The sequence below is a fragment of the Nipponia nippon genome, unplaced genomic scaffold, assembly GCF_047370975.1.
Source record: "Nipponia nippon isolate SJK-2023a ecotype South Korea unplaced genomic scaffold, ASM4737097v1 scaffold_2, whole genome shotgun sequence".
Classification (NCBI taxonomy): domain Eukaryota; kingdom Metazoa; phylum Chordata; class Aves; order Pelecaniformes; family Threskiornithidae; genus Nipponia; species Nipponia nippon.
The window spans coordinates 119,433,097-119,551,550 of record NW_028262336.1 but is presented as its reverse complement, the minus strand read 5'-3'; the positions used below and the strand labels follow the sequence as shown (position 1 = coordinate 119,551,550).

Sequence of the window (118,454 nt, the reverse complement as noted above, 5' to 3'; positions counted from 1 at the left end):
CAGAAAGGTGACAGCTTCTCTCCCAGGGAAAAAAAAGTTGCATCAATGTAACACATGAAGGTACTAAACACATAGAATCATAGAATCATAGAATCATTAAGGTTGGAAAGGACCTCTGAAATCATCGAGTCCAACTGTTAACCTGCCTGGTCCACCTCTAAACCATGTCCCTAAGCACCACATCCACACATTTTTTGAATACTTCCAGGGACTGTGATTGCACCACTTCCCTGGGCAGTCTGTTCCAATGCCTAACCACTCTCTCCGTGAAGAAATTTTTCCTAATATCCAGTCTAAACCTCTCCTGGCACAACTTGAGGCCGTTTCCTCTCGTCCTATCGCTTGTTACTTGGGAGAAGAGACCGACCCCCACCTCGCTACAGCCTCCTTTCAGGTAGTTGTAGAGAGCAATAAGGTCTCCCCTCAGCCTCCTCTTCTCCAGACTAAACAATCCCAGCTCCCTCAGCCGCTCCTCATAAGACTTGTGCTCTAGGCCCTTCACCAGCTTCGTTGCCCTTCTTTGGACACGCTCCAGCACCTCGTTGTCCTTCTTGTAGTGAGGGGCCCAAAAGAGAACACAGTACTTGAGGTGCGGCCTCACCGGTGCCAAGTCAGGGGCACTATCACCTTCCTGGTCCTGCTGACCACACTATTCCTGATACATATATTCCTGATATTTCCCTCAGCTTGTCTTCCTCTCAGCACTGTGAATATCCCTTTGTTCGTATGTCTTGTAATAGGTTTTAAATCTGCTCAAATTATTTGGTAGTTTTTAGAAATACTACAATTTTTTTCATATCGGTATTGTGCAGGATGAAAATGTAGGGCCCACTGCTGCCAGCAGCAGTTGGCTGAAGGACATTTTGGTTTAGATCTTTGCAGGAAGATATCTCTAAAAATCACCGTAGGGTGAAATGGGATCTTGTAAGGAAGCATGTTGGGTTGTTTTCTGCTGCTGACTTTTCAGTGTGAGATATTTGGTTGAGATCGCCCTCTGCACCTGGCCTAATCCCTACTCAGGGGATTACGGCATCGCGCTTCGTGAGGGGTGTTGGCTGATGTAATCCACGGCTACGTGAGAGCTTTGCTGTAGGATGATGCTGAAATGCACAGCAGTATTTTTACTCAAAAGATGCTGTTATGTTTCAGCAGGGCCATTATGTCTGGGGCTATGAAAAATCAGTGTAGTGTAACGATGTGCTGCTCGTTACAATGCGTATTGAGTTTTGTATTGAACACTTCAGCCCATTTCTCTGTTATATTTTAACAATGTGACAATAAGCGTTTTGCAGGCGTCTGCCTCCTGTGACAGAGATTTGCAGGGCTCTTTGGATTTGCTTTCAGTGCAGTTGGTTTTTGATTCTGAGTCTTGTTTCCATAGTCCTTCAGAAGACCCCTGAAGGTTAGGTCAGTGTCCATTCCTCATATTTACTTGTAGTTTTAGAGTTAATTTTCTCTATTTCTTCCCTTGTTTTCGCTGTCTTCATAATTTCCATAAGGTAATACATGTTGATAGTAGAAAATTAATTTTTTTGTTCTCACTTCAGGCTTCTTATATCTTCTTATGCTTCACCAGAGAAGATACTGTCATCACAAATCAATAAGAACTAAGATATTACTATCAACGATGTCTTAAACCACAGTTTTTCATTTAAAACTGACTTTTGTAGTGTAATTGCAGGGAAAGTGGACACAAGCCTCTACAGTTAAGGTTGGCCAAGGATGCTGCAGTTGTGTCAATACCACATAATGACAGACTCAAAATTGGATTCAAGGTGCCTGCTACTGGCTTGGCTTTAGAGCCCTGAGGAATTTCATGGACAAGCTGAAGCATCTTTCTGGTGGTACTGCCCTTTTTCTGTCACAGAAACTAGAAACTTTTGACCCTGCTAAGGCAGATAAATAGGCATGCAACTTTGCATGCATGCTTTGCAAGAGAAATTGAAAAACGATGGTTTATATGCTTTCTGAGCACCTTAAAAATAACACTTTCTGGGCCTGAGTGTGTCATGATGCTATTGGCCAAAATGCCCCCGGGCGTCATCTCCTGTCCTGCCGAAATTTATAATGGGGCAGTTTTTCCCAACTGTTTTTCTCCTCTCCAGAGCTGGCTGTGTTTCATAACAAATGGGCAAATTTTGAATGTGCATAATTGAATTAACTTTTTTTCCTGTTTGTGTTATAATGCACATAAGCTTTAGTTGTCAGGACTGTCTTCTGTTTTTATACACTTGAACATGTCTCGGGATGTTTTTAAAAATAAAAAACCTGCAGGACTATGATAAATCAGAGCTCCACCACATACCTTAAAATGGTGCCACCGTACCATGTTGATATTGTTACAGTGCCTGACTGTCTTCGGCCGGCTTGCAGGCTCTTTGCTTGGGTGGCCTCATCTCCACAGCAGAAGGAGATTCAGAGCTGTGGTGGGGTGCTGCACCGCGGTGGTAACCAGCCTCTGCTCCCCAGGCAGGGCTTCCCGAAACAGCGTTGGCTGGTTTCTGGTGTGGTGGGACTGGTCCTGCTCTGCATTTCCAGCAGCCCACTGTTCCTCTTGATTGCATGTGGGCTTGCTGAGGTTTCTGAGATGCTTTGCACATCCTCATGGCATGGCCAGAGTAGCTCAGTAAATGGAATTAAAGGAAGCTACTCGTCAATGACCTTGATTTGTGATTTTTTTTTTTGCCCCAAAACACACTATGTGACTTAATAGAGGCAATTTTAAATTTAGTCCCAAATTAATCTCTTTTACAGCTAAGGATTTTCTCTTCAGGATAATTTTGTTTAACCGACCCATCTCATTTTCTGAGCTGAGCTACCCCTTGATGTTTCAGGCATTGCCAGCATTCTGACCAGTGGTTTTCCCATTTTCAGTCTCTTTTGATAAGTCTTCTTCTGCTGTGTGGTATGCAGGAATGTTTTGAAGAAATTCTCCAAATAGCAGATTGGAGAGAAATTCTCCTCCCTCAGAGCTGGTGGCAATTCTCTAGCACAAGCCCATTTCTGTGTTTCCTTTTTTCCCCCTCTTGTTCTTGGTATCCAGGAATTTGATATTTTTAATGGAACTTTAGAGTTTCAAAAGACTTTGTTCATTTTTTCTTGCTGCAAATCAGCTTTATTGATGAGTTTTATTTGAAAACAGAATCCCCACCACCATACCAAACCCCAACATTTTGTTATGGTATTTCAGATATTCCAGATTCTTGATAGAAATTCTTGTTCCCATCAGCAATACCCCTAACAGAAGGGAAAGAAATGTAGGGAAAAAAATGGTAGTGCAGCTGTTTCATGGGTAAGAACAGGAAATTTGAATTTTGCTTATATGCTGGTTTCTGGAGATAATGATGTTCCATGTATTATGAGCACGACCAAGATTTCTAATGTTAGGATTGATGCACGTGGAAACATATTAGACAATGCATGGCTATTCTTTTATTTATTTGTTTGTTTATTTTTATTGCTGAGATGTGTATTATGAGTAAGGTTGGAAGGACCTTGTTGTTTTTGCCATATGCTTGTCCAACCTACGGTGATTTCACTGACCTACACAAACACTCTGCTCAACCCCTCTTACTTTCGGAAACTGCCTGAAGCATCCCAGGTGTCTGCGGGTGGCTGTCGGTCTGACACAGGACCTTACAGGAGATCTGGGTCAGCAAGGGGAACCAGCCAGGATTCTCCTGGCATGTCTCAAATGCAACTGAAGTCCACAGAAGTGCTTGGATCAACTACCCACACTGGTGACATCCCATATCATGACGGGGGGCTCTAGGGACAGCCTACCTGATTGACAGCTACTGATCCAGAGAGGTGCATGTGTCCTGTGGATCCTGTGTCTGATCTGCCCGCTAGAGTTTTGGACACTCCAGGACATCTCAAACAGTGCTTGACACCTGAAACAAGCCTTGAATTTCTCCTGCTGCCAGTTAAACCAATTGACTCTTTCCCCTCTTTCCTGTGGTTATGGAAAGAGATTTCATCTGTCTCTTACATATTTAATGATCATGGTTGTGTATCATCAGACTGGATATAAGGAAGAAATGTTTTACGATGAGGGTGGTAAAACACTGGAACGGGTTGCCCAGAGAGGTGGTAGATGCCCCATCCTTGGAAACATTCAAGGCCAGGCTGGATGGGGCTCTGAGCAACCTGATCTGGTTGTAGATGTCCCTGCCAATTGCAGGGGGGTTGGACTAGATGACCTTTAAAGGTCCCTTCCAACCCAAAGCATTCTATGATTCTAGGATTCTATGATTCTTCGCCTCACCATATAAATACTATGTTTGAGATATTACTTTTAATAACAGTTAATAAAATATCATATGGTAGGACTAGTGTTTGTAAACATTTTGAGGATGAAAATGCTATACGTATGAAATACTATGAGCATTTTGGATTATGTTAGATCATCAGTGTAGTCAAGCGGAACTCAAAAATCTTCCCACTGTCTCAAGACATTATTAGGAAGCAAAACTCTTCAGAGTAACAGCTAAAGCAGAGTGGAAGTATGGTAACACTATACTGCCTAATATACTGAAGTGGTGAGACACTGGCACAGGTTGCCCAGAGAAGCTGTGGATGCCCCATCCCTGGAAGTGTTCAAGGCCAGGCTGGACAGGGCTTTGAGCAACCTGATCTAGTGGAAGGTGTCCCTGCCCATGGCCAGGGGGTTGGGCTGGATGATCTTTAAAGGTCCCTTCCAACCCAAACCATTCCATGATTGTATGATTATATAATAATAAAGACTTTTCTTTCTGTTAGACATAGGAAGTAACTGGGCCCAATGTTCGGAAACAAACCCAATACCAAGTTTCTGTGTGCCAATACAATTTTTAAGGTAGAAAAACAAGGTCCACCCCATTTGAGTCACTATATTTTACCCTCTACTAATGAACATAGTTTCAAATATCTAAGTGTGCTATCTCTATGTAGTTATTACCACATACAGCAATCTATGAACAGTCTCAATTTGTGTTTAATTCGATTCAAAGGACATTAGTCCTAATATGGACAAAAATTTAAATATATATCATAACTGATTTTTAAACCATTGATCTCAGCGTGATAAGTGCAGGTAGCATACATTAGTTAAAATGCTACTTCTACCCATTTTTGCGCTTGTGGATAAGTTTAAGAACAGACACATATTTATTCTTGCTGCAGGCATTGGTTTCTATCACATTTTTGAGACAACAGAAAAAAGATTTCCCCCATTTTATCACGAAAAAGGAGATTAGCACATTTCCCAGTTTATTATTAGTACTGAAATATTCCTTTAATTTCAGTAAGTCTCCTCTAACTTACTGATAAAACAGATGAGAATCCTGTCCATTCTCTGTTGCTCCTCCCATGGGCATAAAATACAGCTGGCTAATAAGATATGTTTGCTTATGTCACCAAGAATAAAGCCATATATTAATTTTCAGTGAAGTTTTTCGTCTGTATAATGAGCTTTGCGGAGGAGATGGTGAACTGAACTTTTGCTTCTGTCACATTAACAAGTACCTGTAAATAGAGGGAAAGTGTGGACCGGCCACACGCTGAGAGAGAAGACAGCTCATAGTCCTCCCAGTGCCTGGAAATGAGTCATTTTCTGTCCTTTGGAGTTAAATATAGGAATCGTTAAGCAACTCTTGCCAACTGCCAGATCTTTTTCTGAGGAAGTACAGCCTCGTCTCCAATGCAGGTGTGTAAAATACAGAAAAAATAGTTTTTTCTTTTTTTTTTTGCTACCTTCATCTTGGTCATTGACAGTTGCTGGATGGTTACCTGCCGACCACTACAGAACTGCCTGCCAAGCATTCAGAAATTGTAGTTCCTCTGGCTTTGTGTTTGTGGTACAACAGAAGGTGGCACTCCCCAGTCGTACATATACTTGGACACTTATATGTACCAAGTTTCCAAAACTAGCATGCCTGTTGCCATAAGCTGTGACAAACATAAAGCAGGCAATTCTGTGCACACCTGGATCTCCTCTGGCTTATCCTCCCCAGTGCTAAAAGACAATGTTCCTACAAATATATAGTGTCGGAGAAAGAAGTACGATATAGACTACACAATAAAAAGCCTCCTGAGGATGCAAGTGCTTTAGTCTAAGCAAACACACTGGAGTCAGAGCATGAAATGAATACTTTTTATTATTCATGAGGTCTAAAGAGTGGTCCCTTCCAGCTATAGCATCTATAAAATGGATGGGCTTCAGCCTGTAGACCCCTAAGAAGCTGCTATGCAAGGGGACGGGTGTAGGGCAGGAAACCCCAGTCCCTGCCTGACTGTCCGTGACCAAAGTCATGCCGTGGTGTCTAAAAATGCAAATTTCTATGTGAATCCATAATAGCTGTATAAATTGCAACAGCTTCCTGTATGATGTGTTTCAAGAGTAATTTTTTGTTGGTAACATTCAAATGGTAATAATACATACTAATTTCTATGCACATGGTACCGGATTTCAGGCTGCAGTTGCTACGTGACTCGCGGCATGAGTCTCTGTAGGATTCCTCGACATTTTTCCGGTAAGGGTTTGGTGCACATCAGGTTGATCATCCTATTTGGTCAGGATTTGGCAGTCACATGTTCTTCTTCCACAGAGCTACTGAAATATCAATGAGCATGGTGCTGTCATCATTTACGGTAGTGAGATATAGGCTCATATCTTAGGGATTCAGAAAGTAGAAGATACCGTTAAACTCTCCTTGCAGGAAAGTGAGCTGTTGCCTGCAGTCTGTATACAAACTATTACACTTCTAAAAATGAACCTCATGAGGTTCAACAAGGCCAAGTGCAGGATCCTGCACCTGGGTTGGGGCAACCCCCAGTATCAATACAGGCTGCGGGATGAAGGGATTGAGAGCAGCCCTGAGGAGAAGGACTGGGGGTACTGATAGACAAAAAGCTGGACATGAGCCGGCAATGTGCTCTCACAGCCCAGAAAGCCAACCGTATCCTGGGCCGCATCAAAAGCAGCATGGCCAGCAAGTCAAGGGAGGTGATTCTGCCCCTCTGCTCTGCTCTGGTGAGACCCCACCTGCAGCACTGCGTCCAGCTCTGGGGTCCTCAGCACAGGAAGGACATGGGCCTGATGGAGAGAGTCCAGAGGAGGGCCACAAAAATGATCAGAGGGATGGAGCACCTCTGGTATGAGGAAAGGCTGAGAGAGTTGGGGTTGTTCAGCCTGGGGAAGAGAAGGCTGCGGGGAGCTTTTCAATGCTTAAAGCAGGCTGATGAGAAAGATGGAGAGAGACTTTTTACCAAGGCCTGTAGTCACAGGAGAAGAGGCAGCAGTATTAAAACGAAAGATGGACAATTTAGATTGGATGTAAGGAAGAATTTTTTTATGCTGGCGCTGGTGAGACACTGGAACAGGTCATCCGGAGAAGTTGTGGATGCCCCATCCCTGGAAGTGTTCAAGGCCAGGTTGGACGAGGCTTTGAGCAACACGATCTAGTGGAAGCTGTCCCTGCTGCTGGCAGGGAGGTTGAACTAGATAATCTTTAAAGGTCCCTTCCAACTCAAACGAGTCTATCATTCTACCTTTTCAGAAACAGTGAGACCCAGAGTGACCTTGCATCTTATGAACTGAGGACTTGGGCTGCAGCTGCACTTGGTAAAGTCTGGGATGAACAGAAAGAAGAGGGAGATGCACCATGCTCCTCAGTGCTAATCTTGATGTGAACAGAAGCTGAACATTCATTTTCCAAAGTCAGGTTTGATTTTACTTTTTCTTGTTACAGCAAATTGTTCTGCATTCATGGGTTTACTGGCTTTTAAAATAATTTTTGTCTCAATTGTGTTTAACTAGTCTAATCCCTCTTAAAGTATTTGGTTTTGTATAGCACATACTTAGGTTTATATATAGTCAGTAGTTATTGGGGGCAACAGGCAGGGAAAACAAAGACTAGAGTAGCACAATACATGGTAAAATTAGATGAAAACTGAAAAAAAAGGGTGAGACAGATGTAGTGCAGATAAAAATAGAAGGGCTTAAAAGCTGTGCAACAAATCAGTCGTATGGAAAAGGCAGGGAAAGTGGGGGTTTGGGGCTGGAACAGTGCTATTTTATGTAAAAGCGGTGCCCTTCTCACCTAGGACTGGGCTGCCAGCTGCACATGCCTCTCTTACTAGCTGAGATGTGACTAAGTCCCCTAGATGGTGTTATAGCACTAGAATTCTTGGTTACCTCTTATTGCTTGTTCTGCACTCTCAAGGGACTAGCTGATAAAATAGGCAATATCCTAAGAATGTCTTGTCTTTGGAGGGGTCACATCATGTTGGCAAATGTCACCCAATCCAATCAGTTGGTATTGGGTTGTTTTTCTTGAGTAATAGTGTGAAATACAACCAGATTCTTTGAAAACTAAAGTTTGCTTATTTGATAGCTATTTCTCAATTTTGTTAGTGTGTACTTAAATTCTTGTCTTTTATATCAAATGAAATGCTTCTGCAGAAACAGGGGCTTGTTTATATTGGAGATCTGGCCATGCAGCTCGCGTGCCAAATTTCTTTGAGTGGACAAGCTCTTCCAGCTGAGAAATCTTAATAGAAGAGCAGAGAGGAAGCTCACAAACATAACTTTCACCATAAATTGCATATTTCTGGGTGTCTCCACAGTCCGGGACTGCCCATCAAGTGTTCTTTGTGGTAACACACCTGTGCTTTCAAACCCCAGGGAGAAAAGCCTGCTGCTGAAGAAAGGCCAGCTATGTCCTTGTCTCAGTTATAAAGAAAAAAAAAGACAGTCTTTGAACGGCTACAGGGGATTGCTATTTAATGTTATACAGTTTGTATCTGCAGCACACGTTCCTACTAATAGAAGTTCCTTGGCTGCAGGAGGTGACCTTTCCATGCAGGTGTTTAGCTATCAGCATCACTCCCAGGGAGTGCAGCACTTCTTAATGTGAAATGTTTGATCCATATTGGGAAATATCTTTGTAAGCAGTTGATGTGAAAGAGTCAGCTGTGTGCCTTAATAATAAGAAAGGAAGAAAGGCTTGAACCTAAATTCCGTGTAAGTAACAGGTATCAGAGCCATGCTCGCTCAAACACCATGGTGAGCTGGCACAGGCTGTCAAGTTTGGGTCTGAGGAAATCTTGTGGTCCCAAGCTGCAGGTGGAGGAGCTGAATGAAGTGGGAAGTCACTGCACTGGTGCCATCAGAGCACCCCCTGCGCTGCCAAAGCCCTCCCTGTTTATGCTTCCGAACCCTGCTCAAGGGCGCACTCCAGTCTTGCTATGCAAAATGGGTCTTTTTCCTGCTTTTTCCAGATATTACTCGTGTATTTTAGCTTTCCTTTGGAAGAAGGGGCTTCCTTTCTATCATTTAATATTAATTACTTACATGGCTATAAGAAAATTGTTCCTGAGCTCTTAGAAAACATGACATCTCTGTCAAACCTGTGTACCTGTCGGGTCCTTGCTCCTCATTCCAGACACGGAGTTGGGGTTATCATAGAATCACAGAATCATACAATGGTTTGGGTTGGAAGGGACCTTTAAAGACCACCTAATCCAACCCCCCTGCAGTGAGCAGGGACATCTTCAACTAGACCAGGTTGCTCAAAGCCTCGTCCTGGCCTTGAGCACTTCCAGGGAGGGGGCATCCAAAACTGCTCTGGGCAACCTGTGCCAGTGCCTCACCACCCTCACAGTAAAGAATTTCTTCCTAATATCTAACCTAAATCTACCCTCTTTCAGTTTAAAACCATTACCCCTCGTCCTATCATTACACTCCCTGATAAAGAGTCCCTTCCCATCTTTCCTGTAGGCCCCCTTTAAGTACTGGAAGGCTGCTATAAGGTCTCCCTTCTCTTCTCCAGGGTGCACAACCCCAGCTCTCAGCCTGTCCTCATAGGGGAGGTGCTCCAGCCCACTGATCATCTTCGTGACCCTCCTCTGGACTCACTCGAGCTGGTCCATGTTTGAACAAGGTGTGTATGTCTGCAGAGCCTCAGTTTCCAGGATCAGAGTGGCCAAAGTGACTGCTGCCACCTCAATAAGCTGCTGTTGGGCACACTACAGCATGCAGGTATTACTGCAGCATCCTTTATACACTCATTCTGGAAGCAATTTATTCCTTTTGAGAACTAGTTACACCAAAAAAATCGGGTTTAAAAAAAAAACAACTGGGAGGTTTTTGAGTATTATATTTGATAGACGTGGTATTACACTGGTGACTGGTCCTCGTCTCAGAAGATGACCAGCAAACTGATATTTGCAGTCAGTGCCCAGCTGAATGTGTTTACTGCACGTGGTTTTGTTCAGATGACAAGTGCCAGAGCGCCGGGTGGCATTCCCACAGGCAAGGCAGCAGCACGTGAATTTTGATGCACAGCTGGGGTTACTGCCTGTTATTGACTCAGGCACCCGTTTGCACTGCATTTGAAGAAGATGCAGCCTGACTTCTGGCCCTTAGGGAGAGGAGACAGAGAAGGAAGCGAGTGTTGACAGCTCAGAGATCGGAAGCCTTAAAGCAGTTGGTTTGGATACTGGCAGCGGCATGACTGCAAGGGAGGAGGGCTGCATTTTGCCCTGCAACCTACACTGGAGGCTTTGCTCCTATAGTTAGGCTGCAACTGGTATTTGGATGAGCTGGTTAAAAGCCATGTAAGGCATATTTGTGCAACACACAGTCATTTCTTTATTTTTTAGGGTAGGCGTGAAGAGGCTGTGGAGGGAGCAGGGTGGAAATGCCATAGGTGCAGGGGTGGCAGTTTGGGGAACATCATATCCTGCTGCACATCTTCTAATGACCTATACTTGCTCTTTTTTTCCCCAGAACTGAGCTAAAGTGTGCTGCATTTGCTCCCTGGCCTGGTAGTGTTGCCATCATGGCGGTTTCACCCTCCAGTGCTTCGGGACTTTTGGTCCTGGCAGGATTTGGGCTGGAGCTGAGTCACCGGTTTATTCAGCACAGTCTATTTATCTTCAGCCCTTTATACGGAACTCATTTTCCAGCTGTCATCTTGTATGAAAAAGAAGTTTGCAGGACAACTAAGTTAGTTAGACTTCATAAATTCTTCCTGTTTCATGGGAAAAACTGTGTATGTGTTTCAAAATGTGGAAAACCCTCAAGCATGAGGACATGTGTGGAAGTGGAGCACTGTTCCATCACCTCCATGCCCCCTGGGGAGGGACGTGGGTGGTGTGAAATTTATATGTGGATCTAGTTATAATATTGCTTGAATAATCAAACTGAAGGCATCTGAGACTGTCAACATAAAGGGGAGTATGTCCTAGGAAGGGGCATGTGCCAGGGGCTGGAGCAGAGAGCAGGGAGTTACCCCCAGGACAACCTGGTGAGGGATACTGTTCTCCTGGGCAAGTAGGAAGACCTATCAGAGACAAACTCTTTCTCTGCGAACTGGATGAGGGAAATATTTTAGCCTTTTCTTCATGTAGGTCCCAGAGGCGTGGCGATCTGCCAAGTGATGTAGGAGGTTTTAACAGATAGACTTGACCCTGGCGCAGTACCATAACCTGTGCAAGGTGCCCATCCCCTGGGCGTCACCATGTGTCCCGCCGGCCCTTTGGCACTGCAGAGCTAGAAGCCAGAAGGGGCTGCAATGTGGGGTGTTTCACCCGGGTCATGTGAAGTAGCTGACATGAGAGAATACTGTAAAACTAATTAGCTTTTTCCATTCATCAGTAGATTAGAAATTAATTCTATCTATTGGTCATCTGACGGTGGATCAGCCATACGTTAAAATGTTTCTTAGTCTTCAAAAATAAGTGGGTGCTTAGCTATTTAGACAATGCATTGTACATTTTGTCAATGTATTAGTAATAGGAAAAGTTTGCCCCTATGTTCTTGACACATCAACATTAAATGTTTCTTTACTGTTTTTCTCCCCATCTTCAATATTAAAAAAAGGATTATCAGCACTGTAGAAGTTCAAAGACCAGTATAACTGGGTTGCACCATTTGATTTGAAGTGACCCATCACTGTGAGGCCTCACTGAAATCTGCCCATTCGGTTTGACTTCTGTGCATGGGGATGTCAGGGGCCACCTCCAGCACAGGCCACATTCCCACCTTGGTTATAGCCATAAAGCCAATTATTTTCTTCAAACCCTCTCACAGCCCGCAGGGATCACGCAAGGTGCAGGAAGTGGCATCAGGCATTATAAAAATCACAGTGTATAAAATGTAATAATGCGTTATCACCTCGTCAAAACCAGTTTATCTCTAAATCACTCCAAATTTAAATATGTTATTTCACAATTCACATCACTGCTGGTGATTGATGCCAGTAAAGACCCCATTGATGCAGAAGGCTGGGTAATGGGGTTGGTGGCCCACCCTAATTCCAGCACCATGAGGTAAGGCTTTGTGAACACAGCTGCTATTATCACCACGTCTGCCTTCCTTATTAGGGCAGTCTGAAGTTTAATTTCTACTTGGACCGCTTCAGACAAACCAGATCATCACTGGACTGGAAGATGGCAAAATCCTTGCTGGTAACACTCGCAGCTGACCCAAACTTCAGGAAATGGGTAAAAGAGGAGGGAGGACAGCCTGCAGATGCTGAACAGCCAAATTACCTCCGGCCATGGCCAAATTCTCGCTGAAGGTAGTGAGTCATCTGGTGAGCCTGGTTATACAGCATGGGGCTTTGCTCCTGCCTGAAAGCGTGTGGCTTTGGGGGGACCCAAGGGCAGCCCCAGTGGCTAGAGGGAGGGCATGGAGAAGCCGGAGCTGGGCTCTGCACGGCAGTACAGGGCAGGAGGACAACAGGCAACAGGCTCAAGCTTAAACATGAGAGGTTCGGATAGGAGAAGCTTTTTCCCCATGAGGACACCCACGCCAGCTGCCCAGAGAGGCTGTGCAGCCTCCCTCCTTGGAGGCTTTCAAGACTCAACTGAGTGAAGCTCTGAGCAGCTGGGGCTGATCTTGGAGCTGATCTCCTGAGGTCCCTTCCAGCCTGAATTTTCTTCTTGTACTATGGAAATGCAAGCAGGCAGGAAAATATGAAGTAGGAGTAGATGAATTATTGTACCTCCTCATTTGGCAGTGTTGTGATAATTCTTGAGCTGTGATGGTTTCTGTAACCATTTAACACTGGGACAGTTTAGAGGTGAGTCACTGATTTAATGAAGTATTGGGAAAAGTGCCTTTGTTGTGAGACTCTTAATGAGCTCATCTGCTTAGCTTAACGAAGTGAAGATTGAGAGTCAGCTTTGATCCCTGTAGCTGTTTATTTGAGGAATAAATTTGATTATGGACTTTCCAATGTATCAGATAAAGTCACAGCAAAATCCAGTAGCTGAAGTCAAAGCTAGATAAATTCAGAAGAGAAGATTTATTAATCATTAATAAATCATTTTAATAAGGTATTTGATTTTTGGAAAAAAATTGCTGCGTGTCATGGTCAGTCCTCCACTATGATCCATCTTTAAATCAAATACTTATTTAACAGATATGATCTACCTTAAAGGAGAATGCATTCAGGTGAGTCCCATGCCCCACATGATGCAAGCTGAGGTGGACCTAGGGAAGGCACACAAAGCTGCCTGGCACAAAACCACGGCTTTGTCTCTGATGCTCTATTTAGTCACTTGGACAGAGGTTCAGCAAAATACTTGGTCTTGCTGTAAGAGTGTAAATACTTTCATAATCAAAAAAACAGTTTAAATTACACTTAGTTCCCATGACTTGGTAGCGTGGACAGTCCAGCTTTCCGTGCTTCACTTTCTATAACTGTCATATACAGATAATGACTCACTAAAATGCAGCATTTCATTATTCATTCTGTCTAATTAACAAAACGTGAAGCACTTTTGATGAAAGCCACTTATGAACATTACTATGTTGCAACTAGTTGACAGTCACAGGCTTAACCTGTATTTCAAATAATGCAAACTTAAAGTGAGCTCACAGTAGAAAATGCACACACTTTGTCCTCTGCATATTTAACCAGCACTCATAATGTACTCCACTTTATAGAGCAGTATTCGTCACAAGGTTTAAATTCATTTTAATATTAACTAATTGACTGCCCAGCATTTTTATGAGAAGGATGAGCAACAGTAAGGTAATGGTTTGATTTTAAGAGCTTGTGCTGAGGACCAGCACTACACTGAGCATAATTCCTGATGCTAACACTGGTCTCTGCAGCCCTGGGCACCATCTTTTCAAGACGTTTTTTAATTTAGGAAAGTGTATTTAAATTTTAATCGACCTAGCGTTAGCTATTGTCACAATTATTGTCAGCAACAACAGTCGTCAGGGTGCTGCCAGCGGAGGTGTGAATGGGTATTGAGAAGCACAGATGGATAAGCAGAGTCATGAGAAATGACTCATCTGGAAGTTGTGGGAGGCAGGAACAGAGCCCTAACTGGGAACCAGACCTCCCAGGCCACCCGCTCCATGTGTTACATATTGCCACCTTCCATGCTGATGGAGAAATGTGAAGACGTTTTCTTCTTTTAGTCTGTATCATTGTTACTGAGCACAGAGAAGTGATTTCTAATAAACTGAGAGCATGGCATCACCTTAAGTGATGAGAATGTCTTAAATGTCATAGGTAACAGCGGATAATCTCACAGACGTTATACACCCATTCTGTTCTTTATCCTGATAGTAACATCAGCCAGAGGCAACCATGGGTGTTGAGGTTCCCCAGCTGCTAAACATCAGCGCAGGATTCAGCGCGGATATATGAGATTTCTTCTTTTCCTTTTCACGCTCTAGGGGCCTGAGCAGGTTCAGTGCTTGCCTGCTCTGTGAGGTTTTTTTTTTCAACAGAAAAAATATATATATAAACTTTAAAGGTTTAATGTTTCTTATTCCTATAAGGAAATTGGATGTAGAAAGACACTGCCTAGTTTTATACCAGTGGACATCTTTCTCCTCCCAAGCCCAACAGATTGCTTACATGCGGAGGCCACATTCACAGTGAAGGGTTACGGTGTCACACACATCCAGTGCCTCTGTCCCTGCTGTTAGCACCACATCCACCTCCTGGTCTCCTGACACAGCTCAGATATCTGTATGAGATGTGTGGTTGCTGTGGAATCCGCTGTTAGACCGTGAAGAAGACCATGCAGCTCCGGGAAGGAAACCAGGTCTTACAGAGACCGAGCCCATCTTCAGCATACTTCAGTTCACTGCGTAGGGATCCTAGGGTAGGGCAGGATCCTAGGACTTAGCTGCTTCAAGTGCATCCTTAGGTGAGATAAATCTGAGCTTAAATTCACTTCTATTTAGGAAATATAATATATGTAAGTATATATGGATATGCATGTTTTTGTCTTCTCTGTTGTTTCAAGACCCAAAGTATCACAGCTGTGGTCTGGGAGAAATGCATCCCTCGGTTCCTTGCGTGCACCCTGAATGGCAAGGAGGTATTTACATCTGTCTGAGCAAATATTTGGCATCTGCATACAGCTCAGTGAAGAGAGCCAAGCTAAGGGGGAGTAACGTTGTTCAGAGGGTATCTGCCATCACTCAGCATTTTGAGAAAATATTAAATTCAAAACCAGGCCATATTACCTGGACCGAATGAAAACGTGCATGACTATTTTTAGCATTTCTTCATCTAATAAAACTTGCCTTGCCTTAACTGTTTTACAGAATTTCTAATATTTTCAAAATTACAGATATATATTAAAATTCCAATACGGAACTTGCTGACAGAGTCATTAGTTACATTGCAAAGGGTGCATAGCAATGCATGTTAACTTTTTTATTGCTTTAGGACGGTCACAGTTCATTAAAAATAGAAGACATTGCATATAGACCAGTTTCACCCGTGTAGCCTTAGATTTTAAAGGTAATTCCTAATACACATCCCTCCTGGAAGAGAAAAATACAACTGTAGAATTTCTCTTAAAGTAATTCACATAAATCTGATTCCACGGTTTCTCACAGCAGTTCTGCATTGCTGCCAACACAATTTTAGAGTGAAGTGTAGTAATAACTTTAATGGCCAAGAAACTCTATTAAATAGGTATCGCAACAGGTAATACATTCTGAAATCATACACGGAAGAAGTCCGCATTTGGATGTTTCATAACATTTGAAATCAGAATTGAAAGCATCCTGGAGAAGAAAGACTTTCCCAGAATGTAAACAAGAGGGTTGCCAGACATCTGCTATAGGTATCTGAGCTGTGAGACAGGGGAGGTGAACGTGGAGCTAACAGCAGAGACAGAGGCACTCGATGTGTGTGACACCGTGACCATTCACTGCATATGCAGCCTCTGCATCTAAGCAATTCAGTGCTCCTGTGCACAAAATGCTCGTCCACCTCCTGCAGCGCGGGTTCAGCGGGCAGGAGCAGTGCTGCTGGCGCAGAAACTCCTTTCTGATGCCCAAGGCGTCCAGGGGAGCCTTGGGGGAGCTGAGCAAGATGCAACTTTCCCCATGTGGTTCTTGGTGAATAGGAGGGTTCATTTGGGGTATGGGATGGGATGCTCTGCCCAGGCTGGCATTGAGCACAGGGAAGCCTTTCCCTTGCTGGAGCTGCCTGGAGGTCCTCAGGGGGGTGGGGGGCACTACCAGGCACAGCAAAGTCTTCTAAGAAAGCTTGCAGCTGCTGAAAAACTGCTAAATGTGCTTGTGGTCTGAACCTGTTACTGGGCCTGTGTAAGGGCTGCCGGCTGTGAAGAGCATCCCTGGTAGTTGCAGGAGAGGGTCTAACAGCTAATAGCTGCTCTTTCTCTGCTGGCATTCAGGGAAGACTGAAAGCCTTGGTGAGGGCTGGCTGGAAGCGTGGCTTTGGAGCCTGGGCTGTCGGGGCCCATTCCTTCTGGAACAAGACAGAGCCTGTAAAAACAAATATTTAAATATATTTGCATATCTGCACACAGCATACACACCCATGCACTCTGGTGAAAGAAAAAAATTACGAAGATTTTAATGCTTAGTCTCACTTGTCTTGAAAGATGACTAAATGTGGAAGGCATCACAGCAGGCATCCCACCAGGCCCCACCCCGGTAGGTAGAGCAGCAGGCATCACCACAGGCATCCCACCAGCGCATCTCAGCAGGCTTGAGAGCAGGCATCTCACCAGACATCACTCCACATCATCCCACCAGGACATCACAGCAGGAACCACAGCAGCGTGGAGCTTTGCTGCCAGCCCTGCCTTTGAGCCTGCTGGGGGCACCTGGGTGAGGAAGGCAGGGCAGTTGCGTGGGCAGGCGCAGGCAGCGCGGGTGACTGATCGCTCACCAGGTTAGCCTGAGTGGGACGAGCAAAGGCTCAGGAAGGGAGAGGCAGCAGCCTCCGAGAGCATCCAGTTGTTTTGTTGATGGAGTCCTGAAGGTGTCATGCCTGCTCCTCAGCTGACTTTTAAGGAGCTTTATGCATGTTTAGTCCAAAAATGGTAAAAAATGGCTTTTCTTTCACCGACTATATATATCATGTCCCCAAAACCACAGTTTTCCTAGTGAAATCAAGCCTCTGGCTGAACATGCAGAATGTGACCTTGGGCAGCGCATGCCCACCAGTGAAGGGGAGAGCAATCCTGTGACAGCACTGTGTACAGGGATGGTATTTCCCTGGAGCTTGTCTCTCTCAGAAAAAAGAAGCAGCAGTGGTGCAGATACGAAATGACCATTTGCTTTTCACAAATGCCTCTTTCACAGAGTCTGGTTGGCTTGTGAGCACCCCATGCCCACGAACGTGGGGATGGAGCAGCCACGGGGAGCCAAGCCTGGAGCTGCCCGACCGGCTTCTCTGTCTGGCGAAGGGAATAACTTCATACTGTAAAAATGATTTTCAGAAATCTCACTGGAGTCTCAAGGCTGCCAATAGTCTTGCTCCAACTCTCTCTTGCATTAGAGAGGGGAAAATATCTGGGTTATATTTAAAATGAGGAATAATCTGTTCTCTGAATTAGGACAGCTATGGACTTTGTGTGCCTGGTGGAGCACAGCATCAGGAATTACGATATTTAAATTCACATTCTGTTGTCTAGGAGCAAACCTGACTAATGCCCTAAGACGTGGGGCATAAATAAACCATGTCTTACTCTGCAGGCACACACATTTAACTTCTGGGTTCCTTTTCAAGGTCACTTCTCCATTTACAGAATTTTTTTACTGTCTGTTTACAAGAAATTTCAAATGGTTCTGTAAGAAATAAAGTTTCATTGCATCATAGGATTATTTTTGCTACATAATATGAATGTTGAATTACTAAAAATATATTACGCTAAACTTTTTTCTGAGCTCATTCTGTTTTTAATCTTGATACCGAGGTAATCTTGGTAGGGAAACAGGCATTGGTACAGATGGTTTGGAAAATGAACCCTAATGTCGATGCAGCACAGCGTAGGAACAGATGAATACATTAAAACACACTGACACATGGCTGGAACTGGAGGAAATGCTCCAGGCCTTGCTCTGGGCTCAGCTTGTACAACTCAAGAGAGTCATTATATTCTTGCTGTCTCCCCGCCACGGTTACTTGAAGGAGGACTGTGCTCAGGCAGTGGCTGCAGTACAGATTTGGCTCCCAAAAGACCTAATTTGTAATGATGAACTAGGACTAAGCCTTTTTTGCAGGGAGTTTATACATTTCCAGTCCAGCCTTGCTGGACACCAGTGAGTTTCTGTCCAAACTATTTCCACATCAAAAGCACAACGCCTGGCCGTGCAAATACGGCTCTAAGTAATGCTCCTACTGTGGTTTGAATTTTACGTACTATAAGCATTGCTATTCAGGTGATGAGTCCAAGGAGCTAAAAAGACCAGGTCACGCATTTCAAATGACAGTATTTTGTGGATTTCCTGTTTATATTTCAAATATTAGGAGGCTAACAAGTTGGTCATTTCATTTATAGATGGTGGGTTTTTTCCAGTATTTGTCCACTCCTGCTGTTCTTGCAGTAGCTGTTTCCTGTATTTGACAACCTCCCTGTGTTTTATCCACATGCTGGGCCAAGCTCGTTCCCCGTCTCTTATACACAAGGTGGTTATAGGAGAATGGAGCCATATGTGACTGGGAGTTTGAATACTGGCACATGAACAGCCAACGTGCTCTTAAACAGTAAGAAAACTTTCCAGAAATCATTTTCAAGAAGGAGTGAAGGGAAAAGGATAGCATGAGTTTATTTATTTGAGGGGGAGGAGAACTGTTAAGGCCCAGGAATACCTGTTTTTATTAATATATAAGTAAGAGATCTCTCAATATCCAAATTTATTTCAGTTCTTAGTATCTTGCTATACCCAGTTGGATCAGAAGTGCTTTAAATCAGTGTGATGGGGCTATTAAACACGTATACTTTATGCAAAGATGGTACTTGCACTTGTGTGCTTTCTTTTCAAATTCTTTTCAAAAGAATTCCTTTCAAAATAAGTCAATTCCTTTCAAAATAAGAGTGAGTGGGAGTTTTAACAGGATAAAACTGGATTTGACTCAATGTTTTCATTCCCTGATAACATTGCCGCATAATAATTTGTGGATCAAGGAAAGCTGTGGGATCTTCAAGCATCAGTATCCAACACTTGACATTTTTATTGAAAGAACCTACTTTTACAGCAAACAGCTAAATCGCAGAGGTGGTGAGGACCAGGAGATGAATGTCACCTCGCAATATCTCACCTTGCATTTTATCTGTGGCCCGAAGGCTCACCCATGGCTCTGGACTCTGCCCTGGCTGCCCCAGGACAAGCACTGGGTCCACCAAGCATCTGACTTCTAGGGACCCTCACTCCTGCCCGGATCGAGCCCTTCGGCACTTGGGCTGTCGGAGCTGCATGCACGCACGGGCTCGGCAGCCTCTCTGCTGCCGACAGCAGGTTTCCCCATGCGGTAAATTGGCTAATAACAGTAAAATTTCAAAAGCCCTTTTTTTAACCACAGAGAGTAAATAAAGCTAAAAATCTGAATGTGAGGATGGTTTTATTCAGGACAGGTTTGAATCCAGCATCTAATTTAGCCAAGATACTTTGAATTATATATAGATTTAACATTTACTCTTCAGAAGCTTAAGGTTCCTTAAAAGGTCATATTTCATTTTGTATTAGAACATGCCGTGTTGGCTTTCTGCTCGTGTTTTTTTGCACGTATGAACGCTTAAGGTAAACTGTTTTCTACTTCCAAAAGCAGCAAGTGTACAGACACTTAATAAAAAATGTTTTCTTCATGCCCATTTGTGGTCAGTAGGAATTTTTCCTCTCTCTATAGAGCAGCAGGGTAGAGGAATTCAGGCTGATTTCTTCAGGTTTCCAGCTCAGATTCTCCAGAGAGCAATGAATATCATAATAATACAAAATTATTCTTCATGTTCAGCACCGTTCCAGAACGATTTGCCTGTCTAACTCATCACGCCGATCTCAGCTGCCCACTTTGTTTTTATGAGTTCTGGGAAGTCAAAGCACAAACCAATTTTTGCTTTAGCAATCATAACTTCAACCAGACAAGAAACAAAGCATGTGTGAGTCCTTCTTCCTCCCCCATCAGATTTAGAAGCAGCGTGACTGAAGTTAATGGAGCAACACCTGCGTTCTATCTACTAGAGTAAGCCAGAAGAAAATGAGACCCATGATAGTTACTCAATATTTTACAAGAGTGGTCTGGTTTTGACTCTGTTAAACCAGGTATGGACCCAGCTATATCATGTCAAAGGTTCAATGCTAAACTGAAAGATGTATCTGCTTGAACGTGCGGCATTGCACTGGTTGCATTAAACTGGCGCAACCCTGGTATGCATACCTCTGACAAGAGTGGCTGTAATGTAATTTGAGGGTTCACACCAGTTTTGAGTTTATTCAGATTTAAATGGGTCGAATAGTAGAACTTTGCCAATCTGACGTGTTTTGGTTCAAGTGGGCTGAGGACATCTGCATGCAGGTCCCAGCCAGCAGATGCAGAGATTGTGCTTCTCAAAGCAGGGCACTCGCCGGCGTGGTCTCTCCGGAGGAGGTCACCTCTTTGCAGCCGAGCTACAAAGCCGCAGCTCCTGCCTTTGAAGCAGCCCTTAATGAAGCTTCGAAGTAAAGCGGCTGGAAAAACCAGTACAGTCCCTGCAGACATGGAGCTGTAAAGAAAAAGTCAACTCTGAAGCTGAGAAAGTGTGAAGTGTCTCTGGACTGAAACTGAAATCACTGTAAAGTGATTTACACGATAATGCAAGGAAAACAATTGGAGAACGTAGAAAGAGGACAAAATGCATGTGTGTAAGACAGGCACAACTACGCTACAGAAAGAAATGCTATCTTCCACCCTGTCCATCAGCAGCAAATGATTTCAGGTTTATTAAAATTGCCTTCTACTAAGTGCAGTCCAGAGAATAGCCACAGTCTCCCACTTGCTTCTTTAGAGGTTTGTGGATGACTCAACTGAAATGTGATATTTTGGTTTAATGGTAGGCAAAGGAACATGATTTTTTCTATCACATCAGGCTGTAGGGGAGCATTTCTCTCTGGAGCCAGCTGCTGCCTTGTGCAGATGCATCCATGGAGCATCCCTCTGCCATGCTTACCAACACATCAGTCTGCCTGAGCACACCAGCAGTAAAAACAGACTGAGGAAATACCCAAAGAGAAAATACAGCACATCTAAAACTCCAGGAGAAAGTGAAATTTGCAGAATGCCATCTCCTCCTGGGAAAACCCTCATAGCTCGTCAGCATGCTTTACCTAGAAGGCACAGGAGGGGCACACACATGCTTAATTTAGCTTTGCAAATATGTCAGTAGGCACAGGATGGAAATCTACCTAAAGTTTAATAAATGGAAAGAATTTAGAAGATCCTGACTTTTAAATGCAAGAAATACAAACCACAGCTGCCTGTAGGGGCCCCAGCTCCAGCCCTGTAACTCCTCGAGCACAGGGTCTGCAGGGAGTGACCGCCTTCTACCAGCTACGGGTCATCTAAATTGGTCATTTGAGTGCTGGTGTCATTGAAGTGAGAGAGAGATGCAGCTTTTGAGGGTGATTCAGCCCATCCCAAGTCAGGAATTTGGTGTGATCCATCTCATCCTGAAAGTAGGCACCCCATTCAGGTGGGATGAATTTTACAGCTTAAATCAGGTGAAGCTAATCCCATCAGTATACCCCTTCCAGATTAGAAAGCTTTGAAAGCAGCCTGCAGTTGTAGGTTCATTTTGGGTGGGAATCATCTTGTCTTTTTAGGACATTCAGAAATTGGGTATTCAAGACAGAAGTAGTTGCTGTCAGCTTTCTTTGCTATCAGCAGAGAAGAATGGGCACATCTGGAGGGAGATTCATCCATTTTAAGAGAGCTGGTAGGCTGAATTATCCTTTGAAAGTGCTCACTGCATTCTGTTAAGGCAGGTCACTGTTAACAAAAACTGCTTAAAAATAAGAAAAAAAAAAAAAGGCCTTTTGGGAATACAGAAAATATTTTATGAGCTAGAAATACAGGGGTTTGCTAGCAGGTGGAGAACCTGGGACCAATTTGGTATTTACAGATGCACTGCTGGAAGCACTCAACAGAAGTGCGGTGGAGGTTAGCCCAAAGCTGACTTACACGTGTGCTGCACAAGTAAAAACCCCACAAGTTCTCTGATCTCGGACAAAATAAGGAGTGTGACTCCCAGAGTAGCCTCTGAGGATGGGACTTCAAACACTGTTTGACCAGGCTATTGGCATTGTGTTGGATGCTGCTTCACAGGGTTGACACCTGAGTCGAGGTGTCTACATGGGAGCTGGCTGTCTAGCCCTGCATATATATATATATATATGTGTATGTATATACATATACACAGGGAGAAGTCAAATGGACTGACATGGAAGGAGCTCACTTTATGCTCCAGCATGCAGGTTAGAAGAGCAAAGAGATGAGGATGGTTGCAAAACAAAGACTAATTTTCTCCACTGAAAGCATGGGGTTGGGTGATGGGAGGAGAAGCTGCCGTGCTACGCCATGTGTAATTCATATTGCCGGTTATTCCAGGCTGAGTCTGTGCTTGTGCACTCAGAGTTAGGAATTTATGTTGGTAAAAAAAGCAAAGCAGTTTTATCTGAAATAGGTATTTCTTTATCAAAAGTGCAGTGGCATGTGGCATAACAATTTAGTTTTGTGCCCCGGTACCGTGTAGGTGAAGCTGGTGGGAAGTGTTGGTTGCCCTGTCACTCAGTAAATGTGTAGGTAAAAATGGTGTATGCTCTACTTTTATGGATGATGTGATGTTAACTTGGCCAAAGTTTTCCTAGCTTTTTATTATTAAATTGCATGCAAAAAAATCCATATATAGCAATCAGAAATGATAGAGTGCTGCATACTGAGCAATAAGGAACTGTCATTGTTAAAGCTGCATATCCTTTGCCCTCTTCTACGTCTTGCTGGATTGAAGGGGTTTGGGTGTGCTTTTGTATTACTCTTAACACAAGATTACTGAGACAGCACTACAGCTTTAGAAGTGCTTGTGACATCTTTTAAACCTAAGTAATTGTACTAATTTGTCATAGAGCTCTGTAATTTCATAATGAAAGAAGACAAATTAAAGGATATTTGTTTCTATTGACAGAAAATACATATAATCCTTTTGAAAAGCAGCACAGACTTTTTAGATGCAGAATACACATAGATGCAGTTAATTACACAACTAATTTTCCTGCAAAGTTATGCTTCATTTATTTCTGAGTAGTCCCTGTGATTTTAATAGGCCTACATGTTAGAATAAAATAAAGCAGATGGATGTTTGCATGTCACAGCATTAGAGGGCCAGTATATACCAGCCAAAATGTATAATACATCTCAGTGCTGTATATACAGCTTATGACTGCTCTTTTAAAAACAGATTCCTGGGTTAGAAAAGGGGATGGGACTGAACTATTTAAACTAAAAGAGAACATAGGCTTAAGAACAAATGGGCATAAACTGCTCATGAATGTATGTAGATTGGAAATGAGAATGTCTTTAACCACCAGAAGGTGAGAACATCCTTCTAATAGGAAAAACAGATTTAGAGGATGAAACTAGCTGTGAGATATACCTTGGTTGGTTTAGCACAATCTCATGATGTGATTCCTTGTGGCAGACAGCAATGGAGTATGATGATCCAGGAGCTCTGCTCCAGCCATCTTCTCATTCTAGTATAACATAATGTGTACTTTTTATGTAAATAACCTCTATGGTTCTTCACAATGAGTGCTTGGATCCACTCTAATCACCATCGAGCTCATTATATTCAAGTACTTCAACATGAAAGCTGTGAGGTAGAATCAGGTCCTCTTCTGCAGAGGTAATTGGGCTGGTGAAAATGACTGATGACCTTCAGTGACTGCAGCGGGAGGTGGGAAGATGAAGGCGCTTGCAATGTGTCCCCAAGCGTGAGCGGCATCAAAGAGAACACGTTAATCAAAGGAGGAACAAAAGAGGGCAGAAGAATGACTGATCTGAGAACAGCACTGCCTCTTGCTCATTAGATGAAGAGTCAAATTGCAGCAAACGTCCTCAGCAGCGGCAAACTGTGAAAACCTGGGGGACGATGCACAGTGAAAGGTGGTTGTGAAATAGGTAAATTAATGTCTAGATGCGCAAGTAGCAACTCTGGAAAGAAAATGAAAATGATGGTACCTGGTCCTTAAAGATGTCAGGTGTCTGTACCCCAAGAGTGAAACATGGGCTTTTCTGTGCAAAGTATTTGAATTCTGCACTGAAAACTATTCCAGATTTTTGAGAAACGCATCACGCCCTGATGTAGTGAGCATATTATCCCCCTGTGCAGTGCTGATAAGGGCCCGTCTGGGCTCAGCTAGTGGGGAATACCCTGAACTTGACCCTCCCCCATCCCATGGGCATGGACGACCTTCACAGGCTGAAGCTATGGTGATGATTTTCCTCAAGACAGAAAAATTTGGAAATGCTGTCAGCAGCCCTTCCACATATCCAATAAATCTGATTAAAATCTGAAAAAAAAAAATCATTATACTAATAATAAGTGCTATAACTTGTTGGCCAGATTACATTACTCTTAGGCATCATTAACGTCAGAAACAAGAGGCTGGACTTGAGTGCTGTCAGCTTGCTCAGCTCCACTGCCTTTTGGTATTAGCACAGGCTCGGGACAAGCACTGAGAAAGCAGTTACGGGTTATCTTGTTTCTCATGGTCTGGTTTGGAATTCGCTGCTTCCCATGGCTGCCGTTTCACTGGCTGTTTGGTGGCTGCAGAGCTATTCCTTTGGGAAAGCAAACAGATGGCTCTTTCCTTGCACCCAAAATGCTCCAGTCTCTATTATTCAGGCGTCAGACAACTGCAGCAAAACAAGGCAGTTGCTCATACAAGATGGGATGCTCTGAAGCAGAGAGATGCTGCTTTTGGTCATGTCGAATGTGGGTGTCCCACAATCTCCATACTGAAGGTATGTGAAAATTCAACGGTATTATTGCAATAGCTTCCTGGGATGTTCTTCACACAAGGAATAGAGAGGGCTTTGCAAGAATCAACAAGGAATCAAGAGGAAAAAAATAAAATGTCCACGAAAGAGACCATGAACTGTAGAAGCCATCTTCTGTAAGTACTGAGGTTGCCAAAACCAACCCAAATTGCAATTACACCCCTACAGCTTCCACCCACCTCTACAAATGGCAGACAGACTTGGGATTCAGAGACTCTTCTTGGATTGCGGAGTTTCCTCTTCATCTTTTGGGGGACCTGCCTCTTTTGTGACTGTTTCCCATTGCTTTCCTTTGGAGGTACACTCCTCTCAGGGCTGGGCTGGCTGGTGAGAGCTGCAGCATCCCCTGGAGAAGGGACATGGTGGCTGGCTGCAGGAGGCTCTTGGGGGAGTCTGTGGGCTGGGAGCTGCTCGGCGTCGCCTCCCCTCCCGCATCACCGCCACGTGGGGGGCATCTCCGTTGCCCTGCAGCCTTCCACCCCGACCAGCGGAGCAGGAGCAGCGGCTCCATGGGGCTGTCTGACTTCAAGAGGGGTCCTCACAGCCCTGCCACAGGCAAGCCCAGGGAGGCAATTTGCTTTTGTGCCGCAGCGAAGCACAGTGCACCTTGCTGGGGGGTTATTTTTGGAGGGGTGATGTGGTGTGGCAGTGGGGCTGGTGCAGAAACTCCTGGCTCCATCCCCTGCCTTGTGCTCGGGGTGGGAGGTGGTTGCAGGGTGCTGTCTCTCTCCTGCCAGCCTGGCAGTAGCTTTCCTCCAGACCATTTTAGGACTGTGCTAATCCCCTAAATTTAACCAGTGATGTCATAGGCTCATGTTAGCTCCCTGCACCGAGTCCTGCGCCCACACGCACTGACGTGAGCCAGGAATAACTCCACCACCATGTAGGTTTGAATCCCATCCCAAGCAGTGCCGCCTGATGCCCGTTTTCATAACACAGAGCCCCGAGCCATCGCTGTGCAGGTGGAGCAGCACCGGAGCTGGGGGGGAAGGGGACGCTGGGGCTGGGCAAACTTGCCACAGGAGAGCTGGATACGGCCAACAGGGTAAGGAGAGACCTCTGAAGGTAAGCTGGAAACAGAGCCCTGTCATTTATTGATCCAGCGGTGCCCAGAAAGCAGGCGTGGGGACACCTGTGTTTGGTTTGGCTGCTGAACTGACAAATGGGAAGAGGAAAGAAAGCCCACTCTGGTGTGGATTTATATGGATGTTACTTTTTTTGTTGTTGTTTTTGTCATTAAAACTGCAAAGGAAAGAAGTGGAAGTTCTGTTCAAAACAGTGTTGGGTGAGGCTGGAGATGACTGTTTCCACTTCGGGTACTGGTAAAGGAAAAGAAGGGAAACAAAGGGCTCATTTCACAAAAATGCTGGGAGAGTGGCAGCCCCCCGGCCAGTCTCCCATCCACCCCCCTCCTTCCCTTCGTGCCCCCGAGAGGCAGCAGTGCATCACCCCACCAGTGTTCGGGACATGGACAAGGTCCCACTCAGCTCTTCCCTGAGCTGCCCTGCGAGGTGGTGCCCAGAAAGGCTTTCCTAGGAAAAAGTGTCTGTTTTCAGACAGAATTTGCCAGCCACAGCGGGATGGCCTTTCTCATCCTGTTGTCTGGTGTGACCCTCTGTCTCCATTTGCCCCACTCTTTTGGGGGAGCACAGTGCTTGCAGCTGGGCAGATGTTTAGTGGAAGACACGTGCCGGTGTGAAGACCTTTCCCTGCCCAGTTCAGAAGAACTGGTGAGCAGAACGAGCTGAGAGGAATGGGAGTTTTGACATGAAGGTGTTTTGGTGGGGCATTGATGTTTGTGAGGATGGACTTACTTGGTGCTATTAGGGAAAAGCAATCACAGCCATGCGTGGTGTTTTGCTGCCTGGGCAGGACATGGGTGGGCAGAAGGCTAGAGCTGAGTTAGCACAGGACAACCATCACCTCTGCATTTTGGTCTGGCCATGGGCTGTTACGCACCCGCTGAAGCCTGTAGCCCTTCTTGTCTCTCAGACCCAAGTGGCAGAGAGCAGCCGCAGTGTGGATGGTGCAATCTTGGCTCAGGACTCACAGACATCATGGGAAATGTGTGGACAACATTCCCTGGAAGTAAAACAGCCTGAGCTATGGCTGGGAAGAAACACTTTTCTAGCTTTATCCTTTTTCTCAACTTCTTAGGAGGACCAGATATCATTTTTATATTTATTGATTTTCTTGGGAAAAGAGTTAGAACCCGAGATCATAAGCAAGGGGTTAAGGATGGGGGAAACTCAGGCCTAAGATCCACATTTGAACAGGCCATCTGAGGTCCCACCATCGCCCTGCCCTCACCGCTAGCTGCTGGCACCTCCCCAGTGGCATTTCCATACGTGGAATTCCAGCCTGAGAAACTTTTCCTGGCAGAAGCTTTGTTGAAAGTGGTACATTCCCGAAATAAGGAAAAAAAAAAAAAAAGGATTAATTAATATTTTCCAGGGAAATATCAATTTTCCTGGCAATTGGGAGGCAGTGGGGTGGGTGCAGGGGCCACGGGAGCTGCTGCTGACCCCCTTGTGTGCAATGTCGGGCGGACACAATGTTGGGTGCCTCCTCTTCCATGGGCAGGGAGCAGCCCTGGGGCCTCCGTGTGTCCTGGCCACTGCTGACACAAACAACAGCCCTTTGGAAAACTGTGGAGGCTGGCGTGCAGGCTCCAGTGCCTGGGAAAAAAAACAGCAGTGGAAACCCCACCAGCACAGCCCAAGCTGCAGATGGCCAAGAATGAGCTGTTATAGCTTGCTCATGGGGGAAAAGAGGTAGATTAGGTCCCCTTCAGTTCCCTTCCAGGGAACATATATAATGTTTCATTCTTTATGAAAAAAATCTTGGAGGAAAAGCGTAATTCTTGGCATTTCAGATGATAACCCAAGCTGTACATCCAATGTGGTTCCCTGTCCCCATAGGAGGGCAGAAGGTGGCTTTGCAGAGGACCCTGCCTGCTCAGTGGGGAGGGAAGGAACGGAGATATGGAGGGAATCGAAGAGTGCCAGCAGGTTTCTTTGAGCTGCAGTGATGGCGAGCTTGGGGTAAGTGGTTACTGGGAGGAGGGAAAAGGGAAAGGGCAGCCTCTGTCACACCATCTATTGGGGAAGAGCCATGGGATTGCTCCATGCCCTAAAGCAGGTGCCTCCAATTTGCTCAGACTCACTGGGCATGCTTCCTGCTTGTGGGTAGCAGAAAGAACAGAAAAAGGCTTGAGAGCAGTTGTTTTCCTTGGGGGAGAGAAAGTCAGGCAAAATTTAATGTACTTAATAGAATTTAAAGCTTATATTTCATTTATGAGTGGTAGTAGAAAAAAAAACAAAAAACCAAAAACCTCTGAAAACAGTTCATGTCCAAGCTGTCTCTGATTAGAGAATCACAGTGGCCAAAGTGGGTAGGATTGACCATTATGGTGAGCAGCCTGGTAAAGGCACAGAAAAGTTGTTGGTGCTAAAGGAGGTGTCTTCTTGGCTATTAAGAAGTGTAGGGCAGTTATTGTGTATCATACAGTAAAAAGCTATCCCCATAAATCTATCCCTATACACTCACTTTGTTGCAACTGGGGTGCCTGGTCTGTCATCTCTTGAAGTCAACAGGGAGAACATCGCTGACCTGAGGAGGTCTCTCTCTGCCCCACACCTGGAGCTGTTTCCATTTGAAAAGTGCTACCCACCGAAGTTGGATTGCTGACGAATTTTTCAGTAATGTGAATGAATTTTTTCAGTGCGAAAGTAATAATTGGCTGTGTATTACCTCAAGGGATGATTAAATCACCCGGTGTCTCAGTCTCCAGGATGCAGCTGGACACATCCTGTTAGGCGCTGTTCTTCCATAATTGACCTGAGCAGACTTTCTTTACGGTTGTTCCTCACTGATAGCTCATACCGGTTACACGGCATCACTGTGTTCGTCAGAGTCTCCCATGAATCACCAGACCCTGGGGTGGGTAATTGTTACTTTGGTTCCTTGCTGAGAGTTTAAATAACATGCACAAATCAAAAGCCCCTTATTGCTACAAAATGCAAGTCTAAAGAATACTCAAGCAGTAAGGTGAAAGGAGAAGAGGAGCTGGCATGCTTCACATTTCAGCTGGAACAAATGCCACTGCAATGCTGATGTTTTTATGGTGGAGACAGTTACATTTTCTTAAGCAGCATGCAGACCTGGCTGGAAAATGGCATTTCTCTTTTATGAGATATTTAGGAGTTTCAGCTTTTGGTTTTGTTCTGATGTGGAGCAAAACCAAGGTCTTCTCTAGTTTTTCACAAGAACTGAAGAGAGTGAGGCGGGGTGACAGGGACTCATTTCCCACTGTGCCACATCTAAGACTGGTGGCCAAGCCCTTGCCTAGTGTAATTAGTGGTGGGGGCTTATAATTGTGCCATCCTCATGCCCAGTGAGCAGCCCTGGCTCCTCCCATGCCAGCAGGCAGAGAGGACCCTGCATCAGGTGGGGCTGAGACCTGAATGCATCCAGGTCCTCCTGCAATTTAGAGGAGGGGCCCGCAGAGGATGCGGGGTGGGAGGTGACCGCAGCATCTCACTGCACAGTTCACAGGGAAGGGCGGGCAGCCAGGAGAAAACTGGGAGAAAGTGGCTGATGGATTGATGGATGCATTTCTTTGGCCCCAGTGGCAAGACGTTAGGTGTCTGTGCCACCACTGACCCTGGGGACAGAGATCATACCCTCATAAATTGGGACTGGACTCTTGGGGGTAAGGAGACTTATTTCTCTTAGAGAAAGAAGGAGGGAGATTTATTTCTCTTCTCCCAACCACCACAGCAGGGCTTTCGCTCTCCCTTTTATGTGGTAGACATGAGCAAGCTTGTGGCTTACTGTCATCTCAAGGTCCCACTTGGTCTGCTCTGTAAATATGCCAGCTTACCCAGGCAAGACTTGAGTGTTCTCTCTTCTACCACGTGAAACCGTCAACAAGCATCTGCCTATGTGTCTGTCCAACATGCATGCCACAAAGCCAGGTAGACGGTCGGCCGGGACCTGGGCGCCCTGCACCAGCACCTTCCGAGTGCTGGCATCTTTCTCTGAGGGAGCTGGGGCCGGGGCACCCGGCAGCCCCGCTCCCGCAGCCCAGGGAGAGGCACGCCGGGTGCCGGCTGAGCCGGAGCAAGTGCGGGCTTGCCCTTGGATGGCGAAATACAGGACTGGGGGAGGTCAGAGCCGTGCGTGGGTGAGCTGCAGGGAGCAGAGGTGCTGGGTTAACCCTGAACTGAAGGAGGATGGATTAGAAGCCAGACCGGGTGCGGGATGCCATATCCCCCATATGCAGCCAGATAAGGAGGGAAGGATAAGGCACCCTTTACAAGGGCCACTGTGGTCTGGTTTTGCCACGTATCTCCTCCCACAGTCGCCAACACCACCACTCACTTACCAACCCCTGTTCTGCTCTTGTCTGATCCTGGGGAAGCCATTCGATGAGGTGCTGGTTGGTTTCCCTCTTTATTTTTCCCTGCGGAGCTCTAATTTTGTTTAGCACAGAATGACATTCCCAAAAGCAGCTTCTTCTGAGGAGAATGCTGTAAATATTTCTAACTCAGTCCTCTGAAAAATACTGCAGCTTAAACAAAAGAGCTGAAGTGTTTCCCATCTGCCAGCAGAGATCCTGCCTGAGCCTCAACTGCACTGAACGATGTACTTAGGTTTTTGAGCAAAGAAGCTTCCTCAGCCTGCTCTTGTCATTCACCAGGGAGAAAATTATGATGATTATGGCTGTGGTGTCTGTTGGGGTCCCAGTGAGACAGAGCTCTGCTCTGACTCTCCCACTGCCAAGTAGCCCAAGAGCTGCTGCCTGTCTCTGCCTGCCCCACAAGTAGCCTGAGACTCCCCGCTGCCTGCGGCTGGCCCGGGACTTATCTCCTTCCTCCCACCAGCCACCCTTCCCTCCTCTCCCTCACTCGGTGCAGGTAACCCAGCAGTGTTACTGAACAGGAGGATGATGTGCCCAGGGCATGGGGAGGGGGGACAGACCAGCCCTCAGCCGCGAGGCTCCGTTGCTGCTCAAGAGGCAGCGGTGCAGCACCCCACCAGTGTTCGGGACATGGACAAGGTCCCACTCAGCTCCTCCCTGAGCTGCCCTGCGAGGTGGTGCCCAGAAAGGCTTTCCTAGGAAAAAGTGTCTGTTTTCAGACAGAATTTGCCAGCCACAGCGGGATGGCCTTTCTCATCCTGTTGTCTGGTGTGACCCTCTGTCTCCATTTGCCCCACTCTTTTGGGGGAGCACAGTGCTTGCAGCTGGGCAGATGTTTAGTGGAAGACACGTGCCGGTGTGAAGACCTTTCCCCGCCCAGTTCAGAAGAACTGGCGAGCAGGACAAGCTGTGAGGGACGGGAGTTTTGACATGGGCACCCAGCTGCAAGGCTCAGGCGATGTGGCTGGAGAAGGAACAGGAGGCTGGTGACATCCAGCACCACCCCGTGTCCCCGGCACAGGGTGGGAAGAGAGGAGAGACACCCCCTTTGCTTGTAAACCCTTCTGCAGCAGATGCAACGCTGTGCAGCGACTGCTCATCTCCGCCTCATCCTGTCTCACCCAGGAGCTTGGCTTGGGCTGCAACCGTCTGCTCCACTTTTCTGTGAGGCAGATCGGTGCTGCCGGCTGTAAATCTGCCGGGGAGCTCATGACTCACAGTGTAAGAGCCATGGAGCGCTGTGAATTACGCGGCGCCAGCTGCTCACCTTTCCGAAGGCGGTTTTGGCTCCCCAGGATGTTTGTGCAGGAGTGAATGAGCCTGTGCCATGGTGGGGCGACCGCAGCCCCACACAGACACGCCAGGAGGAGGGTAAGAGCATGCCCCATGTCAGCAGGCCTGGAAAAGCCATCAAGACTTGGTGTCACAGTAATTACAAGCCTGCTACGTAGGATTTTTTTTGGAAAAACAAGCTTAATCCAAAGCCTCCGTTGCACATATGTCCATTGCTTGACTTCTGTCCAAGTGGCGTGGTTTCTCCAAGTGTCTCCCACTAAAGAGTTGAAGCCTTGGGGCATCCCCATCCTCGGGGTGCATCCTGGGGCACCAGCACCCCAGGGGCTTGGTGGGAGAGCTTCAACACTGCCAGGGCTGCTTCTCCTGCTTTGCAGCTGTGGTGGGCGAGCCTGGATGTGAGGATGGCCTTGGGATATCCCAGCACAGCCAGGGCCCCTCTCAGCTCCTCACCTGCGCACAGGCGGTGGCACAGCCTGAATCTTTCACTGCCCCACACACCGGCTGCCACCGCAGCTGGCACCAGTTGGCACCGTGCTGGCAGTCCCCAAAACGCCTCTGGGTAAGAGCTTGGATGCTTTTTCCTTTGTGGTCAGAGCTGAGACATGCCTCTGGAGGAGGTGTGGGAACACAAGGTCTTTGAGGGTCTTTGCTCCCTCACTGATGTCTGCTGCTCCAGGACTTGCTGGCTTCCTAAATGCACAGGCAGCCTGCAGCCCACCTCATGCCTGGCAGCGTCCCAACCTGCTCACGCCACACGAAGGTGCCAGGCACAGCCACATACTGTTGGAGGCATTAGGCAATGCTGGCCAAAGCCAGGATGGGGTGATAAAACTGAGCCCCAGCTGGAAAGAGCAAAGGCCACCGATCAGAGTTGGTTCAAAGGCTGCACAGCACATTTCTCTGTCATTCAATGCACATGGGTGCTTGAAGCCCTCCTGGTCCTGGGAATGGGAGCTGTTTGCCTCCCGGGTATGAGGTTTTCTGTCTAACCTGGTGGCTGGAAGTCCTTCACAGCTGAGCTCATAATTTTGAAATCACCTCCTGAGTACTGTAAGCTGTCAAGAGAGATGATGGATGGACCTGGTCTTTTGGGAGGCAGAGCAAAAAACAAGATCTGTTCACATCTGCTTCAGGTGTGTGGACTGCCTACGCTCAAGTGAGCTTGCTGCTGTCACGCACGAATTGGAGCTTCACTTCTGAGATGTCCTTGTTATAAGCCATTGGGGAAAACTGGCAACTCTGACAAAACATTGCAGGGTGTGAACATCTGCTGGAGCCATTCTCTCCATGGTAAGCCCATATTCTTCCTTGTGGGAAGATGGTGTAATCAAGGCCCCCTTCACTGTTTGCTCTCCATTCTCAGCCTTCTCTCCTCCCTTATGCTGGGCACAAGGGGCTTCTCTGGGAAGCCAACCTACGTAGTATCCCATTCTCTCGTGGTATCTATTCCTCTTCTCAGATTGCCTGAGGTGGCATTTGATGATGGCAGAAATCTCTTTCCTGGTGTCACCTTTCCCCAGGTGCTTCTGACTCAACGGAAAACCCAGGAAGACATCCGCCATCCTTATCAAGATGTAACTAGCCCAGACACTGGCGCATCACATCATTTTTTCAGCCCGTATCACCGATGACTCAACCTCCATTAACAGCACTCATCAGGGACTATTTCACCCTACCTTTCCTCCTGGCCAGAGGCCACCCTGTAACCTGTGCAACCCACTGAACTTCAGATCAGCTCTTCCAGCACCGTGGCTGCTTTCGAGACCGTGCCGCTCCTTCTCCTCGGCTCTCCCCGCACATGCTGCTGCAAACTGCCGAGGAAGGCAGGAACGAAAGCGGACAGCTCAGCATCTCCGTTAGCTTTGACGTTTGGGACATATGAATTAGCAAAGCCTCTGTTCGAGGGGATCTCCTTGCAGGGCTACTGCAGACTGTCGAGGGATTTACATGGCCAGTTGGGTTTTTTTCCCTCTGCTGTGCTTCCATGGGTTACTTTCCCAAAGATAATTATATGACTCAGGAAGACAAACGCATACCTCGCATACTTGCGGGAACCGTAACGCCGATAGGTGGTGTAGAGCATTCTGAAGCTCTTTGAACACACAAGAGCAGCTGAATTCCCGTGACTTACCTACCCAAACCAAAGCAAGTCTAGGCAATGGCTGCATAGTTTTCACGGAGCCCTTACCCAACAGAGGACAAACATCTCCCCAAGAAAGCTTTGGTCTTGCAGCACGAAGGCACGGATGCTTTTTGTCACCAGAGAAATCACGGGTATTTTGTCAGGTAAGATTTACCATTTCTATTTTACCATTTTTTGAAAGATCTTGTCCAAACTGAGGCTGGAACAGGAACATTTTCTACTATGAATGCAAGAAAAGGCAGTCGTGTGCTTTCTGAGAGGTCACAGGAACAGCACGGAGAAATTATCCTCTCTTAAATAGGTGAGTGATTGTTATGGCTGAAATAACCTGGCAGCTAATCGCCTGTGAAGATAACTGGCAGAAGTGAGGTGTGGTGGTGTTTGATATTGCTAGTTTAGCACATTCAGCTCTGCAAAAGGCACAAAGGGAGACACAGGCTTTGCTTCAAGTGCTTTAACATTTGAATTGTTGAGTTGTGATTTGATTTGCTGATTTTGGAAGAAGACTAGAGAAGTAAGAAAGAAAAATTTTATTCCATGTGGTAACTTGGAGGACCTTACAGATCTTAAAACCACCCAAAATCCGGGTCGATGTGCGCACCCAGCATCTCCCATACCTTGTCATCAGAGCGGTGGTCCTGGAGCGCTGCGAGGTGGCTCCTGATGTCCTGCCATGCCTGCGGGATGGCTGGGACAGGCTTGTGAGCTCCTCCGGGGCCGTTTTTTGGGGCACCCTGCTCAGGAGTGAGAGTAAGAGCTTAGCTGAAATTGCAGCTTGTATTTTCAAAGCTTTTCAAGCTTTTGTTCTGGATCCGGGGTATTTGTGTAGATGTGTGTCCCTAGCTAGGGATGAGCTATTCAGATGAAATCATGACATGTAAATAGGGATGTATTTATTGGTTTGCCTCCTACCTTTACATCCAAAGGGATATGGAGGATATAGAGGAGCTTCTAGCACCTGTCCCCATCAGTGTGGGTGACTTGAAACTACCCACCTGCCAATGTCTCCCTGAGACCGGGCTGGGACAGGTCCTCCGAAAGGGCTTCATCATACAGAGGGCTTATCAGAAATGCCTTGGGATCTGCGGGCAATGCTGGGAGCCTGCCTCCGAGCCCCTTCCTGCTCTGGCCGTCCTGGCAGCCCTGAACCAAGGCAGGGGAACAGCAGCTGTGCTTTTGGGAAGGGTCCCTTCGGAGGAGATTGTGTGTTTCCTGGCTCCTGAACGTTTTGGTTTGTCGGGGCAAGGGGAGCGATACAATGTGCAGCTTGTCCTGACATGTGCCTGCTGTGTGTAAACCCGCAGCTTTTATAAAAAAGGCTCCTGTCCTGGGGACTGCGGAGCCTTCAAGTGCTTCTTGGCTCTGGGCTTCTCCTTTAGCTGTTGTAAGATCAGATTAATGATGTATTAGTTCGAGATAACCACCATGAGATCATATAATTAACTTGTGATCATGCTCTGTGCCAGTTGGCTGAAACTCACCGCTTTTAAAAAAACCTCTTTCAGACCAGCTACAAATAGAGCTTTTTGAATGATGGCATTAACAAATAGCTCATTAGTCACCTTTCGGACTGATTAAGGGAGTACATCCAAGGCAGTAAAGAACAGCAGTGGGTGATTAAAGGCAGCTGTCAGGCTGAGCTCTGTGGTACAGGGGAAGCCGTTTATCAGCTTGTGCCCTTCGCTGTGGCCATCGTGCTCCCAGTTACATGGGTTTGTGATGTCCCCCTCCAAGGCCTGATCCTGCCCTGCTCAGCTCCGAAAGGCTCGCACAGACCTTCTCACTAATTGCTGCGGAGAGGCAGGTGCCGAAAGGCAATGCCTTCGCAGGGCAGCGATACCTGCCCAAGAGCAGCTGCTGCTTGCCCAAGCGATGTGACTTCACCTCGGCCCTGCTCTCACATTTGGCGTACATGGCCTTTTTGACAGATAAAAGTTTTGCTCTGAGCAAAACTGAGGGTCAGGGGATGCTTTAACTTCTCTGGACTCACTGGGAGTGGGAAGAATCTGTGTTACCGTAGAGGCACCATAAGGATGTATATACCATTTTGGTGAGCACTGGGCTGGAACAGGCACTGTAAGGATGTATATACCATTTTGGTGAGCACAGGGATGGACATTTCCAGCCCATGCTTGATGAGAGGAAGGCTGTGTCGCTATCCCAGTATTTTTGCAGGGCACTGGGAAACATCCCAGGGAAAGGAATCTGTCTCGTAGCATTTAATCCCATGCGTGGCTGCTGTAAGACTGCTGCCCAAGACCTCCTGCAGTCTGCCCGTGATCTCTCCCTCTTCTCCAGCTGGACCAAGCTCCCTTCTTCAGTCCCCACTTCTTGCCTCAGCTTCAATCCTGGCTTGGCTGCCCACCTCATCCCTTTGGTGTGGTGAATCTCCATCCCAAACCCCACAAATTGCTCGGAGGCACAGGTTAGGGTCGGTGCCCTCTCTTTCTGGAAAACGCACTAGCAATGGCCGGGCTGAACTGTAGGGTTTACAATGTGAGCAGAAACAGATTTCTCTCCCCTGTCCCACCCTCCCTCACCAAACTGATACCTAACCCCACTCTCCTCAGTGTCCTCCCTGCTGCCCCATCTACCAGACCTCCCGTGTCTGGCGGCAACCTCAGCTGTTGTGTAGCCCTTTCTCTTGCCCCAGTCTCTGCCAATGCTGACCCCTGCTTCACACTGGGTTGCAACATGCTAGTGGTGGCTCTGCAGCCACCCGCCCTGGCCTGGTCACCAAGCCCTGTGATGGTGTGTCTTGGGGTCGCTCTGCTGCCCAGGAACCAGCTGTGTGCACCCCACACCCCCCATCTCCCTCGGGCCAGATCCTGCTCAGAAATGTTCACACGTGAGCTCTTCTTAGGAGCTACAACGGGTTGGAAAAGTTGTTTGTCTAAATAAATAAATCATTAAGTGCAACGAGCTCCTTTGTGCTGCTTTGGCGGCTTGGACCAGTGAGGTGGTGTGTGGTTATCACCAGCCCTAGGTGATCACCAGCCCTAGCTGGTCACCAGCCTTAGCAATGCCCAGGTCAGATTGGACTGAGCATCTCGCGAAACTGGGCCCTCCTTCATTCCTTGTGGAGGATAGCAGTAGCTGAGTCTGCATCTTCTGGAAGATACCACTGATTTTTACCCCCGGTCAAGTAGGTGGATGCAGCTAGAGCTCTGAAGTTGAACCGTATGCAAGGAGATATGATAGGTCAGAGAAACGTGAGATCCTTCGTACAGCATCCGCATCTCCGCTCAGCAGTGCCTGGTTTTGGTGGGCTATGTGGATGGAGCCAATTTTGAGGGCAGTGCTTGAGCAAATGCTGCTGGCTTCTTCTTGTCCTCCAGATCAAGCCCCTGCCTGCTGGAGCATTTAGGGTTTGACGCTTTAATCTCTTGCCTGCCTGGGTTGTTCTCAGGTCATTAACTTTTATTTTCCTGCTGTTCTGGCTGTGTGAATTCTGCAATTTATGGTACTAAAAAAAAAAAAATCCCTGTGTAGCTGCTGAGTGCCCAGAGAGGCTGCATGGCAGATTGTCTTAAACTGGAAATGCTCCAGAAGAGGAGCTTAACTGGGGTGTGTCCTCCGACAGCCACTTCTTACAGATTAGATGGGTTGTCAAATATTGCTGAAATGGTCATTCCAGTATTACGCTATTTTATTCTGCAGCTTGGAAGAGATTTGCAGGTTAGGCTGAAAATGGACAGTGGTTTGTGATCCGTGTGGGTGTTATTGAGGTATAGTGAAAGCTGTGAAGTGAAAGGGGTCTTAATTCATTTGGCTCCTATTAGTTTTTTATATTGTATCAGGATATGACATATAGCAGGAATGTGAGTCAAGTCTTTTCTTATCTTGTTTCTTCTTAGAGGACTGGTGGAAGCTGTAGGTGTGTAAAATGAGCTGCCCTTGCCCTAAATGAAGGCTGAACACAGGATCTGAGTGCAGGCACTTTGGAAAATCTGACATTTGATTTGTCTTCTTAGAAGATGGTGGTAATAGGTGTTGACTGTTGACTGCAACAACGCTGAGCGCTTCAAGCAGCTGGAGCATAAATCCCAGCCCTTGCGAGACACCAGGCTGAGCGGCAATGCCTCTTTCTTCAGCTTTGCATTTTAGTGAGAAAAGTCTATTGCATGAACATTAATGCAGCCAGCGGGCCCTGGTCTGTGTTCATACCCATCCCTTTCCCTCCCATCCCATCCTGCTGGGCGGCCGCAGCGGAGGGTGGGCACGAAAGATGCTCTGTGGTGCGACAGGGACCACAAAGCCATCCCTGATCCTGTGATGCTGGCCCCAAGGACCTGATGCCATCAGCCTCTGCTGGCACCAAGCTCTGCTGTGAAGGGAAGGGATGGATGCCCCAAAGCTGCAGCAATGACTGAGGCTTATGATCTTTTAGGTGTTTCTCATTGCCAGTATTTTTGTCCCAAATAAATTTTGTCTTTTGCTTTCTCTAATATTGGTTAGACCTTATGTATCAGTAAATTCAGAAGTTTTACATTTGCAATTAATCTTCTGTGTGACGCGAGCTCAGGGCTCGTGTCTGTACGATCTCATGTCTATATGATTCTGAAGAGAGCGGGACAGCGGGCAAAGAGCTGAGGTCTGGACGTTTGCTTTTTTCTTCTTTCAGAGAAACAAGTGAATATGGAAAAGCCATTTTATCTTGTACGCTATGTTGATAAATTGCCCTTTCGTTCTTTCTCTCTTATACTTTTATTGAACTTGCAGACAAACCTCTCCCTTGGCAGGTGGAAAAAAATAAATTGCCAGCAGTACACACTGACAAGATGCCTTTCAGTAGTGGAGCTGTACAAATAATAGGTTTTTCATTTCAGTAACTGAACGGAAAAATTGAAAATACTTTTTGTTTTGGGTCACCCCCTAAAGGAGAATGTTTCTTTTCTTCTTTGATTTCTTTTCATAAGCATTGCACGAGACATTCTGGTTTGAGATTATTTAGTGCTTTTCATAACTTAAAAAAAGAAAAAAGAAAAGAAAAAGCAAACTAGGTCACTTTCAAACTAAAAACATCATTTGAAAGAACAACAAAAAATGTTTCATCTTAAAAATGTCAAAATGGAGCCTTGCAGCTTTTCTCAGAACTTTTTTCTTCTCTTTGAGCTAAAACTCATTACGTATTCAACCCAAATTCACCCAGAGTCTCAGTACCTATTAATTGCCCTTCAGATGAATTTGCTACATCAAAAAACCCCAGTCGAGCTCCGCCTGCATGCGGCAGTGACCGGTCCTGTTTGCTGCTCAGCAAACGCATATGCACAAGGATTTAATTCTACTTAATTAAGGTGTTGACCGGGTGAAATGACCTCTCGCAGGTCTGGCCAGCCAGGGAAGCACCAGCACAGCCATGATTCACCCTGGTGAGATCCAGCAGCGCACTGGGGCAGGGGCTTGGGAGCCACTGGGGCGATATGCCGATGTGGGGCTACTGCCCCTTCCCACAGACCCCCCAGCTGCAACATCTCCCCTGGATGAGATGGTGGCTGGGGAGCACCAGTGCTTGGGAAATGCAATGGTGTGGCTCAGCCATGCTTCACTTCCCCATGGGGACAGGGCCCATCCACCTCTTTCTTTGCCTGGTTTCCTAAGGAAATGGTGCTGGTGTGATGGTATCCCTCCATCGCTACCTGCCTGTCCCTCCCAGGAGTGGCCTCAATTCAGGGCCCTGGCAGCATTAAATTGCAACAAATTCCTACAAGAGATGATGATGAAAATCAGGGGCTGAGTAGAGATGCACAGCGTCCAGTGTGGTGGGTCCCAGGGGACTCACCTAACCATGAAACCAGCTCCATTGGTGCCATTTGGGGTCCGGGTTTGGCTCAGACAATGTTAGGGACGGTCCCTGTTGTCACCTCCTCTTCAGCATCTTCCTGCAGAGGCAAGAAAGCTCTGCAGTAACTTTTTGTTGCATCCCAACACTGGTGTGTGCTTCCTTGATAATTTAGAGGTTGTTGATGCTGGAAGGACTCTATTCCCTCCCAGATCCATGTAATCCTGAAAATGTAGGGATCGATGAAATGCCCCTGTGTGCTTACCTTGCCAGGGATGCACAGATCCAACGGGTCAGGGAGGGAAAATGCCTCCACGTATTCCCATGGACTCCCACCTGCAGCAAACCTGTAGGTAGCACTGAATGGCCAATAGACAGGAAAATAATTCAGTGTCTGCACCAGAAAGGGAGTTTTTAGGGTTAGGAGCTCCAGCTTTAACTGCTCAATAATCTCCATCCTTCCCTGGTGGCTCACAGCCACCGCTCCAGGGCTGGGGCAGCTGTGAGAGCCAAGTGGCCAGTGGTGGCATTGGCTTGTAATATGTAATGGATAACTCCCAGCCTGTAACTCCTGTCCATAGAGGGGCTGGGACACGGGAACAAGGGCCAGCACCCCTGCCTGCTCCCCTTGCCAGCTGGGACCCCGGGGTGCAGTCAGGCTGGGCATGTAGAGCCGAGACACTCATCCCCGATGGACAGCCCTGTGGCACGTCACCCTGCTCAGAAATAAAACCCCATCCCTGCAAATATTGTGAGGGATTAGGAATTTGTCAGTGTTGGTCAGACTGACAACAGAAAATGGAAGAGGTCCAAGCATCGGTGGCCTTCTGACACAGCAGGGAGACCTGTCGATGTGGTAAGTCAAGGCTTGGCAGAATCAGCTGCTCCTTGGTCCAACAGTCCCCTGTGAGCCATGCGATTTTTTTTCTTTTCCTTTTTTTCCCGAAATATTGAGAAGACATTTTCCTCTGCTGAGGCAAGCTCTCAGCAGCTAGCCATGGTACAGACCACGACAGGCACTCAGAGTATCTTCTGGTTATTCCCCAGAGAGAGCGGCAGGAGGCATTGCAAGCAAATCTTTGATGCTGCAGATCAGAGATGGACCCTGGTGAAAACTGGAAGCTGGATGAAACCAACTGGTTGTCTCATGGTGGGATCCATCCCTTTGCCAGTGTGAAAGGAGGTAGGACATGATTGCTGGTTTTTAATCCACCCAGTGAATGTGCGGGAAGCCTTACCAATGTGCTGCTGCCCTTCACTGCTTGCAGTGCTCCCAGGGGTTTTGCTGGGCTATGTCCTGAGCAAGGCAGTACTCAGTATGAAGGTGGGAAAGGTCTGACCCACACTGCAGTGTCTTGCCAGGAGCTGGCACACTGACACATGCACTCGATCTGTGGCTTCTCTTCCTTCTCTGGAGTGGCCTTTTGCCAAAACACCCCCAACACCCACCTTTTGGCAAGTTAATATGCCACTTGTGCTAGATGTGACCACCCTCATTCTCCACAAGCAGAACTCTGCAGATGGCAGTGGCTGGGAAGGAGTGAGGAGGGGAGCTAGTAAAATACCCCCTTCTCTCTTCAATCGTATTTGGGTAAGACAATTTAGGATGGCTCCAGGGAGACACGCTGTCCCAGCAGTGACAAGGGGGCCAAGAGCTGGCCTGGCTGGGGCTTTCTGTGCAGGACCTTTCAAGGTTTCAGCCCAATTTAGCATGACACAAAACCTCCCAGCCCAAGGCTGGGGTCCATTGCTCTCCAGAAATCACCAGTCTCAGGAAAGCACTCGGGGCAGATGCAATGGGAAATAGCCAGCAGAACTATTTCCTCTATCGATTCATCTCTACCTAATTTCCAAGCAGCTGCTGTAATTTGCTTTTTAATCTCTGTTCAGACATTTGGCAGAAGCAGCCACATGTGCTCCCTGCTCGGCCCCAGCTCATCTTTGTCACCGGAGGTCCCCGTCCCCCCGGCCAGCACAAGCTGCCCCTCCTTGGGCAAAGCTCCTTCTTTGGCTGGGACACGCTGTGCCCCGGACTGAAACCAAAATAAACCCACAGCCTTCCAGATGACAGAACCTTGGGAACAGAAACATTTTGCTTTGGTAAAATGCTCCGCTTATCTCCATCTGTTTCCTTCGGCTTCCTGCTGATAGCTCAGATGCCTGGGGAAGGGAACAGCCTGAGATGCGGCATCGCCTCCTTTTCCACAAGAATTTAATTAGATAAGGAGGTTTATGGTTTTGAACCCAGCAGCTCTGGGTTCAACCTCCCCAGCCAAGCACCACTGGGTGGCATCCTTATGATAGCATATCTGCTGCTTCTGCAGGTACCCAGCGCAGGGTGGCTCCAAGGGACCAGCACAGGGATGCTTGCCACAGTCCATCCTTCTTGCTCATTAGGATAATCTCTGCTTCTGTTATTTTTCTAAAATCTTAGCCATGTGCGTGGTCTCTGTTACCGTTTATAGGTTGGGTTATACTGCTGGGTTTGGGATCCCACTGTGCTTGGGTCTGTAATGCAGAGGAGGGCAGAGTCACTGCCATCACGAGTTATAAAAATCCAAAACAGTTAAATGTGGATATACGTTGGCCTTTGATTTTGTATGCAGCCTGTTGCTGTCCTAAACTAGTGGCTCATAGCCAACTGATGGGCCTAACAGTATTTTATAGTGGGGGGCAAGATCTTTTAGAAATGTCACAGGCGTGGATTACTATATGGTGTCATGCACCTGCCCTTCTTAAACATCCTCCTTGAACCTTCTAGGAGCCGTTCACAGATTTCAGACTAAAAGGCTTTTTAGTCTAACCCATGCATTGAACAAATGCCATGAACCTGAAAGAAAAAAAAAAAACAAAATACAACAGGAAAAAACCCACTCTTTGCACATTTATTTTTTTTTTTAATTGCATTGAGTTTCTGCAATTTAGCAGCATTTTGACATTGAAAGAAATGTTTGAAAGTAGAGAAATACCCACCAACCCCAAGGCACAAATGGCATTTAACACTGGGCCACATGCTCCTACGTGGCTGTGGGTCCTTCTGGCAGAGAGGGATCCCTGTGCGCTGTGGTCCGCAGCTGGAAGCAGGCAAGGATGGGTGGGTTCATGGTGGGATTGGGCTTGGGATCCAGAATAATCTCCCATGAGTCTTCGGTGAGAGATGCCACCAGCTCAGGAGTTTCCAGAGCTCATGGTCTAACTTGCCACAGGCACTGAGTTACAGCAATATTATTATCGGATGACTCAAGGGTTTGCTTAGCCTCTGAAAAATTCCATTCGGAGCATTTTCCTTCTCCCGCTGGCTAAACCTACCCCACCTGCCGCTGTTGGAGGAGACTGTAGCATGCAGGAAAGCTTTGCTGCAGGCACGATGCTCCTGGCCATGCCCTGAGACCCGGGTGAGCCAGGGAAAGGGAGCGGAGAGCTGCGGCATGGCCAAAAAGGGGAGCAGGGCCAGGGGATCCCGGTGTGGGCAGAGACAGGGCAGCAGAACGCTGGCTTTTAGGCAGTGCTGGGGAGGGTAAGGGTTCATCCTGCCAAGTCTCCATCTTAAGCTGACTCCAAGGTTTTTCAATAACAACTGGATTAAAAGAAACATGCATATGAAGGCTGTCGGGGTGAATTGGAAGCAAGCTGAGCAGGGGCTTATCTGCAGTGTGATTAAACCAGCGTTGTCACCCCAGCTCTCCACACCTCCCTCTCCAGCTGACCTTTCCAAGCATTTGTTCTTCTTCCCTCAGACAATGAGCTCTCCGAAGGTGCCCCAGCCCTCTTTGCTCTGGATCAGCTGGGTAAGTCCATGCGTGATACATTTTCCTCTTCCTTTTTTCCTATGTAGAGTAATTAGGAGATGACTTGAAACACAGGGCAGCCACTGAATGCTTTCCACTGCATAAATTCATCATCATCGGTGCCTCCTCTCTGTGTTGCATTTGAATGCTATCCATCAGAGGGATGGGACAGCTCAATGCTAGATGTTTTGGGTCAGTTTGGGGCCCCTCACTACAAGAAGGACAATGAGGTGCTGGAGCATGTCCAGAGAAGGGCAACGAAGCCAGTGAAGGGTCTAGAGCACAAGTCTTATGAGGAGCGGCTGAGGGAGCTGGGGTTGTTTAGGCTGGAGAAGAGGAGGCTGAGGGGAGACCTTATTGCTCTCTACAACTACCTGAAAGGAGGCTGTAGCGAGGTGGGGGTCGGTCTCTTCTCCCAAGTAACAAGCGATAGGACGAGAGGAAACGGCCTCAAGTTGTGCCAGGAGAGGTTTAGACTGGATATTAGGAAAAATTTCTTCACGGAGAGAGTGGTGAGGCATTGGAACAGACTGCCCAGGGAAGTGGTGCAATCACAGTCCCTGGAAGTATTAAAAAAATGTGTGGATGTGGTGCTTAGGGACATGGTTTAGAGGTGGACCAGGCAGGTTAACAGTTGGACTCGATGATTTCAGAGGTCCTTTCCAACCTTAATGATTCTATGATTCTATGATTCTATGTGTTTAGTACCTTCATGTGTTACATTGATGCAACTTTTTTTTCCCTGGGAGAGAAGCCGTCACCTTTCTGGTGCAGAGCCCTCTCGGCCGCTGCTGCTTCTTGCCTGGGGGTTTGAGGTTTAGCCCATGGCTGGCACTGGAGCTTCTGTGACTTTCTGGTGCCTTGCAACTCAATGAAGGCTTTTTTTACCCCCAGGAGGCAGAAGTAGAGGTGTGTAAAGCGAGAATGAAGAGTAAGACACCCAGGGAGAAAACCTCAAATGGGCATGGGAAGCTGAAGGCTTCAGAGTCTGAATCCATGGGGGAACCCAGTGATCTCCCCTTAATCCCAGGGCCAAGGTCAAAAAAGATGTGTTGCTCAGGAGGAGTTAGAGGTGCTCAAGGTAAAGTGAGGGTGAGGGCCTGAGCTGCATGCTGGGAAGCTTGTGCAGGGAAGGGGGAAATCAAGCCCCCAACCCCTCCTGAGAAAATCGGGGAAGGCTGGAGATGGAGCGGGCGGGAAAGTACGAATTAGATGTGTTGGGAGAGACGCTGGGCTCAGGTCTGTGCCCTTTCCTTGCTCTTTAGCAGCATGGTGGGACTGTCCCCGCACACTGCAATGCCCATCACCTTACATGACTGAGCACCGGCCCTTCCTCCCAAGGAAAAGGCACCCTCCTCTTCACTTTCAGGGCAATGAATTCTCCATCCTTGGAGATATTCAAAAGCTGTCTGGACATGGTTCTGGGCGACCGGCTCTAGGTGGCCCTGCTTGAGCAGAAGGGTTGGACCAGATGACCTCCAGAGGTCCCTGCCAACCTCAACCAGTCTGTGATTCTGTGACTTGCCTGCTGCTCTGGAAATCCACCTTGTTCCCAGTAAGGGTGCCCTGCATGCACGCACCGGGCTGCTCACCATGTGCGGCACTGGTGGAAACTTGGGGTAGGAGGGTAAAAACTGCAGGAGCCCGGAACGGTGATTTTTATCATATGTAACTATCTCTGCTGTAAACCTCTGCTGCTAAGAGCCAGGATCTTGAAAAAATTCCTATAAATACAAAAATGCCTATAAACTGTATGATGCCTCGCTGGCGCTTGAAGGGGTGGCTGGGCCGGCAGCTGTCCCCACTGGCAGGTTCATACATTTGATCGTATTTTAAAAGAGTCCTTGTGAGCTCTCTCCACTTGGTGTCAGGATAGAGACTGCTCTGACATGCGTTCACCCAGAGGAGCATCTAACAGGGAATGGGAATAAAGCCAAGAGCCTTCCCCTGGCTGCCTCATTCATTACCCAATTGCTGTTAAAACAAGTCAAGTAACTTTAAAATGCATTTTCTGTGACACAGCTTCCACCAGCTCCTTTTCTTCTTGATCATCCCCATCTTATCCCTTCACCAGTGCCTTCCCTCAGTGACATATGCCCATCTCTCCTAGCCTTGGCAAACCCTCCAAGTCTTAGCAAAATGTATTCATTGACAAAGAACAAGCTCCCTCTCCCAAACAAGATTTGGTTGATTTTACCTGGGTAGCAAAGAAATGTATTAGCAGCTAGACAGATGTTTTAGATGTGCAAAATGAGGCTCGTGGTGACCCCTGGTCAAACGGCAGGACCCTGGAGGGGCAAGGATCAGGGCTGTGACATGGGACAACCGGCCTCCTGGCATCCTCCTTGTGTTAATGGGGAAGAGTCTGTGCCATCCAGTGTGATCCATTGCCTCCTGAGGTGGTGGTTGGCATCTCCCAGGGCTTCTGCACAGCCCTGCTCCCAGCCCAGGGGCAGCAGGAGCTGCTTGGACACCGCTTTCCTCTGCACAGCAGTATTAGACAACCCTCAGCCTGGAAACGATTATTCAAACCAGTGCTTGTATCACCTTACATTTCCACTCTGCTTTCCAAACACAGCACAGGACACGATTGCTCCATCCAAGGTAGACAAGACAGACAAAGGATGTGAGATAGCAGAACAAGTAATGGAAAACTGATCTCTCCTCTTGCCTCCCTCCTGGCTGGTGAGTTTTCAGCTGGATCAGTCTCCTGACCTGAGTCATGCACAGCTGCACGGTCTGCGGTGCCAGGCAAGCGAGGGGGTAAGAGCAAGCACATGTCGGAGGGGGAGAGGACAAGACCATCCCAGTAGCAGCTCAGATTTATGCTGAGTTGAAGTGATTGTGTAACCAAGGCCTGAGAATATCAGGTCAAAAATACTCAGCCCTGGTCAAACCAGCCACCTGAACAGCAGGAGTTATTTGTAGCAGAGCACAGAATAAAGCAGCGTTGTAATAACAACATCCTGAGACAAAACATTAATATCGTAACAAAGCATCATCACCATAAAAATCACAGAAAAGCAGGTCTGAGCGGGACTTCAGGAGGTCAGCTACACCTCTCTTCTGCCTGAAGGCAGGACTAACGCCTCCCATTCACCCATCACCCCACATGGAGGACCAACCTGTCCTAGCAGCCTTCCCAGGCAATCCACCCCAGGGCTTCACTGCACTGGAAGGGTTTTCTTGATGTCTAGTTAAATTTCTGTAATTTAAGCCGATTACACAATGTGCAGCTGAAGGCAGGCATAAGCAGGGAAAAGCCCTTCCAACGGGTCGGACTGAGAGTTTCTTTTCCTCTGTGTGGGGGCTGGAGGAGGATCCCAACGGAGGATCACTGGATCGCATCCTTTTTTTCCCTGCTCATCAAGTCTGCCTTGACCTCTAGTCCTGCGTCCAGCTTTCTGGCAGCTTGTCTCAGCCTGCTGTCAACTGCAAACATAAAAAGCCATGCTTGGATTTTGAGTCATTCGTGGAAATGCTGATCAGTACCAGATTTACGAGAGGCTTTTTGCGTCGCCTCATGCCATGAGTAACTAACCTCCAAGAAGGGTTTTGACCAGTCATGCAGCCATCTATTCATACTTTCCCCTAGTCCAGGTGTCCCTCTCTTGCTTATAGTGATACCATATGATGCAGTATCACAGGCCTTACTTATATGCCAACATATACGGCATCTGCACCTCCCCCCCTCATCTACAAGGTTTATTACCTCATCGCAGAAGGTTAGATGAGTCTGACCAGCTCTGTTCTTGCTGAATCTGTGCTGGCTATTACTCATATCCTCCTTTTCTACATGTTTGCAAAGCCTTTGGTTGTTCCAGTGCTTCCAAGGATGGAATCAACAATGACTGGGAAATCACTTCCTAACTCTTCCTCCTCTCCTCGTCTTAAAGACTGGTGCTTTGCTTGCCATGCCCAACCTTTGGAAACCTCTCTGTGGTCTGCTGCTGTGTAAGTCAGCACATGGCTCGCCTGTACCTTGAGCGGTGAGCACATTTCTGAGGTTCCCTGAAGTACCAGGCAAGGGAGGCAAAGGTGACTGAGGGACAGAGCAGCTTCTGTGAAAGCAGACACTGAGTAAACTACAACTTGATGATGTGGAAAAGAGATGCTTGAAGGAGGATACAGTAGAAGTACAAGAATTATGAATGACATACAAGTGAATAAGGTCAAGAGAGACATGGACATACTGGAGACAGTCTAACGAAGCACCACAAGGATGATGAAGGGACTGGAGCATCTCTCCTGTGAGGAAAGGCTGAGGGAGCTGGGACTGTTCAGCCTGGAGAAGAGAAGGCTCTGGGGGATCTCATCAATTTATAGAAATACCCGAAGGGAGGATGCAAAGAAGACAGAAAGGCTCTTTTCAGTGGTGCCCAGGGAGAGGACCAGAGGCAATGGGCACAAACTGAAGACAGGGGGTGCCCTCTGAACAACAGGAGACACTTTTTTTACAGTGAGGGTCACTGAGCGTGGGCACAGGTCGCCCAGGGAGTTGTTGTGGAGTCTCTATCCTTGAAGATATTCAAAAGTCGTCTGTACATGGTCCTGGGCAACTGGTTCCAGGTGGCCTTGCTTGAGCGGGGGGGTTGGACCAGATGACCTCCAGAGGCCCCTTCCAACCTCAACCAGTCTGTGATTCTATGAAATAAGGAAAGGCTTAAAACAACCCAAAGGAAGTATGTCTTCACACGCACACAATTACATTGCGCAACTGGCTGCCACAGGATGTCCAGGGTGCCAAAAGTATGAATGGGCTCAAAAAGTGATTAGAAAACATCATGGAAGAAAAATCTATGAAGGGCTCTCAAACCTGATGACGCAGCTACAACCTCTGGCTCAGGAAGGGAAATGGGATCACGTAGTAGAGGAAACAGCATTTGTACTTGCACCATTCCTTGTATTTTCTCTGCAGTCATCTACCAGAGGCCATGTCAGAGAGAGGACACCAGGGGCTCTTAAACTTTGGTATAAGCCAACGTGGTCCTTCTTGTCTTTCCTTAGGTCCACAGTGACTAACCAGAAGAAAAAAGCAAATCAAACCCACACCTCCTCTTCCTTTCCTTTCTTCGTCTGTCTCTCCTCTCCCACAGCTTTGGCTGCTGGATTTCAGCAGATATGAATCAGACGGTGACTGTTGTGTTCCTTTTGTTCTGTAAATGATTAAAACAGAACATTTCACACTTGCTTTGTGGCCCAGCAGAGGAATGCTGCATTGTCTCCTTGGCAAGTCCCGAGGTGGAATTTCTGGCTGTGGAGAAAGTGAGGTCAGGGAGAGAGAAACTCTCCAAACAGGGAACATGTGCAGACTGCTTCACTGTCTCTCTCCCGTGCTTGCATGTCTTCTCCCTCTCTTCCGTTCCCTCATCGTTCCCCTCTTTTCCACCTCCTTCCTGCTTCACTGGCAATTTTTCTGCTTGCTGCTTTAAGATGATTTAGCTGAATATCAGAAAAAAAGAAAGAAGAATGAAAAATGCAAGGTGAAAGCCTCCAGCCCAGAAAGCCTTGCATAGACTAATGAGAATGTGGTGAAATGGAGAAATAAAGTGGGAGTGTGGGGTATGAACCCCACCTTGCCAAAATCAAGAAGAAAATGCTTGTGTAGGAGATGCAATATCTCAGTGGAAACCCCTAGGACCTGTGCCTCACGTTTCCCAACAGCCGAGCAGAGGAGGGATTAGCTGGCTGTGCTATTTATACCTGCAGCCTGGGTATGGTCAGCCTGCTGCAGGAGGCTCCCCACAACGGCGGCTTGCAGGAAACACTGCTTTTGTGATACCATCTGCCGGGAGAATAAATACGCCCAGGAATGAAATCCCATTGGATAAATAAAAAGGGAAGGAAAGAAAAAGCCCTGGTCCCTGCCCTGTTTGTTCCCACTGCTTCGTAGCCATCCAGCTGTTTCTTTTTCTTTGTTGTCCTGACCTCATCCCGTACTGGAGTGAATCCAGAGAGTGAGTGCTTTGCTTAGCTGTCTTCTGCCAGAAACCAAACAGGTCAAGTTATTAGAGAAAAATGAAAGCTCTTTGGCAGAACTGGAAAAACAGATGTGCGGAGATATTTCTGCTGCCTCAAAATACAATGCTGCCTGTTAAGTGCGTATCAGAGGGGACCTGATAAATACGCACAGTTGTCATTGTGGAAATCCTAACAGTGGCTATTAATTTAGCAGGATGGGTTTCTTTGGGGCTCCCCAAACCGCTGAGCTCACTGCCTGCCTGGTAGCAAGATTGCTTAAAAACCTTCTGCAGATGTGGTTTAGAAACTGCTGCTCCAGCGCCACAAGAGGATTTGCCTCTGCTCAGTAGTTAGAGATGCTTCGGGACGCTGAGGATGAGTAGAAGGGTCTCTGCGGGGCAGGTGAAGCCTGTGACTATCAAGAAGAGGTAGGATTTTCTCCACCTGAGGTAATGGTAAGGGCATCTTTCACATCAAAGGCTTTGTGGCTTTCATTTACTCAACTTACCTGGGTGAAACTTTCTACACAGTGTATTCTGATGTCTTGATTCAGCTCTTTCTGTGGGCTCAGCATCGCACGGTGGTTATTCGTGCTGTCCCCAGCACTGGTGTTAACGGGGCTGTAACTCTCTGGCTGCCCGTCGGTCATCATTAAAAGCAGCAGCGACAGCAAGAAGTGAACCTGCAAGCAGGCATTTGGGGTTGCCGCAGTGTGAGGCGGAGCGGGACAATTATTTGTTTGCTTGCAGCATTAGCAATCTGCGGGATTACACGCATGGGTGGGTGCAAATGTAACAAGTGTCAATACCTGGGTGCGCTTGCGGTTTGGGATGGCCGTGTCGCTTCTGCAGGGCCTCGGTGGTCCAGCCCCGGGTCTGGCGGTAGAAACTGCTCAGACCTCCCCAGCCATGGGGAATTCGGGATGGCACAGGGATGCTCAGTGATCCAGGGGGCTGCTAATGGCCGAGCCAGGAGGCACCTGGAAACGCTTCTCCCTTCCCATGCAGCTCGCTGATATGCATGCGAAATGTATGAGAGGTATTTATTTCCCACGGCAGGGTATAACAGACATGTGCTTCCAGCCCATGGATCATGTGTGTCTCCTGGACCAGGGAGAAGCCGAAGGGAGGTAGTGAAGCGAGATGGCACCGTCAGCTCCCCTCCGCTGACCCGACAGTTGGAGTTGTGGTGGCACTTGGCCTCAGCTGAGCAGGTTAGGACCAAAAGGGGCGAAGGATGAACTTCTTTCCTTCTCCAAATTCAGTCAGGGAATAACATAAAAAATACAAATATATATATTAAAAAAATAGAAAAATAGTGGAGCTATTCCAAAAGTCACTGGGGGAACAATATTTTTAATATATATATTTTTATATATGTATTAATATAAATATAAAATTAGTGGAGCTGCAAAGTGGAGAACCTTGAGCGGCAGTTGCCTTGCCCTCCTGGGCAGCTCCCCGGCAGTTATCGGGTGTATCAAACCACAGAGGGATTAGAGAACTCCCTCTCCGGTCTGCCGTCCTTAGTTTAGCAAGTCAAAATAGAGTTGAACAGGAGAAAGGATTTGAAAATCACCTGGAAATACACACCAGAAAATGAACAGTTTTGGGGAAAAGAGAAAAGACACTTTTACCTAGGCAGAAAAACAGGCTGTTTTCCTTGGAAACATAACAGCATGGTTCATGAGGTCCTTGTGATGCTACTGAAAGACAAGACAGCAGATAATACTTTTTCTTGACATATTTATTCTTCTAGCACCGAAATCACCACCGATCATCACGCAGCAGTAGGTAAAAGGGGAGCATAGATCGTGGGGTCAGAATGAGAAACAAAATGAGCCCTCGGACAGGCTGCGCCTGCTTGGCTGCAGGTAGTACAGCCAGATCGCTCTGCAGTCGCCCAGTCCCCCACGACACAGGCTGTGAAGCAGAATAACCAAAATAATGTGTCCTGTTTTGCCCAACCAAATGATAAAAGTTGGAGCGTGACAAAAAGTAGCTCTTGAATTGCCATTTTGAACAGGGCTCAGCGAGCAGTGCCCTCATCCAACTTCATCCACTGCTGTGAACAGGCATCTAACAAGCCGAGGGCAAAATTTCACCTTCATTTACAGCTGAGCAGGTTCATGGTTTGCCTGTGTCTATAAGCAAAGGCAACATTTGTCTCCAGGGGAGGTAGGAGAGAGCAGCTATACAATCTGAAAAACCAAAGGCCAGCTCCTCCAGGGGACCGAGGTGTCTAACTCCATCTGTCGTCAAGGTTCCCCATGATTTTGCAGAGGATTTAGCGTTGAAAAACCTTAATTTGGGCCTGACTTGCTCTGAAATGCTCAGGGCATCTGTAGGAGACAAGGGAACCGAACATCCCTCTCTTGCCCAAGTCTGCTACCCTAAGCACCAGCCTGTGGTTTTTCTCCTGAGGAGGCCAAGGATGCGATGGTTCCCTTGCCTCCCCCTCAAACAGCAGCGTATTTGCAATTCTCTGCTCTCCTGCTTTGGCGTAACCTCAGCCTGCACGAGGTGACCTGAGGGAGAGAGCTAATAGCTGCCTCAGCCTCAAAGCTTCGGAGAGACACCCGCAGGGACAGCACCCGACTGCCACCTCGCCTTGCACACCGGCACGGAGGGAAGGGCACCGCTGGGAAACGCAGTTCTGGGGTAACTGCTGCCGTGGGAGATGTGCAGATGCGGGAACGGCGGACCCTGATTTCACCACCAATATTTTTTCCTCCTTTGCCCCTTAGCCATATCCTACAGTTTCCCCATGGCTTGCATACACCTAAGCAACATCAAGCAAAGCTGGATTTTGCGATTTGAAAAAGCAATGCCTCAGACTGCAGTGATTCACAGCACGTTCCCAGCGCCTGGAGCTGCGGGGAGTCCCCGCTGGACCCGTCCAGCCCTGCGGCGATGGCACCGGGCCAGCTCCCATCTTGCCATGCCCCTTTCCAGGGCTGCGGTGGCCCTGGACGCATTCCTCTTCAGCCTGTCACTGCATTTCCAACTGCTTTTACCCCTTTGGCGCAGTATTTCGGGAGGCAGAAGCCACCATCAGTTCCTTTGGGGCCTGAAAAGCTCGTCCGTGTGTTAAGCGCTGGGAGAAATGCCTGCAAATCAAATGGATAATCCCAGTGTCACGGGGCATCTTGCTGGACTGAAGGAGGCTGGAGCAATGAGATGGGGAAACCCAAGGAGCGTGCTGGCAGCACCAGTCATCCAAAAAGAGAGGAAAGGATGCAGAGGGACTGCTGAACCCGGTTTGTGCCCACATGGCCCCGAGGAGGGGAACGAAGCGTGGTGCAAACACTCGAGGAGATCTCCCATGCTGTCCCCCGTGCCAGACCCTCGGCAGCAGGGCCGGGGTGGGCTGGGGAGATGAAGCCATGGCTCCAGCCCGAATGAAAACGCATCCCATGGAGCTGGTGTGCCAAACTGCAAAGAAACTCTGAGCTGACAAATGGCCCGTGTTCCCGTTATCACAGTGCTTGTGTCCAGCATCGGCCATAAATCCCTTGATGTCAAGGGATACGTGCATCCGCTGCTCGTGTGAAAATGCGTGATGAAGTGGGTGGGCAGCAGAGGAAAGGGGCTGTGTTTAAGATCGGGGGGCTGCGTTTCAGTCCGGGGGGGCTGCCCCAGCTCCGCACTGGAGAGGTACAGCCCCGTCACTCCCCAACAGCCCCCCGCTCCTCCAGGAGCAGGGAAAGCAGCCGGAGCCCTGGGAGATGGGGAGGGTGCCTGGGGTTCACGTACAGGCCTGGGACTCGGGGTAACTCCTATCAACTGCACGTTGCCTGCGAGGCTTGGAGCGGGATTGGGGGAGCCGGTGTGGGTGTCCAGGGTGGGATTCAGGTCCCAGGCATCCGCAAGCACGAGGCGGGGAGGCCCTGCCGCCGCACGGGCTCACCCCTGGGCGCATCCAGCTGCTCGGCTGGCTCCGTCCGGGGCTGCAAAGCTCCAGCAGAGCCCGGGGCCCAGCCCGGGGCGCTGGGGCTCCCCGAGGCACCCCGGGACGCGGCGCTTAGCGGCCGCCCCCCTCCTGCGGGAGGGGGGGCCCGCCTGGCCACACCCCCGCCCCGCCCGCGACCCCGCCCCCGCCCCGCCCATGGCCCCGCCCCGCCCGGCGGTGCGCGGCCGGGGGCGGCGGGGAGCGGCGCGGATGGCCAAGGTGCTGCCGGGGGCGGCGGGGCGCGGAGCCGGAGGTAGCGGCGGCAGCGGCGGCGGGGGGGGGGAAACTCTGGTCCGGTGGGGTGTGCGTGTGTCTGCGCGTCCGCCTGTGTGCAGCCTGCGTCTGCCTCCCCCCCGGGCGTGGGGCTGCGGCTGCCTTTGTCCACGTGTGTACCGGGGAGCGCGGCGGGGCGTGCGGGAGCGCCGGTGCGGGCTGTCCCGCCTCGTACCCGCCCCTGCGGGGAGCGGGCGCTGCCTGCGCCGCCGCGGCGGGGTCGCTGCTCCCCGGGGAGGACGCGGGAAGGCCCGGGCAGCCCTGGGCAGCCCTCAGCGGGCTTCTGGACCCGGGCTGCCTGGAAACCCCACCCGCTGCGGGAGCGGGGGCGAGTTTATCCTCCCGTTGGGGCCGAGCGGCCCGGCCGGTTCGGCCGCGGGATGATACTCCGTGTTTCTCCGCGCCCTCAGCCCTCCCCGAGTACTTCGGGGAGTTGGCTCCCCTCCCGAAAAGGGCAGAAGCAGGCGGGGGTGCGAGGCCGGGCTCAGCCCCGCCGCGGCCGCCCCTCGGGCTGTTCGCAGGTTATTTTGAAGGCGGAACGTGCGGGGCAGCCGCCTCCCGCTTCCCCGGGGGGCAGCGAGGCGAGCGGCCGGGGCAGCGTGTCCAGCCGGGCCGGAGCGGCCGCCGGTGTTGTTCGGCGGTGGCAGCGTCCCCGCGGGTCCCGCGGCTCCCGGCCGTCGCCCCTCGGCCCGGCCCGGCCACCCGGGGGGGCGGGAGGCCTCGGGGGGGGGCCGCCGTGGCGGGGGCGGCGGGTCCCGTCCCGCGGGGACGCAGGGGGCGATCGTGGCCGCGTCCCGCGGCCGGTGCGTGGGGCCGGGGGGGCCGTGAGAAACACGGTGCCGTCGTAGGGGGATGGTGAGAGGGAACTCTTACATTTAACCTTCCTACCCCTGCAGGGAGAACAAAGATAAACTCCTGTTTAAAGGAGGGGAAAAAAAAAAAAGAAGAAAACACTGAAAGAGCAGAAAAAAAACCCACGAGAATTTAACTGGAATCCTCCTGCCAGGTTTTGTGATTCATAGTTTTAACTACAGGAAGGTCGCTGCTTGGTCTTTTTCCTCTTTCGATGGAAAGAGCGTGTTGTGGGTTTTTTTTTTCCTCTTTCCTGGTGCTGTGTGAGCGTCCCGGGAGCGGTGAGCGGCTGCCTGCCGAGCGTCCCACCGGAGACCGAGCTCTGGCTGCTCAGGCGTCTGCGAGGCCCTTCTCGGGCGTCCCCGAGTTCCCTCTGTTTCGTATGAAAATAAGCCTAAAAAGTTTCCTGAGAGAGGGGTGGCCGGGAAGATGAGGAGTCCCCTGATTTTTTTCTTGTGCACAGCCGCCTGGCAATGCCATTCCTGCTGACAGGTGTGCATGGAGATATATATATATATATATATATATATATATTTACATATACGTAGAATTCTTTATATAAATATATGTAGATATATATTTGTATATATTTATCTATGTAGAGATATATAAAAATATATGTATATATATATGAATACATATATATCTAATATATCTATCATATATATCTATATATGAATACATATATATCTAAATATAAAGTATACTATACTACATATATTTATATTTTTATATGTGTGTATATATATGAGAGAGAGAGAGAGAGAGAGAGATGTAGTCATTGCTAATGGCTAGAAAAGCTCTTAAAAGCATCCTGTAAATACCTTACCAAGAAATGCCCAAGTGGTGAGGGCAGGGAATATCGGGTGGGTGACAGCCCCTAATGAAACCCTCTTTGGGGTTGTGCTGGGCGCGTGCTGTAGCCCCACATGGAGGGGCCGCATCCTGCTCAGCCTTCCCATCCCCAGCGCCAGCTGGAGCAGTAGTACGAGGGGATGAAGTCAGGGGGCTGGTTTTAAGTTGTTAAATAGGGAGGGATGTGCCCCCCAGCATTGCTGGGGCTGGGACCCCCAGTTTCCCCAGGCTGTGTGGGGCCGGTGGGAGCTCCCCCATCACCTGCATGTCCGTCCTCCTCCTCTGTCCTGATGTCCATCGCTCCCCTTTGCTTTCTGCCAGCATTTGGCAGGGGGGCTTTGCTTTCCCTTTTCTTTTGGAAAGCACTCAGCTGCTGGCGGAGGGCGGCTTCGGCCGACACAAGCACGTGCTGCCCTTCCGAAGCCCCGATGCCCGCAGGATCAGCGGTGGCTCTCTCTTGTTTTTCATTTCCAAGCACGCGCTGCTCCTGTGCCATCGTGGAGGAGCGTAGGGGCAGCTCCTGGGGTCCTGGCCCCGCACAGTGATGTGGACCAAATCCACCGCACATCGGTGTCCTGGACGGAGGGACTCTTGCTCCTTGCAAGAGCTCCTCTGCCAGGAACCGCCAGCGCAGAGCTGAAGGTATCGCATTGCTCCAGTGCAGACGTGCCGAGGGAGGTTTGTAGGGATCCCTGCAGCAGCTCCGGGAGGGATGTGCGCGGGGTCAGGCTCAGCTGGGCTCTGGGGATGCATGTGGAAGTTTCAGGGAGATGTGGAGATGTTACTGCTGACCGTGGCAGCTTTCCTTTGGGAAACAAAAGCCTCATGGTCCCCAGTGCCATTTTTTAACACTGATAGGCGTATAACTCGCTTTAAAGGCCAGATCTGGTATAAATGTTATTCGGTGCTAAGGTGGGAGTACGTGCCTTGTGCAGCCTCCTTGTCCTGGAAGCCATTAGGAGGATGGCTGCATGCTTGGGTTTTCGCACGGAGACTATCTATCTGCTAATGTAATAGTCCCAGTGGAAACTTTAGTGCTCGGGAATATTTTGCGGATTTGAGAAAAATCCCAGGAGGATTTTTGGTTTCATACAGCAATTGCTTTTTGGCAGCTTTGGGATAGATGTAATCTGGTTCCCATTTGCGTCCTGAATTTTCAAATGGAACGGCCTGCCTTCGGCTCAGGGCAGAAGCAGAAATAGATGGAAGTAAATAGAAAATAACAGTAAAACCAAGAAGAACAACATCACCTCTATACAAAAAAATTGTTAGGGCAACTTTCCTGTTGAAATGTTGCATTTAGGAAGTGTGTTCTTTTTTGGTCCTTTAAGTGACTTTTTCAGTAGGGGGGATGCTGCTGTGGGTGTAAATCTGGAGCAAATCTGTAGAAGCTGGTGAAATCACTCTGGATTTGGACTCACGTGGGTGAGAGCAGAGTTTTGCCTGGCAGTAAGGTGTATGCTGCGTGTGGCAGCAGGTCCTGCAGCATTTGCTGGCGTGCCTTCTTGTCGCTGCCTCTCGGCGGCCTTGCCACAGCCCCGGCGTGTCCCACCGCGGTGCGTGGCCGTGCCTTTCCCCGCGCGCGTCTCCACCACGTCTTGAAGTTGTAGCGGGTCCCTGTAGCACGAGCCAGGCGATGGCAGCCGGCATGCGTCGAGGCAGCGCCTTTCGAGGAGCGGGGTGATCTATGGGGGGATGCTGCATGTCAGGAAAACATAGCCTGGGATTAAATAATCGAGCAATACTGGGGGTTATCTGCTCTGACCATATTGTTTAGCACAAATATAAATGTGCTTTAGACAACAGTAACTCCACTGATCAAGGCTCAGGCTGGAACATAATGAAATTATTTTATTAATTTGATTTGATTTAATTTAATGAACAATTTTACGAATTAAAATGCTTTTAGTAAAATTCAGTCTCCATTTAAGACCTAAGCCAACTGAAAACCTGTTATTCCTCTGCCCTCCCTCCTCCGTGTCTATGGTGTGAGCAGATATTTCAGTGAAGTCCCTGCCAGGCTGAGGGATGGCACGTGGGTCCCGAGGTGCCGGGAGGGCAGGAGGCACCGGGGCCCCCCCAGGGACCTGCTCTGGGCTCCTGCATCCCTCGGAGGCGGGGGGGGGACTTCTCAGGGGGACTCCCCCTCGGGATGGCTACCTGGGTTGGGCAGGGGGTCCCTGCCAGTGCCGTGTCCCGTCCCCTGGGACGTGTCCCCCTGCCTGCGACGTGCACCGGTTTTGGCCGTTTTCGAGGCAATGGCTCCACGCCGTCGGCCGTTACTGTGATTTTTCCCGGTTCTAAATCTGAGCTCAGCCATCTGGGAGCAGGAACTAAAGGCAATTATCTTGTTAGCACTTCTGTGTATAATACCTTTATTAAATTTCTGCATTTTAAAAGTGGCTAAATATAAATTGCGTGTAATGGTTTAATAATGGCAGGCTCATAATTTTAATATATATTCTGGTGGGGAGACAGTTTACGTTCTTTTTCCTTTACACATGACACTTAAGAATAATGCAAAGGCAGCGCTCAGTGAAGGGTTATCACGAGTAGTTCTTCACATGAATCAAATGAGGCACTGTGGATCCTTAGCCCATGGTTTGTTGTCTGTGTTTAAAAAAAAAAAAATAGAAAAGCTCCAGAAATCTGAAGATCCATACGATAGAGCTCAATGCCTGCATTTTCAGTTAGAGAGTACTGTACAGTCTTTGTACTATTTTTGTTCTGTCCTTGTCCCAGGCTCCTTTGTACGCTGCAAGTTTGTGGGAATGACTCAGGGAGAAAGCTATTTAACCTAAAGGACACCACTGGCAAAAAAAAATAGATGGATAAAGAGCGATGTCAGTGACTGCGAGCGGGAACCGAGAAGAATATTTGTGTGTATCTGAGGAAGAGGATCCTGAAACCGTCTCCAAATGGGAAGGAAAAAAAATCGTCTTTTTCAGATGCTGTTTATTCTGTTCAAGAAGGGAGTTTTATAATATGAGGAACTAGACTTAATGATCCACAGTCCTAGGTCCTATTTCACTTCTGGTTAATTAATGGAAGGGCTTAAATATCTAAGTGACATGGATCATGCCAGTGCTTTTCTGTAACGTGAGCATTTTTAAAGGCACTAAGTGCAGCAAACTTAATCGTAGCTTAAACTCCTGCTTTGCAAGTGTCTTGTCTGTATGTTGTAGCTGGTTGATTTATGATTTTTTTTTTTTTTTCCCCCAGTGGAAAAAAAAAAAATCCTTCCCTAAGAATTTGCGTGATGAATTTTTATCTTGGAGTTTTTTATGGCTTGGAAATCAGAATTTACGGTGTAGTGAAAATGTCTGCAGACTCTTCGCTGTGCTGACAAGCAACACGGCTGTAGCAGAAGCGTTGTCTCACTCACGAGCTCCATGTCAGCCTTTATATTTCACTCTTTTACGGAGAGTTTCTTCCCTTACTTTCAGCTCTGAATAATACTTACCCTTTTATCTCGGAGCAGCAACGCTGACGTGAGTCGTAATTGTGCCACTGGCACTTTGATCAAAGTAGAAATTTCAATTATTGATTCAATTCTTTGAATAAATTTAGGCTAGCTGCGTGCTGTAGACTCACTGTTATAGCTGCAGAGGCAGATGTATGCCTCGTAATATACAGAAGCCTTTAAAATGCACATATTTCTCCAAAGCCTAGTGCAGCCACCTAAGGAACGTGTGTCCCTTCCTCCATCGGGTTGATGCCCAGGTAACTGCTCCACGCCTGGAGCTGCGGTGAAAATTTGTCGCCTGCATCTTCCCGCTGCTCCGGGGGTGAGCCTGGGAAGGGGGGAAAAAAACAGCGGGTTATTCTAACGTTATAAAACTGGTAACCATCCGAGATGAAAGAACTGTGATGGGTACCATTTGCTCCCACATGCCTGCGCACCCGATTTCCATCGGGAGGGCGGGGAGGTGTGGGCATCCGCGAGGGATCTCCCGGGCAGGCAGACTTGGCTCTGCTCTTTCCTGTATCCATCTGATCTCATGCCAGGTTCAGGAGCTGCTTTCAAGGCGCCTTTGCTTTGCTTCGCTCATAGCTTTTTTGCTCGGCGGCTTTGTTTTTTGCTGACGGGAAGCGTATATGAAAATAAGCGTGTGAGGCTGAAGTTTTATGGAAAGTGTTCATCCTTGTAGTCAGTTAAATTTGGATGTGTTAGCACGATTCCTTGGGAGAGACGGGGTTTGGCTGCCTTCGTCGCCTTTTCTCATTAGTCTTGCGAGTGCTTTCTTGGACGATGCACTTTTTGGAGAGTGAAATGACAGTACCCCAGCTGGGAGACTCCAGGAGCTCTTCTCGAGCAAGGGAATAGCACAACATGGATCCCGGAGCTAACACTGGGATGAGGATTTCTTTCCCCAGAGCAGGGAGCTGCGGAGGGGGGGCTCGGTCTGGTGAACCCTGCCAGGCACAGGGGCGAGGCTTCTCCCGGCTTAGATGTGGCAGAACCTTGGCTTTCATGTGGGAAACGTGAGGTGCTGCTCGCTCACATCTGGTGTGCGTTATGTGGGTTGGATTTCTGTCCTGCAAGATGTTCCTGTGCTCCTGTGAAAATAATCTTAGTGATGCTTGTTCAGTCCTCACGGGGCTCGGCAGCCCTGGCAGCGGATGTGAGGTTCCCAAGCAAAATTACGGGGTGCGGGAGTGAGTCAGCCACCCCAGAAGTGACCTAGAAAACCTGCACATCAACCGGGGAGCTGCTGATGGGAAACAGTCACCAATGTGTGTCTGAGCCCCTGCTCTTCGTCGAAGCTGGGGCTGCAAAAGAGTCCCAGCACTGCCGGAGAAGAGCTGCCAGTGGGACCAAGAGCATCCTTTGTCATCCTGTTGGAAGTGGCATCTCCTTTTTGTAGGTAAACCAGGAAATGGGACACGTGAGTTATTTTTTTCTGACCCGAAGGAAACTCAAATCTGCCTCCCAGCCTTGGGAGAGCGGCATGGCTGTGTGGATGGGGTATGGTGATCCCCCCCTCTTGAAACTGGGCTGATGCTTGGGAGAGAAACTAAGGCTCACAGGCCGGGATGCACATGGAGGGGCATCCAGCCTCGTTGGGGGATCCCTGTGACCCACTGGAGGGACTGATGGGTCCACCTGGGGGGATTCATGGCACAGCCCTCAGCAGCCCCTGGGACCCTGGAGCACTGCCACCATCCTTTCGTTGGTTCCCTTAAATAATTATTTTCCTTTCCTGTTGACCTGAGATTTTTATGCAGTGACAGGGCAGACAAAATATTTTAAATGTGGAATAAGGTATTTATACTCCTTTCTGGCTTGGCTATGAGACAGAAGGACAGATGTGGGCTTGGAAACGATGTCATTTTTGTTCTGTCATTTTTGGACCTCCCTTACAAACCGTGGCAGAGTTTATAGGAAAGTGTAAAGCCGCCTTACTTACTTTTTAATTTCAGATGATTGCTTTGGATGGTATTTGAAACGCCTCGGTCTCTTTCGAACCGCTCAGTCAGTAGGGTACAAATTGGGAGAGGATTTTTTGGAGGACAGCTCTGTGTTTTTGTTTGGCTGGGTGGTTTTTGGGTGGCGGAGGAGGAGCCGTCTGTGCTGGCAGCGTGGGCTGTGCTGCAGGCAGCCGTGGAGCGGTACCCAGGCGGGCAGCAGGGTGAGATGCAGAAACTCATCACTCGGGCGCTGCCTCGATGTGTTGCCTCTAAATAGCAGCAAACTGTTTGCGCAACGGGCAGGGTGAGAGGAGTAGTAGTAGAGTTTGGCTGTAAGAAAACGATTTTTGACTATTTTTTTGAGGAGGAAGTTTACTTCTTGGGGATGCTGTTATTGCTCTAAGACCGTGGCTTTCCTGTAATGTCACAGCGATGAGCTTCCTGTGAGGTTTTGCTTTAGATCCTTTTCAAAACCAGACTGAAACCACATCAGAAAGAGGAAATATTTAAGCGTTGCTCCTCTGTCTCTGGGTCCTTGCTGACTGTCTGGTGTTAATCTTAGCAAATGATTCATTGAAATAATTCCGAATCTTCAAATGAATTGTGCTGCTGTGTAGTAACCCTCCAGGATAATACATATGCTTCTGTATGGCGTAACGCATGCTTATCAAAAAAAAAAAAAAAAAAAAAAAAAGGAAAACAAATGCACTGGTGTCAGGCAATCACTTAGATGTGGGAGAGTCAGTAGAGATGAAGAAATGAAGGCCTGGAGCAGCTGCCCAGTTCAGCAAGGACTGAACCAGGCCAGAAATATGGTCATGACTTGCAGAGTTGGCTCTAAGAGACACCAGATATATGGCAATTGAAGAGGTGATGGCTATGGACCAGGCTGTATCCTGCATGCCGGGGCCGAAGGAGCTGGGCTGGCTTTGGGAAGGGGAGAGGCAGCTGCCTGTCAGCATCTACAGAGATGATGGGCTCAGCTCTTCTTGACAGCGACAAAACACGGGGCAGCAACTGTGGGTTGTGGCTTGGGACGTTTGGGCTGGATGTGGGTAGAAAGCCCTTCCCTGGGGACATGTGCTTGGAGGGGTGATGGTCTCCATCCTAGGTTGCCCTCAACTGGCTGCTTACCCGTGGCCTCTGGGCACCGCTGCTCTGGCACCAGGATTCAGTTTTAGGGATGGAAATTGCTTTTTTGGTGAGCATCATAGAAGAATGAGGAGGTTGGTGGAAGGAGCAGGTGCCCGAGCATCAGAAGGGTGCCTTGCACCCCTGCAGAGCTGGGTGTAGCAAACCCTTTCCCTCTGGAGAGGGGAGCTGGGATTTGGGAGGCTCCGATAATGGCAAGGGGGGAAAGAAAAAAGGCTCGTGCCTTGCTCCAGATGGCTTGTGAGGCTTCAATAAGCTTTCAAGTGTTGTGTTATTGCCCATGATCTGGATTGTGGCCATACGCCAAGCACTGATCTTTCAGCAACTGTTATCTGTTTTACACATAAACTGGCTTTCTGTGCCAGTTACAGCTGACATTTTATTAAAATCTACTGTGAATGAACATAAAACATCATTGCATCATTTTTAACATCATAAAACATTATTACATCATTTCATGATGATAAAACATCAACATGGGTACAGCAAAGTGCAGTGGTTTCTGCCTGGGTCAGAGCTACTTGGTTTCAACTCCAATATAACAGAGATCGGAAAGCGAGCGGTTTGACAGATGCCGGCATTTACCAGTCCTGGCGATTATAGTACAATATTGCTCGGCCACGGCTGCAGCCCCCAAAGGCAAGTGGTTAGGTGAGAATTTCTGCTTTTATCGTGAAAAAACAAGTCTTTATTCTCTGTTTTGCATCTTGGACAATTTGAAAGCATGACCCAAGGGTGCATACAGACTCAAAACGCAGCAGGCGAGTGCAGGATTTTAGTAACAGTTTCTTTCTTTTAAATTCTGTTTGGTGAATTGTGAGGCCAAGCTGTAGTTGCTGGTAGTTCAGGTTGCCTTTAATGCTTGAAACCGCTTGTCTTCCTTGGGTGTGTGGATTTTCTTTGTTTTGCCCCAATCCACTTTTTATTCATAAAACAAGCCCGGGCTCAAAACTCCCTTGTTTCATACAGAATTCCTGATTCCAAGGCAGGATCATGTGTGTGGAGGAGCAGTGAAGGGTGTCCTTAATGTTATTCTGGACCAGAATAGGATAATAATGTTGGAAATTAGGGTTCTTGAGATTTTTCTTGGGTTTGTATCAGCATCAGCACAAATTCCAGAGCAGTCTACCATGCTCATTTTCACAAACATACTCGGCTTAGATCTACTCAAGTGAGCAATCTTTCCCTCTTGCTCTCTGAATATAGATAACTGCCATACACATTCATGCATAATATGAATGGTGAAGTGATGAATTCATTAACATTTTGCAGAAATGCCTATTTCTTCTCCTCCGGGCACAGAAGAAAATAGTATGTTCATGCCTGTAGAGAAGATGGACTGGATCCTGCCTTCCACTACCCTCTTTCTGCCCTGCTCCATGCAGGGGCATGGGGTTAATGGTGGCCTGTACGTAAGGAGGACAGCAAAGCAACCTCCTCATGTGATATATGCCAGTGGGCATGCAGTTCACAAAGTACAAACCAAGCAGTCAGATCGATAAGTCCAGGTCACCCGCGGCCGATGTTTTTTTCTTGCAGAGCAAGGTGCTGCGTTTCCCTGTTCCTGTGGGCCTCCTGCCCCATGGGATGGGTGGATGCCCCGCTGGGACGGATGGACACCCTGCCGGTGCCACCGTGAGTCCTCCACCTCCTGCCCGAGCACGTCCCTTGGCAGTGGCCAGTGTTAGAGGTCGATGGCCATCCCTTAGTCTAAAATGTCTGGCAATGGGTGGTGTAAATGGAGAGCGATTCTGCTGCATCCCTGCTGCACCAGGGTACTCGGGGCCAGGAGGTGCTCACTTCTAAGGTTTGAACCTCAAAGAGGCTTCTTTTTACAAAAATGAGGTAGTGCTTAGAAAAATGAGTAGCAAGCAGAAAATCGTAGAACAGCCCAGGTTGGAAAGGGCCTCAAAAGATATCTGGTCCAACCTTCCACGGGAAGGGGAGCCTAGATGAGCTTATCTAGCACCCTGCCCGATCACATCTGGAAGACCTCCAGTGATGCGGACTCTACCATGTCACTGAGGAGGTTGTTCCAGTGAGTGAGGGTTCTCATTGTAAAAAATTTCTTTCTTATGTCAAGATAAAACCTCTCTTCGTGCAACTTGTACCCGTTTGCCCCTTGTCTTCTCCATGTGGCACCTTGTGAAGAGACAGCCTCTGTCCTCTTTGTAACTGCCCTTTACTGGAATGCTGTGATGAGGTCCCCCCGCAACCTTCTCTTCTCCAGGGAGAAAAGACCTAACTCCTTTCAGCCTTTCCTCACAGGGCAGGTTCTCCAGCCCTTTGATCATCTTTGTGGCCCTCATTTGGATCCTCTCCAGTCTGTCTGTGTCTTTCTTGAATTGTGGGGTCATGCCAGTGTGATTCCTGTCTTGAATTGTGGGGTCAAGCCAATGTCATTCCTGTCTTAGCACTGCTGTGATGCATGTTGTATGCGCTTGTTAGAACAAGCACCGCCAGAGAAAGCCATCCCTGAGAGCAGATTTAGGATGAGCCTTGTTGCTTGCCAGGAGGGCTTGTTCCTGCTCACTGATTGTGAAGGGGGCTGGGGGACTAGTCCAGCCATCGATGTCTGTGAGGTGCTGGAGTTCAGGCGTGCGGCTCCTGTGCAGTCGGTCTGCCGGACACATTCCCGTGGCTCTCCAGCTACATCGTCTCCTTACCATATTAAGAACATCTGGAGAAAATGATTTATAAACTCTCTCCCTTGATAGCGTTGACTGTATTTTATGTCTCAGCAATTTTCTGTATTGCTGAACTATTATTCATGAGCAGATTTTGTGGCAAAGCCTTTCCCAGACTTTAGCCCTATTGAATATGTGGCTGGGTCCTCACCTACCCTTCTTTCCTTCTTCTTACCCACTCCCTCTTTCACTTTTGCTCTGACTTTGTTGGCTTCATGTCCCAGGGCCATGCCTTGATTTGTGAGCTTGTCACTGTCGGCTCTTATAAGCTGGGCTGTGCCAGCCTTGCTTTTTATCTGGTCTGGGGACCTCAAAGGCCAGCCTGGGTCGGTGCATGGAACATGACTTGGTGGCTGCCTCTTGTTCCTCAGAGCTAATGTGTTATTTGAGTGGTGAGCACAGCAGAGGTGGTTGGCTCAGTGGCCTCAGCAGGCCTTCTCAGGTACCTAACCATGCGCAAGAAAACCTTTTGGACTTCTGTCATAAGTCATGGCTTTATACTTTGTCAGTCAAGGGATTTATTTACTGACATCCCTTTCTTCTTTCTTGCAGGCTCCACATCTGTTTGTTACAAGCCTACCAGCCCAGTCCAGGTACTGGAAGACGCTGGCTTTCTTTACCAGGATCACCAGTTGTTTGCTGGCAGGCATGAAGTTTCTCCGCTAACAGCTGAAGCAATCAGTGCCAAAGAAAAAGCTGGTAAGTGGGTGGCCACACTTCCATACAAACCCACCGCATTTACTTCCAGGTTTTTCCCGAAGCGTAAATTGAGCAGTTTAAACCATTTACAAATAATATGTACAGAGTTGAAGGCCAGCTTCTCATCCTTGGTAGGGTCAAAGGGGAGTTGCCTTGACTTGAGTGTTATGACCCACCATCGTTTGTCACCTGTGCTTGTGGAGGATGCAACATTTCTGCTTGTCCTTTGGGACATGGCTGCTCTTCACTGCACAGTTGGACCAAGGTCCATAGGTTTTTTCTGATGGAGCAGGACCGTAGGCACCCTGTGCAAGGCTCACCGTGGTCAATCCTTTTGGACCTCAACAACAGGGAACTAAAGTACATCTCCCAGATATAAGGATGCTAACGGATGTCTAGCTCAGGGGTGAAAATCCTTATACTGTATGATAAAGAGCTGCCTTGACAATGTGGCGTTGGCTTTTTCAACTTTCCGCAGGCTTATCTCAGGCGTAGTCTAACAACGTGATCTCTTCTCCCTCATAGAATCATAGAATGCTTTGGGATGGAAGGGACCTTTAAAGGTCATCTAGTCCATCCCCCCTGCAATGGACAGGGACATCTACAACCAGATCAGGTTGCTCAGAGCCCCATCCAGCCTGTCCTCCTCCCTGATGACCAATGATAGGACCCGAGAGAACAGCAGGAAGATATGCCAGGGGAGGTTTAGGCTGGACATTAGGAAAAGGTTCTTCACCCAGAGGGTGGTGGAGTATTGGAACAAGCTCCCCTGGGAGGTATTCATGGCACCAAGCCTGACAACATTTAAGAAACCTTTGGACAACGTCCTCAGACATATGGTGTGAATTTTGGGATTGTCCTATGCAGGGACAGGAGTTGGACTCAATGATCCTTGTGGGTCCCTTCCAACTCAAGACATTCTATGATTCTGTGAACGTAGACTATGAGCTTTCTGGTACGTTAGGGAGATTTTATTGCATGTCTGCAAAAATGTCAAGTATGGTGAGGCTTCTGTGTTCTGTGATAACACAAAAAGCAGTAAGAGGTTGCTGTAGCTGTGGCGGCATATAAAGTAGATGGGTACTTGGCTGTTGTGCAGGTGGGTAGATGGAGGTGTGTGTGTCCGTGCATCTTGTTGGCTCAAACACTGGCCCAGGGAGCTGACAGACCCTCTGAAAGCTGGTGGCCAGGCTGCAGCCCCAGCGAGTCAGGTTGGTAGGCAGATAACGTTGTCTCAGGGAAAGCAGGAGAGGTGTATCTCACAGGGCAGGCGTGGGGTGAAACAGCCTGGGAATCTTCTCTCCCTGTTGAGCCCCACAATCATCTTTAAGGCTTTCTTGCAGAAATATTAGTGGAAGTGACCTATTCTCATAGTTAAGAGTCGAAGGCTTTTCTTCCCCTCTGGCATCTGGGTTGTATATAAGTTATCCCACAGCATGTGCAGTAACTGATGAAACCTCAGGGAAATACCAGACCTCAAGAGAAAGTTTGCTTTTTAACTACTTTCAAATGCCAAAAAACAAATGTAAGTACTTCTGAAGAACTCCTCTGAGAATTGGAAACAGCAGGAGAGAGAAAGTTGCCAAGAATGACCTCAAAAAAACTGAACTCAAAACAGCACCTTCTTTTTCCCTAGGGACGTGGGAAGGCTCTGCCCAGAGCTGTGGGCTTATTCTCACTTTTGTCCACACCAGGGTCTTTCAGGAGCACCCCTCTGGGCTCAGACGCTGTTCAGACGTCTCCCGGGAGGGAGGGATCCCAGCCTCCCTGCCCTGGTTATATGCCATTAGATGCTTAGCTCCAGGCAAGCTCCACTGTGTATATGGTGCAAAAATGGTACAGTTGCCTCTGAATTACTTCAGTAGCCTGTGTTAGGGTTGTGCAGCTGATCCGTCTGTGCTCTTTTTAAAATGCTGGCGTTACATCTATGACCATAACGCCTTCCTTGTACTCACCCAGCAAAGTTACAAAAGTTAGTATTGAATCCCTTAGAAATAGCATTATTGGCCAGAAGGGAAATTGCAGTTTTAGGTGAAGATGCCAGAGCGCAGATTGTTCTTTAATTGCACTTTTAGGACCCTTTTATTTTCAGCATCATTTCACAGTTTTTCTGCGACACATTCTGCATTTTATTTTGCTATGGCAGGCAGTGCACTTAAGAGGGGATTTGACTCATCTGGCTTTGGCCATCAAAAATGCAGCATCTCATTTAGAGGCAGCCTGCATGGCAATACTGGAGGCCGTGCAAGGCATCTCTGGGGGGGATGGTCAAACACTGGAACAGGCTTCCTAGAGAGGTGGTCGATGCCCCAAGCCTGTCAGGCTTTAACGGGCATTTGAACAATGCCCTAAATACCATGCTTTAACTTTTGGTCAACCCTGAATTGGTCAGACAGTTGGACTAGATGATTGTTGTAGGTCCCTTCCCACTGAAATAGTTCTATTCTGTTCTATTCTGTTCTATTCTGTTCTATTCTGTTCTATTCTGTTCTATTCTGTTCTATTCTGTTCTATTCTGTTCTATTCTGTTCTATTCTGTTCTATTCTGTTCTATTCTGTTCTATTCTGTTCTATTCTGTTCTATTCTGTTCTATTCTGTTCTATTCGTATTTTAGAAAAGACCAAATCTCCCTGTGACATTGCCTGTCCCTCTGTTGACTTCGGAGGGGGTTCAGAGCCGTGGGTGTGGGATGCATGGAGTACTAATGGAGAGGAGGGCCGGGCGGGGACAGGAATGTGGTTTTAGGGGTCACTGCAGACAGAATTAGGGATGAGCTGGGGTGAGGGGATGAGCAGGGAGCAGTGCCCTGTCTCCTTTGGTTGCTTCCAGCCATGTCCCCTCTGCTCCCAGGGGTGCCCTGGCAGGGCACTGCCCTGGGGGTGCATCCTGGGCACAGGGTCACAGCCGTGGGGTGTAGGAGAAGAAAAAAGGGGGGGATCGGACCTCCCGGGCAGCAGAGCTAATGGCCGCCTCTCTCTCTCCCTGCCCAGCCGAGGAGGCCCTCTGCACCCTGCGCCCACCCAGCTTCCGCCGGGTCCCAGAGGCAGAGATGCGAGGGGCGGAGGAGGTGGCAGCCGGCACCGTCCTGCAGCGCCTGATCCAGGAGCGGCTGAGGTATGGCAACCCCAGCGAGAACATGAACCTGCTGGCCATACAGCACCAGGCGACGGGCAGCGCCGGCCCCTCCAACAGCACTGCCAGCACTCTCTCTTCCGCAGAAAACCTCGTGCCCGAAGAGCCGCCAATGGTCCAGCCGTCGGGGCGGCAGGAACCACAGGGGCAGGAGCACCAGGGGGACGGTGCTGCGATGGAGAAGCAGCCCCGGGCCCCGCAGCCCCCGCACGGCACCGAGGAGCTCCCCACCTACGAGGAGGCCAAGGCCCAGTCTCAGTTTTTCCGAGGCCAGCCGCCGGCCGCTGCCGCCGCGCCGGCTTTCTATGGCGCGTCCGGCCAGAAGTCCAGGACGGAGGGGAGGCCGACGGTGAACCGGGCCAACAGCGGGCAGGCACATAAGGACGAGGCGCTGAAGGAGCTGAAGCAGGGCCACGTCCGCTCGCTGAGCGAGAGGATCATGCAGCTCTCGCTGGAGAGGAATGGGGCCAAGCAGCACCCCCCGGCCCCAGCGGGCGGGAAGGGCTTCAAGGCAGCCCCGCCACCCGGCAAGGCCACGGACCCGCGGGGCCCGCCGCCCGAGTACCCCTACAAAGGCAAGGCGGCGGCCCCCAGCAGCAAGGCACAGGAGCACGGGCTCTTCTATGGCGAGCAGCCGGCGCAGGATGTCCTCAAGGCCTCCTACGCCGCCCCCCAGCCCGCCCGGGCGGAGGTGGCCCTCGTCCGCTACCAGCCGCCCCCGGAGTACGGGGTCAGCAGGTAATGGGTAATGGCCGTCCGGGGGGGTGGGTCTGCCGGAGGGGCCCTGATCCTGCCCTCAGTGGAGGAGCCGGCTTCTGTGGGGCTTGGGCCTCGCATATACGTGGCCCCTGTGATCTTCAGCCTCAGGCACGTGGTGGGGACGTCGCACCGCTGCGGCCGGGCCCGCACGGGATGGCTAGTGGAGGCACCTGCATCTCCAAGAGGGCCGTATAAAGCACATACGCCACTAAAGCCCTACTTAAATCTTCCCAACAGAGCTCACGTGGGGCTTTCACGGTACTGGGCCCCTCGTGCTGGGCCTCCCCGTGAGCAGGGGTTGATTCCAAGCGCATTAAAAATAATCCGGAGCGTTTACTCATTGCGAGCTGATCCCTGCGAGCGGCGCGGGTCCTGCCCCACGCCCAGGCGGGTTTGTGGCCTTCAGAGGTGAGCCCGTGCGTTGAGGGCTCCCTTTCCCTTGCTGTACCTAAATACAAGTGTTTCTCTGTCTCATCCCTCTCTCTTTCACCGCCCAGATGGTATTTTGCTGGATTTGGTGTTGTCTGGTGTGACTGTGGGTGGTTTTTGTGTTGCAAGCTGCCTCATTAGGTCTTTTCTGACCCCAAAATCCCTACAGGTTTTGTTGGCATTGACTTAAGTTGCACGCGCATATTTTGCCGCAGCGCAGGCACAGAGGAAAGATGGTGCGGCTAACCCGGCTCTTCCTTTCCGAAATTTGTAAGACATGAAATCAGGGTGTGAATGATCTGCCTTTCTGACTGTGCAAAAGTGATGGGTTTGGTGTCAAGACGGGGAGGAACTCGGAGCGTGGCTTTGCTGAATGCTGCAAGGCAGTTGTGACAAGTGGAGGGCCTGCACTGAGCGCCGCTGGCCTTCCTCCAGCTACATGTGTATTTTGATTACCAGCCTACCACTGTGTGGAGTTTGTGTAATTTTTTCAGAGCGAGATGATATTTTTAAAAGCTCAGCGAAAATCTCTGTTTATGCTAAGAAACAGCTATACGAACTCGACGGCAATGGGGTCGAGCTGGGGCTGTGCTCTGCCACAGTTGTTCACGGTGCTAACAAACATCTCTGGCACCAAGCAGATTCATCCCCACAGAAAAGGAGCTCGTTTGGAGTTTTTATTACTCTTGGAAAAAGGTGACTCAATACCCACAGAGTCTGTTCTGCTGAGTTCATGTAAGCGAGCGGACCTGGGCGCTGCAAGCACTGCTGCAGCTAACTAGGAACCGCACTGGTGTCAAGTGGAAACCCTTTGGGACCAGTTTCAAAACCTTGCCCAGGTGCCTGATCAGCAAAGTTAATGCTGAGAAACTCCTTGATTTCAGCGCAGCTTTCCACACCGGCAGTGCCGGCCAGCCCCCAGCCTTATCCCAAGGTGCTGCTGGATCACCCCAGCAGTTGCGGGGAGAAACCCCGAGTCTCATGGTGGTGGTTACTGCTTATTCCATGTAAGACAGCATGGTTTAACCCCCAAATCACACTGCAAAGGGGATGCCTGCTACCCTTACATGCTGTTTTCTTTGCATGATGGTGGAGAAATGTCTCTCCTGGCAGGTTCAGGGGTGCCGAGGGGATGTGTTGTGCAGCAGAGGACTGGCAGCATGGCAGAGCAGAGCCACTGCGGTTTGCGGATTTACTAAAAAATCTTGGGTGGTGTCTTTCTTGCAGCTCAGTGCGGGCATATATTCCTGCTGGCTACTCCAGCGTGTGTTCCCAGGGGAAGTTTAGGATATTGGCATAGCTGGGGGGGTGTTTCACCAAAGCTCAGTTTGGTCTAAGATGTATGGTCTCTCTTGTGCTTTCTCTAAGGTGGTTCTGGGTCCTGGTGTGCAGACGGGGATTTTCAGGTCCTTCTTAGCTCCTTTCACGTAGTGCCTGGATTTTGGGGGATGTTTCCTGCCTGCGTGTTCCCGCTGGCTACATTTTAGGCAGTAATTAGCACTAGCAGGACAGTTGCTCACTTGCAGGCTGTGTCTTGTGCCATTGCTTTGCACGGCACCAGCAGCTGGGGGAACAGTTGGCTGTGCAGGAGATGTCGGCAAGCAGTGGTCTTCATCCTCATCTTGGGCTTTTTTCTGTGATATTTTTCGATACAGGAATGTCAACGTTTCACTTTGTTTGGGTGCACTGAAATATTCACTGTTGGCATTACCCAGACTTGTTCTTAATTGGTATGAACTGGTTTGGCTTCTTCTCCTGTGCCATAGCCCAGCTTATAACTGGCCCCATGGGCTGCAGGATCCCCTTATGGCCCTGTTACCTGGGAAGATCTGGGTGACAAAAACCTTTAGGAAGTGGCAGTAGTCCCAGTGTGCTCATCACTTGCCATTTCTCTGTCTGCAGCAGCTGTGCTCTGGTGCATCCCTGCGCGCATCTCGGGCTGCATCGCAGGAGAGGCTTGCCCGGGTCTGGAATGAGCAATTTCACAAAATGGCCTCCGCCCCAAACATTCCTCTCTATGGAGAGGGTTAAGGCAGCCCCGTCTCTGCTAGAGGACTTGTCTGGGCGGCTGCCCCTGAGCGCTGCTGGAGGAGAGCCGGGGGCTGTGTTACACTGCTGGGTTGCTCCTGAATGCAAACCTTTCTGTGCCTCTGCTCTTGCTTTCTGCTTCCCCCCTTACCGGGGCTCTGGAGAGGGTCACAGCCAGCCATCTGGCTGGGTTGGAGGACCTTGATAAGAGAGACTAAGGTAGGGGACTGCCCAGTTTCATCAGGTTAGTGGAAGAGTAGAGTTTGGAGAAGCTGTTTTTTGTGTTAGAGGAGCAAGCAAGGTGAGAAATTCCAGCTTTCATCTCATTGGGAGGGCCTGGAAAGAAGCTAATGGAAACAGAGCTTTCCCCGTGGTCAGATGGGAATCTCGTATATCCTAGCTTCTTCTTCCCTCGGTCTTGGCCATATCTGTTCCCCAGCGCATCCATCCTGGCATCCTCTGGACAGGGACTGTGCAAAAGGCTTCTGCCTTCCAGATAAGAGAGGAGAGGAGCACGGAGCTGCATTGGTCCAGAGCAAGTACCCACAGATACCAGGGATGGAAAAGACCCGTAGGGTCACAGATCCCCCGCTCCCCCTCAGTCCTTCTGTGATGAGGGAAATGTCTCTGGAAACCCACAAATGCTGGCAGGGAGCTGTTGAAGGAGATGGGATAACTGCAGCTGCTGTTTCACTTGCTTTTTTTTGGTTTGGCTTTATTTTTGCACGTGGCTGGTTTTAAAGGGAACGTTGCCTTTATAATCACCGTGGTGAAATCTCACAACTTTACTGTAAATCTCAAGATATTTGGTATTGTCCTGAAGACCTCCTAGAGTCATATGATGCTGTGGTAATCTCAGCATTTATATAAATTAGACTTAGTGACCTCTGCTTTATGGACATCACGATTGCAGAGCAGAGCTTCAACCCTGAAGCTTAAAAGGCCAAAAAAACAGAAGGCAAATAAAAAGGAACCAATATTTGTTCCTGTTCTAAAATATCAGTATTTTTAAGCCAGTTGCATGATGCCTGGGGCCCTGACTCACGCCTTCTGAATGCTTTAAGTTGGCCAAGTGTAATAACCTTTAGAAAACCTTTCCTTTCCTAGATGTGCAGCTATTCCTGAATAGTGTCTTTGCAAACTTTCCTTAGGTGCATGCTCAGAGAGCCACAGCTTGTCAGGTAAAAGGGCTTGGAAATAAACTAATTTAGTCTTTTGCACAAAGCTGTGAATTAATTCCAGTTTGTGAAACATTCAGTCCTGGTGATTATAACACTCTCTGTCTGGAGAACCCATCACGGCCTTTACAGACTTGTTCCACTAGCTAATTGCCGTCTCTGGCACAGATCTGCATCTTAGTTTTAGCCTGTATTTTCTAGTTACCAGTTGGGATTTTCCTATAGCTTTGTCAGATACAGTGAGGAGCCCTGTGGTATCAGTCCTTTGATGCATGTAACAGATGAAGCCTGGAGCCCCATAATTATTTCACTGTTGTCAAAACCGCTTTTTTCACTGTGGAATGCCGACCTGGACACCATTGCAGTACCAGCTGAAACGGAGACTAATCAGATATAATATCACCTCTGCGACACGCTCAACGTTCCTCGTTCATGTAGCTCATTAACACTTGTCGTTTCAGACATCGGGACCCCGGGAGCTCCCCATCCAGCTTGTTATCCCGTCAGGCATGTGAGGGTAGTCACAGCCCAGGACAGGATTTCCCACCCTTTTACTGTAGCCTGCTGTATTTATTCCTGGGTGGATGAACTTGGACCTGCTCAAGTCCATGTTGTTTCTCCGTGCCCTGCTTAAGCAGTGATCCAGATCACTCAGTGCAATGAATCCTCTTCATTGCTCCCAGTGGCCCTTGTTGGATCCTGGTGTCTTTTATCCAGAATGATTTCTTTCTCTGCACCGATAATAAAAAGCGTGTATAATGCAAATGAAGCCTTGAACTGGAAACACCACTGCTTGTTGAAGGACTTCATTCGTGGCTACGTGCAGAAGTCAATCATGCAGGCACCTTTTCATTCTGATTTAATCCATGCATTTTAAAAGCTGGCATGCAACTGAAGAATAAATCCGGGCTGTTTTTAAAGATATCCCAGTCTTTTACATGCCTCATAAAATTCTACCCTGCCTGGATGTAGAAGCCTATATTTAACTGCCGGGATAGTCTGTGGCTTCTCTGGTTATTTGTGTATTAACCCCCCACACACACATTGCCGCTCTTTTCACACAACCTGTTGATATTTACTCATTCAGCCACATGTCCGTGGCTGCTGAGGGGACTACAAGGAGCTCCTTTTCCTCCCAGAGACACCCCAGGCAGCTGACTTCTGCTGGCATTTCTCTGCGAGGATAGCCCAAGCACGAGCGTGGGTTGGAGGCTGCGCTTCCAGCTGACGTGGATGCTGGCAGCCCTGCAGAAGAGCTTTGTATCCTCTCCTTCTGGTCTAATCTGCCTTTTATTAAAATAAATGGAAGAGAAATTAAGCCGGTCTCACAGCTTGGGTGATGCCCATGTCATTTCTTCTTACCCTTCTGTGTTATCATCCCACTTGGTTTCTCTAGGAGTCCAAACGTTGAGGAAGGCACCTTTTCCTTTGCTGAAAATCAGCTGGGCTTTAGCAAGAGTATTTTTTCTAAGTGTGGATCCCTGTGAAGAAATACGATATCCTGTCCCTCTCTCTACTACGGAGGATATGTTTAATACAGCATGTATCTTTTCAGATGATAATTTTGCCCTGCAAATCTTTATATAATTGCCCCCAAAGAAGCCGGGCTGAGCCTTTCCAGCACTAACAAACATCACGAACAAAATAGTGAATTCTGGAGATGTGAGTCCAAGTCTGCAAAATGGTTTTTGAAATAAACCTTTGTCTTTACAAGGTGCTGCAACTGTTGCTGAATCTGTAAGCCAGAGGGTACCATGAGGGCTATTTCTTGGCTATGGAAAGTCTCCTCCCATTTCTGGCTGTATCAGCATTTAGTGATGGGTCTGTAACTGCATTTCCTTGCACTGTGACCATCAGACTGGGCTTACTGACTTTCCCAGGATCCTGTCTTTTTCCCCACATGGTGACAACACTGATTCCTCTATGTTATTCACAACTGCAAAGAATAGCATTTGAAGTCTGCTTCATGACTGCAGAAATCGTAGCTGAAGTCAGGTAGACACCTGGGTCTGAGGTTAGTATCCAGACTCAAGGCTCCCGGTCAATGGGCAGGAATAAGCACCTTTCACGCACTTTTTACTCTCATTGTAAGGTAAAAGCCTAAGGCAGCTTCAAAGATCTGCACCCCAGAAACACCTCTTTCTCTTTGCTGACTCAGCTGGAGCATCCACAGTAGATGTGTGAAGTTGTGGGATGAAGTCCCTTGGAAGAGTCTTCAAGAGATGAAGTAGGCCAGTCTGCCCTAGAGGCAAAGGAAGGCAGAGCATTCAGAGAAAGATGAGCTAAATAGGTTAGAGGAGGGCATTTTAATGATGGATGTAAATGCAATGGTATGTTGGAAACAAAGTCTTTCCTCCACTGGCCGCTCTTCATCCCTGCAGAGAGGAGAGCTGCATTGTACCTGTAGCAGGGCAGTGGTGAGCTTTCCTTTCCAGAACATTTAGAGGCATTTTCATTTCATTATTTCCTTATACTGTCCTGCTTTACTGAGCAATAGCTCTTCAGTATTTACAATTTCCTGGTGGTCAACAGCAAGTAGACTTCATCATTAGTTGTCCTTTCAGGGTTTCTTATTCCTACATACAGCTACAAATTCTCCCCAGAATTCCTCTATGTTGATCATTCTTGCTCCCAGGGGTTCCAGTATAAGACATGCCTTAAGACCATGCCGAAATTTGGGGACTTGGGTGGCCTTGCTGAATTCTGACAGGTTTCTCATGAAAGTGAGTTCCGTGGTCAAGTATTTTGCTGAAGACACCATACTGCAAGCTATATATAGCAAGCTGTTACATATATCACAAGCTATACATCACTTAGAAGAGAGAGTGCAGTCTGGTGACCCTAGCAGGCTCACTGCCTTACATGGTGCTCTCTGTTCTAAAAGTTGGTTTCCTTAGTTTTTTCTTTTTTTCTTCTTTACATTGCATTGCAGAAGTATATAGGAGCCCTACTTCTACAATAACATCAACAAAAAAAATATGTTTTCAATAGAAATGTAGCTGCAGTGTTGCAGAGATATTCAAAACTCATAATGTTGCAGTTTCGTGCTTTTAAGAAGGACGATTTTTGATGAAACCGTGTTTGGCTAGAAGATTTTAACCCGCTGTAATGCAGAGTAAGATCAACGTTTAAAATACAGTAGAAGCATTTTGAGAATGTCATTCTTTACTAAGTCCGAAGGAGCTTAGGATAATCCTGATTGCTCCGTTTCTTTGGAGCTTTACATGAGTGGTTGGATGTGAACTAAGCTGATGTTATAACTCCCCTATTTCTACAAATGTTAGTATGAATTGCTGTGTTGATTTTATTGCATATACGCTTGGAGATTTTGCAGTAGGCTTAGTCAGAATTAAATTGAGACAGATTAAGCAAGTAAAAGGAAAGTCAGAAACGCGTTCATTATGTTGAACAGATGTGCTTCAAGAGATGTAATGTCGATTTTGCTGGTTTAGTTTCCAAGCTGGAAAACACTTCGGAGAATCTCTCCTGTGGCCCCGGCTACTGAGACTCTGGTGCCTGGCTGCTGCTACAGGGTGTAAATCTTTAGTAGCTCAACAAGTGGTTTGTAGTTCAAGAAAATGGAGATCCTGAAGAGCTCTCCTCTGTCTGTAGTGTAAAGCTAGACAAACCAAAGTGCATGTGAAAAGGTTAAATTGATGGGAGGTTGAAGTTTCCCAAAAGCACAGTGTCAGGAGTTTCTGCAAGTGTTTAAAGGGTGTATCTATGACCAAAGAGTGTACTACTTCATTATGAAAAAGAAAAATTGCTGTATCTCCACTCGTTTAGATTCAGAGATCAATTTCATTATATTGCTCTAAGCTATTCCCATAAAGAAGTGAGAAAATCTGTACCTGTAGCAAATCTGTGTATAACTGTGTCCAGACAGCCGGGCTTTTACTTGCATAAAATCAGCTGTGGCCTTTATTTTGGTGAAGACAAACAAATTCACATTTAGCTCAATTAATTGCTGCGGTAAAACGCACAAGTGCAGACTGGCTGTCAGCAGTGCTGAGGAGGTGCTGCATACTTGGCTGCATTTGCACATGCTTGTGGAGCATCTTTTGCATCATGAGTGATATCTGATGCTCCACCACTCGTGATGTTCTTTATTGTTCAGATTTTTGAGCAAAAAAAATGTGCCAGTCCCACGACGAGCATGGGGTCCCTTGTTGGGATTTACACACTGGGGCACCAAAAGAAAGGGCCACTGTGGGGATGGTGTGAGAGCTGTGCCCCATGGCAGGCTGTCCTTGTGATTTGCCGAGCAGCTCTGCACAGGGCTCGCTGGCTCACACAGCCTCGGATCTCCAGGTAGTGCTAGGAGACATGGTTTTGGTCTCAGGAAGGTAAAACGAGCCCCCCAGGGCAGTGTGACCCCCCCAGGGCATGCTGCTGTGAGGCCCCAGCAGCAGGCAGAAGTGGTGAGGCTGGAGAGGCAGTAGACTCCAAAAGCAGGTGAGCAGAGAGGAGCTCTGGGGCTATCTTGGACCCACTGCTTTAAGGAGATTTCAGGGTAAGCCGTGACTGCTTCTTTTTGCAGCCCTGGGCTTTGCTGAGCACTGTCTGAAGGCCACAGCGCAGATACACCAACCAGAAAGTCAGCTTGGCGGTGGGGATGCACGCTCCTTTCCTTTCTGATGACAAATGCGAGAGAGCAAGGCAGCCAAACATCCTGAATTAAAATGATGCACTCCCTGTTGGAATGCCCCCCGTCCTGCTAAGGCGATGTCGAGCACCACAGCATATCACTGCAGTCAGCAAGAGGAAAGAGCTGTGGTAGCATCCTCTCCTCTGGCGGAGTGGGATGGTTTTTGGCTCCAGCTAGTGTGGCGTTAGGTGAGGGGTGGTTTTGCGTAGCTCCTGCAGTTTCCTTTTTCCTGTTTCTCCATGCTGTCGCATTTCTGCTGTGGTGTGCGCTGTGCGGGCACAGGGATGGATGAGTGGCGCCAGCAAGGGCAGAACCTTCACCAGCCATGACGGATAAAACTGCAGTGTTCCTCCTGGGAGCTATGTCAAAACATATGGAAGACAGAGAGGTGATTAGAGACAACCAACATGGCTTCACCAAGGGCAAATCAAACCTGACTAATCTAGTGGCCTTCTACGATGGAGTGACTGCATCAGTGGATAAGGAAAGAGCTACGGTTGTCATCTGGCTAGACTTCTGTAAGGCCTTTGATATGGTCCCCCACAACATCCTTGCCTCTAAATTGGAAAAATACGTGTTTGATGGATGGACTGTTAGATAGATAAGGACTTGGCTGGATGGCCATGTCCAAAGAGTTATAGTCAATGGCTCAATGTTCAAGTGGAAACCAATAATGAGTGGTGTCCCTCAAGGGTCATTACTGGTACGAATACTATTTAATGTCTTCATCAGTGACATAGACAGTGGGGTTGAGTGCACCCTCAGCAAGTTTGCAGATGACACCAAGCTGAGTGGTACAATTGATTTGCTTGAGGGAAGTGGTGCCATCCAGAGGGACTTTGGCAGGCTAGAGAGGTGGGCCTCATGAGGTTCAACAAGGGCAGGTGCAAGGTCCTGCACCTGGGTTGGGGCAATCTCCAATATCAGTACAGGCTGGGAGATGAAGGGATTGAGAGCAACCCTGCGGAGAAGGACTTGGAGATACTGATGGACAAGAAAGTGGGCATGCACCAGCAATGTGTGCTTGCAGCCCAGAAAGCCAACCATATCCTGGGCTGCATCAAAAGCAGCATGGCCAGCAGGTCAAGGGAGGTGATTCTGTCCCTCTACTCTGCTCTGACGAGACCCCACCTGGAGCACTGCGTCCAGATCTGGAGTCCTCAGCATAAGAAGGACATGGACCTGCCACAGCAGGTCCGGAGGAGGGGCACACAAATGATCGGAGGGATGGGACACCTCTCCTATGAAGAAAGACTGAGAGAGTTGGGGTTGTTCAGCCTGGAGAAGAGAAGGCTTCAGGGAGACCTTATTGCAGCCTTTCAGTACTTAAAGGGTGCCTACAAGAAGGACAGAGAGACTTTTTACCAGGGTCTGTGGTGATAGGACAAGGGGCAACAGTTTTAAACTAAAAGATGGTAGATTTAGATTGGATATATGGAATAATTTTTTTTTATGATGAGGGTGGTGAGACACTGGAACAGGTTGCCCAGAGCAGTTGTAGATGCCCTGTCCTTGGAAGTGTTCAAGGTCAGGTTGTACGGGGCTCTGAGCAACCTGATCTAGTGGAAAATGTCCTTGCTTATGGCAGAAGAATTGGCCTAGATGATCTTTAAAGGTCCCTTCCAACCCAAACCAGTCTATGATTCTATAAATTACTGTATGTTTTGTTGGCCATATGTCAAGTGACATACAGCACCTCACTGCCTTTGGAAAGTTTTATCCACTCTCAGTAGACGTTTAGCTCCATAGTCATTAGGCTGCACCTCTGCTGGAGAAGTAACATGCCTGGGGCTGAGAGCAAACCCTCCTGGCCCTGGGAGCTGCCCGTGGTGGATGGCCCTCTGCTGTGCTCCTGAGCTGCCTCCATGGATGTTTAATTTACCAGGGGAGGCGTAGCCTTAGGGTATGTCTATGCTGTGCAGGGACAAGCCGTTTTGAGGCCAGGGTGAGCTCAGCACAGGCTTTCCCAATGCCAGCTGCACGAAGCTTGGCTGGGATCTTCCGCCCAAGGACACTGAGCCTGGAGCAGGGTCTGTGCTGCTGAGCAGGTTAGCAGTGCGCTTGTGTTCAGGAATGGGCTCATCGCTGGTCTTCACTCCATTTCAGTACCGGTCCGTGCCATGGTGGACGCATCAGGCAAAGCACGAGAGCCGGGATGGGAGCGCGGGGCTGTGAGTGTGCTGCGTCTGGGGGGCTGCAGAGCCCCGTTTGCTTTCCCTCTAGGTTGGACAGAAGATACGGCTGAATTGCTGGCTTTCCTTGCTGTCGAGTGGCTTGGTGGGGACAAGCTTGTTCAAGCAGCACTGTTCGCTTTTAGGGCAGGGCTTTAAAATGGCCTTCGCTTTTCATCTTGTTCTGCTGCAGTTGAAGGCAGTGATGGGTTATTGTCAGTAGAATTAGGCCAACACTGAGACCTTTTGAAAACTCCACTTTGAGAGGCTGTGAAGACAACAGTAATCATATTTATTATGTATTTATATAGCACAAAATCATCTGTCTAAAAAATAGCGTTCATGGATCTTTGAGGCCAAATGGGGTAAATATACCTGTTCATTAGGTCTCCTGCCTTGTGTAGGGTACAGAAATAAAGGCAATGATAGCTACAGCAAGTCTAATAGCTTATGGTTAAGCTAAAATACAGCTTTCAGAAGGTGCTTGGTTGCAGACTTCAGGTGGGGTCCAGCAGCCAGTTTATTTTCCAGCCAAAGTGGGCTCTGACAGACATGTCCCACATGGTCTGGGTTGGGTCTCTTAGACAAGTGCGATGTAGAAAGTTCACAAGTTTGGCATCTGGGCTGAGGAGTGGCTCAGCCTGTGCTCAGCGAGGCTCTATGTGGAGCTACTCACCCTGGCCGAGGCTCCGAGGCTGCCTGTGCGGTGGATGGAGGGATGGAGATGGGTCCAGTGCAGACAAGCTTTGAGCTGCTCCCTGCTTGAACTTCCCCCTTTTGAAACAAAGGCAGTCTCCCTTCTCGAGCTCGCAGGGCTGAAATGCAGGACAGAAGCGAGGGACTCGGGTCCTGCCTGGCCACCAGCCGCAGGATTGCCCTCACTGCTAAGACGTCCTCCTGGGTTATCCTCCAGCCATTGCAAATTGTGACTCGGGTGGATTAAAGAGCTGCCCGCCGTCAGAAAGCCTAACACACAAGTAGGTCCACTGCCAGCTCACTTCTTATCCTTCCCCGACACGAGCCTGGTGGGTGATGGATGCCGTTAGTCAGGGAATGACACAATGAGGTCTCGCACTGGAAGATGTCTTTCGTGGCTCGCCGTGATTGACCGGGGCTGTGCTTCCAGCAGCTCTGCAGCAGCCCTTCCCTTTGCCGCTTGCTAAAGCCGCTCAGGGACGCTGCTTCGCTCACATCACTTCCTTTCGCCTCTCAATTCGGCCGACCAGCCGGTCTCGCTCCAGGCAGGGAGCGGTGTTCGAAGGGTGAGTAATGCATCCCTTGTGTTTCCTTCGAGCCCGCCGGCTTACGCTTCTCAGCGGTGGGGTTTGTGGCAAGGGGGGGCAGGGAGAGGCTGGCTGGCTGTTGAAATGTTAGCTGTGCACCTAGGCAAAAATGCCGTTTTCAAGTCAATGCTTCCTTTATCCATTCGTGCCAGATGTATACATCACTGTCAAGAGCAGGCGAGGAGACAATTTACCCAGTCCCTGCTGCGATAGTTGGTATTTAGGAGTGACTAAGGACCGGAATCATGACCGTACAGTTATAACCCTGTTAATAAACCGTGCAGTCATTAGGTGAAAGCTCTTGCGCGCATTTCGGGGGCGCGCGGCTCTAACGTCTCCCCTGCGTGTGCTTCCCTGCAGCCGACAATGCCAGCCGCCCTTCCCGCCGCCACCGGCCCAGCAGCACAGCCCCATGTCCTCGCAGGCCACCGCCGCCACCGGCCCTCCGCTGCCGGGCCCCTTGCCCCCGCTGCCAGCCCCCGCCGCTACCCAGCCACCGACATCGACGCCACCGGGCCAGCAGCTGACACCCGACGCCTTCGCCATCGTGGAGCGGGCGCAGCAGATGGTGGAGATGCTCTCCGAGGAGAACCACATGCTGCGGCAGGAGCTGGAGGGGTACTACGAGAAGGCAGACAAGCTGCAGAAGGTATGTGGAGGGATGGATGGGGCCTGGGCAGGGCAACCATCTTGGTGCTTCTTCATCATTATGTCACTGCAACGGGGACACACCAGTGGCCACACCACTGGCCCCACCAGTTAACCATTACCTCTCCATGGTGGTCTCACAGAAGTGTAATCCTGTGCCCCATGGCCTGTGGGCTCCACTGCCTTTAGGGTGAAATGGGGCAGCCCATCACACGTCTCACAGCTGGGGACTTTCCCCATCCATCCTTCCATGCTGGCCTCACTGGAGCTTTCTGGGGAAGTCTCCCATGGGCAGTCTGCTCCTGGTGCAGCTGGGTCCTGCACTATCTGCACAGGCGGTAGAGCTGCGGGTGAGCAGCATTTGAAGAGCACGGCCACATCTGTCCTGAGCACCTGGTCTTGTCCACCACAATATGCTCCCGTGGCACTCCACATTCCTTGGAAGTGTAACAGCTTTCAGTGGGGTTGCCCGTTACTTGGAAATGTGTCAACTTGGTTGTCCTAGGGGCTTTCAGTGACTGCTCAATGGGTTTCTAAGAGCTGATGTTAGACACCCACCTTTGAACATGTTGGTTCAAAAAGCACTGCCCCATTATCTGAAAGAACCATTTGGTAAAGGTTTTGCTCAGAAACCCTTTTGCAAAGAGATCCTGCACCCTCTTTTCTGTAGGCAAGCTGGCATTTTCAGTGGAGAAGGGCGATGTCTTGTGCACTGCCTGGGGTGACAAGATGAAGAGTCAAATCAAACAAAGTAGAAGTTGCTTAAAACTGAGAATTCACTGAAGGCAATGCAGAGATCCTCCCCAGATCTGCTGGCTTTGGGTCCCAAGGGCCCAGACCAAATAAGTTATTTAGGATTCTACATTGCTATTTCATTTATGTATTCCCACTGCTTATGCACAAGTGGGCTTAGGCTGCAGGTCTTTTCTCTCTGAATTTAAGAGTCTAAATAGGAGCTCAGTTTTTATTGTGTTATGTGGGATCAGGGTGTTCTTGGAGACACCCGTTGCAGGAGAAGAGGCAGCTCTGAGAGACCATGTCCCAGCCTCAGCTTTGGGAAAAATCTGTGACAATCTGTTCAAACAGGTTAGAAAGAAGACCTGTTGATTTCTAGCTGCTGTTGTCTTTTCAGCCGCCTCCTCTGCAACCAGATGAGTTGAGTTTATTCACAGGATTTCCTAAACTTAGTTGAGAAATTTTTGCAGCAACATTAACTGTTTGTGAAGACGTCTGCAAAGATTTTGACGCTGACTTCCCTGTGGCCTTCGTGGGCAAAAAGAAATATTCCAGCTATTAATTTTACAAAAGCTGCGTTGTTCAGTAAAAGGTATTTGAGTGCAATGCCCTAAAAATACTTTGATTTCCTTTTACGCTCTTGGAAATGGCTCTGTCTTTATCTTGGATGCCCCGTGAGTCGATTGCATCAGACACCAACAGAAAGGTATTCAAGCATGGGCTGAAGTCTCACTTCAGTCAACAGAGCGTGGACTCAAGTCCCATTGACTTTGGGGGAATGTAAGCGGAGTATTAAAGTGAAACACATGCTCAAGTGCATTCTTTCTTCAGGAAAATGTCCTGAACCAAAGCCGTAACACACAGTATCCCTCCCATGCTGTTTTTCCTGTGTTTGAACACAAGGACAAGGCAGGTCCTCCTCTGTTCCCACAGTTCCAGCTGAACATCACCTCTGAAAACGTGCCAGTGAGGTAAATTACATACTTTGGGTGTGAAAACTCTTCCCTCTTATTGGAAGTGGAAGGGTCATGAGGAGTACTTCTTGTTTGTCTGTGCGTAACAATTTTATTCTGGGTAGGGCCACCCTCCCGTCACTTTTATTCATTACAGAATAGGAGAAGAAATTAGGGAAAATCAGCTTGACGTGGAGGGCTCCCTGGGCGTTCGTACGAACAGATCAGCCCTGAGGGTTGTCAAAATCTCAGTCGCGTCTGAACGGGCTTTTTGCAGAGGTACAAGGTGGTGATTAGCCCCTGTGCTGTTTGACAAGTGGTCCGGTTTTCTTACCTAAAAAGATCTGGGGGGGGAAGAGGGGTTGTGCACATTTAATTTTGAGCTTTTTTTGTGAAAGCAAAGCGTTATTTTATCTTTTTTTTTTCTGTTGTTCTTTTGTTGGGTGGTGTTACCTTGCTGAAGTTTAATTGCCAGGCTGGGCTGGCTCTTCCCCATGCCTTGTGTGTGGGTTGTTTGAGTGGGTTGGCTCTAGGAGCTACCAGGCAGAGAAGAGGCTGAACCGTTTTTTCCCCCTCCATAGAAGGTGGTGAAGGAAATCCCAGAGCTGCTGAGAAACACCAACACAATTCATGGCTGTTCTTCTGCTCTCCTTTAATTTTGTTCAGTGCTGATGGAGGTTCTTTCTTTTCCTGCAGCAAGTCTTTGCCTGCGGGGCTGCAGGAGACTTGCGTGGTGATGTGTTTTGGGAAATAACGGCAGATAATGGGCAGAGCAGAGCCCTTGTGATAACCAGCAGTGTTGGGCAGGACTGTCGGGCTGTGGAAACCCCCTGCCATGTTGGCAAATCTGTTTTGCTGCGGTAGGAGCTCTCTGGAGCAGGCATCTCTCCTGCAGATAGTGGTTCACCCAGGAGAGAGGAGGCGCGGGAACTGGCGGCTGTCTGGGCACACAGCTGAACACGGTGTCTGGTTGGGATCATGCAGTTAAGGGTTCAGGAAAGTGCTTTAAAAATTATTTTTGCTAAGCCAAACCTTCCTTTCAAGGAGAGAGAAGCTCTATCTGCTTAAATGGTCAAGGAGAGCAATGCAAGGGAGCTTGAATATAGCCTCTAACTACTTATAGGATGAGAAAACTTGCTAGCAGAGGTCACACTGATCTAAAGAAAAAGCTGTAACAGAATCAAGTAGCTGAAACTATGCTGTTATTGGAGTAACTAATCGACATGTCATTTTGATTCTGGAAAATGGACATGAAACAGATTTTTGATTTTAGGTCATAGTCATAGAACAGAATAGACTATTCCAGTTGGAAGGGACCTACAACAATCACCTAGTCCAACTGCCTGACCAGTATGGGGCTGATGAAAAGTTAAAGCGTGTTGTTAAGGGTATTGTCCAAATGCCTCTTAAACACTGACAGGCTTGGGCCATCAACCACCTCTCTAGGAAGCCTGTTCCAGTGTTTGACCACCCCCTCAGTAAAGAAATGCTTCCCAATGTCCAGTCTAAACCTCCCCTGGCGCAGCTTTGAACCGTTCCCATGCATCCTATCACTGGATCCCAGGGAGAAGAGGTCAGCACCTCCCTCTCCACGTCCCCTCCTCAGGAAGCTGTAGAGCAATGAGGTCACCCCTCCGCCTCCTTTTCTCCAAACTAGACAAACCCAGTGTCCTCAGCCGCTCCTCACAGGACATTCCTTCCAGCCCTTTCACCCGCTGTGTCGCCCTCCTCTGGATGCATTCAAGGACCTGAACATCCTTCTTAAATTGTGGGGCCCAGAACTGCACACAGTACTCAAGGTAATTTTGTCAAAAAAGTTCAGACTTTTTGATGAGGCTTTGTACAAGCTTGCGTTGCCATGCATATGAGGAAAAATAAAACTCCTTGACTTTTTGTGAACGACAGTAAGGTTCAGTCTGAATTTCAAGCCGGTTTGGATTTATGCAGTGTTCCTCTGAGCACGCTGTCCTCATGGTGGGAACACGCGCAGTGTCTGGCCATGCATCAGCAGGGTGGGGAAGAAGGACCAGCTTTTCTAGATGTGGTTAGGGAAAATGTAACGGGGCTTCCTGGAGCTCTGCTTTAAAAAAAACAAAATGGAAAGTCAGACTAATCTGACTAAGTTTGTAGTTCACTCAAGAAGGAGTGTCATAGCGTGGGATACAGCCTGATCAACAGTTCATCCTCCTGGAGCTGTGGAGAATTGTCAGCTGAGAACTAATCTGGTACCTGTTAATGTCATGCATGTAGAGGAGCAGCTTGTATGTGTGTGAAATACCTGCGAGCTGTTAAGTCACCACCGTTGTGAGATAGGTGATGTGATACCCAGCAAGGTACTAATCCAAAGCTGCTGGTGTCACAGGGGCCACACTGTGGGCTTTGCACATCGCCACTTGTTTCAGCTTTTGTGCCTGAGCGAGCTGAAAGCAGAAATCGGGGAAGGTAGCCAGGTTTCCCCAGCACGGCACTGCCGGGCTTTCCTCGGCGTGCGGTTCAGAGGTGCCACGTACCTGTGGGCCATGTCCAGACAGAGTGGCCCTGGTGGCGTGGGAAGCGCAGGTCTGGGCTGCTGGAGCCTAGCCACAGGTTCCTACGCAGACAGCGGGGTGGCAGCCCCAGCATCCCTGGAGCTTTTATTCTGCAAGCACTGCAGCTGGCAAATTACACCTAAAGCTTAACAAGCTCTGGAGAGGGACCTACCTCCACAGCAAGTGGAGGTGGGCTCACACCCTGGCTTCACAAATCACAGATCCATCTCACCCATGATTCAAGAGGCTAAAAAAGTGCCAGATTTAGAAAGGTATGTGGGAGGCTATATATATCTCGTGGTTTTCCAGCCTGTGCACATTATCAAGCTTTTCTCCACAAACACAAGGGCCAGGCATGCAGGAGCAGATTCCCGCATCAGTGTTGATCATTCCTACAGCAATGATTTTAGCAAAGCTGTAACACTTAACACAATGTTAGCTTATTAAAAGAGTTGCATGGGGTTGACCTGAACAGCAAAACTCTGCCCAGGACTATCTTCCTGTCAGTCTTTTGGGCTCAGGTCTTGAGATGCAACTTCACTGCTAAGGGCTTCCTCTGCATGCCCTGCCTGCAGTTTGCCAGATTTCAAGGAGATGAAATTAAGAAGCTTGAAAACCCAAAACAGTTGGTTTGGTCCGTTATAGAGAGTTTCTTCTTGTATAGAGCAGTCTTCAGTCAAGGACAGAAAGGAGTGGAACACAATAGTTTAAATCTGACACGAGGTCAGAGCTGAGCCTAAAACACTTCTGGTGGCATGCAGAGCTCAGAGCTAAGCTTTGGTTCAGGGATCTGGCAGAATAATAAATCTTGCCCCCTACAACCCTTTCTAGGGAAGAATACAGCTCACACAAATACACTGTTTCCTTTGTTTCTCCTCTTGGATGGCATTAAAGCAGCCACCTGGGTCACAGAGCGAAGGCAACCGAGTGGCTACATCAAGTCCAGCCCACCCCAAGCTTTTCAGGGAGCTGCCAGCGGGATGTTATGGGGTGTTGTGGCGTGGTAAGCTGCCCCACAGGGCATTTGGAGGGGTCCCCACTACAGGAACCTCCAGCTCTGCCAGGGCTTTGCACCATCCTCTGCTGGGGAGATTGGTCATTGTAGAGCTGGTGGCTGGTGTGACACTCGACATAAGCATTGCCCCGACCCCCACGCCCCATCAAAACACGCTGGGCAAATGCTGGGATGGGGCGCGTTCCTGCTGGGCTTTAACAGGAGCTCTCTCTCCTTTCAGTTTGAAATAGAGATTCAGAGGATTTCAGAAGCTTATGAGGGCTTGGTCAAGACCACCACTAAGAGGGAGTCTCTGGACAAAGCAATGAGAAACAAACTTGAAGGAGAAATTAGGAGACTTCATGACTTCAACAGGGATCTCCGTGGTACGTTACCCTTGCTTGTGGGTTTTTTTTTCCCCTGGTTGACATCGTGCTTCTCTTCTCACAAGCTCCAGAGCAGCAGACTTTAGAGGAGTAACTTCACATGTGTTTTAGATAAATGTCTTAAGAAATCAGGCCCTGCTCACTGGCATAAGACAAAACTGCTGTCACCCCCCGGTGGCAAGGAAACCTTCTGGCAAAATGCAAGAGTTAGCTTAAGATGGTGCCTTTGTGTTTAGCACTTGCAAATATTGATTTGACAGCAAGGCCACCAGTCACAAAGTCTCGTCCAGCTCTAATGAGCTGAAAAGCAAGTTGCAATATAGAGCAATGCTGTACAACCCATAAATCTCAAAGTTCAGTGCCTTCACGAACCAGTAGCATGTATGAAAGAGTATCTCTTTTTTTGTATTAAAAACATAAAATTGAGGGTATATCCTTTTGAGAAAGCAAATGGAGGATATGTTGCGTAGCACCTGTCCAGGTTCCTGACTGGGGGTACTTTGGTACTTCCTTGTGCAGTGAGATGCCTTCTGCAGGCTGGCTCATGCTTTTTGCAATGGTGCAAGGAGGGTTGCATGGTCTTTTTGGAGGAGGGAGGCACTTGAAGGCAGGACCTTCCCAGGGGAAGCTGTCCCTGGCTGCAGAAAACTGCTCCTTTCCCAGGGCATCCCCAGGGATTGGTGTCACTGGACTGGGGGCTGCCTTCCCCCAGGGTGCTGGGGGCGGCACCAGGGGCAGCACTCTACTGCGGGAAGGCACCCATCCCCTTGCAAAGCCGTGTAATTTGGATTGCAAATGCCTTGTGCATTTTGGACAGTGAGAGATGAAATGCCTGGGCATGTCAGCTGTGAATGGCAGAGACTTTTCCCCCAGTTTCTGTAAATCCAAATGACACAGCTTCATGGAAGAGGTCAAAGGCCTCATCTTTTATGTATGTGTCAGCCTCCATTTTAACATCCTCCTTCAGAGAGTCTATTTATACTGCTCTGCTGGCATGCATCTTATTTTCTTGGTTGGCCTACAATTTTATATACATATATTTATACTTAAAGTATTTCCTGTTTTTTGCAGAACGACTGGAGACAGCCAATAGGCAGCTAGCCAGCAGAGACTTCGATGGGCATGAAGATAAGTCAACAGAGGGCCTTTATGTCACTCAGAGTGAGTACTGTGCTAATCTGTTTTGAAGGTACATATATATATACGCACACATATATATGTGCTGAAGCGGAGGTGAATACTTTGCAATTAATTGTTATTGTCCTTATATCTTGGTTTTACTCAGCTAATTCGTCACATACTCTTATTTAAGCTGCAGACTGGATTGTTTAGGCTGTTTTTTTTTTCTCTCTGAGCACCAGAACCAGGCAGTGGGAGTTAATGGTAACACAATCTAGCTTATTTTTGATAAATATTTATCTGAAGTTGTGAAGTGTTGCTTGCGGGGATCATCTCTGGAGATGCACGGTTTTTAGAGAAGCCAGATTCTTCTCTTGGCTGGGATAAGCCCAGAGCAACCTCTGCTGACGCGTTGTCAGTGACAGGCAGTGACTAACAGGAGGCAGAGCAGGGCTGGATCACAAAGGATGGAAGAGACAAAGGTTTTAGAACTTCTACTGCTGTGAAAAACATCCATTCCTGTCAAATTTTAGGCTCCCATAATGACTGAGCACAGTGCTGCAGCATTCCCCTGCCATGTGCTGATGACTGTGTGACCAGCCAAACCAAAACCTGACCAGCTGGGTGCTGCATGACAGCACGTGGCTTCTTGCGCATCCTGAGCATCTTCAGAACGCTTCCAGAAGGGCTTCACCACCCGGGAGCTGTGCAGTACCTTGCGGGCTTAAATCCCATTGAAGCTAAATGCTGTGTACAGCCAATTCTTCTGTTTTACTTACTGCACTTGGAAGATGAACTGCAACTGCAAATCCTTAGGTGGAGAACTGGCTGCCTCCGTTAGCAGTGCGGTGTTGGATACCACTCAGCATGCCTCGCTGCCAGCCCTGCGACGTCCACCATGCTCCAAATGCAGGAGAGCCTTCTCCTAGCTCCCACCAGCAGCGACGATGCCAGCACGGCAACTTCGCTGATAATTGTGCATGTGTGCACAAACCAGAAGAGAATCTAACGATCTTCTCCATGACTCTGTTAGCTTTGCCATATTAGCATATGCCACAGGGGCGTGTAGGTACTGCTGTGAATCCAAGGGGATGATCTGTTAAGAAAATAGCATTGCTATCTAAGTCTCCTCATCCTTGGGAAGAGTTCAAATGGGGTAAGTTACACAGTGCAAATTGCAGACTCAGGTCTGCTGTCTTCGTATAGAAACAGCCCGGCAGTGTTCCTGTATGCTGGTAGCTGCAAGGGGGAGTTAAATCCTCAGGAGGGACTGAATTTGAGACATTTTCCAGTGCATAAACACACTCTGTGCTTCTACTGATAAATATCTAGCAATAAAACTTCGTGCTGTGCACTCAGCATATTACTGCTATCAATTCACAGCTTACAAACAAATATAGCTTTTCGTATCCTATCACATAAGACAGGCTGGATGCTTGGAGTGTCTCCTGGCCAGCCCAGAGAGCTAAATGTTACCAATGCAATGCAGAGTGCTTCCAAGAATAGAAAAATGGGCACATGTAAAGCAGGTCCTCTTCAGTCATGTTCTTTGGGCTGCTGCGGCACATGCAGTAATGACCTCGATATCGGGGTATCAGCCTAAAACACCCTGCTGAGAGCCCATAAAAGGTTTTGCTTGGGAATCCTCTGTTGCTGACAGCATTTATATGCTGATGTTTGTGAGCCTTCCCCAGGGGCAGACCATGACTGGGGTTGCACCTCACTGCCAACCTGGGGTGAGGGTTTTGCAAGCATGGTCTGTACCCTCCTCGTGTCTTTTGATGGGATGCTCAGGCAGAAAACTGAGAGGAGAAGGGGTGCAGCTTGTTTTAGCTGCTGTGTGTACATTTGTCTACTGAGGCTGAAACAGTCATTTTTAGAAGAAGAGAAAAAGTGGTGCCTACAAGCACTCCCATCAGCTGTTGCAATTTTGTTGTGAAACTCATGTTTGTTTTTTTCCTAAGGGTAGTAGCTTGTTAAGTCAGATTAGTAAATGCAAATCTTAGTTTTCATTAGGAAAGCAAAAGCAGATTTCTAGTCCCTATGTTTATTGAAAACAGCCTGAAAAGATGACCCTTAACATCCCCAACCCAAGTTACATAAAAAGACTCCAACATCAGCAGGTTCCTAAAAGTTATCATTTTTAAGCCAGTCTCATGATGAGATGAAGAAGGAAAGATAAAACTCCTCAGTTTTTTTTTTTAACACTTGTCCCTGGTAATACTGCAAATTCAGAATTAATACTGTGGCAAAACTCCAGTAACAGGAAAAAATCCCTGAAAAAGAAGTCTGGCACGGCAAGACAGGCAGGAATCATTTCTCAGTTCCTTGCAGAGCTCTCCATTAGTAGTGCAACAGTGCAGAGCAGTCGTGGAGAGTGGAGGTGACAAAAACTCTTATTCTTTGTAATAATAATAGGCAAAGCCAGGCTGATTGCCTCGAAGTATTAAATGCTAGGCATTTACACCTCAGAAAAATGCTACTGTTGCGTTGGGGGTAGGAGAGAACTATCTAGGGAAAGCTGATTTCAGTTTTTAACATGTGAAGGTCAAATTCTTCCCTGACTTGTACTTCATGACATGCAAATGGAAACGTCCTAACTGTAAATCAGACCATGCTTAAGCTGCCTGCGATACTTTGTAGGGTAAGGAAAGCCATCATGAGTTTCGATAGAGATTCAGTGCCTTCCTCTGACAACAGTGCATCAAACCTTTCTGCATCCCTGCTTAGGTCGGTGACCACAAGTAACCGTGTTCCAAACCATTTATTAAGTACGTTACAATTGATCATAATTATTAATGCCAGTGCAGAATCCCTGGTAATCACCATGTGAGAAAACGGCCTCAGGATCTCGAGCACAATCTCCCACAGCTGCTCAGCCTTTTCTTGTTGCTGGCATGGTCCAAACTCCAGAGAGCTGTTGGGAATGTGCTGTTTGTGAGTGAAACTGCCGGAGAAGATTGCAATGAGCTGTGTTGGTGTTTGGCTGGGGTGCAGGGGTTAAAGCTGCCGCTGCTTGTGAAGCGTGCAGGGTGAACCTGTGCTATCATAATGTAGTGTTTAGTTATGAGTGGCTTTGAGGGTACGCATTCAACTGATACAGGTAAACGGTACGTTAAAAACGTATTTCTTGTTTTTATTTCAAGATTGATCAGATCAAAACCTTCTGTTGAGCATGAGGTCTGTGTGAAAAGCTGGGGGTCACATCTGAGTATAGTGAAGGGGTGGCAGAGATTCTATCTGTCTGTTTCTGCTTCCAAGGAGGGTCAAGACTGGTCTACTCTTGGTGTACCTACCCAGCTTGACAACTCAAAAAGCCTGTTTGCAAAGCACCAAAGCAGGATTTTGGCTTTATCTTCTTCTACCTAGCCACAGAGTATCAGTGTAATGTCCTCAGTGTATTGAGATACAACAGTCAGAGGCAGTAGGTGGAAAGCTGTGAGATTACAACTGTAAACTACAGCAGAGAAGCTTTTTGAGGACTGTTCAGTAGCGGGATGTACCAGTGACCCATCAGAAAGTAGAAATAGTTATTAGCTGGAGCCTGTTAGGTAAAAAGCACATGCCTGGACAGAAGGTACATGCAAGTGTAGCACAGTAAAACAGTATTTTCAGACTTTAAGGGTACCTGTATGTACTTGAAGAGAATTTAAGGTATGTTCAACAAAGACCTTCTTTACTAAAAATTAATGCGATATGGGAAAGTACTTATAAAATGTGCCTCCAGCATTTTGCAGGGAGAAGCTGATGTGGAGAAGTGTTGAGAGCTGCTAAGTAAATTTTTCTTGTCAGCTCTCTAGTGGGTTCAGTGGTGATTTTGTACACAGCATAATCTTGTCCTCCTTTTAGGGCAGGACAGAAAACATAATGCAGCAGAGCGAGCTGAGTGCTTCAAGTTCCTTGGAAGAAAGTTGAAAGTGAAGGTCTCAAGTCCTGTTTTTCTATGTGCTGTCCTCCTATAATATGGGTTTCAAATCTGGAGCACAGCAAGTGTGGTCCCAGCATGAGATGGTGGAGTGCCACAGGGCTGAAATAGCATTCCTCTTCCAGTTTCTTCACCCTCTAATGAAACTAGCTGCTTGATGATTTGCCCAGATTTGCACTTTTGTACAATAGATATTAATGTTCCTTCTGGTGAATCTGATTGAAGTAAATGTCTTTGCGTTGAAGGAAGAGACCAGCATGTCCAATATAAAATTTCTTGCTGACATGGGAAGATTAAGGCAACGTCATACCGAGATAGTTCATGGTGGCAGTCAGTGGCGTGGCGTGCACAGCGCTCGCTGGGCTTTGCAGAGGCCACTGTGCCGGTGGTGCTGCCAGGGAATGTTTTTCTGAGGTGCTGAATTCCTCCTTTTAGGATAAATGGGAAGACGGCCGGGTGGGTTTGGGCTCACCTCGGCCACCTGTGCCTTATTCCACATGGCTCAGCTCATACACATCTCACCTCGCTGCAGGCACCTACTGGTAGCGTGTAAATTAAACTTGTTCTCATCCCGCTTGTAATTAAGGAAGAATAAGGCCCTCCTGGGGGCAGTTCAGGTCTGAAATGGGCTGGCTTAGGCCATGTGAATTTTCCTGACCCTCCTCGGGGGGAGGTGGATGATGAGGCTTCCAGCTTGAGTGGTCATGCTTGGGTTGGGACAGGCTGGACATTAGGGGCAGATTTTCCACATTTTGATGTTTTTGGAGCAACTTTTCACTTCAGTTAAAAAATAATAAATTCTGTAATGCTGTGTTTAAAAAGTAAAAATCAAAACAATGTTTAATTGACGCCAAATTAATTTTTGGAGGAAATTTTCCTTGCTGGAGGCTTGCCAAGTGCTCTATTTTTGTTGTCATTCAGAACAAAGGCAAGATTTTGAAATCTTGGATTTTACTGAATGAAACCTCCATCCTCTGCTCCTTCCAATCATTAACGGTTTGCAGTCCAATGTCAGGGATCCAGCAATTGGCCCGTGATGCTCATGTTCCCTGAAATGGCTTCTCAGCACTGTCAGGGCAGAGGTGGATGGAGACGAGCCTTTCCCCAGGCAGCTCGCCAACGAAGTCAATGGTGGGCCTGCAGTTTGTTGCTGAAGAAAAAGACGAGAACAAAGCTGACTGAATTTAGCCTTGGTTTTTTTTTAATGTCTTTTTAAATCTTAACCAAAAAAGGGATGATTTTTCAGCACAGAGGTTATCTACATGTTTTAGTCTCACTCCTGGTGTTTTAAGGCGCTTAATAAGGGAGAAGCACCAATCACTGGACCCTTAGAGGAGGACTGGAAAGCCATCCAGGGCCCCCACAGGGTGAGAATGCCTGCCACAGCCCCCCTTTCTCTGTATGGCCAGAGAAAGCCTGTTCAGATGCCTCCTATCTTCTTCTTACTTATTGCTTTCCCCTCTTTCCGTTTTCAAGCTGTCCAGCACAAATCTGTGTTTATTATTTGGCTTCTTCACATGTTCTGAATCTCATGATCTCCATCCTTGCAAATAAAAATGGACCGGGCATGGCACAGCCTGCATCCACATGGCTGAGGTTTCTTGCCCCTTAGAGAAGGGCAGCAGCATCCAAGCTGGCAGCTATAAACAGTCCTTGATGTAGGCTGTCCTCAAGCAGGGCCTGGGCGTTGTGTGGGAAAGGAGTAGCTAGTGCAAGCCAAAATTTTGCTGGGAAATGTGCTAGTAGTTCAGCAGAATGGACAATTATGAGGCAGTGCTCAGGTCCACAAGCTCTGCTAGTGCAGATGCAGCTCAGCTGCCACGCATTTCTGCTGCTGGCACTCACGTAAAGCTGGGCATTGAGAGGCTGAGCCTTGGCAGTAGAAACTCCCTGCCCGCTGTGTCTCAGCACTGTGTTGTAATGGCCCCACTTGCTGCTGCTCCACATAATTTTTGCTTTTCTAGAGACGTGGCAGTTTACCTCTGGCACGGGTCCCCGGACCTGTGAGCTGTCCTTCTGGAGCGGCTCTTGTTGTCTTTCTTCCAGACAAGGAGCACTTGAAGGAGAAGGAGAAGTTGGAGATGGAGCTGGCAGCTGTGCGCTCTGCCAATGAGGACCAGCGGAGGCACATCGAAATCCTCGACCAGGCCCTAAACAACGCGCAAGCCAAGGTCATCAAACTGGAAGAGGAGGTGAGGCATGGGCAACGTTTCTCTGCTCTGAGGCTAGCGGTGGCTCACGGTTAGGGCTTTCTCCATCCAAGTCCTGAATCTCTTCTAGCCATGGTGTGGCAGGTCTTCCTGCTCTCCTTGAACTGGCCCTCTTATAGAGAAATGCGTAGTTATACAATACTGAGACAAACAAGCAAGCAAAGGAGACCACAACCATAGATGTTTTCAGAGCAGAGCCTTCAACGTGTAACCAGGAGCAACACCAAACTCAGCTAGCTGGTGGCTGAGGTAATGGTAGGACTTAACAGAAATATCAAATAAAAAGCTGACTACTTACTGACTTGGGACTGCGATACAAACATGTGATGTTGGTGCATCCCATTTTTCCCCAAAGAATGCCAGGAAGCTTTTGAGATGTGCACAGCAGCACAGGGCTTCGTAACTTCACATCTGAACAGTAGCCTTAAAAGAACTGACTGATCTGGCTGGAGGCAGACCTTACAGGATTTAGAGCTACAAAGAACTACAGGTTTTATGTGAGAGCTGGGAAAAAACCTGTCATAGCATGAGACCCAAGAATTGCCATCTGTGCAAAATCTCTTCTCCCAAGTAACAAGTGATAGGACAAGAGGAAATGGCCTGAAGCTGCGCCAGGGGAGGTTTAGGTTGGGTATTAGGAAAAACTTCTTCACTGCAAGGGTTGTCAAGCACTGGAACAGGCTGCTCAGGGAAGTGGTTGAGTCCCCATCCCTGGAGGTATTTAAAAGACAGGTAGATGTAGTGCTTAGGGACATGGTTTAGTGGTGGACATGGCAGTGCTAGGTTAACGGTTGGACTCGATGATCTTAAAGGTCTTTTCCAACCTAAATAATTCTATGATTCTATGAAATTCAAAGTGGAAATAATGCTCAGTTTTAACTATAACTAAGAGTGATGTCAGTTCTTCATTATTGGAGGTCTCTGAATCTCAAATTTATTTTGTTCTTTAAGACCTTCAACCAAAAGGTATGGATTTAATAACTAACTGAAAGTCTGTGTGCTCTGGCAGATCAGGCAAGACTGTCAAAACAGGCCTTTTTGGCCCTAAAATCTCTAGCCCTGTGACCAACAAAGAGGGAGGATGTTTTATGGGGAATAAAATAAACATAATCTTTACTATCTGAGCGGGCAGGCCATTGGTGAGGGGAAGGATGCTCACTTAGCAGTCTTGGGTAGAGGCTCATGCTCTGGAACAGACTGCTGGCATGATTTTGGGCAGGTCTTTTCCCCTTCAGTGCCTCATTTCCTACCTGCACCCTCCCCAGGGCTGGCCTGGGGGGAATCCACAGGAGCCCGCTGGGTGCACAGATGCAAGGGGTCTTGTGAGGAGCAGGGAAGGTCTTTTCTCAAATAGAATCATAGAATCATAGAATCGTCAAGGTTGGAAAATACCCTAAAGATCATCGAGTCCAACCCTTAACCTAGCACTGCCACGTCCACCACTAAACCATGTCCCTAAGCACTACATCTACCTGTCTTCTAAATACCTCCAGGGATGGAGACTCAACCACTTCCCTGGGCAGCCTGGTCCAATGCTTGACCACCCTCTCGGTGAAGAAGTTTTTCCTAATATCTAACCTAAACCTCCCCTGGCGCAGCTTCAGGCCATTTCCTCTCATCCTATCACTTGTTACTAGGGAGAAGAGACCGACCCCCACCTCTCTACAACCTCCTTTCAGGTAGTTGTAGAGAGCAATAAGGTCTCCCCTCAGCCTCCTCTTCTCCAGGCTAAACAACCCCAGCTCCCTCAGCCGCTCCTCATAAGACTTGTGCTCCAGACCCTTCACCAGCTTTATTGCCCTTCTTTGGACACGCTCCAGCACCTCGATGTCCTTCTTGTAGTGAGGGGCCCAAAACTGAACACAGTACTCGAGGTGCGGCCTCACCAGTGCCGAGTAGAGGGGCACTATCACCTCCCTGGTCCTGCTGGCCACACTATCCCTGATACAAGCCAGGATGCCATTGGCCTTCTTGGCCACCTGAGCACACTGCTGGCTCATGTTCAGGCGGCTGTCAACGAACCTGCAAGTAAATTAAGCACAGTTTCTTGTCTTGGAAAGAAGAAGGGTGAATTGACCTCAGTGATACTTGAATGTTTTTTATCAGGGTATCCAGCATGGCAGACCCCTGTTAGGCTATCTAGTGGTTACTTAGAGTCTGGAAGATTTAAGGTACTATATGTAAGTGCTGAAGGCATTGCTGTTTTGCTCCTGACTGTTAGACCATTCTGACTTCCTATTCATACACATTTTAAAAACTCCATTGCCTCTGGTGGATACACTCAGCAGCAAGAAGAGGATCACTTTAAGTTTAACTGCTCCTTTTTTAGTTAGTTAGTTAAAGCCTGCTCCCCATCCCAGTGTATTTTGGGCAGTCCCTTTGGGGTAGCTGCAGGAGCTAGTGTACCTTTAATCTGTACATAATTCACATGAGACTTTGCCTTAAAGGCAATCGGAGGTTTTCTATTTGCATTTCATTACAAAGTGGCAGAATAAAGGAATGTTTTAGGTGGCAACACCTGCTCCTACAGTTGTGGCATCACACAGGGGACTGGAAGAAATACATTTAACTCCTGGCTGCTCCGCAGACTGTCAGTGTCGTATTGGCAGGTAACATCGACTTGCTGAATACACACCAGTGAAGGCAGCAGAAGCATAAACACAGATTTCCAGGCAGGTGGTGTAAGAAGCTACCCTGTGCCTGCTGGGTTGTAGTAAATATGCTTGCAGCCTTAGGGCTCTCTCTCTTAAGAGCTTTGCAGTTGCCAGTTTCTAGTCTGGTCATCCAACAGAAATGTGCCTCTGCTGGGGATCGGAGCTAGGATCCTGGATTGTGGACTGGTGGAGCTGAGAGGACAAATGTTCCCCTCTAGAGAGCTGCTGTAGGTGTTATGGAGGTGGTAACCTCCTGCCTGGGGCATGGTGGAGGTTACAGAGGTGGTAACCTCCTGCCTGGGGCATGGTAGATCTCAGAGGTGACAACATATGAAGGTGATTCCGCAGTATTTGCCAGAGTTTGTCTGTCAGAGCCCTCAGCCTGAGCAAACCCACATTGACCTGGTAGTGTTTAACTGCTTTTTTCATTCTAGGAGGAGTTCAAATGAGTTTTATCCCAGCTGCCGTGTTTTAATTGTTCAAGGCAGCGTCACGGAGCTCAGGTGAAGTGCAGTTAATCTGTGGCTGCCAGTGTGTGCCCAAGCTCCTGTGCTCCCTTTCCCTTGCTTTTGGCCTGTTTCATTGCTAAATCAGAGCACCTTTTCAAGTCTCCAGTGTTTCTGGAGCTCAGTTTGACACATACGCAGCCGATATTTTTTTTGAAGCTTCATCTTAAACCAGGGATTTTTACTATAATTTGAAATATATTGAAGGAAACACAAAATCACTCAAATGAAAATGACTATTATTATTAACAGAGCTCTATCTCATGCACTGCTTTGTAAATCCACCCAGATTTCTTCTACCACCAGAATGTAATTAAGTTTAAAAGCTTTTTAAATCAAGGCTTGAGAAATAAGCAGTAGCTACTAAGTTGAATTAACATAAGATAGCGTACTATGTAAATCTACATTATCCTGAGTGCCTGCTAGTAGAAGGATTTAATTCAAAAATATGTAGGTGGTATTATCACCACATGTCATTTAGGAGTCTGCTGCTGGAATCGTGTGTCTGGTCCACGCTTTGCATAAGAAGATTGTGAATAATTGGAGAGGGTTCAGAAAACAGCTGTAGAATTCATTTGGGGCCCAGAAGCTGTTCTTTGCTGTGAACAATTGAAGTGAAGAGGTGGCTGAGCTCCAGTTCATGCACACGAACATGAAGAAGGGATTGCTGTCAGCCAGATTAAACGTTGCTCTTTAACATAAGAAGAAATAATGAGATGCAGTGTTTGGGGGCTAAAGCTGAGCAAACCCAGCTAGAAATAAAGAGTTAGAGTAATTAACACTGAAACAACCTACTTAGGGTGATAGTGGCTTCTCCATCTCTCACAGTCTTTAACCCAAATCTCATATCTATAGAACAGATATTCTATAGCTCAAACTGGAGTTATGTTCCCAGTGCAGATATTTTTCCAAGACCCACTCATCTTTACTCAAATTTATTTGCTTGGATCATCCCCTTGTAGCCTTTGCTCTTCATCTTTATTTTCCTAATCCCTGGGACAAGTGCAGTGTTCAGGCAAGTTTGCTGATCTTCTGAATATGAGAATTGTTTCATTAAATGCTTCTTGCTCTAGTAGATCACAATTTGGAAACAGAACAAGAAGTAATTTGCTGAAATTGCATAAGAGAAAGCCAGATTAGGCATTAGGGTAAAAGTTTTCCGGCAGTATAGGAAAATAAGCCATGAAGTAGTTCGCAAGGAGAGTTTGTGGAGTCCCTTCCCCTGGAGGGTTTCATAAACAGATTATACAGACATGTGCCAGGTTTTAGGTAGAGTTGATCCTACCTTGCAACGGGAGGGTGGACTGGTACATCTCCAAGTGCCATCCAGCTTTTTTTATTTGAGTCTGTGTGTCTGTGAGGTAGTGGAGCTTAGTATCATGTACTTCTGATTGCAGGCCCCCTCTCTTACAGATGCATACTGCACTGACAAGCCCATTAATTTAAATAACAACATTTTGTACTTTGTTTTTTAAATGTGTGGGTGAATTTTTTGCTTATGAATCCAGAGGCAAGATAGAAAAGTCAGAATTGGCTCAAGAACCTCCCTGTAAATTTATGAATGTGGGAACGGTCTTGTTGCATACCTCCAACAAAATTGTTTTCAAAGGCGGTGGACACATGTGCATCGCCTCAGCCACATGGGCAGAGGTGCATTCAGGCACAAGCGTGCAAACCCTGGGGCTTAGAGGGCTGCTGCAAAGCCAAATTCTGGCTGCTGTGGTACAGATGGACCCTCCAGCATCCGGCAGCACGCAGGGGAGCAGATGAGGTCTGCTGCCAAGGAGCGACCCTGGGGGAGCCCCCTTCCCCTCTCCGTTCCACGCTGGTGCAGCTGGGAGGTGGCACAGGCACCTTCCTACTGCCAAAATAGCACATTCAGCAAGAAGCCACCACTGTGTCTGTCTTGCCAAGTCATGAGCTCCTGAGGAATGCAATCTTCATGCTCCTGCCAGAGACTAGTGGGGATTATAATCTCATTAATTTTCATGGAAAGTCCCGGGAGCTGTAAGCAGTAGCCTGGATTACAGCAGGGCTAGGGAGGTCACGCTGCCAGTCATCGGCTCTGGCTAGGGAGGTTTGTTTAGGCCAAGTTTTGCTTTTGCTGTGAACAAGGCTGTATTTCATTTCACCTGTGACATGGATAGATTCAGGGTGGCAGAAGAGGAATTTCAAGAAAAAGTGATTTTATTATAATTGTAATCAGTGGGAGGGGACCTAGGTGAATCCAGCATCAAACAAGTAAAAAGAAAAAACTTCTTTGCAGCATGGGAGTCCTGGGCTAAGCAGGGGACTCCGGGTGAAGGGGAGCCCCACAGAGCTGGGGAGACCCAGCGCTGGTGTTTATTTGCTCCACATGCCCAGGAACAAGGCAGCAAACTTCTCACTATGTCCCCTTGATATTTAGACACAGATATTTTGTGGCCATAGCTGCTATATCATAACCCACATTGCAGTTCATGTCAATAGTGATTTAAGTACTTAAAAAAGAGGTAGGCGCTAGGATATTGTTTTGGTCCTGGCCTTGGCAGCTCACAGCACCTCTCCAGCCTCTCTTATTTATCTAGTTCCCCAGTGTCAACTGGGGTTAATGTGTTTTTCTGCCTTCTGTTTGCTTCTGAAAAACTTCAGGTCTCAAACAAGTGTACAAATAAATGAGGGATACTAGAAATCCTAAAGAGGATCTTAGTGATCATGGCAATGACCCTGAGCATCCCCCATTAGCCCCCAGGCTGCAGATGAGGTCTGACTGAGGCTTGGCAAAGTCTGTGTGATCCAGCATTCAAACCAATTCACCCTCTTTCTCTGAGTCAGGGAGTTAAGTCGAGAGTGTTTTGGGGCCCTTTTGGAGTTCATCAAGGTCTTTTGGGGTTTGTAGCTTCAGTTTGTGTGCACTGTTGCTTTCTCTACTACAAGGCAGATATCTTTAGAAGGTAAATCTATTCATGCTTATGAAGAGGAAATTCATGCCAAAAGGTTGAGGGAGAAGAGGGGAACTGGGTTTCCTGAGGTGGGGACTGCAGCCCGTGAGGAGTGCAGGCGGTCCCTGCTGCCACAGCCCTGTGTGGGTGAGTTTTCGGGTCAGCGTCCACACTCCCTGGGGACGAGGACTGATCACGGACACCCAGGTGTGCCTGGCCCCTGGGAGCTCACCCCATCTCAGTGCCAGATTTTGGCTGGGGGTCAGGTTTCAGCACAGGGTTTGATGCCCATACCAGTGCCCAGTGCAGCTGATGCCCAGCATGTCCGGCGTCTGCAGCCTTCTCTCCCAAGGCCTCTCGAGTGTGCCAGCTCCTGCCATGATCCCTGGTCGCAATAAGCTGTGGTGTCACTGAGTGCCTGGTGGCGTGGTAGGAGGCCAGAAGAAGTGGGGATAGCCGCTAAGCACCCTGAACATCTGCAGTTCACTTGCAAATTCCTTTTGGGGCATGCTGCTGGAGCAATCTCTGGCTGTAAAACCCTGTATTGCAAAATTCTTGTGTCATGTTTAGCCCTTCAGTAATTACATTATATACAGAAAGAGGGCCCACCTTTAGCTGCCAGCACATCTATACATCGGCATGGCCAAGACTGTGAGCAGGACAGAGCAGGTGGAGTGTTTCTGGCTGCTGGCACTCCACTTGTTCCACCTGCGTTGGACAGATACGCAGTGTTGAAAAAAAGAGACTCTGTTTGAGTGCAGACAATGTGCCAAATGTCACCAATTTGATAAAACCCACTGGGATTCCTCTTAGCTGAGGCCAGCCTGTGTGCTTGCCCAAGAAGTATCCATTGACATGATGGCTCTTGCTCAGAAATGGCCAGGGGGTTTCACGGGTACCGGATCCCCAGTGGGTGGAAGATCTGGGCAGTGTTCCCTCCGAAAGGGGCAGAGCTGCCCCAGCGATGCCTGCTGTGCCCTTTCCCTGCCCATCAAAGGGGCACCATCCTTCCCCTGGAGAAACTCTGCAAAGCAAATGGCCAAAGCCATGCTTGCACCCAACGCGCACCTACAAGTGCGCAGGGGTCTCGGTGGCCCAGGGTGGGTGTGCGGTGCCCCCGGTGCCGCTGACCCCCTGTCCCCCGCAGCTGCGCAGGAAGCAGGCCTATGTGGAGAAGGTGGAGAAGCTGCAGCAGGCGCTGACACAGCTGCAGGCAGCCTGCGAGAAGAGGGAGCAGATGGAGCGGCGGCTGCGCACACGGCTGGAGCGGGAGCTGGACTCACTGCGGATGCAGCAGGTGAGGACGGAACGGTCTGTGCGGGACCCCAGCGTGGGGCCTTCGGCGTTGCTTTTAAAGGACGGTCGCTTGCAGCCCTGCCAGGCACCACCTTGCTTTTGGGTTCATGTTGTTGGGCTTTCCGCCTAGGCCTTTCCTTTGGATGGGGTTGTGGATGCCCCATCATGGGAAGTGTTCACGGTCAGGTTGGACGGGGATTTGAGCCACCTGATCTAGTGGAGGATGTCCGTGCCCATGGCAGGGGTTGGTAGGACTTGGATTATCTTTGAAGGTCCCTTCCAACCCAAGCCACTCTATGATTCTAACTCCTGATTTTCAGCAGAGGATGGGGGAGCTCCACAGTGGGACTGCTGGATGCAGCTGAGCCCTGCCTGCTGCGGGGCTGGGAGGTCCTGGCTCCCCTGCTCAAGGGCAGGCAGCGCTCTGTCCCTACGTGCTTCCCCCCACCTTCCAGGGAAGAGTGTCCTTCCAGGTTTCTCTCCAGCAATCACAGATTGTGCAAGATCATCTCCACACCGAAGGAGTAGAGGAAAGGTGTAGTACACGTGGACATGAGATTTAGCCCACAGATTTTGGCCAATCTTTTATTGAAAAAGCAAGGTGGGATGATGTGGGATTAGGTGGGAGCAAGGGCTTGGGCAATATTCATTCTGGACAAAGATGATGTACTCGGTTCACAGAAACCTCTGTCCCTAACATATCTGGAGACAAATCATAGAATATCTTGAGTTGGAAGGGACCCATAAGGATCATTGAGTCCAATGGTGTCATCATCTTCAGACAATAAATTATTTAAAATCAGTCCAGTCCAGACTGGCTAGAAGTGAGTTTTGCATTTCTGTCCCCTTGTTTTTCTGGCAGCCCTATGTCCTCAGAGGGATAGCGTTATGCTTGTATTTTATGCACAGTTATTCCTTTGGGTAGGTAACCTGGTCTCTCACATTCTCCTCCATCCCCAAGTCCCAAAGTCCAGTCATCTGTGAAAAGGGGGGAAAGAAGCATGGGAGGTTGCAGGGAGGATTTCCAGGTTACAGCCAGCACCAAGTGCCAAATATATGGGCACTGGCAAGCAGATGTACTAAGTGTCTGAAACCACCACTTGGGGAAAAAACAGCAACATAAGCAAAACATGATGCTCTTGTAACTCTTGAAGGGCTCGCTCCTATCTCTGTCAAGAAATGCATCTGCTACAATAACCCTTCTTTATTTATGAGCCATTAGTGGAGACCAAAGCAGCTGTTACACAGAGCTCGTGCTGCCAGAAAGCAGAGGGTCTGATCCTGCCAGCGGAATGCGGCTAGGAAATAGCTCTGTGGGCAATGTCAGCGGTTTGCAGAGTCACCAGAGCATCTCCTTCTCGCTGGCAGCCCCAGGGCAGGGCAGGGCCCCCAGCACCTCCCCAACAGCATCACTGTCACTGCTGCTCCCTGGAGACCCTTCCCATCCGTCTTGGCTCTTCCCTGCTGCCGTATAAGTACATTCAGGCTTTCTTGCCCTGTCCACCATGGGCTTGCTGTTCCTGTCTTCTTCCAGCAGCTCTTCTCAATTGCCCCTTAGCCTGCTCTCCTCCAATTTAAAAAACAAATTACATGGGGTATGACATGCTAATACTGGTGTAAATGAAAGAACATTTGAGAAAATACAATCAAAATTTGAGTGAAGGTAAAACTAGAACTAGAAAAGGTTTTGTTCTCTGGGCTGGAATATAGGGACAAATTGATATATTGAGTAACTGGGATGGACTGTCGACAAAGTCCTTTTCTTGGGAGTTCAGGCTACGTCTCTTCATTTCGGAGAAAATTCCTCTGTAACTTACAGGGTGCTTATAATTTTTTTTTGGCACTGTAATCAGCAACTACATTTTGGGTTGCCGTATTTCTCAAATGCCTACACCAGTTCCTTCTAACAAGTTTTAGGAAGAAACATGCTCTGACTTCCCAGCTCACCCATCAGCTTTGAGAGGAGACTTTGGGGTATTTTGCACTATTTATACTTTTTGTTTTATGAGCCACAACCCTGCAATGAATCATGTTGCTTCAAGGTGCCCCAACTTCTTACTTCAGAGCTGTCTTCTCTGAGTTATCAAAGTTGTATCTACTGAAATATTTTGTCATCACAGAGAAAAAAGAGCTTTTTTTCTCCTTTTTACTGGAGTCAGCAGAACAGACGCAGCACCTAAGGAGACAGCGAGCCAGAGTATCCTCTCTTCCTGGCTTGTTGGTAACCGAGTCCAAACTGCAAATCTTCATTATTGCTAATGCATGAGCTAGGACCAAAAAAAAAAAAAATCCTTTGACTTAGCGTTGCAGGGCTGGCAGAGGTTTTGACTGAGAATGATGACAGGCACCCGTGATGTCCCAAGATGCCATTTACAAACCAGGGCTGTGCTTCCAAAATACTATTTTCCTGCAGGGATTTGACAATATTTGAAGTGTAATGCTGTTTTTTGCAGAAGACTTGCAGCCATTGCTCCTAAGGGTTACTCCATATTGCACTCTTCCAGAAAGCAGCTTCCAAACATGTTACTGCACCAAAGGCAAAGGCTGCAGCCCTCCCCTGGTATCTCTAGTTTCCCATAAGCAGGAGATAAATGTCTAGAAGTAGGAAATGTGGTTCGGAAAATGTGAACAGTCGCTGCAGCCCTTGCTCCCGTGTGGTGGTACTGTGCCAGGGAGCCGCTTTGCTGGTGGAAGCTCGTGGTGTAGCACGGATGAGAAGCCAATGCTTCCGAGACAGTTTCCCTTTTAACACAGTCCTGTGCGCCATGGAGTGCAACAAATCTCTTGCATTTTTTATTGAAAAAAACATTTACTTCTACTGACTTCTCCCAGAGCTTCATGCCTCTCTCCCCTGACATAGGCTTATTCCACCCAACCTCCCCTGAACCAAGGGCTGGATCTCCGTCCTCCTTCACTCTCGACCAGCAGTGAGAGGAGTTTGTGAAGGCTACCTGTGCCGCTTAGGTGCTTTAATTAAGTGCCTGTAACTGGGTGGGATAAATCCTGCCTGGGTAAATGCTTTCCTTGCAGCGTAGATGCAAAGGGTTATGCACCCATTGCTGCTTGTCAGCATCCCATGGGAGCCACTCTGCAGTGCCTGGGGATCTTCTGCCCCTCCGGTCAGTCGGAAAGTTACCTGCTGTACCACAGAAAGCATCTCCTGAGGGCACGTGAGAACTAATGTGCCAGAAGAGACAGGCGTAAATCCATGCCTGGGGTATTTTCCCAGCTGCTGTTTTAAATAGATTACATGTAGCTAGGTTACATGTCGCTTTATTTTCTCCTTTTATATATAAACCCTCTGGTAGTAACTGCCTGTCCATACCGAGCACTGCCCAGCCATGTGATGAAGTCCCAGCAAGAAGAATATCTTTTAAAGCTTCATTACTTCTTTTTCCTACCAGCTTTTTTTCCTACCTTTTCCCTTGACCTGGGGTATCCCATGAAATCCTTGCACATCCAGGGAGCAGCCGGATCCCTACTTCTGTCAGCATGGTCCGGAGAAGCGTGTGCTGGGCTCGCACATATGGTCAACCTGCCTGTCCTCCTGCAACACAAGGGGTTTAGCCTGGGGTTTCCCCTTGCCCCTGTCAAAAGACACAGGGATGTCTTTGTGAGCTCCAGAGAAGAAGTGGGGAAGAAAGGGCCAGTAGCTCCCATACTTGGCAGGAGGTGAATATCTCTCTGTTTCCACCGGCAGAGGCAGGGCAGCTACCAGGTGAGCAGCCTCCCGGAGCACAATGCTCCGGCCCTGATGGAGCTGGTGCGGGAGAAGGAGGAGAGGATCCTGGCCCTTGAAGCCGACATGACCAAGTGGGAGCAGAAGTACCTGGAGGAGAGTACCATCAGGCACTTTGCCATGAATGCCGCAGCCACCGCTACAACGGAGAGGTAGGATGTTGCTGCAAGTGGGCAGCCCTGTTCGCAGCAGAAAGCTTGAGGGAATAATAAGGAATGGATATTTTCTTAGGGCTGGATTTTGCTTGCATTTCCCCGCTGAGTTGTGCCAGCAGGGTTAATGCACCTCACTGTGGTGTCATGCCAGTGAGATACAATAGTCAGTTCAGACAGGGTTTACCCTTCCCTCCAGGTCCAAAAATTTATCAAATCCAGGCACCAGACTCAAGCCATGGCCTCAATGGCAAAGTCTCAGGCTGCCAAATTGCGCAGCATAGGTAAGGCAACTCCTCCCCGCCGCACCGGTGGAACAAGGAGGGACTGTTGGTATATGGCTGCATCCATCCCGTGGTCTGCAATGTGGTTGTTCAACCTAGTTTTAAAAACCTGTGATGAGGGAAATTTTGTGGCCTAGGTCCCCTGTTTCATTGCTTCATTAAGCTTCAAAATAAAAAGGTTGTCCTGATAGCTAAGCTAAACCTCTTTACTGCAAATTACCTCAATTGATTCTTGTCCTTCCCAGGTGTACATGATGAACAACAGATCACTGTCAACGTTGTAACAGCCTTGTAAATATTGGAAGACAGATATCCCCTGTTGTATCTTCCCTGGCCTGAACTAACTTACTTCCTTCAGCCATTCCTCACGTGTCCTAGTGTAAACCCCTTCCCATTCCTGATGCATTTGCCTGGATTGCCTCCAGTTTGTCTGTGTCAAAGTGTGGTGCTCAACAGTGCACAAGGCACTGGGGCGAGGCTTTCCAGCAATGAGGAGAGGATCATTAACTTCTCGCCCAGTTTCTTAGAAGCCAGATCCCCTGAGAATATCCTAAAATGAGATTTCCCTTTGAAATGCGGTTGAGCGTGTGACTCGGGATGATCCTTTTCTTTTGCGCTTCAGTCTAGGCAGCGATTCTTGTGCTATTTTTCACCTTCCAGAGTGTACAATTTTGTTTCTCATTTGCGATGTAGTCTTGCTGACTTGGGCCCATTTCCCCAGTGAGTGAGACATCCCCTGATGTCTGACCCTGTCCTCCAGGACGGTTGTGAGCCCCATGGGGTTCGCCCATGATTTTAGTGTGCTCTCCGTTCCATCAGCCCAGTTATTTAATGGCATTAATGACTAAATCCGAGCCAAGGGTGCACTGCAGCAAGGCAACCCAACAACAGATAGCTGTCTGCTTGGCAGGCAGTCATCACTAGCTTGCTCTTTGAATGTGGGTTTGGGGTTTTCTTTGCAAGGACCAATCTCACTTGCAAAAGCTGCCCTCAGTCACGGGAGCCCGACTCACCATGTTGAACCACTTTGCCAGGGATGCCTTGGCCCCGACCCACTCACGCAACGGCAGCTACAGCGAGAGCGCGCTGGAGGTGCGGGGCTGGCAGGAGGAGGAGGAGATCGTGCAAGCCAACCGGCGGTGCCAGGACATGGAGTACACGTAAGGGGCCATTGTGCTGTACCTGCTCATCATGGGGTTTGGGCTGGGTTCAGGTAAACCAGGATACCCTTCTGTTCCTTCATGCAGGCCTGGAAAGGATGGGCTTAGCTTCACTTTCCCTTAGTTTTGCTCTTCAGCATTAAAACAGGGATTAAAGAGTTGCTGTCGTTATCTAACTTCCTCGCTACCTTCCTGTTAAACCTTCTCTGTGTCAAAAACGACCTTCTTACAAAACAGAGGCTGTTCCACTCTTAGCAGTAGATTGGCATGTGAGGAAGCCGAATGCTTGTTTAATCTCAGTGAAAATCCCCCTCTGGAAACAAGAGCGTCTCATCGTAAAAACTGAAGTTGTAATCCCACTCCTACGTAATCAGCAATGCGAGGGCTTGCCTTTGCCTTGCTCTTCGCTCCTTGCCTGCTTATTGCTCTTTCGAGAGACATTAAGTTTCCCATATCCAAGTTGTGTGACTGTCACATTGTGTTTTAGAAACAAACCTGCGAAATTTAGCACCACGAGCACCGCTGAAAAAGATGCATTTATAAGTAGTAGAAGATGTAAAATAAACTTTTTTGGGCACAGGCAGTCAGTGAGAGTAACGTTCGCTGTTGCAGATACTTCTCCATTTTCAGCACACAAGTGGACGTGTGGACGTGTAGTTCAATGAGAGTTAGACCTGGGCAGTATTTTTAATCCAGACTTTTTTCCTGGTGAAAAGTGGCCTTCTGATGAGTAAAAATCCCTTGAGAAGTTTGTGTATTCCTCTAGGTTTTTACTGAAAAACTATTTAAAATCTGTTCTTCAGTGTTGGCTTCCCCACAAAAACACCGGTCTGCAGATGCTTTTATAAAAAGGTGTATTTGTTACTTGTGGAAAATATCAATGATTGTTTTTACTGGGTTTGGTGTTTGTTTTCCGCTCACAGATGCAAATTAATCCTGCTTCCAGTGAAGTAATGGGGTTTTGCCATTGGCTTCATTAAAGATAAATTAGGATCTTGTGTTTTCATTGCAAAATAGAAATCTGATTATGAAAACTAATGCCAACATGAAGTTACTAGCTATCTCCCTTGTACATACAGGTTTTCCAGATGTAGCATTTTAGCTTTAACTGCTTCACAAAATGCAGCTGCATTGGACTGTGTATTGTACGTCACAGTCAAGCTGTAGTCATCGGGCTGTCATATTGTACGTGTACAATTATTTTTTTTTAAATGTGGTTTTGTAGTCTTTCGGTATGATTTGGTGTTAGTCATTCCTGGAGAAAAGTCTCAGATAATCCTGTTTTTTGTGATTTGAAAGTCTTCAGGGTCTGTATGAGAGAAGTAGGGAGCTTTGCTCGGCTCTGCACACCATGTGCTGATCGTTTCTGCAGTGGTGAGGGAGAAGCAAGAGCCCAGCCCAGGTGTTAGAGAAACCAAAAGGACCCTTTCTGCTCGCTTCAGCAGGTCTCTACTCCAGCTGACGACAGACCCGAATCGTGGGGTTAACTCAGCCTGCCAAAGGAGAGTTTCCAGATTTGGCCTGGATGTATTACGGGGGTGGAAATTGCCTGTGTGTTTGTATTGTGGTGAAGGTAGCAATCTGCAGCCCGGTCAGGATACTGCCCTCGTTGCTCCTGCTGGGTTGGTAGACACAGCAGTAGATGGGTTCAGTTAACCTTGCAGAAAAGAGTTCCCAGTTTTGGCTTAATAGCTAGAAATGCTGCCTGTTTCAAAGTGCATGGTTATCCTCAGAGGAACTGGTCGGAGCTGCCTTGTCCGAGTCACTCAAAACTGGAGGGGACAGAGCAGCAGGGCACGTACTCGGGGACCCATCCTGCTGCCCCAGAGAGGGGAGAGCTGCCCATATAAACGCTTCTTCCATTCCTGTAAGCAAGGTATTTATATTTTGGCAGAATAAAGAATCTCCATGCAAAAATAATTGAGAAGGATGCCATGATCAAGGTCCTTCAGCAACGGTCACGGAAGGACGCCGGGAAAGCTGACAGTGCCAGCCTGCGACCAGCCCGGTCCGTCCCCTCCATTGCTGCTGCTACGGGTGCTCATTCACGCCAGACCTCACTCACCAGCAACCAGATAGCTGAGGAGAAGAAGGAAGAGAAGGTCTGGAAGGGAAGCATAGGTGAGCTCAGTTTTTGCTTAAGCTTTGGCTCATCCATCACTTCATCCTAATCCTTCTGCTTGAGCTTGGCAAAAGTGACCCTGGCTGTGGCACACATTGCCCCGACCGCTCATTTCCAGAGCACTTTCCATGGGAAGACTGTGTGTCCTTGTGCTGAAGTCAAAAATTAGTAATTTTTTAACCTTGCATTGTATATTAATTATATCTTTAATCATATTAAATCGTTCTGCACTGATTATAGAAAGCCATAGTTAGGGGAAAGCCTACCAGAAACAAGCAGATGATGTTTGCAACTTTGTGGGAGTAAATGACAAATTTGGGCTAGAAAAAAAGCCTGGTTAAACAAGAGGGTGAGCATCCCTTTGGGTAGGAGTGCATGATGCGACGCAGCAGCTAAATGGGAAAATGAGTGCAGGACTGTGGTTTGGGGCCTCATGGGGCAGGGGTATGGAGGTGTGTGAGGCTGTGCTGGGGTACCACTGGGACAGGCATGCAGAAGGGGATGCAAGAAAGGGCAGCTGCTCTCAAAAGGCTGATTTTGTAGGAAAGTACCATGTGGATGTCAGGAGAAGAGCAACAGGCGGTGTCAAGGGGAAAAGCTAAGCCAAGCTAAAGGGCTGGAGACATATCCAGACCAGTGCCTTGTAGTTCTGGGGTGGGACGTGGGGACAGCACCTGTGTTCAGGCTGGGATGTGACTGACCACCGTGTGTTTTCAGGGCTGCTTTTGGGGAAGGAGCACCACGACCACCCATCAGGACCCTCGCTGCCTCCTCCGCTGCCCTCCTTGTCCTGCATGCCCATCCCGGCACCGGCGGCCTCCCACACAAAGACAGGCAGCAAAGACAGCAGCACCCAGACAGACAAAAGTGCCGAGCTCTTCTGGCCTGCCGCTGCCTCCTTCCCTGGCCGTGGACGGCTGGGTACCACCCCATCACACAGCCCGGCCCCACGGCCCCCGGGGACAAGAGCGACCAGCGAGAAACTGGGTGAGCTCTGCCAGATCCCCTCATCGATGCAAAATGCCAGCACCCCCAGAGCTGTCAGTGGATCCCCAGAGACACCCCAGTATTGATGGAGGGGGGTGATGCCTTCCCAATTTGTAAGGTGGCGGGGAGGTTTCTTCAGGGAAACTAAAATCGTAGGGAGAGAACTTTCCAAGGTTGCCCGGTCTGGCTTTGCAGAGCTTCGTGCTTGGCAGCTTCTGTAAAGCTCCACTTGCCAGCAGCAGGCAGAGTTTCCAACAAATGCAATTATTCATGCTGCCAAAGATAAAATTACAGATTTTCACACCTTGAAAACACTCCACACCTGCTCACGCACTCAGACCCTTCTCTTTTTTTTCAGCTTAAACCATGGTTAGTGAAGGCGCCATTTTCTCCCTAATTTTTAAAGGAAACCTGAGGGGAAATAGTAATGAGAAAGTGGAGATTTTGAGGGGGGGGATAGTAAAGAAATACAATTTTAGTCATTTTTGAAAGGTGGAAACCACTGGTTTGCAGCAAGGGAGACATTTATTTTACACACATTATTTTGAAAAAGCCTGTTTCCTGCACATTCATCTTGTCTCAAAAGCAAGCCTTCCCTTGAAAAAGCATGCCATGTGTCATTAATAGAGCTGAATATCACTGATTCTTGAAACTCTGGATTACTGTATTTTGGGCAATCCAGACTGGAATTTGTTTCCAGGTACTCTTAAAATAGCCTTTCAAGCTATTCCTGCTTGTAAGAAATGGGAGTCCTTCTCCCTGAATTTGACTTCGAAGATGAAGATAAACACCTAACACCACCTATCATACATTTTGATAATTGGCCATATACATTCTCTTAGCCCATCCCACTGGCAAAGTAATACGTTTTAGATTAAACCACCTACCTGATTATTTGTGTACTGCCTTGGTGATGGATTAAACTCCTAAATTTTGTACCTGATGCAGAATAGGAGCATACATGTGGAGAGCTACCATGGATCAGATGACAAGTAGTAACTTGCTGAAGTGATGTAGACCTTTCACAAATGCCTGCTTCTCTCGGGATGCCATCCAGAGGGACCTGGACAGGCTGGAGAGGTGGGCCTGTGTGAACCTCATGAGGTTCAACAAGGACAAGTGCAGGGTCCTGCACATGGGTTGGGGCAATCCCCGGTATCAGTACAGGCTGCGGGATGAAGGGATTGCGTGCAGCCCTGCCGAGAAGGACTTGGGGGTACTGATAGACGAAAAGCTGGACATGAGCCGGCAATGTGCTCTCACAGCCCAGAAAGCCAACCGTATCCTGGGCTGCATCAAAAGCAGCGTGGCCAGCAGGTCGAGGGAGGTGATTCTGTCCCTCTGCTCTGCTCTGGTGAGACCGCACCTGCAGCACTGCGTCCAGCTCTGGGGTCCTCAGTACAGGAAAGACATGGGCCTGATGGAGAGGGTCCAGAGGAGGGCCACAAAAATGATCGGAGGGATGGGACACCTCTCCTATGAGGAAAGGCTGAGAGTTGGGGTTGTTCAGCCTGGGGAAGAGAAGGCTGAGGGGAGACCTTATTGCAGCCTTTCAATACTTACAGGGGGCTTACAAGAAAGATGGGGACAGACTTTTTATCAGGGCCTGCTGTGACAGGACAAGGGGTAATGGTTTTAAACTAAAAGAGGGAAGATTCAGACTGGATATAAGGAAGAAATTTTTTTATGATGAGGGTGGTGAAACACTGGAACAGATTGCCCAGAGAGGTGGTAGATGCCCCATCCTTGGAAACATTCAAGGCCAGGCTGGATGGGGCTCTGAGCAACCTGATCTAGCTGAAGATGTCCCTGCCAATTGCAGGGGGGCTGGACTAGATGGCCTTTAAAGGTCCCTTCCATCCCAAAGCATTCTATGATTCTATGATTCTCTAGGGCCACAGCTGAAGGGGTGCTTTGGTCTGTATCTCTTAAATAGAATCTTTACACCTGCCCTTGGAGTCTGTGCACACCAACACACCTACTGTCATTGTGCAGGGAATTCAGCATGACATGTTCTCGGCCTCCTGATCAAATTTGGCTTTATATTGGTTTTATATATGCTTTGAACAATTTGCTGTTGAATTTGAGCTAAAGACCAATTTTCCCTTTTTCTCGTTGCAGAGAACTCAAGCCATGGGAAGCTGCCCGACAGCAAAGGCAGAGTGAGCAGCTTGCTCCACAAGCCTGAGTTTCCAGATACGGACATGATGGAAGTCCTCATCTGAGCAGAGGATGGCATCTCTGGGGTTTTGTGTGCGTACAGCCAGGTCCAAGATGGTCCTCGGTGTGCCAACCTTAAAAACTAACCCTGAGAGTTTGAAGAAAGATAAAGTTTGTGCCCGAAATGAAGCTAGAGTCTGATATGTTGAGACTTTGGACCAGGCGAGAAGTCAAGAGCGCTGAAGAGGAGCAATGAAATGAACGTCTGGGATTTTCTGAGCAGAAAGAGGCATTGAAAATGGAATGTGGAGTAAGAAGGGGATCATTGAGGGAAAAGGAAACTGCATTTTCTGGTGTAAAGAGAAGATAGCAAAGTTACAGACTGGGTGCAAACTGCCGCTTGTTTTCCTGCCTCTCTGCAGCTGGGACAGCGAGTGAAATCCCAGCTCTTTTGAGGCCAGAGGGAGCTTCTGAATAACCCAGGAGAAACTTGCGTCTTCCTCAGTATCAATTCATTTCCCAGAAGTATTCACCGCTTAATTTCGGTGAATAATGGGTCAGTAGATGTACACAGCAGGTTCTTCTAAGTATTCCTTTCAAGTGGCGTGGTGTGGTTTTCCTGGGCAGGCTGGTCAGGTGCCTCTTTCCTGGCTGGACAAGTGTTGCTCTTGGAGCTGGATTTACAGTGCAAATATTCATGTCTTGCAACCTCAGAGCTTGCTGAGACTTCTTTTTTTGGTAGGAGCAGTTGTTGGCTGGAATTCCCATGGAGGATGAAAGTAGATGGGGGGAGGAGGACCCTGCTGAAGCGATCCCTTTTGTGTGGATGGGAAGGTTTCAGGAGGGAAAGTTGGGGGAGGATCCCAGCAGCTCCCCGAAGGGCTGCACAGCACAGAAGCTCATTCAGAGGGGGGGTTGCGTGGGTGCGTTTCCAGTGGAGTTAAGCTGGGCTTGCATGTGAGATCAGAAGATGTCTCCAACTGTGCACTGGTTCACAGTAGTGGAATAATCAGTGTGTTGGTGGCAAGAACAGGATTTTTCCTTATTTTCAATGCCTACAGCTAAATCCTACCTTCCTTGAGCATACAAACCTGCCGTTCAAGCTGACATGGGACTGGGCATTAAGGGGTGTAGGATCAGGCCGGGAAGGGTTTAACTGCAAAGCAAAGCATGAACCATCATCTGTTTTCTGTGCTGAGCTGCAGTTTCTTTTCACCTTGTTTTACCCAGGATGGAACATTTCTCCTTTTCAGCTTAGTCCCTGATTTCTGTAAGAGGTGGCGACTGTCTTTGTAAGACAGCCAACTCACCAGCAGCGTTAATCATGGCATATACCATTTGCTTCATGCATTGCACATGCCAATTGAGAAATTTTCCTTTTGGAGGTACTTTTGCATTGGCTTTGCGGTTCCTGGACCTTGCGGTGCACCGTAATGACATTAGGAATAACTCGGCTTTGGGAAAAAGGGTGATGGGATTTTATGTGAAGCTGCCTAGAGTGGAAAATTGATGGATGCTGGAAGTAATTGTGCGCTCAGGGCTGGCTCAAGGTCACCCCTTCCTGTAGGTATTGGATCAGAGCCCGTGATTGTGAAAACACCAGGCACTTTAAACTCTGCTTTTGCTGAAAACTGAAGTCCTTGCAACCTCAATGCCTGCAGGGGCCAGAGCCCTGCGCTCAATACTGCCTGGTTGATACTTTTTTTTTTAAAAAAAATTGCTATGTTAAATCTATGCACTTATTTTTGCGTGTACATAGAGTTAGACATATGTCGGTGTCGCCCTCTTTCTGATTTTTGCACTTGTTAAACAAAGTAGTGGTAGGTAGGATGTGCAGGCAAGCGAACCGTGTGTTTTGAGTATTAGCAGCTTTGCATTGTGAAACCAAATGTGTAAAACCCTTGGAAGATGTTACGCAGCTTAATATATGCCTTGTAAAATAGTTTTATTTTTTTCTCTGAAGTTAATTTAAAGGTTGTAAGTGTTTGCATAAAAGCCGGGCCTGCACGTGGCAGCAGCGCTGACCCACCTCCGTAGCCCTTCCTTGAGTGTCTGTGGTTGGAGTGGGACAGGAGGAAGACAAAGCAAGGGAATACAAGTAAAATGGTGGTGAATATTTCATTTCATCATTTTTGTCCAAGAAATAAGGATACCCAGGTGCTTGGAAGTCCCTAAGCATTTTATTACCAGCTGTATTATTTCTTTTGATGAAACTATTTAATAATTTGTGTACAGGCAGACAGCTAGGCATCCAGCAGAAACAGTGTTGGATCAGCGTGCGTGATGTGGCTTTCAGTTGTGTTTGGTAGTGGTGCAGCTCAGCTCTCCAAGTCAGCTAGAGTATAGCACTCCTCCTCCTCCTCGTGGAGACCACAGTCTCTCCGCTTTCTGGTATCCCAAGGTGTGTTTACACCCGATGCTGCCCCAGATTCGTAGTCATATGTAGGAAACCGTTTGTTAGAGACTACAGTATAGGCAACTCTCATTTGCTTTTGGAGTCCCAGCTCAAATAAACTCAAAGGTTCATTCTCCTCAATTATGTTGAACTCAGAGAGATGTTAGTTTTCCCGGAGGGAAGGTCTGGAGGCCCAGCGGGTCTCCCCCCAGCCTGAGCACTAGCAGGACTTGCGTGGAGTGCTACTGCCATAAATCAGCCCCTCTCAGCAGAGCGGTGCAACTCCATTTGTGCTGGTTTTCCCAGTTCTTTGAACTGCTTTGTGTTTTGGGAAACTGTGCTGTAGCCATTCCAGGTGACATTGGTAACTAGTTGTAAAATACTGTCATTTTTTATTGTCGTTGGTTGTATAGAGAAGTTGGTGTACAGTGTTGTACAGCCGGAGGGTTATTTGTACATAGGGGGGAAACTGAAGAGCGTTATGTGTCACCCACAGCAAATATTGATATTGTTGGTCAGCCAAAGATTTCTTATTCTTTGCTGTTTAAACTTGTGCCTTAATATTGTATATAATAAATGTATAAACATGTTTCTTTTCTCACTTTTCCAGTGTGAATATATTCAGTCCCCAAGAAGAAAGGACTTTTTAAACAGTTCTAAGCTTTGCACGCCACGTGCTAAGACTAAGAAGTGATACCTCGGGGACTTCAAGGGTGCATCTCCTCTGTTTTTCATAGCTGTTAATGAAAGGCCCCCAGCAGGTGCCATCGGTAGGTGTATGTGGGCATGAAATCAGTGGGTCTGCAAAGGAGGGGATCAAACTGAGAGCTTTGCCAAGCAAGAAGAGCAGGATTTTAGCGAGATCATCTTCACCTGAAGGAAATGAGGGTGGAAACTTAATGAGACACTTTGGTGAAGATCTGACGATCCTTTAGCCCTACACTCCTGCTAAGTGTAGCGCTCCCATTGATTTTATTTTTGTTCTTGAGGGTCTGGGGCTTCTTTATTTGACAGGTGTTGGATCAATGTGAGTGAGACACCTAAATACCGTGTAGATCTAGATATTCTTGCATTACTATAATGTCCTCAGTAAGGAATAAGGATCAGATCCCATTTCAAGCTGTTGTGCGGGCAAGGGGAGTGGAAATATTGCTCGTATGTTTGCTTATGCAACTGAAATAAACTGGGGGAGCGGAGTAAAAGTTACCCAAGTCTTTGGCTTTGAGTAAGGGAGGTTTGCTCAGCAGGCTCTCACATGCTCTTGAAAGTGTCTGTTAGAAAATTCCTGAATCAGGTCCCAGGGAGCTGCAGGCATGAAAGGCATGAAAGCCACTAAGGGCATCTCTCCCCTATGGGCTGTCCTCTGCCTGTCCCAGCCTCCTCTCCCCAGATCCTCACACACATTAAAAAAACAACCTGCCCTGGGCAGGAGCATGTCAGCAAAGAGCCAGGGGGTTTGCAGAAACTCGAGCAGCGGTTTGCTTCACCCACATCCCGGCACCTTGTGTTCCCCGTGTGAGCACAGGTCAGCCTGACCCATCTGATTGCTCCATCTTCAAGACATGGCAGCTGGAAGTATTTTTAGTGCCCTGGCTGTTTACCACCAAGAACAAAAAATGGGTGATTGCTGAGATTGTGGCTTTTCAACTTTCTTCAAGTCAAGATTTGGCAGTAAGATATGGGGCTTAGCTTGGTTTTTCAGGGCCATGGGAGAAAAGAAATCAAGAGAGGCAAAACCAGTATTAGGGTGGGGAAAGCCTTGTGGCCAGCTGTGTTCAGGTATAACAAGGCAGGGTTTTATCCCATTTTTGGGTTTTGCCTTCACCATGGGTGCTCCAGGCAAATAACAAGAACATCACTGCAACACTGTGTCCAAGTTAAGTACATTTTGCATATTAACCTCAGGAAAAAAAGCAGTACAAAGAAGCAAACTTCAGAGTCAATTTGTTTAAACATTAAAAATCCCTGGTTACTGCATGTTCCCAAAAGTAAGTACTGGATGGTGGTCTCCTTACTTACTGCATACAGAGAGAGAGCTCAGAAGAGCTAAAAATATTAACAAAATTGCCATTTAGAGGCATTCAAAAAATCGTGAGTCAAGTCTCACCCAAAATGATGAGACCTTTTCAGGATTCACTTGGATTCAGTGCACTATGCAGCTGCAACATCTCTTCTGCTCTGGTTTGTTACCACATTCAGGGCTTTCTTTTCCCTACGTTGTAGGAACAAACGTACAAACAGCGGTGAGGTGCGTTCTTGGGGAAAAGCTGTGGCTTCTCCCATCGTTAAATACCTCTCGGAGCGGGACTTAAGGCACGGTGCGGTGAAACATGCTCAAAGTGCAGATATCCCTCGCCAGCAGGAAGGATGCTGCCAGGTGTCCGCTTGCCACTGGCGTCCCCAGTCTGGGGTCTGGATGCAACCCAACAAACCAGGCTGGGTTTGAGCATCCCACTGTGTTCCTGGACCACCCTTAGCCGGGTTTTCGGGTACCTTGCGGCGGATGAGCTTCTCGCCCAGAAATCATGCAGCATGGGGGTGGGAGAGCCCCGGTGGGCCGGTGGTACCTGGTGGGGTCTGTGCCGAGCTGCCCTTCCCGGCCGTCAGCCTGCAGTGATGGGGGCTTGAGAGACCGTCTGCGCAGGGACCGCGAGCCCCATCTTCTTACGGGACTGTAGCTCTTGTTACAGACATCATGGTAATTTGGGAAACATTCACCCCATGGTGCAAGAGGGCTGTTCAAACGGCAGCCTGGGGGGAAAAGCAAAGCGCAGGGATGTGCCCAAGGGTGGTGCCGAGCTGCCTCCTGTGCTGGCACTGCACTGGCGTGCTGGGCATGGACCCCCCCCTTGGATCCCAGTACTAAAACTGGTGGACCCAGTGGTCCCACAAGCCTGAAGGTAACATCCCACACACAGACCAAAGCGAATGTCTCAGACCAGTGGGGAAAACAGGGTGCAATGTGCAGAAGTGCGATACCCGCCTGAAAGCCGGGTAAAACACGAGCAGCTGTCATCGTCCCCACCGTGATTAATGCTCATCCAGACCTTAAGCTGCGGCTTCACAGCCTTGTAAAACCAACCGAGAGCACCCGGCATTCCTGAGCTATAAAAGGCCCAGGAATTCATTGACTCGAGGTATGAAAGACCACAAGCTATTTTCTTTCATACCAACCACTTCAGCTTTAGATGAATAAAATATCAGCGCGCATATTTTCCAGAGTAACCCTGCATGGCCCTGCTGCAGCCCGGACCTCGGTCCTTTGCCAGCGCCCTCCACTTCGACGCAAAGCAGGGCAGCGATGAGAGATGAGACCCAGGTCCGCATCGCCCCCCCGTCTTGTGAGGGTCTGGGGATCCATA

At 48.2% G+C, this 118,454-nt stretch overlaps 1 protein-coding gene across 12 annotated transcripts; it reads left to right on the top strand.

Annotated features, from left to right (window-relative positions):
* Positions 1-26,266: 26,266 nt before the first annotated feature.
* AMOTL1 (angiomotin like 1) lies at positions 26,267-115,690 on the top strand. Of its 12 annotated transcripts, none has more exons than XM_087757822.1 (17): positions 26,267-26,378; positions 33,168-33,324; positions 33,555-34,320; positions 41,007-41,142; positions 43,697-43,747; positions 65,443-65,589; positions 68,581-69,460; positions 81,579-81,867; positions 87,318-87,462; positions 88,534-88,623; positions 94,553-94,698; positions 101,945-102,094; positions 105,794-105,984; positions 107,303-107,428; positions 109,323-109,549; positions 110,268-110,537; positions 112,659-115,690. In XM_087757822.1, the coding sequence occupies exons 4-17, from the start codon at positions 41,058-41,060 to the stop codon at positions 112,760-112,762; spliced, it is 2,901 nt and encodes a 966-aa protein (XP_087613948.1). In that variant the 5' UTR covers positions 26,267-26,378; positions 33,168-33,324; positions 33,555-34,320; positions 41,007-41,057; the 3' UTR covers positions 112,763-115,690. The 12 variants fall into 12 exon arrangements, with proteins under 12 accessions (XP_087613948.1, XP_087613950.1, XP_087613954.1 ...); XM_087757824.1 differs by having other exon boundaries at positions 33,494-34,320; XM_087757823.1 differs by lacking the exon at positions 26,267-26,378 and adding an exon at positions 28,237-28,357.
* Positions 115,691-118,454: the final 2,764 nt, after the last annotated feature.

What these genes read in the sequence shown, in the direction of transcription:
- AMOTL1 (XM_087757822.1), top strand. Translation starts at nt 41,058, where the DNA reads ATGGACCCTGGTGAAAACTGGAAGCTGGATGAAACCAACTGGTTGTCT. An exon ending in CAGTGCCAAAGAAAAAGCTG is followed by an intron (nt 65,590 to 68,580) that starts GTAAGTGGGTGG and finishes CTCCCTGCCCAG; the next exon opens with CCGAGGAGGCCCTCTGCACC. An exon ending in GCCACCGCTACAACGGAGAG is followed by an intron (nt 105,985 to 107,302) that starts GTAGGATGTTGC and finishes CCACTTTGCCAG; the next exon opens with GGATGCCTTGGCCCCGACCC.